Source organism: Engystomops pustulosus, chromosome 9 (genome assembly GCF_040894005.1).
Source record: "Engystomops pustulosus chromosome 9, aEngPut4.maternal, whole genome shotgun sequence".
In the NCBI taxonomy this organism is placed as follows: Eukaryota; Metazoa; Chordata; class Amphibia; order Anura; family Leptodactylidae; genus Engystomops; species Engystomops pustulosus.
Window position 1 is genome coordinate 100,187,233 of NC_092419.1, and position 128,626 is coordinate 100,315,858.

At 43.8% G+C, this 128,626-nt stretch overlaps 2 protein-coding genes across 2 annotated transcripts; one reads left to right on the forward strand and one right to left on the reverse strand.

The window, feature by feature from the left end:
- The first annotated feature begins 11,116 nt into the window (after positions 1-11,116).
- Positions 11,117-56,999, forward strand: ADAMTSL2 (ADAMTS like 2). The gene is made up of 21 exons (XM_072124683.1): positions 11,117-11,265; positions 16,743-16,861; positions 17,109-17,251; positions 17,787-17,862; positions 18,193-18,295; positions 19,185-19,330; positions 19,442-19,565; positions 19,872-19,952; positions 20,049-20,224; positions 20,789-21,107; positions 21,185-21,527; positions 31,426-31,529; positions 34,151-34,277; positions 34,835-35,048; positions 40,477-40,632; positions 42,266-42,436; positions 43,142-43,318; positions 43,880-44,024; positions 45,275-45,393; positions 47,556-47,654; positions 56,529-56,999. The coding sequence occupies exons 2-19, from the start codon at positions 16,745-16,747 to the stop codon at positions 45,391-45,393; spliced, it is 2,841 nt and encodes a 946-aa protein (XP_071980784.1). The 5' UTR covers positions 11,117-11,265; positions 16,743-16,744; the 3' UTR covers positions 47,556-47,654; positions 56,529-56,999.
- On the reverse strand, positions 56,494-112,660 carry FAM163B (family with sequence similarity 163 member B). The gene is made up of 3 exons (XM_072124686.1): positions 111,450-112,660; positions 70,598-70,713; positions 56,494-62,205 (listed from the first exon to the last, which is right to left on the reverse strand). The coding sequence occupies exons 2-3, from the start codon at positions 70,688-70,690 to the stop codon at positions 61,825-61,827; spliced, it is 474 nt and encodes a 157-aa protein (XP_071980787.1). The 5' UTR covers positions 70,691-70,713; positions 111,450-112,660; the 3' UTR covers positions 56,494-61,824.
- Between the last annotated feature and the right edge of the window lie 15,966 nt (positions 112,661-128,626).

Consider the following 128,626-nt stretch of genomic DNA (forward strand, 5'->3'; position numbering starts at 1 on the left):
ACTAGGAGTGTCATCATCCTTTGGGACACATTTGGGACATACAAGAAAACTACATGGCCTGTGCCCTCTCCATAATCCAACCTGGTACACTAACACACATGTTACTATAGACTTCATCTTGAAGACACTTTTGTGAAGTTCTACCCTTAGATCAGAACCATAATGAGACTTGACTAATTGCTTTCACGTGACTCCACCATTCAGATATCACGTCACAATGGATTTACAGGCTTTCCAGAGAATGAAGACATTGCATTTTTTGTCCTGCAGATGTGTTCGATCGTCCAGTTGCTGTAAGAAAGCTTTATTTTGTCTCAGAAGCTGCTCCTGAAAGAACATCTGGATAAAATATTCCCTATTTTACAATGTAAGACCTAGAAGCTTAAAGCTGGCATATTCCCGGAGGTGGAAGTAGCGCTGAATGAAGCAGCTCTGTTTTCATACAAGACTTCCGAAGCTTCACGTGTCACGCTTCAGACGTCATCCAGGTAGTAGACGTTAGATAATGAGGAGGTGTCCACTTCATCTGACGGGAGCGGAAATCTCCAGCCCAATTCCAGGAAATTCATGTTGGAACCATGCGTGGCATTAATGCGAAAAATATGCTTTATTCATTGACAATTCAGATTCCACTCATAATCGACCATTGAGGAGAATTAGCATGGACCTCCACTCTAATTATACCTTACCCGCGTGACATAAAACATGGGTTTCGGTCTACATGGAATAGGATAGAAGGAGTCTTTCTTCACCGCCATGACAGCAAGCGGAGGAAGGAAATGTGGTGGGCGTCAGAGAAGGAAGTCACAAGGAATAGAATCACTTACTGTAAAGAGGGAAGGCTATGGTTGGCCAGGTGTCGAAAACTAGACTGTCCTACATAGTGGCGTTGTCTTCAGAGTCCACTTCACCCTTTAAAAAGAACGCCATGTTCTAATCTTTGTTAGTATCTGATCCAAGAGGGGAAACCTAAAGGATCATACAGTGGTTCAGTGGTTAGCACTACAGCCTTGCAGCGCTCGGGTCCTGGGTTCAAGTCCCATCTAGGTCAACATCTGCAAAGAGCTTGTATGTTCTCTCCATGTTTTTGTGGGTTTCCTCCGGTTTCCTCCCACACTTCACAACCATACTGGTAGGTTGATTAGATTGTGAGCCCCATAGGGACAGGGACTGATTTGGCAAGCATAAGTGTGCGCTATATTTATAAAGGAATTTGTTATATTATTATTATTATATTATATTATTATTATTATTATATATTATTATTATTATTATTATTATTATTATTATTATAGTTGTCCAGCAGGTAGAGCCATACAGGAGTGGTAACTGTTGGCCAACAGCTCTCACACCAAGCTTCACTATACACATGCATGCTCAACTGGCATGATGAAAAGCTGCATGCCTCTTGGACCAGGAGATATGGTGAACAGTGTTATTGGAAAAAAGGGGTTGCTTAATAGTCCACTGCATGATTGTTTTTATACGAAGTATGTATTATACTCAGCAACTGCATTCACTGAAGTATGATTCACGATGTTACTCAGGATCAGTACAGGATAAGTCATACAGTGACTCCACCAGCAAAATAGTCAGTGCAGCTCTGGAATATAATAGAGAATGTAATTTAGGATCAGTACAGGAGAAGTAATGTTATGTATGTACACAGTGACTGCACCGGCAGCAGAATAGTGAGTGCAGCTCTGGGGTATGATACAGGATGTAACTTAGGATCAGTACAGGATAAGTAATGTCATGTATGTACACAGTGACTGCGCCAGCAGCAGCAGAATAGTGAGTGCAGCTCTGGAGTATATGTAGGATGTAACTCGGGATCAGTACAGGATAAGTAATGTCATGTATGTCATTGACTTCACCAGCAGCAGAATAGTGAGTGCAGCTCTGGAGTATAATACAGGATGTAACTCAGGATCAGTACAGGATAAGTAATGTCATGTATGTACACAGTGACTGCACCAGCAGCAGAATAGTGAGTGCAGTTCTGGAGTATAATACAGGATGTAACTCAGGATCAGTACAGGATTAGTAATGTCATGTATGTACACAGTGACTGCACCAGCAGCAGAATAGTGAGTGCAGCTCTGGGGTATAATACAGGATGTAACTCAGGATCAGTACAGGATAAGTAATGTCATGTATGTACACAGTGACTGCACCAGCAGCAGAATAGTGAGTGCAGCTCTGGGGTATAATACATGATGTAACTCAGGATCAGTACAGGATAAGTAATATCATGTATGTACACAGTGAGTGCATCAGCAGCAGAATAGGGAGTGCTGCTCTGGAGTATAATACAGGATGTAACTCAGGATCAGTACAGGATAAGTAATGTCATGTATATACACAGTGACTGCTCCAGCAGCAGAATAGTGAGTGCAGCTCTGGAGTATAATACAGGATGTAACTCAGGATCAGTACAGGATAAGTAGTGTCATGTATGTACACAGTGACTGCACCAGCAGCAGAATAGTTGATTACAGCTCTGGAGTATAATACAAGATGTAACTCAGGATCAGTACAGGATAAGTAATGTCATGTATATACACAGTGACTGCTCCAGCAGCAGAATAGTGAGTGCAGCTCTGGAGTATAATACAGGATGTAACTCAGGATCAGTACAGGATAAGTAGTGTCATGTATGTACACAGTGACTGCACCAGCAGCAGAATAGTGAGTGCAGCTCTGGAGTATAATACAAGATGTAACTCCGGATCAGTACAGGATAAGTAATGTCATGTATGTACACAGTGACTGCACCAGCAGCAGCAGAATAGTGAGTGCAGCTCTGGAGTATATGTAGGATTAACTCAGGATCAGTACAGGATAAGTAATGTCATGTATGTACAGTGACTCCACCAGCAGCAGAATAGTGAGTGCAGCTCTGGCGTATAATACAGGATGTAACTCAGGATCAGTACAGGATTAGTAATGTCATGTATGTACACAGTGACTGCACCAGCAGCAGAATAGTGAGTGCAGCTCTGGGGTATAATACAGGATGTAACTCAGGATCAGTACAGGATTAGTAATGTCATGTATGTACACAGTGACTGCACCAGCAGTAGAATAGTGAGTGCAGCTCTGGAGTATAATACAGGATGTAACTCAGGATCAGTACAGGATAAGTAATGTCATGTATGTACACAGTGACTGCACCGGCAGCAGAATAGTGAGGGCAGCTCTGGGGTATAATACAGGATGTAACTCAGGATCAGTACAGGATAAGTAATGTCATGTATGTACACAGTGACTGCACCAGCAGCAGAATAGTGAGTGCAGCTCTGGGGTATAATACAGGATGTAACTCAGGATCAGTACAGGATTAGTAATGTCATGTATGTACACAGTGACTGCACCAGCAGCAGAATAGTGAGTGCAGCTCTGGAGTATAATACAGGATGTAACTCAGGATCAGTATAGGATAAGTAATGTCATGTATGTACACAGTGACTGCACCAGCAGCAGAATAGTGAGTGCAGCTCTGGGGTATAATACAGGATGTAACTCAGGATCAGTACAGGATAAGTAATGTCATGTATGTACACAGTGACTGCACCAGCAGCAGAATAGTGAGTGCAGCTCTGGGGTATAATACAGGATGTAACTCAGGATCAGTATAGGATAAGTAATGTCATGTATGTACACAGTGACTGCACCAGCAGCAGAATAGTGAGTGCAGCTCTGGGGTATAATACAGGATGTAACTCAGGATCAGTACAGGATAAGTAATGTCATGTATGTACACAGTGACTGCACCAGCAGCAGAATAGTGAGTGCAGCTCTGGGGTATAATACAGGATGTAACTCAGGATCAGTACAGGATAAGTAATGTCATGTATGTACACAGTGACTGCACCAGCAGCAGAATAGTGAGTGCAGCTCTGGGGTATAATACAGGATGTAACTCAGGATCAGTATAGGATAAGTAATGTCATGTATGTACTAAATGGGGCATATTTATCAGTGACGCCAGTGGCCCTGAAATAATCGCAAATGCTAGCTTATTGCTAGCTTTTGGGATTATTTTCCCCGATCCGCAGGGGCGCCGCTATGTCAAAAGATCCGGGGCTCGTGCCCCGGATCTTTTGCCGGAGCCCCGGATCAGCAGGTCACTGGTCCCGCTGCCCGGGGAGTTTTTCTCACTCTCATCCCTATCTGTCTCGTCAGGACACAGATAGAGATGAGCAGTGTAGTGGAGCACTTAAGCTTGGAGCAGCTTAAGACAGCAGCCGGGAGCAGGAGACGCGATGTGATGACGTCACCGCCGATCGTCCTGCACAGAAGACTGAAAGGGTAAGGAGGGAAGACTGGTGAGTATTAGTGTATTTTTTTGGTTTATTATTAGACAGTGTGGGCATAATTATGGACTGGGGGCATTACTGTGCACTGGAACTATTACTTTATAAAGGGGGATCTACTATGGATGGAAGGCATTACTTTATAAAAGGGGTATTGCTTGGGGCATTACTTTATAAAGGGGGCATTACTATGGACCGGGGGCATTATTTAATAAAAGGGGCATTGCTGTGGGCTCAGGGCCTTACTCCATAAAGGGGGCATTACTGTGGGCTGGGGGCAGGTTTTATAAAGGGAGAATTTCTAGGGACTAGGGGCATTACTTTACAAAGGGGTCATTACTGTGCACTGGAACATTACTTTATAAAAGGGGCATTGCTGTGGGCTGGGGCATTACTTTATAAAGGGGGCATTGCTATGGACTGGAGACATTGCTTTATAAAGGGGACATTACTACAGACTGAGGGCATTATTTTATAAAGGGGGCATTATTATGCACTGGGGGCATTATTTTATAAAGGGGGCATTACTGTGGACTAGTAGCATTAATTTATAAATTGAGCATTCCTGTGGGCTGGGGGCATTACTCCATAAAGGGGGCATAATTGTGAACTGGGGACATTATTTTATAAAGGGGGCATTATTTTATAAAGGGGGCATTTCTATGGACTAGGGGCATTACTTTATAAAGGGGGAATTACTGTGGACTTGGAGCATTACTTTATAAAGGGGGAATTATTTTGGCCTGGAGGCATTACTATATAGAGGGGGCATTACTGTAGACTGTGGATAATAATGTGGGCTGCAGGTAATTACTGTGGGCATTTTTATGTGGATTGTGGGCATTAATCTGGGCTTTACTGTGGCGTGTGGACTTATTTGGTGTGAAGGCACTATTAGGCAGGGGGCTCCTTTCAGTGGACAATGTTAGGACGGGAGCCTCAATTGGGGAAGGGGAATTATTAGGAAGGGATTAAGTGTGGATGGCATTATAGCATGTCAGGACATATCAATGGAACATTTATTGGGTGGGTGGCACAATTAGGGGACATTATTAAATGCAAATAACACAAGAGAGAGGGGTAATATAATGTATGGGACTACTGTGGGGGGGGGGGGGGATTGGAAGGTTATTCATAAAATGTGAGGACCACAATAAGGGTGTATTATAAAGTGTAAGGATCAAAATGGGGACGATATACTGAGTTTAAACCACAATGTGGAGTTTAATGATTGTGGGTCATTACTAAGTGTGGGGGCCAAAATCGGGACAGCATACTGCCACAATATCAAGCTTTATAAAGAATGGGGCCCACACTTGAGGTAGTGGTGGTATTTTAGAGCGCAGGAATGAGGGCTTTTTACCTACAATAGGGAACATTTTACAGTGTTTTATTAGGAAGCATTATTACTGTGTACTGGTAGTATTTTCAGGGATACTTAAAAATACCATTAAGTACCCCTGTTGGGGGAGCAGCAGCATGACACTGTTAGGAGATCAACATGTAGGGACATAAGATGTGTTTGTGGTAAACCACAAGGGGGGGCGCGGCCGGCAGAGTGGAGGGCGCATCCGGACGGGAGTGGGCCGGCGCGGGGCGTTACTTGCTGCTGCCGGCGACTTTTCATACGTGAAAAGTTGCCGGCTGCATCTTTTTCTACGCCAGGCCTCTTGATGTATCGGGCTGCGAATTTGCAGCGGCAGGGCTATCATACGCTGGCGCACGAGCGCCAGCTTATGATAAATATCCCCCAATGACTCAGAATAATGGGGCACATTTACTAAGGGCTTTGTGCCTGTTTTCTTCTGGACTTTGCATGTTTTTTTTAGGTGAAAACTGCTTGCACAGGTATTTAAGAAGTGTCTACACCACAGCTGCAATAGGCATTATGCGGCACAGATGAGGGGGCGTTCCGGTGCTCAGACCTTGCGCCAGATTTATCATGCAAAGTCTGTTGCACGCCCTGTGTTAAAGGTGCAACAAAAAAAAACTTGGTAAACTCTGTCGTGGCAGTGCAGGGATCGCCAGATTCATGAAGAACAGGTGCCAGAAATCCTGAATCTGGCGCACCCTGCATTATACACAGACAAACTACATTTGGGGTTCCCCATTGAGCACAGTTCTGGAGTATAACACAAAGGGGCACATTTACTTACCCGTCCAGAGGAAGTCGCTGAAAGTGCATTGTCCGCCGATAATACACTGTGCCGCGATTCACTAAGATCGTGCGCCCGATATCCTGCATGTGTCGCTTCCCCGCTCAGGTCCGCCAGAGTTCACCTTCTTCTTCCTGGTGCATGTGAGTGCGTTATCTTGCGGCATAATTTGAATCTTAAATCCCGCGCTCAGTCCAAATCAGTGGGATCGTCTGACGGCACTCCAACCGAATTCTATTGCATGGAAGCCAGCGCAGCTGCGCCACAATCCGATGTGACACAATCCCAGCGCAAACCCCTGTTAAATACCTGTCAAAGCTGTGCAAATCCCGAAAACCGTGAACAGTCCGAGAAAAGTGCAATCCCCGACCCTTAGTAAAATAAGTAATAATTGAGCGCATCTCAGAAGAAATCGGAACTTCATGATGCAGATATTGATGGAAAGAAGGATCAGCGGTTGAGTATTAATTAACATGTCTATTCCTTTTGTTATCAGGGAAGATAAGTGGCACATTCTTACTACCTTTCAGGGGCGTAAATTAGGGAGTACATTGGTTGCGATCGCACCAAGGCCCGAGAGGTTTAGGGGGGCCTTATGGTGTCACTTTCCCATATGAGAAGACTATTACTATAAACCATACATTATAGTCGTGGGTCCGGCACAGACTTTGCAGTGGGGCCCATCAGCTTCTAGTTACACCATTGCTACCTTTCCTCAACCATAAAACATGCACACTTAGGCAAGTATATGGTGAAATGGTCCTAAGGTGTATGGATGTCTTAAGACAGCAAGTTATATCCTGTACACTCCCACTTTAAGATATTCCATACAATTTCCCTCACTACTAGATACGACTCCTATGAATTATTGCCGTTCCTGGATACAGAAGTCTGAGGTCTTGTGTAAATGGCTGAAATAAGTAATGGAAGGTTCTAGTTACCAGATAACAATGGACGAGTGTTGTTGATTACAGGCGGACGTCGGCTACTCTGGTTTTTTCCTTTAAGGCTGTGGCCGTTCTGGGACTTTGATAGCGGCGGGAGTCTGTGTTTTCAGTCTGAATCTTGGGACTTAATCATATGTTTATCGGTGTGATTTGCTGGTGATAATGGGAGTGAGGGATGTGGTGGATAATGGTGGAGACAAGGGGGATGGTAATATAAGGCGCACCGACCTGTCTCTTCACCCTCGCAGACAACAATTACATATTATTAAGTTTATTTATAAAGCTTTATGGCCATCCCTTCCCAAAACTACAATTTTGCCAGTTTATAGAAGTTACTGAGTATGTGAAATCTCGGCCTAGCGCAGATAAAAAGCCTAATGGTTACCCATAGCAACCAATTGAATTCTGGTCTCAGGAAATGGAAATTGAACGCTGTGGTAACTTTTGTCTCAGATATTTTTGTAAAAGATGGCCACTTTAGGCCTGAGATGGGAATTTTAGGGCTGCTCCAAGTCAATTGATAATTAATGAAGGATTCCTCATCTTCCTTACTAAGGTTGATAATGTTGGCACCTCAGCAACTCGTATATCTGTTGTAAGGGTCTATTAATCTAGTAGTTATGAACCCATAAAAATACAGGCCGCTAATTGAATGGGTCCACTTTTTAGGTACCGTATGGTGGGATTATTTACAAACTGAACGGCAATCATTGGAAGGTACGTAGGCAGCCTAGGGAAAGCAGTAAAGAAAACATTGGGGCTTATTTACTAAGATCCCGCGGCCGCATTTCCGTTGTTTTTTCGCTGCTTTCATCATCGTCGGACAGTATATATTTATACTATATAAATAAATATGTTAATGAGCCTGAGGCTCTCCGCCCTACGTCTCCAGAGTGCCTCATGGCTCAGAAGACTAATTATATATGCACTACCCCACTCTCTGAAGTTGAGCCTCTGTCACCAACAGGTCCGGAAGGGACGAGGCTCAACTTCAGAGAGTTGGGGCATGCATATTTTATTAGTCTTCCAAGCCAAGATGTGCTCCGGTGATATAGGCTGGAGAGCCTCAGGCTCATTGGCATATTTTTTATAAGTTCTGTTTTAGGTGCATCCTGAAGTTCCTGAAGTTACAAAAAACCTGTTCCTCATACTATAAAATGCATCAGCCAAGTAAGTTTGGGCAGTCTACCAGCAGAAATTCGGATGGTAGATGTCATTTAAGCAATTTATAACAGTCTTGTGTACCCCAATATATAGAATTGTTGCGTGGGAACTAAATGGCAGTATTAGTTGGAAACTAAATGAAGGTATTTTTTAGGCATTGTGTTGGGATTTTGTATAGGATGACTATAATAAAAGAAAAGAGAAACCAGGACTGTGGGGGAAGGAAGGCAAGGCGAGTAAAATATTTTTAAAATAATTACCACAATATTAGTGAGTATGGAGGACAGGGGTCACAATATTCAGAGGATCGAATAATAAGAGGGAGAGCACATACGGGGCATAATAAGAGGGGGAGCAGAGAAGGGGGCACAATAAGAAGGGGAGCAGAGAGGTGGGCCACAATAAGAAGGGGTGGCAGAGGGGGGCATAATAAAAAGGGGAGCTGAGAGGGGGGCATGATAAGAAGGTTGCAGAGAAGTGGGACAAAATAAGAAGGGGAGAAAAGGGTGCATAATAAGGAAGAGGAGCAGAGGGGGCATAATAAGGAAGATGAGCTGAGAGGGGGCACAATAAGGAAGAGGAGCAGAGAGGACGCACAATAAGAGGGGGAGAAGATAATGGGCATAATAAGGAAGAGGAGTAGAGAAATGAAGAATGAAAGGGGGGAGCAGAGAAAGGGTACAAAATAGGAGTAGAGTGGAATAGGGCATTGCACTGGGTGAGAATATACTGTGTAAGAGCCATTATTCCAGGTATTATACTGTGTGGGCATACTATGGGGTGGGATAAGGGGTGTGGGTTTTTTTAGGCAAAAAAAAATGATACTCTTTTTCTCCCTCTTTCTTAAACCCAGATGTCGGGAGGTATGTCTTATCTGTATTTTGAAGAGTAAGGCTATATTCACACTAACGTATGGGGGACGTATATACGGCCGATATACGTCCCCCATACACTTCTATGGGCGCACGGCACCCTACGGGAGCGGTACGGTGCAGCACACGTGCGGCACCGTACCGTTCCGTACCCGGGAAAAAGATAGGACCTGTCCTATCTTTTCCCGTAATACGGCGCCGTGCGCCATAGGTTGCTATGGAGAGGGGTGGGGGTGAGCTGCGCTCACCTCCTCCTCCTCTCCCCGTACACTGCCGTTGCCCGCTACGGTACGGTACGGGCGGGCAACAGCAGTGTGAATATAGCCTAAGTCTTTGCACGCTGCTTGCTGGCAGGAAATGTGTCTGTGTGTGGGCTCGTCCTGTAATGGAGTGGGGAGGTGCGAGGTGAGGGCATAGAGCAATGCAGTGTGCAGACAACAGAAGACATTCATGTGAATAATCTGCCCAGCCAGACTATAGTCAGAAGATTTACAGTTGGATCCTGGGGCAACCAAAATTGTATACACCAGGACTGATTGGAAGACATGTTGGAATTATATCTGTGAAATGCTGAATTTGAGGTGTCAAACTGCATTTTCTATGGTGATGGGTGGAAGTTGCAGATGGATTCATTTTAACTAACAGAGGATAATAAACATCATGGGGGTGAACAGTAAATCGGCTTTGCTAGAATGGAAGCCAGAGCGTGCCGCCCCTTTATCACAGTATTGGTGAATCCCACCCTAGCACTTCTTATGATTCCTCCTCTAACCTTTTTTTAAATAAAGCTGTGGCCTATTTGACACCATAAAATAAAATGTTTTGCGTTTATTTATGCAGACACAGTGGGGCTCATTTACTAAGGGTGCCCGGACCGCACAAACGTTGGATATTCCGATGATTACCATTTTGCGTTGCATTTAAAAGTTGATTGTGGCGCACGCAATTGGATTTTGGCGCATCGGCACCGGCTTGCACGAAGCACAAATCGGGGGGCGCGCCGACGGATAAGGACTACGTGCAGGATTTAACATATCAAATTGTGTCGCAAGACTTGCACTTACAAGCACCGGGAAGAAGAAGGTGAACTCCAGCGGACCTCTGCGGGGAAGAGAAGGATGCAGGAACTCTGGCGCATGAGCTACGTGAATCGCACCGCACCGTCTGAGAACGCACCTTGAGGATCGCGACAGGACCAGGTAAGTAAATCTGCCCCAGTGTTTCCTTTTGAGTTGTTATGTTGATGAAGTGATGGTCCAATTTCTACTAGGCTTGTTACCCTGGCCATATCTCGATGTAACGTGTCCATGTGGAGATCCTCCTTAAGTCAGGGGACTGGTTATTCTCGTGACTTTCTACAAGATTTGTCTATCATCACCCCAGCAAGGATTGTAATTGTAACGCAGCCTGGAAATGGGCCAGACTCCTGCGAGGCAGATCAGTGGTTAATGCTTTGTTTAGGAGTGATGTCAGGGCAGACAGTAAGACAGACTAAAACAAAATTATAAAGGCATCACTGCCATGAGAGGGATGCAGGGTGGTGGTGGGGGGGGGGGGAGAGATTGGGGATAGGGGCTGTGGGAGGAGAGTGCGGAGCAGAACAGGGAAGAAGGAGGGGGCTATTATAGAGAGTCAATGAATAAACTCTGAAGGAGGAGAGAAGACAGGAGAGACTGAGCTTGAACTCTGGGTCTAAGTGTGAATTCCTGACAGTCTGTCTGACAGCAGCTATAAAAGAGAGGAGCAGTGACTGGGGCGGCACAGACGACAGACAGACACACTGCCAGGGACAGACACACACTGCAAGGTACCACTATATGCCATTATATATACTATGAGAAGTATGAGTGTGCATGCTCAGGATTAAGATGTAGCAGGGCTGAGTATGTGATATCACTATGCACAGGTAAGGTATATATATATAGTATTGAGTGTGTATATAGCTGACGCCACCTGTCACTCACTCTTGGACACTCCACCCCTGAGCATCAGGATCAACTGCTCCAAACAGGTAAGAGGGTCCAAGTGGGAAAAAGTGGGGTGCAGCCAATTTTGGATATAATTGCAAGCTATTGCTCCTTGGTGTCAGCCAGATAGAGACTGTAGAGTTCTGCAATTGACTGGACATGCTATTTCTCATTATCTGACATAATACAAATATATATATATACCTGCATACGCATATGGAAGCTAATATATGTGGTGATATTTAGTAAGGAATTCCAGATTCTCTACATTCATTGGAAAGAATATATATATATATATATATATATATATATATATATATATATATTTATATTGGCTATCATATTGTAATTAAATAGAACACATGTAAATTTTGGATGCTCTTTTAGGGTGCTGCATATGGGGATACCCTTACAGGGGGTCCTTGAAATGTGGTGGGTTATTGGTAGAGCTCTTGGAAACCTCCCACAATCAGCTGATTTTGATGGGTCACTTCCTACAGTGGCCACTACAGGGCAAATTGAGTATTACAGGACACCCATTTCATTGATGGCTGATAGAGAGGGGTCCTAATGTTTGACGCCCATAAACCATGATAAGTTTTTAGGATTTGACCTATTTAATATTAATGTTTCAATAGTTTTGCTTTATGTTTCTAGCAACATAAATGTGATCACCCCCAGTTACTGTTAAGCACCCCTATGGCTAGATCAGTGGGGGTGGTTATAGTCACATTAATTAATTATGTTGAATATATCCCACTTAGTAAGCTGAGATACCAGGGGCTGTTTAGGGTAGTCTATACACTAGCTGCCTTAGCTGTACGCTTCTGTAACAAGTGGACACCACGGTAGCCCCAGGGATTTATCTTCCATAATAGTGGATTGGACAAATCAAGGGGATAGATCCAGTGTCTGCCAACAGTGACCCCCAACCTATATGCGGGTACCCCCCTCTTTAATAAACCAAAAGGAAGACTGTCTTTGGTAGACTGAATTAGCCTTCATATTACTTGGTTGTCTCTTGGGTGCAAGAAATGATAAATATCTCCAACAGAGGGCGCTGTAGGGAAATTGTGCAGCTGAATAGGTCTTCATCTGATCAGGTGGTCACCAGGGATTAGCAAACAAATGCTGGTATAATAATTATTAGGGATGTTGGGGTGTCTTTTCTTTAACCCCTTTTCTCATGCTGGCTTATTTTGCCCCAAAATGTCTGACCTCTCCTACATTTCCAGCAATGAATTGTAACACAGCTTTCATGTTGTATTCTGCTGTGGAAAAATAAAAGATGTGCTGTGATTGGTTACTCTTGTATTTAGGTACACCTAGCATGTTGCCAAAAAATCAGATTTTAGTTTCAAAATTAGCTTTATTTGCTTTTACATAATTAATATTTACAACATTTGTATTGCAGCGTGTACATATACACACATATATATAGAGGGTGTTATGAAAAATAAGCTGATTTAACATTGTCCTGCTATCAGGACCTTCAGCGATCAAACATTTATCTATAGAGAGCTGGGCAGTAGAGGTTTATTCTCCCTGCAGCACTCCCAGAGGTGAAGTGAAGTATTACATCACTCCCATTGGAATGAGTCTTCCACATAGACTTTTCTAACCCTATAATAATATTAAAAATTAAGTTTCAGATCTAAACAACCCCTGAAAGTGTTTTGGATGTTGCTTTCATGTATAAGATGACAGATCTATGAGAAAGTGCTGTCATTGTTCAGGATGTGACCCTTTAGGTTTTCTTTTTGACCCTTGTCCTTACAAGGGACCACCCTAGAAGTTCATTATATGACTTCAACATTTTAATAGGATCCAGCACGTTTTACTTCAAGCTGCACGCTCCAAAAGGAAGAAAATTGGACAGCGCTTCCCTAGAATAATATAGGACCGGAGTCCTGGGTCATTCCAAGATTTTTTTTACTTAACACTTAATAAATTGTCTGAAGGATCCCCACTTAATGGCCTTACAACAATATATTGTTCACAACATTGAACGGTTGTTCTTTTATAGGTTCCATCCCCGCTAGTTAATCCGTGTGTATACTGTTCCTTCAGTGGAAGTTGCAGCCAGCTCCTTAAACTGTGGCGGCTTCATCCTCGCTCTTTTCTCCTTGAAAGTTCATGTTAGACGTCGTACTAAGCAGTGTTTCTTGGCCCGCTCCCAGATATGTCTGGAAGACCTAATGAAAAGCAAGTGTGGGAAGACACTGAGACACCTGTCCGCCGAGGAACTGGCCAAAACCTTCTGGGCTCAAGTTCATCAATGAATTAGTGTACTTCTCAAACAATCACTTAGGGGAAAAAACGTAAGAAGGGGGTAAGGTGGTTTAATGGTGACTGGAGATGCAATGTTTGCAGGTTTTACGGAGTAGTGGAGCGAGGGGGGGGGTTGTTTTAGAGAGGTAGAATCAGGAATACTTTCTTCATAAAACAGCGCCACACCTGTTCACAGGTTGTGGATGATATTGCAGCTTAGCTATATTACTTCAATGGAGCTAGGCTGAAGTACCAGGCACAACCTCTGGACTGGAGTGGCGCTGTGTTTTTATAATAAAGCAGGTGTGTTTTCCTTATTTTGAACAAATAGGGACTAATTTTAGTGGATGTTACCATAAATATATTATATAGTGTTCAATTAATATACATTAATTTGATGCCAATATTCTTTATGGTGAACAATTACCAATTAGTTATAAGGTGTAGATCACCATAATAAAGAGGGATGGAAGTAATCACAATGGAGCACATTGGAGCCATCCTGTTGCGATCCCGCGGTGCGTTGTCCGACAAGGATTCGGAGCTTCCGCGATTCACTAAGATCGTGTGTCCAGTTTCCTGCATGTGTCGCTTCCCCGCTCAGGTCCGTTGGAGTTCACCATCTTCCTCGCGGTGCATGTAAGTGCTTGGCTTGCGACACAATTTTGAAGTTAAATTCTGTGGTTTGTCCAAATCCGTCGGATCGTCCAACGGCCAGCCCCCTGATTTCTGCTGCATGAAAGCCGTCGCGATTGTGCCAAAATCCGATCCCATGCTCCAAACACTCCTTTAAAATCCCTGTCCTAGCGGCGCAAAATCGAAATCATCGGGATGTCCGACGAAAGTGCGGTCCGCGGGGCCCTTAGTAAATGTGTAGGATCTCGATATATAACATGGGGGAAAAATTGTTTATCTCCCCTACTACGGTATTAGGTTCGCATGGAGAGCCAATAAGAAAGAGCATATTCTGTTCCGGAGCTCTTTCCGTAACCATGTATTTTTCAGTTGCCCATTAACTTGAATGGGTACCATGTTATACCATATTCCACCTGCAGAGGCCACTGCAGGGAATATGAGCAGCCACACTGATCTTTCTCAACTCGATCAGCTGGGATTAGAGAGGCCAGACCTGAAGCAATGTATAGCAGAGGCAGAAGCAGAGTATAGGGCTGAGATATAAGGAAACATGGCATATAAACTGTTCTCATATGAAGTTGATAAAGCCCTTTTCCATCAGAAATTAAATTTCCGGCTCCCTAAAAATTTTGACTCAATTCCTGAGAGGGATCTGGGAGTCTGGTTTATTTTTCCCCTAATAACATGAATGGTTTTTGTTTTAGGGACACAAAAAAAAATTAACATTTGTTCTGACGATCCAGGGTATTTTATGGGTGGAGGCAACTCTTCACGCCGCAAGATGATCCTAATGCGCACATGTTTGTTTGCTTGTTTTGAGAGCCGGTGTACGGAAGTGCCTGTCCCATGATACCACCTCCTGACTGAATGGAGTCTGTGTTAAGGCTGGCCTCAACTCCTCCATGTAATAGTAGGATTTGTTTCCTAGTCAAACATGCTGTGGCCGGAGATGAAAAAGTGACCCCAGGGCTTTCTACCTCAGCCATCTATGCCAAAGCAACAGATTGTTGCACATCTGGCCTAGATCTTTATTGAAATTTACTAGTAATTTTAGGTCAATGAGGATGGCCGCCTGGATACTCAATGTTATTTATGCTTTTCACTTTCAAACATTTTTCCATTTTATTTCGGAAAAGTAAAAAATTAAAAATTGTAATTCAGGAATTCCACCTGCTGACAACAGGTGCCATCGGAGATGATTGAAATAATTTGTCCTCTTCGAATACTGAGATTGTTACAGTAAGTCGTGTGCTGGGGTAATATCATAATTCCTCTCCTCTCCTACTCAAAAAACGTGAAGTCAAAATGTCTCTAATCACCTTAAAGGGAGCCTGTCACCAGGAGACCCATTTTTAGCACTCCCCCAGTCCCCACAGAGCATTGTACATACACTGCCAAAGTGTTTTTGTATAAAAAATAGGTTTTACAGAAAAAAAGATATGTTATATTGTACCTTTCATTAGCATCTGCTGTGTGACTAGGCAGTTGCCCACTGGGAGTGGCTGGAAAGGAGCAGTTTCCCCCCCCCCCTTGGAGGAACAGCTACTCCATGTGACCTTTTCAAATGAAAACACCGATCACTGGGCTTAGCGACGCCCCCTGCGCCTCTACAGCCAATCCCGAGTGAGGGGAGTTATTCATATATTTGAAAAGGTCACATGTTTCCCAAGGGTGGGGGGGAAACTGCTCCTTTCCAGCCCCTCCCAGGGGACGAGTGCCTAGTCACACAGCAGATGCTAATGAAAAGTACAATACTTCTTTTTTGTAAAACCTATTTTTTACACAAAAACACTTTGGCAGTGTATGTACTATGCTCTGTGGGGACTGGGGGAGTGCTAAAAATGGGTTTCCTGGTGACAGGTTCCCTTTAAATAGTTGACCTGTATTTAATGCTTTACCAGATTATTCTCATTTCTTGCCCTATGTTGGTCCTTCAAGTCTTGAAGATTGTAGAAGAGAAGATACCATCTCAGTCGTGAATTTAGATTCTACATTATGGTCTTGTGTAATGTTTCAAAGGGGGTTCTTATAGGTTCTTCAGAAGACACCAAGAGATATATACTTGGTTATAACATTGAGTAGACAAAACTATTTTGGCTTCCATAGGAAAAGTAAGTAATTACAGCCATAATTGTCCATATCTAAGTACAACTATGTTAGAAGTGGTTTGAAAAGGAGTACAAAGACTTATCTGTGACCTGAATATATAACATTGAAGGTAAGGTCTCGTGATGACCGGTGGATCTTCCACTGGTAGTAGAGTCTTACTCCAGGCTTTGCTCTGAGCGGAACCTTAGATTATTCTTAAATTAATTCATTAGAGACATTTGTATCCAGAGTATTTGGGAAGAATTACATTGATATAACTTGAAGGAAATGGGTCACTAATTCTAACCATTGTTTTTTCTAGAAATGAGTATTACGCATAGGATTCTGCACCCCGTCCTATTTATTACCACACAAAGTCTGAGCAAAGTATGGATCCTTCTTTTTATTCTACTAGGAAATGTCACATTTTCAATGACACAAGTGAGTATATCTTCTGGACTGGACCCCATGACAATCTTCATATGTGGGGCATATGGAAGGCAGAATAATGGGGTTGTGCTCATGTTAGGAAGCCACGATGAATAAGCAGAGATTGGGTGAGGGATGGGAGTATGGGGTAGCCACTATATGGTATTCAATGGAGAAGCAACCCAAGGTACTATATGGAGCACATCTAGACTTGCCGCCTGGAAAGTGCTTAAATATGGTGTTTTTGGACCCAAAACAGGACATCGCTCAGGCATCTAACAGTCTGGAAGATGGAACAGATGTGACAACGTTCTGGTGGGGAGAGTGGACCAAATGGACAGCTTGTACAAGAACCTGTGGAGGAGGTGTAAAGTCTCAAGAAAGACATTGCCTGAGACAAAGGTAAAGAAACTTAATATTAGTATATGCAGTATCATATCGTTTCAGGGGTTTTGAAGGCCCTAAAGCCTCCACGATAAATAAAAAGATACAATATCACGTATGTACTTGAGTATAAGCCGACCCAAGTATAAGCCGAGGCCCCTAATTTTACCACAAAAACCTGGGAAAACCTATTGACTCGAGGGTGGGAAATGCATTGGTCACAGTATATAGCCTGCCAGACCCTGCCCCATAGTATGTAGCCAGCACCTGCCCCCCAGTATATAGCCTGCCAGCCCATATCCCCAGTATATAGCCAGCCCCAGTATATAGCCAGCCCCCTGCCCCAGTATATAGCCAGCAGCAGGGGAAGCCAGAAAGGTGAGTTTTGATATATATTTTTTTACTCGAGCATAAGCCGAGTTTTGGTTTTCAGCACATTTTTTTGTGCTGAAAAACTAGGCTTATACTCTAGTATATATGGTACTTTGTGAAGGATTATTTCCTCGGAAACATCTCCCCTCTTCTCTATTAAGACATAACTTTATATTTCTAGGAGGAAATCTCTCAGTTCACTTGGGAATAAAAACTGCACTGGGACATCCAAAAGGTATCAGCTCTGTAAAGTCCAGGTAAGTAGATAATTTAGTTGGGGGGGGGATTTTTTTGTGATGTCATGTCCATTCTTATAGTAAATAAAGCGCAAGTTTCTGCCTAATGTTTGGTCTTTAGGACTTTGTCTGGTCCTAAATAGTTCAGTAGAACATGTTTATACTGGGCACCAGTATGGTGCATTCTGGGAGATAAATATGTAAATTAGATGTCTTCCAGAAGGAATGAAATAGCTCCAAAGAGAGCCATGGTCTTTGTCCCCTGTCTCAGGCCCCTCACAAGATCTTACATAGTGGTTATACCTCGAATGTTGCATTAAAAGTGTGATGAAACTTGGTGTCTCATTGCAGGAATGTCCGAGTAATAGCAGAAGTTTCCGAGAAGAGCAGTGCACATCTTTCAATTCTCACGTGTATAATGGAAAAACCTATCAATGGAAACCTCTCTACCCCGGTGAGTGAGGCAGCACCTGTGATTTACAAGAGGAAGGCCATGAAATTACCAGGTCCTCTGTACACACTGCATGGAGGCACTCCAAGTCTGAAGAAGCCATTTATAGTTAGGGTTACACATTTCAGCCCTGTTAAACCACTGTCTATGACCTCATTGTAACGCACATTTCCATATGGGGAAATCCTAGCGCCAGTCATATAATGACATTTTAATGCCTGCACACACTTCCTGCGGTTAGGACTTTACAAACACTTAATAAAGTGGTGCTGAAGGCAAGAGTTACTTGTTGACTTTGCAGCATCTCTCCAATGGGTTTTAAAGGAACAGGCAAAATATTCAATATGTTGTAGGGATGGAGCATGACACAATGGGGCAGATTTACTTACCCGGTCCCGTCGCAATCCCGTGGTGCGTTGTCCGACGGGGATTCAGGTCCAGCGCGATTCACTAACATCGTGCATCCGAGTTCCTGCATGTGTCGCTGCTGCGCCGAGGTCCGCCGGAGTTCACCTGCTTCTTCCTGGTACATGTAAGTGCTTGATCTTGCGACACATTTCCTTTTTCAAATTCCACCGTTTGTCCAAATCCGTCGGGTTGTCCGACGTCCACGCCCCCTTATTTCTGATGCGTGCAAGCCGGCGCCGATGTGCTAAAATCCAATCATGTGCGCAAAAATCCTGGGGCAATTCGGCACAAAACGAAAATATTCAGGAAACCCGATGAAAGTGCGTTCGGACCCTTCATAAATAAGCCCCAATGATTCTATCTCTTGGTTTGTATTGACTCTTGATGTCTAGCGGATGTCTGGCTCTACTGTAAAAACACCACCCCTTAAATCCACCATTGCTGGGATTGTTGTCTGGACTTATCTATGGATGTTTGGTTCTAGATGACTATGTGCACATCTCCAGCAAACCATGTGACCTGCAGTGTACAACAGTTGATGGTCAGAGACAACTCATGGTCCAGGCTCGGGATGGGACGTCCTGCAAATACAGTGACTACCGAGGGGTTTGCGTGTCTGGAAAATGTGAGGTTTGTTGAAACATTACCATAGAACATTAGCCAAAAAATTTTCTGAAACTTTCAACAGATGCACTTTGTGCTGCTCGGTCCATATTGTGTTTACCGTTGCTTTCTCCCCAGCCAATTGGATGTGATGGGGTTTTGTTCTCCACCCACACCCTTGATAAATGTGGTGTCTGCCAGGGAGACGGGAGCAGCTGTGTCCACGTCACTGGGAATTACAGGAAGGGAGCTTCCCATCTCGGTAAATGGTTGAAGGTTATCAATGTGCATGTTTTTGTCCCTACTTCTCAGACATTGGTGTGGGAACTTTTTAGAAAATAGTTTCTGAAGCCTTTACCTTTTAACGCATACAGTTATTAAGTCAGCCAATGTTGGGTCCATCATAGGTATGGCCAATATGGGCTAACGACTTTAGAGTCTCAGAAGGCTTCTTTTATCATTCTGGTTTCTTGATGGGACTTTACGAGACGCCCAGAGACAGAGAAATGGTCAACAATAGTTGTCCAATGCAAGTTATTTTCCAGAAATAACATATTGTTTCTTTTAGGTTATGCCCTAGTAACCTACATCCCTGTTGGCGCAAGAGATATCCAGATAGTTGAGCGCAAGAAATCTGCAGACGTCTTAGGTCAGTAATGTTCGTTGATATTGTACATATTGCGACCAATTGTGAAAATGCAGTATCAATGTATGTTTTTTATTTTCTGGGTCTTTCTGTTTCAAGCTGTTGCAGATGAATCTGGATATTACTACTTCAATGGGAACTTCAAGGTTGACACACCCAAAAATTTCAATATTGCTGGCACTGTTTTTAAATATCGAAGACCAATGGATGTATATGAGACTGGAATAGAATATATAGTAGCTCAAGGGCCAACCAACCAAGGCTTGAACATCATGGTAAGTCATCCATGTGGATTGTGTTGATGCCAGGATGATAGTCCAATTGTTGCTAGAACATGAGCGTTCCTTTGGTGAAAAAACATGTACAGAATGGTCTTCTCCTGGTGTTTTAAGTTTATATGGACAATTTTAAAACCCATAATGGTCATTTGGACATAAATGTGTACAGCTGCTACAGAGTTAGACTAAACTGTAGACATTTAGTTGTTCAAAAGATGTTCAACCATGAATCTATTTATGACTAATGTATGTTTGATTGCACATAGACAATCTGAGCCTAGATGGAGACTCTGAAATGTGGTAACACATCCTATTATAGACTACAATTAGAAGCCGGGTGATGAATGATGTGCATTGCCGATTTCACTTCCTATGGTTATAAGAAGCAGTGAGGTCACCAGGTTTTACCATGTTTTGCAAAAGCTTGATGTTAATGCCCCAAGGTCCCGAAATCCTGATATGCATACGAGAAGAGGCTATTTGAGGGGCACACAAAATGTTATTATCTTACTTTCAATTTAATGCAGTTTGGGACCACAATCAACCCTTATATCTCTACAGCTTTGGAACCAAAATGGCAAAAACCCATCGATCACATTCCAATACACCCTCCTCAGAAGACCATACTCTCAGGTCACTCAGCCGATCTTTTACACCTTCCCAGACTCTGAAAGTGAAGAAAGCAGAGAGTTTGAGGAGGATTTTACATCTCCAAACAGAAGCCTCAGTACTAATGTACAAAAGGGAAAAACAAGGGGGGATACTCGGGGAAATTCGGGGGAGAACGGGAGCCCCGTCAATGAGCAGCACACAAATGAAGTGTATGAAGGAGCAGAAGCTGTGGACTGTGAGAAGAGGGCAAAATGTAAAGCAACTAAAGGTAAGTAATTGTAATTCTTTTGTGGTTAGATACTATGAATTTTTCAAAAAGACTGATACCACTCATTCATTGTGTAGATTTGAGCACAAACAAGACTACTTATATCTCAGACACTGGAGAACAGGACTCACACAGATTTAACTCCAAGGAGCTGCTCCCTGGCAATGCCATTGCCAAAAAGTTTTCCAACAAAGCCTCAGGATCCAGGGAGACTTTACATCACCTCAACAAAAGCATTGGAGAACCTCTGAACTCTGTGGAGCCCAACCTGGATAATCTCTACGCTGATTATGAGGAAAATGAGGAAACGGCTATGTTTGACTTGAACATCACCTTCTTGGAGCTGAGCATCAATACTTCAGCTGAAACACAGTTGACCAATTCAACAGTCCCTTTTACAAATAGGACCCAGAAAGGGAGGTAGGTGCACTCCAGAATCTGCTCAGGTTCTTCTCATTTTCTTATTTTATGTCATAATTGTGTATATCTGGAAACGAACAACCCCAAAATTCAACTTACTGTACATGTGCAGTCAACATTGTCCTGCTTTACTGGGCCCACTTTACATGGAGGTGGTCACTTTTGTTTGAGTGATGAGGGATTGCCTCAAGAGATAAGACGACACCATGTTTATCTTGCAGAAGCCCCGAAAGTTGATATTGGTGATTTTTGTAGTAGGCACGTCTCTAGTATATATTGTATTACTGCAGTCCTACTATGCTAGGTGCTACTCCTAGTCTAGTTGGATTTTCTCCCAACTTTCCCGAGTAATCAGCACCAAATGGCATCCAATATGCAAATTAGGCTATCTACTGTCCCTGGTGTGTGATCCAGCTCCAGTCCATTTGATAGTAGAGAGACTAATTAGCATATTTGGTTCCAAAACGAATTGCTCGGGAATGAGAAAGAGAAAAAATTCCATTTACTCCGGAATCAGTGGAGCAGCACCTCTTAAAGAAGGCAAAGAGTTGACGTTGGTGATGGTTGGGTTGAGTCATTGTTCATTTTGATAATGAAAAAACTGCTATTAAAAATGGTTTCCTGTATACACAAAGAGGTTTCACTCTTTCAGGCAAATTCAGGAATGGAGTCAGGACAACAAGTTTGTGGCACAGAGTTAAGTAACGTCATTATAAAGTATTCTACAAAAATACAACGTTCTCACTAAGAGGGCGTAGAGACATCGCCCTAAAATGTACCACCGGCTGCTGACTAAACATGTGCGCGAAAAATGAATCTATTATCTTGGATAGACTGCTCTTCAGTATACCACCACTTAGTGTACCTCACATAATAGCTGGGCTAATTCTTTCCCCGAGTCACAAAGAGGCTTCTGTGCAGCAAGACAGTCTAGACAGGACATTATTAGGCAGAATTTTTTTTTAACATTTAAATAGCAAGTTACGTTCCTTGAGGAATGTGAGGCATAGGTGTCCCATTTAAGAGTCTGAGACTGTTTGTCATTTCTTAAATAAAACATGAGACTTACACAGGGAGAAGCCGAGGTGCCCAGTATTACCATGCCAAGCAGTCAGCGACAATAACCATGTGCTGCTGAAAAACCCCAGAAGACGCCATGTGAGGAGGGAAGATTTTTATCATAAACAGATATTTGTATGCATTAGGCCCCTATAGAAAAAATAATGACGAGACCCCTGGAGTGGAAGTGCCATGGCCTACACTATTTCACAGTGTTAAGTCAACCTGAGCTGGGACCACCTTCCTGGCCATCATGGTAGTAACAAGGACTATACATATAGCCTTCAAGACGAGATGAGAAGATGAGAGTATGAAGTCAACAAGGATTGTGGTCCTCATGGATCAGCCAATCCTAAGGATTATTTCAGATTGGTTTCTACTTCAGGGCTACTATTCATAGTCATCTGTTTTATTTTTACATTAACTTACAGGGTGGGAATCTATAGGTGCCTGTGTTCTTCCCACTTGAGGACATCTTATTTGCATATATATTCCCACAGAGTATTTCCTGTAACATTTCTGGATCTCTACAACGAGAACCAGAACCCCACAGAACTATATTGAATTCATTCATTCTGCCTTCAGGCCCCAGTGTTGGCCCACTTTTCAAAAGAGAGAAGGAAACCCTATTAAGAGTCCCAATCCAATGAACTTTGTTCTATATTTGATGATTCTTTGGGTGGATGAATTAATATTGAACATTTCTGAAAATATATATGAAGGGCCTTGTGCTTCTAATGTAAACCCACAAGGACACAAAATGTTGGCTCTATGTTTAGGTGAGTTGTAACTGTTTGATGTTATTTTGGACAGGGCATGTGGGGGTTGTGGAGTGCTGAACCATATAACAGTGAGAGCATTAGCAATGTCCAACGTAGGGTACTGGCAAATAGGGACAAGGGGTAAATGAGCAGAACCCAGGAACTTGTCTCTGACCTGAAGCCTTAAGCCACATAGTTGTCTTCTTCTGGGTTAATGATAGATTCAGTGGGAGAGAGCTTATTTTTGAGTCCATCAGAAGGAACTTCTGCATATGAAATCAGAAGGCTTCCAGGAATACCAAAATCAAATAGTCTAATAATATTATGACGCATGCAGGCCGAGCACAATTCATGAAAACCTGCCGAACACCCCGAATCAGGGATTACATGTTGCTCTCCATGTGTCATTTTTATTGGCCTAGGATTTCAACCACACTGCAAAAATAACCAGGGTGAATCTAGTCCAAAGCAGCAAATCCACTCAGGAATGGATATTACATGTGTGGGATAAAAGGTACATATGCTCCATGGATAAAGGAAAAGGATGGATTTAGGTGGTAGCATTTTGTTCAATTGCCAAGGGGCCCCAGTCTTCTGGTAGGGGGCATCAAGGAACAACCTGTCTGTTGGAAGTCAAAAATTTCTGCTCTACTATCAGTAGTCTGGGAAATGCTAACTAAGTATCATTCCCAAAAACCAGAGAGAACTGTACATCTAAGGGGTTTCTTCAGGACCTATTCATAGGCCAGGCCAGGCCATCATAATCTGTAGGAGTCCAGATCCCTACCAACGAGCACAAAGAAGGGGCTTTGGTACTTGTATTCAGTGGCGTAACTTGAAACTGATGGGCCCAAGTGCAAAGTCTGTTCCAGGCCCCTGACTACAACGTTTGGTTTATAGTACTAGTCTTCTCATATGGTAAAGTGACAAATGATGGGCCCCCTAAGCCTCTTGGGCCCAGGCGTGACTGCACCCTCTACACCCCCTCAAGTTACGCCCCTGCTTGTATTAACCTCCAGCGTTGGTACTAAAGCTTGACACGTCCACTTGATGGCACACAACTGGTCATACTGACAGGTTGGTATGCCTCGTTAGACAATGTGGAGGACACCATGGATCCTTCATTGTTCTGGCTCATAGTGGTCCTGCAGGTTGGATCCTCTTGGATCAAACACTGAGTATCTACCCAAATGAGGAATTAGCTTTTAACATTATAGCCCATAAATCACAGAACTCTCTTGCTGCTCTTTCTATATGGCAATGTTATGTGGCCACCATTTAGGAGTATTACAGTATATAGTATTTTATATAGTATATTGTATTATATATTATATAATATATAGAATTATAATAATGTAGAATTATGTGTGGTGGTCATGGTGAATACACTTGAAGCTGCCAATTGCTAGTCCTCCTGCCATGCACACTGGGATAGGCCAAGTATGCATGTGTAATGAAGAGGGAAAGGGGGAAAGCAGCTGTAAGGTACCACGGAAAACAAAAGATTGGGCATGCTGAAATCCAACAGCCTGATCCTTCTTTTCTTGACACCTTCTGTTGGGCACATCACCTTTGAGCGAGATGGCCAGCCAGTCCTGCCAAAATCTGCACATTCTGACAAAATGTTATATGTATTGCCAAATTATAAGAGTACTTTACAAACCCCAATTGAAAACTCTCAAAGTGACATGTTCCTTAAAGGGTTTTTTTTAAAATATTTTTTTTCTGAAGATCCCAGTTATTAGGAAAACTTCATGTTAAGTTTGATTTCCTTAGAAAATGTTGGTTAGATCTTATTTCTTAAGAAATCATTAATTAGGGGAAAAAAATCCTTTTAAATTGTATTTCACTATACTTGGGTGCACAGACTGTTAATACCTCTAGTCCTCAGCATTATACTTTGCTTCAAACACCCGTCTTAAAGTCAGACAGCCAAAACAACACTTGAATCCCGTCCCGCAACTTAGTGCCAAAATTTTATTTTTTTTTCGCTCTCTTCTCTTATTTTGGCACAGACTAGTCTTGTAAAACACTGCGGGATCAATCCAGAGGGAAAGAATAGGTTTTGTTTTATAAAGCTGGTAATTTTACTGAAACACAAGTGCACAACCACCTGAGGCTAGACCTAAAAATGCCTGAAAGGAGACAGAACAAGGGCAAAGATCCTGCTGCTGCGACTTAACAAGTGTCCACCCTTATGATTGGAGCAAGGATCTGGATTTTAAAGGGGTATTCTGGGCTTCATCTATTGATCATCCCATCTTATGACAGGTAATCAATACCAGATCAGATACTAGGGGTAGGTGATTATTAATAATTAATTCTGAAATATCCCTTTAAAGACACACTCCTGTCAAAAGTTATACAATGGGGAAGATTTCTAACAGGCTGTATTCATAGTTTATGGCAACCAATCACAGTGCAGCTTTCATGTTTCAAAAGCAGAATTCAAAATGAAAGCTCTGTTGTGCTTGGTTGCTATGGTAAACAAAGTTAGGCCTAGTGCGGGGTCTAAGCAACATATATAACACATCAAGGCCTTTACAAACACCAACGTAAAAATAATTCTGTCATGTTCCTTGCCGTGCACTAGTAATAATACAGATTTATTTCCATCTTCTCATTTGTAGACAACTTAAAGGTGTAATGAGCTATCCCTAGGGTAGTAACAGAATGGAGGGATTCTAAACAGCCATGGTTTACAGTGGTGGTGCATGGTATTGCAGCTTTGTCTCATTCACATCAAGCTAAATCAATCGCCACCATTATTAAGTAGACGGTGTTCAGGTAGATGGTCTGAGGTAAACTTAGAAGATGCTGCAGCACCTAAACAAGCACTACGACTTCTTCAATCTGGGACCAAAAATAAGACCCTTAATAATATGACATTCCTATCCCTTTAACAGTAGACAAGAAAGACAAATGTATCCGTGGGGTGGGCACTATGTGGCACATTTACTAAGAACAGTGCAGTCTGTACTATGTGCAGTGTCCTGTGTAGTGTGCAGGGGGCGCCATGTTCATGATTTCTGGCACCCGTTCTTCATGAATCTGGCACGCTCTGCACTGCCCCGACAAAGGGCAACATGGGGTGTGCGACACACTTCTGTCAGACTTTGCATGTTAAATATGGCGCGCAGTCCGTCTGAGCACCGGAACACCCATTTATTTGCAGAATTTTGTGTTGCGTCGGGTATAGTACAGCTGTGCCACAAAGGGGGACATGTATTATCGTATCTGCGCCCAAAAAATGCCGGGATTTTATGATTTTTTTGGGCGCAGAATTGTTGTGGATCATTCATAATGAGTTTGGGCCAGAAAGAACAGATGTTTCCGACTGTCCCGACACCTCCGTGGTTTTTTTTGGTGCAAGTGGGTGTGGCCTAACTTTTCCACATTATCCGTCACATTTATGTGTATTTTGTTGCCATTTTTAGGCGCAAATTTAGGCGCACAATAGACCAGGAAAAAAATTGGTCAGGGAGCAAAATTAAGGCGCAGTGCATGTAAGATTTGGGCGTACACTTCATTACTGTCTGCATTTTTCTGGCGCACGACTGATTAGTTCCGTCTACCCATTAATTACTAACAGCCGCGCACCACTTTAATACATCGGGCTGTGCTTTCCGGAGACTGATCTCCGATGCCGACAGTCGTCCTTGCGCAAGAATTAGTAAAAGAGTCTCGGACACTTCTTAGATATGCGTGCAAGTAGTTTGCACATAAAAGAACCTGCAAAGTCAGACTGAAAACTGGGTCTAAGTAACTTCAGCACTTCTTATCAGAGATGAGGCCCTTTTAATACCTCCTCCTGGTTGGCATACTTTACACTATTATTTTCTCTACCAAAATCTGGCCCATTTTACGATTCCTTTTCTAGACACCTAACAAAAATGTTTACTGAAGCACAAAAAGCATCTAAAACACATAATAAATCTGGCGTTTGGCTCATTCCGATTCAGAGCTCTGGCACATCTTGATTAGTAAATCTCCTTTAATAGGATGTCTGGCTTAAAAACCTTATTTGGACATTCTGAGTAAATAGAGGTTTAATTGGTTCCGTGTAATACTTAATTTTTACTGCGGTGGAGCTACAAGGTAGTTCAAGAGATTGTATGGAGCCCGCATCATAAGGATATCTATATTTTACCTCAGAATTGGTTTAGGCGGGAAAGCTGTGACCACCCTGGCTAGGATTCTGCCAGGTTGGTAACAGGTCTGATTGGTGGGGCCTTTTGGTCCAATTGATGCTTGTCACTGTCGTTTTTGAGTGACTCTTCTGAAAATTGGATTGTCAAAATTGGACAATCCCATTTGGTGACATCAGGGTTTCTTATCTACTAAAAAGCTCCAATACCATTGTTACATGACCACCCAATTTATTGGCTTAGTTTTGTTTTTGTTGTATTTGAGTGAGTTTATGTTAGTGCTCCAAGGTTTGGTCCTAGTTTTGACTAACTTGCTGGACCTACGTTTTTTTTTCCCCCACACTGGAAAAACAGGGAGCTGGTGACTTCTGACACAGCCTCTCATACGTTTCAAGATATTGGGGGTTATTTATCATTGGTTTTTCTGCGGCTTTTGGTGTTAAAAAGTCTAAAAAAAGTCTCACCGGACTACAGGCGGTCCCCTACTTAAGGACACCCGACTTACAGACAACCCATAGTTACAGACGGACCCCTCAACCCACTATGACCTCTGGTGAAGCTCTCTGGATGCTTTACTATAGTCCCAGACTGCAATAATCAACTGTAAAGTGTCTGTAATGAAGCTTTATTGATAATCCTTGGTCCAATTACAGCAAAAATTTTGAAACTCCAATTGTCACTAGGACAAAAGAAAAAAATTGTCTAGAACTTCAATTATAAAATATACAGTTTCAACTTACATACAAATTCAACTTAAGAACAAACCTCCGGACCCTATCTTGTACGTAACCCGGGGACTGCCTGTATTGCCACCTCTTCATTAATCTGGCATTAACAGATTCATCACTTTGAGTCTCATAGTTACTCCAGTCCCCTGCTGGTGTATGTGCTGGGACTTTTTACACATTTTTGCAATTTTGAGACTTAAAAAAAAAAATCTCAGATATAAAGTACACCATAAGAACATTTTTTAAAGGGCTAAGGGCACTTTAATGAATCTGATGGCCAGCGGAGCTTCACAAAATAGATATAGAACTGTCCGAAGGAGCCTGCATAATGATAAATAATCCCCATTGTCTTCATCTATATTAGTCCTTTGAATTGACCATTGAGGACGAAGTTTTAATCTTGTTGACTTGAGTTGCGTGATGAACACTCGAATTTCCGCATCCAACTTTAACTGTCCAACACTAAATGTGACCACCTCATATGTCTCATAATACAGCAAGAGCGGCTACCCCCAATGCTTAGTCCCATCATACTAGTAGAGTGACCACCTGCAATGTCTAGAGCCATCGTACTGGTAGAGTGACAACTTCCAATGCTTGGTCCCATCATACTGGTAGAGCTGCCACTTCCAATGTCTAGTCCCATAATACAGGTAGAGCTGCCACCTCCAATGTCTAGTCCCATAATACAGGTAGAGCGGCCACCCCAATGCTTGGTCCCATCATACTGGTAGAGCTGCCACTTCCAATGTCTAGTCCCATAATACAGGTAGAGCGGCCACCCCAATGCTTAGTCTCATCATACTAGTAGAGTGACCACCTGCAATGTCTAGAGCCATCGTACTGGTAGAGTGACAACTTCCAATGCTTGGTCCCATCATACTGGTAGAGCTGCCACTTCCAATGTCTAGTCCCATAATACAGGTAGAGCTGCCACCTCCAATGTCTAGTCCCATAATACAGGTAGAGCGGCCACCCCAATGCTTGGTCCCATCATACTGGTAGAGCTGCCACTTCCAATGTCTAGTCCCATAATACAGGTAGAGCGGCCACCCCAATGCTTAGTCTCATCATACTAGTAGAGTGACCACCTCCAATGTCTAGAGCCATCATACTGGCAGAGTGACAACTTCCAATGTCTAGAGCCATCATACTGGTAGAGCTGCCAACTCCAATGTCTAGTCCCATAATACAGGTAGAGCGGCCACCCCAATGCTTGGTCCCATCATGCTAGTAGTGTGACCACCTCCAATGTCTAGAGCCATCGTACTGGTAGAGTGACAACTTCCAATGCTTGGTCCCATCATACTGGTAGAGCTGCCACTTCCAATGTCTAGTCCCATAATACAGGTAGAGAAGCCACCCCAATGCTTAGTCCCATCATACTAGTAGAGTGACCACCTCCAATGTCTATAGCCATCATACTGGTAGAGTGACCACCTCCAATGTCTAGAGCCATCATACTGGTAGAGTGACCACCTCCAATGTCTAGAGCCATTGTACTGGTAGAGTGACAACTTCCAATGCTTGGTCCCATCATACTGGTAGAGCTGCCACTTCCAATGTCTAGTCCCATAATACAAGTAGAGCGGCCACCCCAATGCTTAGTCCCATCACACTAGTAGAGTGACCACCTCCAATGTCTAGAGCCTTCGTACTGGTAGAGTGACAACCTCCAATGTTTGGTCCCATCATACTGGTAGAGCTGCCACTTCCAATGTCTAGTCCCATGATAAAGGTAAAGTTAGGAGTTTGGAATTATCTCAATTATCTTGATTATTCAGCTTTAGGCAACTTTCCTGGTCAACAAATTTGCCTCCCCCATGACATTCATGAGCAACTTCTAGAATGTTGCTCATGTTGCTCAATTTTTATCTTTCGAAAATTATAAATTCCAAGTTTGTACATTTCTGTGACTTGTTTTCCTATGTTGTTTGCCTTTATATATTTACCCATTTCTCTAAAAAGCCTGCTTCTCCCCCTAGTCAGAATGTGGGGTTCTTGACTCAGAAGGCCCCCACAACCCTTGTAATTCTTGAGAAAGGCCTTAGTGCCTGATAGGGATTAAACTCTGTGAGTTTATTATGGACAAAGATCTGGAGACATTCTGTATAAATGGGGTACAACAAAGTCAAATATGAAATCTTTGTGATATGGAGGGTAAATGTTGGGCTATATTATATTACTTCTGCATATTGTGACTGCATTCATCTGGTCAAGGCTGAAAGAAACTGCATGAACGGCGCAAAAATACTGCACCTACTTTGTAACCTTAAAGGGTGCTTCCATTTTAGGAAACACCCTTTAGATAAAAATGCATCTCCCCTCCTTGTGCTTGTATAATAGGGTATTTTACCCCAATGTCCCTCAGGACTCCCCCCTGCTGCGCCGCAGGGGACCCTTGAAGGAATTGAGCCTCTACAAAGGAGACGCAATGTCATTTCAATGTCCCAGCGCCACTCGTCTCCGCGCTGGGATGATGAAATCCCGTTGCGTAGAAGAAATGAAGCAGTAGCCTAAAGGGGGAAATGGGCCCAGTCATATGGTCCACTGTGTGTAGCTCTGGACAACCTCTTCTCCTTTGTGGAGGCTCAATTTCTTCAGGGGTCTCCTGCGACACAGTGGGGAGGGATCCCTGTTATACAGGTACATGGAAGGGTGGTGCATTTTTTTTTAAAAGGACACATTTTTGAGAAAAATTGTCCGTTAAGACCCTCCAAATTTATTAATATGATGATGACCCCAGACACGGTCGGTCAGCGACACAAGCATACGTTCATACGGTTTCTGGTCATAGCTCCAAGTTTTTATGACCCTAGCATCACTTGTTAGAGCGAGACCTTGCTAAAGTGACAAAAAGAGGCATTTTTGTGATATTCTGATCTGTTTCTCTACTGGGTATTTTTATCCCATTCTCTCTTTTTAGACAGTGGAAGCTCTGCTTCTAACCAGGCTGGGGATTCTACTTGGGGAACAGGACAGGTATGTTTTTAAATACCCAAAAAACCAAACACCCAAGCACACCCCCTCCATAAGCTATATGTCTGTATCATGTATGTGTATATGTACACGAATAAACCAACACAACCAGTATCCAAATTATCATGAAGCTAAAACCGCGATGCTTTGTGTTTTTGAGAGTTGCCCCCATTAGTGTGGTAAGGGTAGCACACTCATAATTCTCTGTTTTGTCTGTCAATAGAAAAGGGCCAAAGTTACTGAGGAAGGTGCAGGGAATAAGCGCGGTGGACATGTATCGATGGAAGTTGTCTTCTCACGAGCCATGCAGTGCCACGTGTACCACAGGTTTGTGCCACGTCATTGTCTTGTATGACTTCTTTTCCAGGCTAGATGGAGGTACCCTCTCCTGGACCTTAATCCCATCTGATCCTTTAACGCAATCACAATCATACAGTAAGGCAAGTGATTCTTCATGACAAACTCCGCTTATCCAAACTGGTTAGTCACTGATGAGCCGTCAGCTCCTAACAGTGGTGGATACATACCTATATGTCCCTACTGGGGCACATCTGCTAAGGGTCCGCGGTCCGCGATTCTGTCAGGTTTCCCGAATATTTCCTTTTTGCGCCAAATTGCCCCGGGTTTTTGGCGCAAGCGATCGGATTGTGGCGCATCAGCGCAGTCTTACATGTGACAGAAATCGGGGATGGGCCGTCAGACAACCCGACTGATTCAGACAAACCGCGGGATTTAAAAACTAAATTGTGTCGCAAGATCAAGCACTCACATGCACCGGGAAGAAGAAGGTGAACTCCGGCAGACCTCAGCGGGGAAGCGACACATGAAGGAAATTGGACGCACGACCTTAGTGAATCGCGCCGGACCCGAATCCTTGTCGGACAACGCACAGCGGGGATCACGACAGGACCTGGTAAGTAAATCTGCCCCAATGTGTTGTATAACCTCAACCTGAATTTTACATATCAAGTGTAACAATCTGTTCTACACTTACTAGGGAGTTTTATCTTCAAGTCACAGTATAGACCATTACAAAGAGTGTACATAGATTTCACAGAAAAATGTGTAATACTTCATTTTACCTGTGGGGGCACTGCAGGGAAATTGAACAGCTGTACCCAGCTCATCTATTGATCAAAACTGATCACCATACACCCTAGAAGAACATCTTAACGCCAAGATTAACATCCTCAACACATCTCACAAAATTGTCCAAAGTCCTTAAATTCAACTAGAGTTTTGGGACAGAACTGACTAATAATTTCACAAAATATCATAACATAGCATAGGCAGAATAATCTATAACATAGGCACGACAATCATACATGATAATGGAGACACGGAACAGTAGAAATACTATAAAAATACAACTATACATACAAATACTATATTGGACATGCACATACCACCTAAATAATGTATCCCAGATATCTACATGTTCTTGGCACAGTGCCCCCTGGTGTCTGCAGGGTGAAATGCCTTACACTGATTTGGCTTAGGGCACATAATAACACACTACCTGTTCCAGCCACTTGGCTCCGGGTGCCCTGTGGTAAGATAGGCTCAGCTGTATTTCCACTGGCAGAGCGGTAGGAGGGCACAGCCTGTGACTTTAGACAAGGCTCTTTTGTGCATAGGAGACTAAAAGACACTGCATGTGACTCGGCGTCTGCAGGAAGGCTGCTCGCTCCGTGCCATGTCCCTTTCCTCCTGAATGCCGAATTATACGGTATAATAAAAGAAGCTGACTGTGAAGACATACACTTTCCATCAGGGTAATGTGTTATACGTCTACGTGCCCGTCATCTACAAAGTCCTCATTCTTAACCTACACAGTGATCGTTTCAGGAATTTTTCGGTAACATTTTTACTCTTCTGCATCTCTCTTCTAATCCTATAAAATAGTTCAGGTGGTCCCGAGCAAGTGTGACTGCTATCGTCAACTGTATGTAAGTGGTGAGCTCTTCCTTTCTTGTCCTCTACCTATCTGCAATGGTGCAAAGTGGCTACAAAAACATCTCCTTCTGGCTTATAGTCTCTAACCCTTGAGCCCAAACAAGAGCAGCATGCCTCACACATTGCTCTCTGTCAATGTGCCCACTCCTAAAGTAGATGCCCTCTCATCAGCCATCAATAATCCTTGGAGTCAGAAGACTCCACAACGTTCAGGGATCCGTAGCTTACACTCACCCAAGCCTGCTATGGTCCAAGTATTTACCTAGACTTCCACCATATTGAAGAACCTTCAATTTGATTCTCCCCTTCCCTCTGAAATGATGGGGGTTAAGGCTGCAGAAAGTCCAGGAAGATGTTGGTCACACGAGACAACTAAGGGGATCTACCCATTAGGCTGAGAATAAAGCAATTTCTTCTACCTGGAGGACCCAGCAATGTAATGCACCATTTCGCCAGTGGAGGCACTTCAGAAAAATGTAACACTTTTTGCCTAGTTCCCTAACATATGACATTTGAACGTTGGGGGTCATTGGAGGGCAATAGGGCAATAGACTTTCTCCACTTGTACTTGATTGATGGTTGATTGATGCCCACCTGTAAATCCCATCATGTATGATATGTTTGTAGATAAAAATGTGCTCAGAATAGTTGTCTCTTTGTACCTCTTTTAGTTATAAGGAGGTGAAACTAGATATATAGATATTGCAGTTGCTCTAAACAAGGTAAGTACATACTATATGGAGACTATGCAAGTGCTGTAGGGCTCTTGGAGAAAGGGGGTCTCATCCTTTGATGGTCACATCACCTTTTACCATGTTAAGGACCTCCAAACCACTTCAGGAAAACAAACTTCTGGACCCTTTGTCCTGGATGTCAAGACTGAGCCCCATAGCAGCCTTACATCTATGCCGCTTCTACCAATGAACAAACTATAAGTGATATAAAAGGGATTATAAATCAAACATATGATTTTGCATGGTTTCCCTTCACAGGAGTGATGTCCAATTACGCCATGTGCGTGCGCTACGACGGAGTGGAGGTGGACGAGTCACACTGTGACGCTCTGACCCGGCCTGAGCCCGTGCATGAGTTCTGTGCCGGGCGGGAATGTCAGCCAAGGTACACACTGTAGTAAACACTCGTTTGCAGATTACTCCGGCTGCCACGTTCCAGGACCAACCTTCTCAGAACTTCCAGATGGAGGCGGCCAAAAATATCATCACTGCATTTTCTGGTAGAAATGTACTGAATCATTTGGTGATGTGATGGATCTCGAGTCATGACCGCAGAACAGGAGCTGCTTTACCGAATACTCAAATTTTCCAAAGTGACGTAATTAAAAATAAGGATTTTTTTATTTCTTCCCTGAAGTAAAAAAACAAAAATATTCCATGTTGCACAAACGTTTCTCCACCCAAATTACATCATTTTTATCTTATTTTTGTCACTATTCTATGTTTTTTATGGTTGACAGACAATCTCATGAGAACAAAGTGTCACAACTCCACCCATGTTTGTATTATTTGCATATATATAAGAATATTTGAGACCATATTTGTTTTATGTTTCATTTTATGTTTAAGTTCATCTTCCTGTGTACTTCAAGTTGACCAGAGATCCCAACGTGTCCCATATTCCAGATGACCATGCAGTAACACGCCTCTCCATCATTGTAGGTGGGAGACGAGTAGCTGGAGCGAGTGTTCGCGGACTTGTGGTGAGGGCTACCAGTTCCGTATTGTTAGATGCTGGAAGATGATCTCTCCAGGGTTTGACAGCTCCGTGTACAGCGACCTATGTGACTCTGCTGACATCACCAAACCAGATGAGAAGAAGGTGTGCCGAAACCCAACATGTGGACCCCAGTGGGAAATGTCGGAATGGTCTGAGGTAAACACTAATCATCGCATATGTACAATGTCTGCTGTTAGATGGAAAACTACCTTCAAGTGGACGTTCCCTTTACACTAATTACCAAGATTTGCCATAAAATTAAAGGTCCATTAACTGTCAGGGACTATTGGGACTATGCTGTAGATCCCAACACTATTCTGGTTCTGTGGGTTCTTCATTCATAATGATCATGGGGGTCCAAGCAGGAAGACCCCCACTGAACAATAAGTGATTGACTTACATAGTGGACATATTCAATAGACTCACCACTCATGGTTATTTATTAGCAATACAGCAAGTAGGAGGGGTATTCCTAAAGTTACAGGAGTACACTAAGCCAGAGGAGACCATGAGGTTACAGGAGTCCTTATGGTGACAGGGGTCCGTGGAGTTACAGGAGTCCAGGCAGGTTACTGGGATTTTGGGGGTTACAATCCTTGAGGTATCAGAAGTCCAGGAGGTTATACCAGTCTTTGGAAGGAGGACTTACAGAGGTCAGGGGTATGGAATTAGAATAGTCTGGTGGAAGGGTTTTATCCAAGGCATTATGGGAGGCCAGGAGGTTATAGCAGTCTGGGAGGGTGTTACAGAAATTGGGAGGAGACTGTAGAGGAGTCTACATGAGTCTTGGCGGTCCCAGGTGTCCTACAAGTTATAGGTTTCCGGGGTTTGTAGGTGTCCACTGGGTTACTGGAGCACAATGGGGCACATTTACTAAGGTTCTGAACGCCGCATTTTCGTCGGGTTTCGCAATTTTTTCCGTTTTGCCCTGAATTTTTGCCCCGGGTTTTTGGCACACGCGATCGGATTGTGTCGCATCGGCGCCGGCTTGCATGTGACACAAATCGGGGGGCGTGGACATCGGACAACCCGACTGATTCGGACAAACCGCGGAATTTAAAAAGCAAATTGTGTCGCAAGATTAGCACTCACATGCACCGGGAAGAAGAAGGTGAACTCTGGCGGACCTCAGCAAGGGAAGCGACACATGCAGGAAATTGGACGCACGATCTTAGTGAATCGCGGCAGCTCCGAATCCTCGTCAGACAATGCAAGTCGGGGATCGCGATGGGACGGGTAAGTAAATGTGCCCCAATGAGTTAAAGGAGTTTAGGAGGGACACACATGAACAGATTTCTACCTACCTAGTTGGTACTTTCTGTATTACACGCTCTCTACTCCATAACGCCACAAGTCGAACCCATTACAAGGAGCGGTTTCCACTTCTGCATTCTGCATAGTCAGCATTTTCTGCTCGCCTGCTAGCGGCTGAAGAGATGGGAGCAGTCGTGCCCTCCTATAATTGCCGGCTAGCCTGTCTAATAATATTGGGATCAGGGTGCCGCCTTGTACAGGTGACCACGGTGTTTGATCTTTATAAGTTACAGCTGTGCGCCCCTGCTGCGGGTAAGACACCACTGGGCACCATTACCAGCTAAACTAATCTCATTTTTGATCAGTCTGAAGCTCAGTGCCAGCTGGCAGAGCATAAAACAGGCTATTATAGATTGATCTGAGCAGCAGCGAAGTCCCTGGGAAGTGTTTTTTAGAAACGCGACGGTCACACGCTGCCCTGTCATGTAGCCTTGCAGCAAGGGATGCTGGGTTATATAACCGCAGGCTATTCCCTTGTTCCTGTCACTTCGTACTGAGAGTGGAGCTGGGCTATATGTTTCTGAACTACAAGAAGACATCCCATAGTAGATCTTTCTAACCATAGCATAGCTAACGGGAGGTAGCAGATGCATGCAGGCCCCGGAGCCTTAGAATATCATTCTAGAATGCAGACACTGAGCAAATGCCATGACTAGAAGGGCTACATATGTTCTTACTCTAAGAATAATATCCCAGCAGTATGGCTTTCTATTACAGAATAAACCCTCTAAAACTGTTTGCCCCTTTAAAACTCCCATTCCAATTATGGCATCTACTTATAAAGCAGAAGAGACACCTATAAAAGTTAGTATAAACTACTTAAAGTTGATCATTTTAGTTAGAAGGTTCTCCACACAGCAAGTTAGTGAGCAAGAACTTCCTAGTGGTCTTTTTTGTTATGTATAAGAGTTTACCTACAGTGCCTCTGCAGGGGAAACAAAGTATTACACTCTTCCTACTGAAATCAATGGGGCACATTTACTAAGGGTCTGTGGACCACATTTCCGTCGGGTTTCCCGACTATTTCCGATTTGCACCGCATTTGACATGGTTTTTTGGCGCACCTGATCGGATTTTTAAGCGCAGGATTTAAAATTCAAATTGTGTTGCAAGACATGCACTTACATGCACCAGGAAGAAGAAGGTGAACTCCGGGGATCGCGACAGGACCGGGTAAGTAAATGTGCCCCAATATGCTTTCCAAGCTGGTTGGAGAGGTACCTATTACAGGTGGCAAAGAGTTGGTAGAGGTGGTGATATGTCAACTTTAAGTTATATTTCTCAAATCCAGTCCTATATATTCCATGCGGGTCATTTATTTTCTTTTTTCTCTCTTATTTTTGCAACTTTTTTTTGGTAAATTTGTTATATTTCTGCTTAAATTTGCGACGTCTCCACTCGCCCAGCAAAGTTAGCCACGCAAGAAGAATTGCGCCTGATATATCTTTAAAGGAAACCTGTCACCAGGAGACCCATTTTTAGCGCTCCCCCAGTCCCCACAGAGCATAGTACATACACTGCCAAAGTGTTTTTGTATTAAAAATAGGTTTTACAGAAAAAAAGATATGTTATATTGTACGTTTCATTAGCATGTGCTGTGTGACTAGGCACTCATCCACTGGGAGTGGCTGGAAAGGAGCAGTTCCCCCCACCCTTGGGAAACAGCTCCTCTATGTGACCTTTTCAAATATATGAAAACACCCATCACTTGGCTTAGTGACGCCCCCTGTTCCTCTACAGCCAATCCCGAGTGTGGGGAGTTACTCATATATTTGAAAAGGTCACATGTTTCCCAAGGGTGGGGGGGGGGGGGACTGCTCCTTTCCAGACCCTCCCAATTGGCAACTGCCTAGTCACACAGCAGATGCTAATGAAAGGTACAATATAACATATCTTTTTTTTTTGTAAACCTATTTTTTATACAAAAACACTTTGGCAGTGTATGTACTATGCTCTGTGGGGACTGGGGGAGTGCTAAAAATGGGTCTCCTGGTGACAGGTTCCCTTTAAAGTCCAGATGTGAACTTTATAATTTTGACGCAAATAGTGGTTAAAAAGTCGCAAATAAACTGCAGTCCTGACCAGACGTTGGAAAACTTCAGGAAAAGTTGCAGAAGAGTTTGAAACTTTTGAGTTTTGGCTGTTCAACCTCTAAGATAAATCAAACAAGTCCAAAAGTTGGGGAAACTAAGAAAAGACATGCACAAATGTCTTAGCTAAAAATAAATGACCCCCCATAACATACTTGGATTTCTAGGGTTATCAAGTTGTAACACCGTATTAGGCTGCATTTAGACGAAAGTATGCCTGCACGGTCATGGTCGCGATGGAGAGGAGGAGGGGTGACACCTCCCCTCTCCATAGAAACGCAAGACATATGGGCCGGGCACACGGGGAAAGATTGGACGTTGCCTTCCATTGCAGTCAATGGGGGACGTTTGTACGTATGTGGCTGGTATATCATGGAATAATACCATATTATTCTCTTTGTAGAAGAGTTCCAAAATGCATCGGGTCCAAACCCGATTTTGGAATCTTTCTCCTCATTGGCGGAGCTTATCGGGAGCTGCTTCCTGTTTGGGAGGGGCCAGGACACCGTTGCTATTCCTACCACTCCTTGCCTTTATGAGGACGAACATGAAATAATGGATAGTTTAGCAAGTGATCTCACACCTTAAACCAGATGTCTTGGCAGAGGATGCATGTGTGCTTCTCCGCAGCTGTCTTCTTGTCTGGAGAATTATTGTGCTTGTAGGTAAAATTAGTAAGGAATGTTGTCTGGAGGTACAAGGCATCCCGCAGGCAGGACGCCATGTTTTCAGGTAATGGGTATCTCACCCGCTAAGCCGTGCCTTCTCATCTTTCCAGTGAATCCTTCCATCCTTCTTCACGTACGGCAGTAATCTGCCAGACGCTCCGCTCACTTCTAGAACTGATTGTTCTGCTCCAAAACTGCAAGGAAAGTGTAAATATCTCATAAATCCATAGAAGGAACTAAAGGCTGCAAATATAATTGCTGTGACTGCCTCTGTTTTTTTCCGTATGGAGATCCACCTGAAGTAGAGAGAGGTACAAATGCCTAAAATTAGCTCTCCTCCTGAAGAAAGACAATAATATACTGCCGCCTATAGGTAGCTACCTCCTGATTTTCCATTAGAGGGTACTGGATTGGATTATGAAGGTCCAACTTCCTGGCTATGCAAATGAACTCTCCTCCAAAAGGCAGACAACTGTACAAAGTCACCTATGGGTAGCAACCCTCTTATTATGCCACTGGTTCCCTTTATGTACTTACTGATGGTGTAATGTAGGCAATGCTTCCTTGGTACCCCCTTATTTTACCTTGGGGACAGGTACTCCTTATACAGAATCAGCTTTAGTATGGAAAAGTATGACAATAAGCTTTTCTTCAGAAGGATAAAATATTATAGTGCAACCTATAGGTAGCTACCCACTGGCTTCCCACAGAAGGGCTACTGGTTCTCCTTCTGAGGTCTAATTAATACCTTAGTACCTTAAAGGTAATATATCCTGTGAAAAAAACAAAGCAAATTAACTCTAAATCTATGGTGCCTATAGGCATCTATACTGTAAGTCAGCATCTGTAATATAAAGTCCGGTCTAGTAGATCATGGTTTGGTCCAGAACCACCATCTGGATTGTCCAGCACCGGTTTCTGTTTTCCCTTGCAGTGAGGCTGCTGAATGCATTACTTTCATCTAATTTTGGATATCAGAAGAGAGGGCCCTGATGATTCGCTCCATCCTGAATTAATATATATTTACCATATACAAAAACAACCTGCTCTTCAGAAGATACCGAGCCTGAAGAGCGCACCAATTACTTCCAATAACATCTGATTTTGTAGGTGGCAAAGTTTATAGGCTGCAAAACCTTTCATGGTGTCTGTCACTTTGATATTCAGTCAATTATTTCTAATGTTGGAGACTACAGTGTTCCTCAGCCGCTCTCAAAGGGCAATTATATATATATATATATATATATATATATATATATATATATATATACCGTATATGTTCCTATAAATAAAAATAACTGCGTTATTAGCCTCCATAAAAATTTCTGTCTTGTCCATATCCAATAAATCAGATCTTTGCTAAAGATCTATACAACATAGAGCCGGATATTTGTGGTTTCCAACATTGACGTAGAGTGGGTTGTGTTCTCGAGGACGTTCTCGAAGTAAACTTTGGGTCACGTGTGGAAAAATCTAAAAAAAAATTAGATTATATTTCATCATATTTTTCAGTGTACAGCAAAATGCGGAGAGCGTAGTACCGTCACACGGGACGTGCGCTGTTCAGAAGATGAGAAACTCTGTGACCCGAGTACAAAGCCACCTGCAGAGAAGAACTGCACTGGACCTCCTTGTGACCGCCAATGGACGGTATCAGACTGGGGACCGGTGAGTATCGTCAAGTTTACCAGTTACTTATCTAAATGACAACCTGTTACCCCATTACTAAGGTTGGTGAATGTATCAAATCCAGAAAGTTCAAGAGGACACTGAGAATTAATCCTGAAGAAGGGCATTTCATGTACAGTATGTTGCCTTGGGCACAACTTTAGAACTCAAGTTGGTTGGAACTTTTTGTTATCAATACTTGTCGTAAGGATATGAATCTTTTCTTGGATGGTGATGGTAACTACCTTTATCCATTGTATGCCACTGGCTATATCCTTATTTGTCTGGCCTGTCCATTTTAGATTTTTCTGATGGATCTCATGGACTACATATGATTTTACTCCTGATATCACTTTACAATCTCCTCGTCCCTCAGTGGGTCAGTACATTGCTGGTTGTTTGATGGTCAACAATTGTGAAAAGAGCCTTTAAGGTGTATTTTAGACATTGATTGCAGACTTGGGTCAGCATTGGATTAAGGTCTGTAGTCTCCCCAGTCCTTTTCTGGCCAGTGTTGGTTGTCTATGAGTGGCTCTGTGTTCATGGTGGTTGTGTCAGCTGCGAGGACTGGTGGTTGAAGGACTCCTGCATAGCAGATAGCTCTTGGTGCAATGTTAATTCAATACTCAAAGCTCATCTGCCAATAGTAATCTAAACCAACACTACCACAATAACAAAGGGTCGGAATGATGAAATCAAAGAGGTAGTTGGCAAATTGGTGGTTGATTACTCAACGAAAACGAATGATTTGTCAGACTTTGGTCTAATAGGTATGGGCTGGATGTAGGACATGACCCCCAACGTGAGATACATTCTAGTAAATGGTTGAGATGTTATACATGGTTGGGTATATTCGAAAAAAAAACATGTATAATCTCTTGATCCCATGAATTATCAGGCGTTTTGCACCATTCCTGGAGATGTGAGCAGCTCGATGTGTTATGCTCGTACGATCTACATAATTTACATCTAGTAGAAAGAAAGCCGCGATCAAACAGAAAGCATATCGCCTTCTCCAGGAGTGTTTTCCCTCCGTTTAGCTGTTGAGAACTAGCAGAAGCCTCAGACGGCACATGTTCTCTTTAGAAATTGCATCCCTTCTGGTGAAATGATGTCGGTCCATTAAAAGATTTCACAATCTACAAATAATCCAATTATCTTCAAGCGAAATGCAACTTCTAAATCTCTTCTGAGGGCATTTAACTCCTATTGCTAGGCAACCGTTTCCAAGGAGGCTGCCTATTTTTAGTGGTAATTGATGAGTTCCAGAGAAGGTAGAAAATAGGTTTGGAAGAGGCAAAAGTCCACAAGATTCGGGTGGTTAGATTCATAGACCGCATCGCACCAGAGCACTTTCTGTTACCTGATTTATTGCAGAGTCTTCTCGTGGACGATGTTGTCCAACACAAGTCTGTGAGAGACCGTCTACGACTAGGAAAGGTGGCTACATGCACCTAAAAAGTGGCCAGCTAAAAGAAAAACATGAGGTTGATACACCTTGGTCAGAAGAAGTTGTTAGTCAAACCACTCGTTAAGATGTGTGACCAACTTTAGAGAAGACCCAGTTTAACACAAAGTCTAAAAAAATCATATTTAAACTTATTGTTCCATTTGGTCCCTCTTCTTCCCACAGTGCAGTGGATCCTGTGGTTCAGGGAAGATGATAAGACACGTATATTGCAAGACCGGTGATGGCAGAGTGGTCCCAGAGTCACAATGCAACTTAGAGACAAAACCATTAGCCATCCATCCATGTGGGGACAAGAACTGTCCGGCACAATGGGTGAGCCAGGACTGGGAAAGGGTAAGTTGGTTGACTTTGCATTATTTTTGCACCGGGTACAAGGAGATCTAATATTTCGAGCCTTTGGAATCGTTGGGCATGTCTTACTAATTTGACAACTGGACCAAAGATTGCACATCCTATGGCAGTGATGGCAAACCTTTTAGCGGCCGAGTGCCCAAACTGAACCCAAAACCCCCTTTATTTATTGCGAAGTGCCAACCAAAAATTAAAGCTGTAACTTATCGTTCAACAACTTCATATTTACCTCCTGAGGACAGCAACACATTTGAAAGATGGAAATTTTTTTATCATTTTAGTTTATTTGCAGTGTCCCTCTGTACACAGAGAATTGTGGGGCCTGCAGGAGGTCCTCCAGAGATAATTCGGCCCTGTCTACTCATTCTCCCTCTTCCTACAGTTCCAAGTAGCGAAGTAAGTATCAAAATATTACTGAAAGCAGCATCTTTTAAGTTGCTTGGAACTGGAGGAAAATTCTTTGAGTCCTGCCTGGTGTGCTGTGGTGATAGCCCGGGTGCCCACAGAAAGGCCTCTGGGTGCCGCCTCTGGCACCAGTGCCATAGGTTCGCCACCACTGTCCTATGGTACTATGCTCCACCTATTCTATGCAACATTTTGTAGAGTACTTGGTTGCGTAGAGGTTAGGTGGTGGCATGGTCCCCCCATCTTCTATTACCCCTCGCAGATTTGCTTCCTTTCCTCCAGTGTAACACAACCTGTGGTAGAGGAGCAAAGCAACGAGTGATCAATTGCCTAGAAGTTACCAATGGTAAAGTCAAGACCCGCAACCCATCTGACTGTGACATTGCTAAGAAACCTTCAGAGGAGAGCACCTGTTTTGAACGACCATGCTTCAAGTGGTATACTACCCCTTGGTCTGAGGTAAGAGACACTATAGTCTAAACCTACGTAAGAGATTTTCTGGCCTCTGTAGACATCACAGGGTATCATGCAGACAGACTGTTCCTTGGCTGCCAAGAGATGATTAGATTTGGGGTATCGGTGCCAGACACAGCTTTGCAGCAAAGCCCGGGCAAGCTTCACTCTAGTCTCCAGCTGCCAACATCTAAACAGTTTACTGCTTGTTTTGGGATCAGTCTAATTAACCCCTTGTTATTACTTGTTTTGGATCCAACAATTGAGTACAAATGATAAATCTGAAGACCCCATATTTTATAGGGATTGTCGGTTAGATAAAGCTATAGAGTGCCGACAGTAGGTGCATCCTGAAGATGGACCTCAGGATCTTCTAGATGGCTACCTGTCATAGTTTTGAAGACCACAGCTGTATATGTACTGACTATTAAAAGCAAGACGTTCCCAGCTATCATAATTTTTGGAATTTTGGGGAAAAAAAATCTAGAATTATATGGATGTCATAAAAAATGCCACGTAAATCAGATTACTGTTTCATAACCGGTCCACGTTCTTATGACCTTGCAGTGCAGTAAAACCTGTGGAGTTGGAGTCAGGATGAGGGATGTCAAGTGCTTCCAGGGAAGAGACATTGTTCGAGGATGTGACCTCTTGGTGAAACCTATCGGGAAACAGACTTGCGACTTGCAGCCTTGCCCCACTGATCCTCCAGGTGAGTCTAGGGACATAGTTTCAAGAGTAAAATTGGTAGAAATTGTAATGTTGCTTGGATACTTCATTGGTCCACCTCCACGTTCACAAGAAAGACTTACTGGATTATCTTAGATACAAGTGCGTCAAGGGCATAGCCACCAGTAGTTGTGGGTTTATCTATGGTTATTAGATATATCCTAACCGCTATATACATGCCTGTTTAGCATGGTGGAACATGGATGGGTATCAATATGGAGAGGGGTTTCTGTCATCAAGGATGAGTCAGGAGGCTCCATAGCATATTAGATAGTTGTCCAGTTGGGTTGGCCCAAAATTGGTGGGTTGACCCAACATTAATCATATGTTCAAACTATAATCTCTATGGGGTCTTCTCAGTCTGTCCTCATGGCTTATGTCGAGGAATATATGAAGAAACGTGTTAGATTTCAGACCCATAGACGGGATGGAAGAGAAGAGGTAGAATAAAGTGGGGGGACAGGGTTAAAAAAATGAAAACGCCCAAGAGTTATTTTAGGCTTAGGTTTTTTTGAGCAAAGAACTTTGTTGTTGAGGACAACATAATAGTTGGGAATGGGACAATGGGGGTCATTTACTAAGGGCCCGAATTGCGTTTTCCCGACGGGTGATCCGAAAATTTCCGATTTGCGCCGATTTTCCCTGAATTGCCCCGGGATTTTGGCGCACGCGATCGGATTGTGGCGCATCGGCACTAGCATGCACGCGACGGAAATGGGGGGGGGGGGGCGCGGCCGAACGAAAACCCGACGGATTCGGAAAAACTACCGCATTTTAAAAAAAAAAAAGTGTTGTGGGACTCGCACCTACCTTCACCAGGAATAGGCCGGTGAACTTCAGTGCATTCCAGCGGGCCTCGGCGGACTTCACCGCAGCAGCAACACCTGGAGGACGTCGGAGGTATTACCTTAGTGAATCCCGGCCGGACCCGAATCCACCGCAGAGAACACGCCGCTGGATCGCGAATGGACCGGGTAAGTAAATCTGCCCCAATATGTCTGAAGGGAACACCCATGCACCCTTCATATTGGAAGATAAAACCATTGAAGGAACCTTCCATCCGACAGAGACACCTGGAGTATGTCAGGACCTCTGATTTGTACAGTTATTGCTGATTACATGAAGGGGCTCTCCGCCTGAAGCTGTTTATACCATGTATTCCAGTAATTTTGTGACTAATAGGCTCATGTCCATTATCTCCCAGTACAACAAGCTCTACCTCTCTTCCTCTAGATGACAGCTGTCAAGACCAGACTGGAACAAATTGCTCGCTGGCTATTAAAGTGAATCTCTGCAGTCATTGGTACTATAGCAAGGCCTGCTGCCGCTCCTGCCGCTCTGCCCACTCCTAGGTATTTGCCTCTGTGGAGAAGGAGACTCTACAGGCCAAAAGGACACGTGTCGCCCTGTAGGCACCATGATACTGGAGGGGGAGCACCAACATAAACCCCTAATAATATAAATGCTATATCCCACAGGCACAAAGGACCACCAATTATACCCACATAAGCCTACAGTTGTTGGCTTTGAGACCAACTGTGCAAGTTTTCGGCTTTAATAAAAAGATCTGTCCAAGACAAAAGCTTTCTTCCACACACAGCGCCACCTCTGGCCATACAGTGTCTGGTAATCCTTATTCAAATGTATAAGGCTGAACTGCAATACCAAACTCTGCCTATTGTCAGAGGTGGCGCTCATTTTGAAAAAAAAAAAGTAGATACTATATTTTAACTTGACATTGTTTTTAGGAAAAATTAGCCTATAAACCCTTTAACTGTTGATACATTGGCCTTTTACTTACAGGCCTATCTCATGACCCTGGGGCTTGCATCTTGTGGTTCAGCTACAAAAATTGTAATTGCAATTTAGATTCCATAAGATTTTTTATACCTCCTTAGGTTCCTAGGCACCACCATGCCCAAATCACCCATATGGCAAAGTTTGGATTTACATTGGACCTGGTGCCCTCTTGTTCCCCTGTTATTTTATATGGCCTCATTGGGTTATGTTTCAAAAATGACTAAGAATGGCTAAAAATGTCCTCAGCCAAATGAGGACAGACCTAACAGGAGACCTAAATGGAGCAAAAGAGGGGATCAGGAGTAAAAGAAATTAAAACATTGTGAATTAAGCCACCACTAGAGGGAGCTAGTCACAACATGGAGCTCTAACACATGACTTCACCTCAAAGCACCCACCTAAGTCCTCTATAGGTGTCAACTCTGGACTCTTTTCTCCATGGACCCTTCTTTTCTCTTCAGGAACATGGATAAGTTGTCAGACCCTAAACCTCTACCCCTTTCGAAAAACTTTTCATAGGGTTCAAGAAAGTATTTCATCCCTTCTTAGCCTGTATCACTCTTAGTATAGTATTTGTACAGTGTCTGACCACTATGTTCCGGCTCAGCTGGGGCCCCCTTTCTAGGTGGTGCCATAGGTGACCTGTTAACTTTTTAAGGGTCTAAATTTTGTAAAAAAGTTTTGGCAAATTTTTTTGGTAGTGCAGAATTGGCTTCATATATCGTACTGTGATTTATCTGTATAACACCGGGGGGAGGGGGGGTCTAAAATATTGTGTATTTAATGTCTCTTACACTGCACTTTATTACGTCCAGCCCCCCCCCCCCCTCCCTAACATCTCCCAATCTTGATGGAGTCCTCCAGAGTCCAGAGGGTTCTGATGGAGTCCTCCACAGTCCAGAGGCTTCTGATGGAGTCCTCCACAGTCCAGAGGCTTCTGATGGAGTCCTCCACAGTCCAGAGGCTTCTGATGGAGTCCTCCAGAGCCCAGAGGGTTCTGATGGAGTCCTCCAGAGCCCAGAGGGTTCTGATGGAGTCCTCCAGAGCCCAGAGGGTTCTGATGGAGTCCTCCATAGCCCAGAGGGTTCTGATGGAGTCCTCCAGAGCCCAGAGGGTTCTGATGGAGTCATCCAGAGCCCAGAGGGTTCTGATGGAGTCCTCCAGAGCCCAGAGTGTTCTGTTGGAGTCCTCCAGAGCCCAGAGGGTTCTGATGGAGTCCTCCAGAGCCCAGAGGGTTCTGATGGAGTCCTCCAGAGCCCAGAGGGTTCTGATGGATCTGTATCCCGGGAGAGTTTTATTTGCTTTCAGGCTGCAGATCTCCCGCCATGCTGCTTTGTCACATTATGTCCTTTCTAATTTAAGATATCCTGTGTAATTTTGTCAGAGACTTTCACCACGGATGGTTCTCCTCCCGGCCCGGCCGCTATTGCTGAACCTCATGGCAGGTGCTGTTTACATGCGATGACGTCTGGCGATGGTCTGGGGGCCTAGGGGGTCATCCAGTTTGACCTCTAACGCATTCCTCATATGGAAAGAAGTCTTGTAATATGAAGGTGTATACTTTTAGGATGATGTATCCATACATATAACACTTATTATTAGGAGCTGTACAGAATTATAACCTAATAACGGACTGAATAATCTAAGGGTTGTGCCCAGGACGGGCATCTTAAAGGCAATGTCTTCAAGTCCCTCTTATATTTCATTTCCACAGCGTAATTAGAAGCACTACCACAAACGATCTGCAGACAGGAGTGGCGCTCTATCTGGAAGCAAATAGAAATCCATGGATTTATGAGCCATTCACTATCAGGTGATTGCCATTAATCCGTAGGAAAGTTTCTGATTTCTCTACAGCGCCACCAAAGGGGAAATGAAGCATTACACCTGCACTCATATCATAAATATTATCATCTAGCATCAATGGTGTAGAAGTGTTGTCATGGGGACAATGTAAAGGATAATAAATCATACAAAGTTATAATGGAAATGGGTCGTAAACATATTTTATTGCCTTTAAGGTGCAGTCTGCCGGGTGATATAAGACAACCGGATATATGTAAACTTTTTCATCTACGCTTTTATTCCTGGACTTTGTATCATTGCAGAATATTTGTCTATAAATAATTCACTTTACTCACATATAATGGTTCTTTATTGTATCATCTGTGTACATTGTAATAAACCTTGGTATTTATAATATTTAGCATTTCTTCCTCATCACTATTACTCGGCTACTACAAAAAGGACCCTAACACTGCTGTGCTCTGAGCTCTCTGCAGTGACTGCTGTAGTGTTAAACCAGAAGCCTGCATCAGCTTTTACTCTCCGTAATGCTACAAAAAGGCTACAGAGATACTGTAAATGGTGATGCGGAAGGGCAAGAGTTTGACAGAAAGCAACTGCTGGATACCATAATAGTACGGCACCTATGTCACGGATCGGGAGGTATTAACTCCATGTCCCCGCAGAGGATTTGGTAAAACTAAGTTCTTGTCAGGCACCAGGGATAGTGGACCCACTGGACCAATGCGGATGATGACGTAAGCCGACACCTGGAACTGGGGTCTAATTGGTACACTGTTCTCACCAGAGTCTGCTGCAAAGCAGGTTGGACTTGTTGGGACGTGGTACCACCAGGTCGTTCCACAGGCGCAACTTTGTCTGCGGTGGTGGCCAAGGCGAAGTACAGAATCATAAGGCAGACTCGTGGTTGGGGACAGGCAGGAGATCGAGACAGGCAGCACAGGATCAGAGTTGGGGATGTAGCGGTAGGTTAGGACAGGCAGCACAGGATCAGAGTTGGGGATGTAGCGGTAGGTTAGGACAGGCAGCACAGGATCAGAGTTGGGGATGTAGCGGTAGGCAGAGCCGGATCATCATTGGCGCTATTGGAGCGCTAGCGCCGGGCCCCCGGATCCGGATTTGTTGTTTGGGGGCCCCCGGCCTGGCGCTCCAATAGCGCCAATGTTCAGTCTCCTGCTGGGCCCCGACCCTGTATTCGGCAGTCGGGCAGGGGCCTCCGTCCGTCCGGACAGGAAGCTCCTGCCCGTCCCTGTATAGTGCTCGATGCGGCCGTTTCCGGCCGCTCGAGCACTATTACTGGAGCGATGTGGCCGGAATACAACCCCGGCGCACATCGCTCCAGGAACTAGGCTGCGCGGCCGCGTGATGACGTCATCACGCGGCCGCGCACCCCTTCCTGCCCGGACGCGGCAAGAAGATAGAAGCTGCGGAGCCAGAGGTGAGCAGAAGTTTTTTTTTTTTTTTTTTAAATCAAACAGCAGTAAAAACATGGTGGGGGCTTGTATAAAAGCATTCATTTGGGATTTGGTGGTCGGAGGGAAGAACATGAAATAATTTATTGTGGTGGGCAGCATATCATATAATATATAATTCATTGTGTGTGGGGGGCAGCATATCATATAATATATAATTCATTGTGTGGGGAGGCAGCATATCATATAATATATAATTCATTGTGTGGGGGGCAGCGTATCATATAATTCATTGTGTGGGGGGCAGCATATCATATAATATATAATTCATTGTGTGGGGGGCAGCGTATCATATAATTCATTGTGTGGGGGGCAGCATATCATATAATTCATTGTGTGTGGGGGCAGCATATCATATAATTCATTGTGTGGGGGCAGCATATCATATAATATATAATTCATTGTGTGGGGGGGCAGCATATCATATAATTCATTGTGTGGGGGCAGCATATCATATAATTCATTGTGTGTGGGGGCAGCATATCATATAATTCATTGTGTGGGGGGGCAGCATATCATATAATTCATTGTGTGGGGGGGCAGCATATCATATAATTCATTGTGTGGGGGGGCAGCATATCATATAATTCATTGTGTGGGGGGGCAGCATATCATATAATTCATTGTGTGGGGGCAGCATATCATATAATATATAATTCATTGTGTGGGGAGGCAGCATATCATATAATATATAATTCATTGTGTGGGGGGCAGCGTATCATATAATTCATTGTGTGGGGGGCAGCATATCATATAATTCATTGTGTGTGGGGGCAGCATATCATATAATTCATTGTGTGGGGGGGCAGCATATCATATAATTCATTGTGTGGGGGGCAGCATATCATATAATTCATTGTGTGGGGGGCAGCGTATCATATAATTCATTGTGTGGGGGGCAGCATATCATATAATTCATTGTGTGTGGGGGCAGCATATCATATAATTCATTGTGTGGGGGCAGCATATCATATAATTCATTGTGTGTGGGGGCAGCATATCATATAATTCATTGTGTGGGGGGGCAGCATATCATATAATTCATTGTGTGGGGGGGCAGCATATCATATAATTCATTGTGTGGGGGGGCAGCATATCATATAATTCATTGTGTGGGGGCAGCATATCATATAATATATAATTCATTGTGTGTGGGGGCAGCATATCATATAATTCATTGTGTGGGGGGCAGCGTATCATATAATTCATTGTGTGGGGGGGCAGCATATCATATAATTCATTGTGGGGGGCAGCATATCATATAATTCATTGTGTGGGGGGGCAGCATATCATATAATTCATTGTGGGGGGCAGCATATCATATAATTCATTGTGTGGGGGGCAGCATATCATATAATTCATTGTGTGTGGGGGCAGCATATCATATAATTCATCGTGGGGGGGCAGCATATCATATAATTCATTGTGTGTGGGGGCAGCATATCATATAATTCATTGTGGGGGGGCAGCATATCATATAATTCATTGTGGGGGGCAGCATATCATATAATTCATTGTGGGGGGGCAGCATATCATATAATTCATTGTGTGGGGGGCAGCATATCATATAATTCATTGTGTGGGGGGGCAGCATATCATATAATTTATTGTGTGGGGGGGGGCAGCATATCATATAATTCATTGTGTGTGGGGGCAGCATATCATATAATTCATTGTGTGTGGGGGCAGCATATCATATAATTTATTGTGTGGGGGGGGGCAGCATATCATATAATTCATTGTGTGGGGGGCAGCATATCATATAATTCATTGTGTGGGGGGCAGCATATCATATAATTCATTGTGTGGGGGGCAGCATATCATATAATTCATTGTGTGGGGGGGCAGTATATCATATAATTCATTGTGTGGGGGGGCAGCATATCATATAATTCATTGTGTGGGGGGGCAGCATATCATATAATTCATCATGGGGGGCAGCATATCATATAATTCATTGTGTGGGGGGGGGCAGCGTATCATATAATTCATTGTGTGTGGGGGCAGCATATCATATAATTCATTGTTGGGGGGCAGCATATCATATAATTCATTGTGGGGGGCAGCATATCATATAATTCATTGTGTGTGGGGGCAGCATATCATATAATTCATTGTGTGTGGGGGCAGCATATCATATAATTCATTGTGGGGGGGCAGCATATCATATAATTCATTGTGGGGGGCAGCATATCATATAATTCATTGTGGGGGGGCAGCATATCATATAATTCATTGTGTGGGGGGCAGCATATCATATAATTCATTGTGTGGGGGGGCAGCATATCAAATAATTCATTGTGTGGGGGGCAGCATATCATATAATTCATTGTGTGTGGGGGCAGCATATCATATAATTTATTGTGTGGGGGGGGGCAGCATATCATATAATTCATTGTGTGTGGGGGCAGCATATCATATAATTTATTGTGTGGGGGGGGCAGCATATCATATAATTCATTGTGTGGGGGGCAGCATATCATATAATTCATTGTGTGGGGGGCAGCATATCATATAATTCATTGTGTGGGGGCAGCATATCATATAATTCATTGCGTGGGGGGGCAGCATATCATATAATTCATTGTGTGTGGGGGCAGCATATCATATAATATATAATTCATTGTGTGGGGGGGCAGCATATCATATAATTCATCGTGGGGGGGCAGCATATCATATAATTCATTGTGTGTGGGGGCAGCATATCATATAATATATAATTCATTGTGTGGGGGGGCAGCATATCATATAATTCATCGTGGGGGGGCAGCATATCATATAATTCATTGTGTGTGGGGGCAGCATATCATATAATTCATTGTGTGGGGGGCAGCATATCATATAATTCATTGTGTGGGGGGGCAGCATATCATATAATTCATTGTGTGGGGGGGCAGCATATCATATAATTCATTGTGTGTGGGGGCAGCATATCATATAATATATAATTCATTGTGTGGGGGGGCAGCATATCATATAATTCATCGTGGGGGGGCAGCATATCATATAATTCATTGTGTGTGGGGGCAGCATATCATATAATTCATTGTGTGGGGGGCAGCATATCATATAATTCATTGTGTGGGGGGGCAGCATATCATATAATTCATTGTGTGGGGGGGCAGCATATCATATAATTCATCGTGGGGGGGCAGCATATCATATAATTCATTGTGGGGGGGGGCAGCATATCATATAATTTATTGTGTGGGGGGGGGCAGCATATCATATAATTCATTGTGGGGGGGCAGCATATCAAATATTCATTGTGGGGGGACATATCAAATAATTTTGTATTAGTATTCCAGTATTCATTCTAGTATATTAGATTCTTAGTGGAGTGGTTAAGCATTTATCAAGAGGGATCACAAATAGTTCACAAGGCGAGGGGGGGGGGGCAGTATATTAGATAATTCATTGATGGGGGCAGTACATTAAAGGAAACCTACCACTTGTAGTGGCAGGTTTCCGATGGCAATACCGAGCACCAGCTCAGGGTGAGCTGGTGCCGGAGCTTATTTTAGTTAGTGTTTTAAACCGCGGTTTCGCGGTTTAAAACACTTTTTAAACTTTATAGCCGGCGCAGGCAGGTACGCGCTCGGCGCTTACCGTGCGCGCGGCTACATAGGAAGTGAAGGGGAGCCGCGCGCATAGTAAGCGCCGAGCGCGTACCTCCCTGCGCCGGCTATAACATTTAAAAAGTGTTTTAAACCGCGATACCGCGGTTTAAAACACTAACTAAAATAAGCTCCGGCACCAGCTCACCCTGAGCTGGTGCCCGGTATTTCCATCGGAAACCTGCCACTACAAGTGGTAGGTTTCCTTTAAGTAAATGTATTTTAAATAATTACTTGAGGTGAGCAGCATCTAAAATTCATGGGGCACCACCGTATAATAGAGAGGGCTATAAATAGGTAAATTAATTAATTAAAGGGGGCAATAAAAATTAAGTCATTAATTGGGGGGGCAACATATATACCGCATATACCCGTGTATAAGCCGAGTTTTTCCAGCACAAAAAAATGTGCTGAAAAACCTCACCTCGGCTTATACACAAGTCAATTCAAAGAAATAACCGTAATACTCACCTTCCAGCGCCCAGATCCTTGGCGCAGCTCCTGATCCTCAGCGCGGCTTCTCTTCTTTCTTCTCTATCTCTTCTCTATCCATCAGAGTCGTGTCCATGCGACCTGCCGGCTGGCGCAAACTATGATGCGGCAGTGTCATCGCATCATAGTGTGCACCGGCCAGCAGATCGCATGGACACGACTCTGACGGCTGTTACAGCAAATAGAAGAAAAAAGAGGAGCCGCGCCAAGGATTGGGAGTGAGTAAGTATCGCCGGACGGTGAGAATTAAGTTTTTTTTTAAATGTACTTGGCATACAGGGGGCTGGCTATATACTATATGGGGCTTGCTGGCTGTATACTACATGGGGCTGGCTGTATACTACATGGCGCAGGCTGTATACTACATGGGGACTGGCTGCGATACTACATGGGCCTGGCTGTATACTACAGGGGGCTGGCTGTATACTACATGGGCCTGGCTGTATACTACAGGGGGCTGGCTGTATACTACATGGGCCTGGCTGTATACTACAGGGGGCTGGCTGTATACTACAGGGGGCTGGCTGTATACTACATGGCGCAGGCTGTATACTACATGGGGACTGGCTGCGATACTACATGGGCCTGGCTGTATACTACAGGGGGCTGGCTGTATACTACATGGGCCTGGCTGTATACTACAGGGGGCTGGCTGTATACTACAGGGGGCTGGCTGTATACTACAGGGGGCTGGCTGGATGTATACTACATGGGGACTGGCTGTATACTACTGGGGGCTGGCTGGCTGTATAATACAGGTAGTTGGCTGGATGTATACTACATGGGGGCTGGCTGTATACTATATACTGTATATATGATATATGTGGGGGCACAGTGTGGTCAGTTGTGATGTGAGGGGTATATATGATATATGTGGGGGCACAGTGAGGTCAGTTGTGGTGTGAGGGGTATATATGATATATGTGGGGGCACAGTGTGGTCAGTTGTGGTGTGAGGGGTATATTTGATATATGTGGAGGCACAGTGTGGTCAGTAGTGTGAGGAGTATATATGATATATGTGGGGGCACAGTGTGGTCAGCTGTGGTGTGAGGGGTATATATGATATATGTGGGGGCACAGTGTGGTCAGTAGTGTGAGGAGTATATATGATATATGTGGGGGCACAGTGAGGTCAGTTGTGGTGTGAGGGGTATATATGATATATGTGGGGGCACAGTGTGGTCAGTTGTGGTGTGAGGGGTATATTTGATATATGTGGAGGCACAGTGTGGTCAGTAGTGTGAGGAGTATATATGATATATGTGGGGGCACAGTGTGGTCAGCTGTGGTGTGAGGGGTATATATGATATATGTGGGGGCACAGTGTGGTCAGTAGTGTGAGGAGTATATATGATATATGTGGGGGTACAGTGTGGTCAGTTGTGGTGTGAGGGGTATATATGATATATGTGGGGGCACAGTGTGGTCAGTAGTGCGAGGGGTATATATGATATATGTGGAGGCACAGTGTGGTCAGTAGTGTGAGGAGTATATATGATATATGTGGGGGCGCAGTGTGGCCAGTTGTGGTGTGAGGGGTATATATGATATATGTGGAGGCACAGTGTGGTCAGTTGTGGTGTGAGGGGTATATATGATATATGTGGGGCACAGTGTGGTCAGTTGTGGTGTGAGGGGTATATATGATATATGTGGGGGCACAGTGTGGTCAGTTGTGGTGTGAGGGGTATATATGATATATGTGGGGCACAGTGTGGTCAGTTGTGGTGTGAGGGGTATATATGATATATGTGGGGGCACAGTGTGGTCAGTTGTGGTGTGAGGGGTATATATGATATATGTGGGGGGCACAGTGTGGCCAGTTGTGGTGTGAGGGGTATATATGATATATGTGGGGGGCACAGTGTGGCCAGTTGTGGTGTGAGGGGTATATATGATATATGTGGGGGCACAGTGTGGTCAGTTGTGGTATGAGGGGTATATATGATAAATGTGGGGGTACAGTGTGGTCATTTTTGTATTTGAGGGTCAGGTGTAAGGAGTATATAGGATGATGCCAACCATGTCTGTTGTATAAACCTGCAGAGATGAGTCACGGCTGGAAGAAGCCTCATGGAAGATCAGAAAGAAGGGAAGAGACAACATGAGGGACGTCACCTGTAAGTGATTGGATGACACTGCGGCCTCTGTGCAGGACTGGTATATACTACTATATGGTCACTATATGGTGGTATATACTGGTCTGTGTGTGTAGGTTATTACATAGTATTGCAGTATTATCCAGTTATTATGTAGTGGTAATAATCATGATGTAATGTTATTATCTGGGCTTGTACAGAGGTGCTATTAGTGATATTGTCCTGTGCTCGGTGGTGTGTGTATAATAACAATATGGCGGTAAAGATCATCAATAAATGGAGTTTATATGTGGTAAATTATTGGTAATACCGGTCTGTGTATAGAGTCTTGTACTCATTATCAGGATGTTGGTATTCTCTTTGTGTGGTGATGCTGTGTGCTGCATTTTGGAGGGATCATTTATAAATAGATGCGCTATTGTTTGGAATACTGGTCTTATGGTACTTTTAATTGGTAACAGTATTGTGGTATCATTATTTTATAATAGTATTTTTTGGTTTCTAATATCTCTAGAGCTTTGAAACAGTATAACTATGTGATATCTTTTTACTTATATTGTTGTGGTAGGGGGCCCCACGTCGGCTGCATAGCTGGGGGGCCCCATCCTAAATGAGGTGCTCCATACCACTGAGACCCTTAATCTGGCCCTGGCGGTAGGTTAGGACAGGCAGCACAGGATCAGAGTTGGGGATGTAGCGGTAGGTTAGGACGGGCAGCACAGGATCAGAGTCACTAACGGAACCGGGGTCACAATGGAAATTCGGAATACAAGCAAAGGGCATCAGACAAGCTTTCTCTAGGGCAGTGAGGCACAAAGATCTGGCAGGGGACACAGGAAGGGGCTGGAATTTAAATGGAGCGCTGGCAAGTTGGCCCTTTAAATCTTCAGAAGCCGGAGAAGTCTACGCCTCCTAGGGCAAGCACCGGTCGGAGCCAGCTCTGGATCGAGGCAATTTTAGTGAACCAGGGGAGCTCCAGGGCAGTGGAGAGGGGCACAGGTGCGCCTGTGACCAGGGATGTGGGTCGCAGGTGCACCCGTGACTGCTCTGACTATAACGATATAATAAATTAATCCTTACGAAACGTTAGATCTTGTGCTAAGGTGTGAACATTCATATAAAATTAGACAAGAAATGCAGAGATAAAACACCACACAAAATCAGTCTTTACAAAATCTCCAAATATTCATTTATTTCAGTTCGCTTCATTGTCTCAGTGAGTCCTGAAATATCCTACAACAAATGAAGAAAAGTGCATTCTGTATCGTTGTGAAAGGAAGGAGTCAAAATGCCTTGGTTGCCTACACACCATGGAAGAGGACATTTGGTGGGGTTGGGATCTCCAGGAATCTAGTATCACATACATCAGCAGTGATGGAGCCCGTCTGCCAGAGGGATCATAAAATAAAGGGCATTGATGGTCACTGATCATACTGCCTATCTAGGCTCCAGCTCTCCAGGGAATCAGTTACTGTACTGCCTAACTAGCCTCCAGCTTTCTAAGGGATCATTGAGAGTGCTGCCTATCTGTTCTCCAGTAATCTAGGGGAGCATTGGGACTACTGCCTGTCTAGATTTCAGCAGTCCAAGTAATTATTGAGAGTACTGCCTGTCCTACAGTCTACTGGAGGTTTTCACTTCACTAGGAACCAGGAGCATTACTGAGTATAGGCTTTCACTCCACACGTAACCAGGACCATCACTGAGTGTAAGCTTTCACTCCACTAGGAACCAGGACCATTACTGAGTATAGGCTTTCACTCCACTTGTAACCAGGACCATCACTGAGTATAGTCCTCCACTGCACTAGGAACCAGGACCATTACTGAGTGTAGGCTTTCACTCTATTAGAAACCAGGACCATTACTGAGTGTAGGCTTTCACTCTATTAGAAACCAGGACCATTACTGAGTGTAGGCTTTTACTCCACTAGGAACCAGGACCATCACTGAGTATAGTCCTCCCCTGCACTAGGAACCAGGACCATCACTGAGTGTAGGCTTTCACTCTATTAGAAACCAGGACCATTACTGAGTGTAGGCTTTCACTCTATTAGAAACCAGGACCATTACTGAGTATAGGCTTTCACTCTATTAGAAACCAGGACCATTACTGAGTATAGGCTTTCACTCCACTAGGAATCAGGACCATCACTGAGTATAGTCCTCCCCTGCACTAGGAACCAGGACCATCACTGAGTATAGTCCTCCCCTGCACTAGGAACCAGGACCATCACTGAGTGTAGGCTTTCACTCTATTAGAAACCAGGACCATTACTGAGTATAGGCTTTCACTCTATTAGAAACCAGGACCATTACTGAGTATAGGCTTTTACTCCAGTCGTAACCAGGACCATCACTGAGTATAGTCCTCCCCTGCACTAGGAACCAGGACCATTACTGAGTATAGGCTTTCACTCTATTAGAAACCAGGACCATCACTGAGTGTAGGCTTTCACTCTATTAGGAACCAGGACCATTACTGAGTGTAGGCTTTCACTCTATTAGAAACCAGGACCATTACTGAGTGTAGGCTTTCACTCCACTAGGAACCAGGACCATCACTGAGTATAGTCCTCCCCTGCACTAGGAACCAGGACCATCACTGAGTGTAGGCTTTCACTCTATTAGAAACCAGGACCATTACTGAGTATAGGCTTTCGCTCTATTAGAAACCAGGACCATTACTGAGTATAGGCTTTCACTCCACTAGGAATCAGGACCATCACTGAGTATAGTCCTCCCCTGCACTAGGAACCAGGACCATCACTGAGTATAGTCCTCCCCTGCACTAGGAACCAGGACCATCACTGAGTGTAGGCTTTCACTCTATTAGAAACCAGGACCATTACTGAGTATAGGCTTTCACTCTATTAGAAACCAGGACCATTACTGAGTGTAGGCTTTCACTCTATTAGAAACCAGGACAATTACTGAGTATAGGCTTTTACTCCAGTCGTAACCAGGACCATCACTGAGTATAGTCCTCCCCTGCACTAGGAACCAGGACCATTACTGAGTATAGGCTTTCACTCTATTAGAAACCAGGACCATCACTGAGTGTAGGCTTTCACTCTATTAGGAACCAGGACCATCACTGAGTGTAAGCTTTCACTCTATTAGGAACCAGGACCATCACTGAGTGTAAGCTTTCACTCTATTAGGAACCAGGACCATTACTGAGTGTAGGCTTTTACTCTATTAGGAACCAGGACCATTACTGAGTGTAGGCTTTCGCCCCATTAGGAACCAAGACCATCACTGAGTGTGAGCTTTCACTCCACTAGGAACCAGGACCATCACTGAGGATAGTCCTCCACTGCACTAGGAACCAGGACCATCACTGAGTATAGGTTTTCACTCCATTTTTGATCATTAAGGCAAGTCTTCCTATACATGAACACTGGAGGGGACATCACTGTCGCACACTGGGCCTCCTTGTTGTCCCTTATGTATGGGTAGGAAGCCTTCCTAATACAGCCCCAATAATAGCCACTTCCATCGTGTGGAGGCAACAGATACACCATAAAAGCCACAGAGCTGTGTATATAGCTTGCACAAATGAATAGTCTGCCAAAGTAAAAAATGCACAATTTACAATCCTGAGCGAACAGTGAGACTGCGAACAAGTCACACACCCTGAACACGACCTCCACGGACAGGAATGAAAGATGCATGATAGACCATATCAGTTCCATCGTCACCCGAGACGGTGACTGGAGCAGGACACCACCCACTGCAAGGTGTTGACCATGATACTGTGAAGTTATTCGTCAGTCCGGTGAATTATACATGGGCTTGTCAGATCATTTGCCGACAGATTCAATGTTTCTGGTTCATGGAGGACTGGTAATTGTGAGGAACTGAAGGGTCAACGTCCTGCTCCCGGCAATGTAGTCACTGTGGAAATGGGATCCATATCTTTGCTCCTGCGCCAGATCATAAACGATATTGCAAAACATTTCATGAAACATTCAACCCCACTGGTATCTTTCAAGGACTGTCTACTGAATATGTATTATTTATCATGAGTTTCCCCCAAAAATTCCATATTATTGCTAAGTTTGTCACTTGTGTGACCTTGAAATGGAAGAGCCAATACAAAGATGCTCTTGGCTCTTGGGTAATGGAGTGTCGAAATGAAATGTCAATGAGTGAAATGGGGTCAACTGCAACCCGTTTGAGCTTGGTGGACCATTGTCGTCTTGGGTCATCATCCATTAGCTAGAACCCACAGTGACAGATGACGGCATCTCAGGACCATTAAGGTTCCTTCAGAAAATAAAAAGTTGCCCTTCCAATGATTAACAGCCTCTTCCTAGACGGTGATTGACCTTCTCAATAGATGATCACACATGGATTGATCCAAAAATCACCAGATTTTGGAATACAATGGATCTTTCTACCATCCACCGCATACAGTGGGTGACCGTATAATATTCCAGTGCCAAGAATGGGCACTAGGTTTTCAGAATCATTGGCCACTATGGTTCTACAGAAACACTGTCTGTCTGTTTTCATGTTTCGGTTTATATTCCCGGTTCATGATACTTCCAAATATCTTGAAGAAATCTGGAGAAGTTCCAGCCATTTCTGGATCTAACATTATTCTGAGAGCATCTGTTTGGGCTTTCAAGCCTAATATCACAAGACGTTAATGAGACCACCAAGCTGATGATATTCTGGGAAGATGTAGAAAGTTGACTAACCAATGTTTAACCTAATGTGAGAACTTGGCACACCAGGGAAGACATATTTCAGGTTTGGATTGCCTCCTCCCCTTACTATGGTCTATATGACTCTTAAGTAATGGGTGAGAACAGTTTGGGTAAGCCCACAGGGCTCATTGGAAGACCTATTCAGGTGGGTCAAACCAAAGAGGTCAACGCAAGGGGCTTTCAACTATCTATGAGCTCTGCCCCGGTGAGTTAATGGAAAGTTCCATATACATTTTCTGCCTGCATCACCTTTCACCTGATATAGGACATCATGGTCTGGACCTCGTGTACTTGGGAAGTCTTGTATTATGGATGAGGCTGGTAATTCTGCTCCACAACGTTGTACTGAAGTGTAACTAGAGATTAACGTGCAGTCAACGATGACTGACCTACAGTGACAGGGATTCAGGATAGGAGGGGGGATTTATCAAAACTACCATAGGGATCAACATCCCTATATTTAAAGGGATCCTGCTGGGTTGTATTTACAATCCTCTCTCCAGGCTCATTTTGGGCTTAGCAGTTTAGTGGACGGTCCTACTCTAGGAATGACAGCCTTCCCTGTATGACTGTACGTTGTGAGATAGCTGTCAATCACTGAGTAGGACCTCCCACTGGACTCCTAAGTGTAGAAGTGCCATTTTTATACTTGTGAGAGCCGCAGTTTTGTAGTTGAAACAGGATTTATGGTGATTTATAGATTCAAAGTGACCCTTTGATAAATGGTTATAAGGCATAGACGCCATCTTGGTGACAGATTAGCAGACAGTATTGCATCTCGGTCTTGCACAAGCTGTTCTTCAGCAGCTGAGGCTTCTTTTTTTTTTGACATGGGCTTGAAAAGTTTCATGAATGCTATGTACCACATACTCACAAGCACAGACTCACACCATACAATGGTTCATAAAAAAATATCTCCACCATCCCCTCCTAGGTTTTTCGACTACCTCAATACCCTAATACGATATTTACAGGGAATTCCTTTAATCTGACATTCGATAATCCAGAATCTGACAAATCCAGGAGGAGCACAGTTTCATATTTTAGTTTGCGCTGCTATTTTTTTTAAATATTATTTTTGAGTGTCTGATAATCCAGTACATTTAATAATCCCGGGTCAAAGGAATTTCACGGAATACAGATTCCGCCCGATACGTAGATTATAAAAACATCCTGATATATAAATATACGTTGACTTGAATGTAATGGCTGGGAGGAGCCTCACGAAAATTTCTTCACCCCTCTCCTTTGCGGAACAAAATTCCTAAAAATTTAATCACTGTTCTCGTCCTGGTGACCACAACTCAGCGGTGAAAAAATGTCATTTAATACCAAGTGCCATATTCACAAGTAAAAAGTACAAGACACAGCATGTCAACGATTATAGGGTACAAATAAAGTTTCACTGGAAAAAAAAAAAAAAAAAATCAACCATCATTTGTGCCGCCATATTCTTTAGTTTTTTTTTGCTTGCCGTGACGTATTCTATATTAATATCTGGTCTATCGTATATATATATATAAATACATTCATGGTTAAAAAGGACGAGCTGGAGAGAAGTTGTACTGTGCGCTTTATGTTTTTGGGGTATTTTTTTTGGACAATATCAACCACAAGAGGGCGACAGTGTTTTCAAAAAAATTTGAAGGTGTCCCAGTTTGGGAAAAAATAGCAAAAAACTGAGTAAACAGATGGCGGTGATGAAGACATAAGGTGATACTGAGCACATGCCGAGGGTTGGAGAGGTGGTGTGGTCACATCGGGTCGGAGGGCCGTCCTCACACATCTGTGCTGATACTGCGGCTCCGGGAAAAAGCTTCCCTCATGGCGGACAGGCGGTTAGGATTGAGTACCTGCAAATTGCTCAGGTTAACCGGGAGTTCGATCTCTTCCTGGCTGATGGTCTTGTAGGTGATGCGTTCACCGCCGTTTCGGATCTCTTCCGGTGGGTGCAGGAGGAAAGCCGGAGGTTCATTGTGCGAGCAGCCCTGGCACACGCTCCGGCAGTGCTGATGCTTCTTGTAGGGGGAAGCATAGATGGACGGACCATTGGCTAATACCACATTCCGGTTAGAGTGTACCGGTGGGAAACGGGAATGGACGGCAAAATCTGGCTCTTCTTCATCCTCTTCCGAGTCCTCCTTTTTGCAGCAGTAATACTGAGAGGATAACAAAATAACATAATGAATAATTCTGCTAAAAAGGTGACCAATATGTGTAATATTATACACATGTTTAACCTCCAGAGCTGCATTCACATTTCAGATCAGTACAGCAGACTCCAACAGCAGAAAAGCCAGTGCAGCTCCGGTTGTAACTCAGGATCAGTACAGGATAAGTAATGTCATGTATGTACACAGTGACTGCACCAGCAGAATAGTGAGTGCAGATCTGGGGTATAATACAGGATGTAACTCAGGGTCAGTACAGGATAAGTAATGTCATGTATGTACACAGTGACTGCACCAGCAGCAGAATAGTGAGTGCAGCTCTGGGGTATAATACAGGATGTAACTCAGGATGAGTACAGGATAAGTAATGTCAAGTATGTACACAGTGACTGCACCAGCAGCAGAATAGTGAGTGCAGCTCTGGAGTATAATACAGGATGTAACTCAGGATCAGTACAGGATAAGTAATGTCATGTGTGTACACAGTGACTGCACCAGCAGCAGAATAGTGAGTGCAGCTCTGGAGTATAATACAAGATGTAACTCAGGATCAGTACAGGATAAGTAATGCCATGTATGTACACAGTGACTGCACCAGCAGCAGAATAGTGAGTGCAGCTCTGGAGTATAATACAGTATGTAACTCAGGATCAGTACAGGATAAGTAATGTCATGTATGTACACAGTGACTGCACCAGCAGCAGAATAGTGAGTGCAGCTCTGGAGTATAATACATGATGTAACTCAGGATCAGTACAGGATAAGTAATGTCATGTATGTACCCAGTGACTGCACCAGCAGCAGAATAGTGAGTGCAGCTCTGGGGTATAATACAGGATGCAACTCAGGATCAGTACAGGATAAGTAATGCCATGTATGTACACAGTGACTGCACCAGCAGCAGAATAGTGAGTGCAGCTCTGGTGTATAATACAGGATGTAACTCAGGATCAGTACAGGATAAGTAATGTCATGTATGTACACAGTGACTGCACCAGCAGCAGAATAGTGAGTGCAGCTCTGGAGTATAATACAGGATGTAACTCAGGATCAGTACAGGATAAGTAATGTCATGTATGTACACAGTGACTGCACCAGCAGAATAGTGAGTGCAGATCTGGGGTATAATACAGGATGTAACTCAGGGTCAGTACAGGATAAGTAATGTCATGTATGTACACAGTGACTGCACCAGCAGCAGAATAGTGAGTGCAGCTCTGGGGTATAATACAGGATGTAACTCAGGATCAGTGCAGGATAAGTAATGTCATGTATGTACACAGTGACTGCACCAGCAGAATAGTGAGTGCAGCTCTGGAGTATAATACAGGATGTAACTCAGGATCAGTACAGGATAAGTAATGTCATGTATGCACACAGTGACTGCAGCAGCAGCAGAATAGTGAGTGCAGCTCTGGAGTATAATACAGGATGTAACTCAGGATCAGTACAGGATAAGTAATGTCATGTATGTACACAGTGACTGCACCAGCAGCAGAATAGTGAGTGCAGCTCTGGGGTATAATACAGGATGTAACTCAGGATCAGTACAGGATAAGTAATGTCATGTATGTACACAGTGACTGCACCAGCAGCAGAATAGTGAGTGCAGCTCTGGGGTATAATACAGGATGTAACTCAGGATCAGTACAGGATAAGTAATGTCATGTATGTACACAGTGACTGCACCAGCAGCAGAATAGTGAGTGCAGCTCTGGGGTATAATACAGGATGTAACTCAGGATCAGTACAGGATAAGTAATGTCATGTATGTACACAGTGACTGCACCAGCAGCAGAATAGTGAGTGCAGCTCTGGGGTATAATACAGGATGTAACTCAGGATCAGTACAGGATAAGTAATGTCATGTATGTACACAGTGACTGCACCAGCAGAATAGTGAGTGCAGATCTGGGGTATAATACAGGATGTAACTCAGGGTCAGTACAGGATAAGTAATGTCATGTATGTACACAGTGACTGCACCAGCAGCAGAATAGTGAGTGCAGCTCTGGGGTATAATACAGGATGTAACTCAGGATGAGTACAGGATAAGTAATGTCAAGTATGTACACAGTGACTGCACCAGCAGCAGAATAGTGAGTGCAGCTCTGGAGTATAATACAGGATGTAACTCAGGATCAGTACAGGATAAGTAATGTCATGTGTGTACACAGTGACTGCACCAGCAGCAGAATAGTGAGTGCAGCTCTGGAGTATAATACAAGATGTAACTCAGGATCAGTACAGGATAAGTAATGCCATGTATGTACACAGTGACTGCACCAGCAGCAGAATAGTGAGTGCAGCTCTGGAGTATAATACAGTATGTAACTCAGGATCAGTACAGGATAAGTAATGTCATGTATGTACACAGTGACTGCACCAGCAGCAGAATAGTGAGTGCAGCTCTGGAGTATAATACATGATGTAACTCAGGATCAGTACAGGATAAGTAATGTCATGTATGTACCCAGTGACTGCACCAGCAGCAGAATAGTGAGTGCAGCTCTGGGGTATAATACAGGATGCAACTCAGGATCAGTACAGGATAAGTAATGCCATGTATGTACACAGTGACTGCACCAGCAGCAGAATAGTGAGTGCAGCTCTGGTGTATAATACAGGATGTAACTCAGGATCAGTACAGGATAAGTAATGTCATGTATGTACACAGTAACTGCACCAGCAGCAGAATAGTGAGTGCAGCTCTGGAGTATAATACAGGATGTAACTCAGGATCAGTACAGGATAAGTAATGTCATGTATGTACACAGTGACTGCACCAGCAGAATAGTGAGTGCAGATCTGGGGTTTAATACAGGATGTAACTCAGGGTCAGTACAGGATAAGTAATGTCATGTATGTACACAGTGACTGCACCAGCAGCAGAATAGTGAGTGCAGCTCTGGGGTATAATACAGGATGTAACTCAGGATCAGTACAGGATAAGTAATGTCATGTATGTACACAGTGACTGCACCAGCAGAATAGTGAGTGCAGATCTGGGGTATAATACAGGATGTAACTCAGGGTCAGTACAGGATAAGTAATGTCATGTATGTACACAGTGACTGCACCAGCAGCAGAATAGTGAGTGCAGCTCTGGGGTATAATACAGGATGTAACTCAGGATGAGTACAGGATAAGTAATGTCAAGTATGTACACAGTGACTGCACCAGCAGCAGAATAGTGAGTGCAGCTCTGGAGTATAATACAGGATGTAACTCAGGATCAGTACAGGATAAGTAATGTCATGTGTGTACACAGTGACTGCACCAGCAGCAGAATAGTGAGTGCAGCTCTGGAGTATAATACAAGATGTAACTCAGGATCAGTACAGGATAAGTAATGCCATGTATGTACACAGTGACTGCACCAGCAGCAGAATAGTGAGTGCAGCTCTGGAGTATAATACAGTATGTAACTCAGGATCAGTACAGGATAAGTAATGTCATGTATGTACACAGTGACTGCACCAGCAGCAGAATAGTGAGTGCAGCTCTGGAGTATAATACATGATGTAACTCAGGATCAGTACAGGATAAGTAATGTCATGTATGTACACAGTGACTGCACCAGCAGAATAGTGAGTGCAGATCTGGGGTATAATACAGGATGTAACTCAGGGTCAGTACAGGATAAGTAATGTCATGTATGTACACAGTGACTGCACCAGCAGCAGAATAGTGAGTGCAGCTCTGGGGTATAATACAGGATGTAACTCAGGATGAGTACAGGATAAGTAATGTCAAGTATGTACACAGTGACTGCACCAGCAGCAGAATAGTGAGTGCAGCTCTGGAGTATAATACAGGATGTAACTCAGGATCAGTACAGGATAAGTAATGTCATGTGTGTACACAGTGACTGCACCAGCAGCAGAATAGTGAGTGCAGCTCTGGAGTATAATACAAGATGTAACTCAGGATCAGTACAGGATAAGTAATGCCATGTATGTACACAGTGACTGCACCAGCAGCAGAATAGTGAGTGCAGCTCTGGAGTATAATACAGTATGTAACTCAGGATCAGTACAGGATAAGTAATGTCATGTATGTACACAGTGACTGCACCAGCAGCAGAATAGTGAGTGCAGCTCTGGAGTATAATACATGATGTAACTCAGGATCAGTACAGGATAAGTAATGTCATGTATGTACCCAGTGACTGCACCAGCAGCAGAATAGTGAGTGCAGCTCTGGAGTATAATACAGGATGTAACTCAGGATCAGTACAGGATAAGTAATGTCATGTATGTACACAGTGACTGCCCCAGCAGCAGAATAGTGAGTGCAGCTCTGGAGTATAATACAGGATGTAACTCAGGATCAGTACAGGATAAGTAATGCCATGTATGTACACAGTGACTGCACCAGCAGCAGAATAGTGAGTGCAGCTCTGGTGTATAATACAGGATGTAACTCAGGATCAGTACAGGATAAGTAATGTCATGTATGTACACAGTGACTGCACCAGCAGCAGAATAGTGAGTGCAGCTCTGGGGTATAATACAGGATGTAACTCAGGATCAGTACAGGATAAGTAATGTCATGTATGTACACAGTGACTGCACCAGCAGTGTGTTGAGTGTGTCTTGGAGGTGGGTAATGTCAATGTGGTAGGGGTTAGTCTGGTTGCTCACCCAGTGGGGTACCATCATCCTTGTCTGGGGATGACTTTTTTCAATAGAGCCTCCTGAAGACCTTGAAGAAGGGTGAAATAGCGATCAAAGTAAAGGAGCAGATAGAGAGGCATTGTTTGTCTGTCTTCCATGAGCAAAGACTTTATAGTTGCTCCTGACAACCAGGCTGGGTACTACCCGTAGGAGGTTGATCTGCCACTGAAGATGGATTTCAAGGCAGCTTGCCTTGATATATCCCTATGGTCAATCTGAGTTTGATGTCAGCTTTGTTCAGCTGGGGGGCTTGAGCTCTTCTCGTCCAACTATGAGATGCAACGAGCCCGAGTGGAGCCAAGAAAGTGACAGTTCTTACCCATAACAAATTCCTTTGCTATGACATCATGACCTAGATTAATGGTTATGGCAAAGTTCTGAGAGTGCCCCCAAAAAATTGGGCCTAGTATGGTATTTGGTCAGGGGGGCTGGACCTTCATGGTAAAATTGAGGCATTCAGGTAACTCAGAAGCCTACATGCCTTCATCAGCCTTCCTGGGAAGGGATCATATCCTGATCTTCTACCGGGGGCAGCCTAAGATGTTGCACAGGTGCAGTGTGGTGATCTAGGTTATTCACATAGTCTTTGTCCTCGCTTATGTGGGCCAGCGGATGAGTGCTGAGGCTTGAGTAACTGAAGCCAAAAAGACAGGAAAAAGACACTTGCCCAGCTGAGGTGTCTAGAGAAACGTCAACAAGAAAGAGGGCTGAGGGAGTATTGGGCTTCTGGCCCTTTCCTGAAGACCAAACCTGTTGCTGAGGCCTCAGCAGCTCGAGAAAAAGGAAAGTGTCATGTCCTCAGAGTCCTCCCATTATGAGAGTATGGATGAGGATACTAGGGCATGGCTAAAGGAAAAGTTTAAGTGTGGTCCCAAAAGAAGAAAAAGAAGGCCCAGAGTACCTAAGGAGGCTGTAACCTACCTTCCTCTGTTTGATTTTTCAATCAATTCCCGGAGTCTCTTCTATTGCTGGAGGAGCTGAGGTGTCCCCCTGAGGCGGCCCATGATTTTCTAAGCCGTGCTAAAGCCTGCATTTTATGTTTGCAGGAAACCAGTCTGCTGTATTTAGAGGTCTTGTGTAAAGCTGAGAGGTAACGGAGACAAGAGCCTTCCTATTGGTCTCCTGTGACCGAGCCGTATAGTGGAGTGGGGGTCCTTTTTACTGCACCCGTAGAATGCTGACAACTCATTGAGTTAGGAATGGGGAGTTGCCTGGTCCATGGATGACCTCAAGAGCTCGGCCTCCTTAACATTTTGGGCCAACGACCAAGCGGGAAAGGAAGTGTCTCTTTATGAGAATCAAACCCTGCCTTTTTACAAGTCGACAGGTGGTCTTTGGAGGGGACTTCACTGCTGTCACAAGATGGTTCAAGTGGTGGTTCCAGAGACAAAAATGACTTTTGATAGCGTTGCATTTACTATTATAGGTATTGACACTTGCCTGGTGGATGTCCACATCCAGCACACCCCTGGCCCATGGGATCTCTTAATGTTACAGAGACCCCGCAGTTCAATTTGTCTCTGCTAGAAGAAGCAGAGGTAAGAAAATCCTTTGAGGACTTTCTTCAGAGCCAGGTACCATTGCTGGGCCTTTGTAGCAGTAAGTCAGAGTGGTGGGAGATGTTCAAGAAAAGGGTGGCGAGATTCTACCGCCAGCTCTCGAGCCTCAGGAGCCTGGACAGGTACCGCCTGTATCAGGGCCTGAGGAGGAAACTCGAGCACCTCGTCTCTCTACTAAAAAAGTAGTTGCAAGAACATTTTCAGAGTGAAATCCTTGCTTAAGAGGTGTCAGTACGATCAACGGATTAAGAGGAATACTGTTCACCAGACACTTATAGAAACTGCAAGATGTCAGTGAGTAGTAAAGTTGTCACAGGACTGGCTGATACTACAGGATCCCTGAAAAGATTCTGGAGGTTGTCAGGTCCTTTACTCACACCTCTTGGGCAGGAAGGATGTAGACCAGGATGTGATGTCCTGGCTGAAATTGTCCCTGAATCAGGAGTAGACCCCTCTCTTGATGTTGACAAAGATAATCAGGAAAGAGGATGTCAATCTGGCGATTGAAGGGCTCGCCCTCAAGAAATCCCCAGGACCGGGTGGCTTAACATCTGAGTTTTATAAGACCTTCAAGGACACCTTGGTTCCCTTCTTGACTAAGGTATTCAAATACTGTCTTTGGCTACTCTTTTGAGGTAGGGTCTGGTATTTACCAGGGTTGTCCTCTGAGCCCACTGCTATACGTGTTCTTCATCGATCCACTCCTTAGGAGGGTTGATAGTGGGGTCGACCAAGTGCCACCAGAAGCCACTCTTAGGGTGGAAACGTATGCTGAGGATGTCACCGTTTTCATGTCCTTGAGAGGAGAGGTACAGTGGGTGATGTCAGGGGTTGACTGCTACTTAGAGTCTTCTGGGTCCAAAATCAATTGTAATAAGTGTAAGATTCTCGGCCTGGGAGAGGGAGGTTCCAGGCTTTCTTCTCCCAGACATTCTTCCAGGGCCCCAAGACTCCAGCGGCATTAACTCATGCAAAACTGGGACTGTAGGCTTAAGATTTCTGCTCAGTAGGTGGACCAGTGGAAGAACTGGTCTTTGATCTTCCAGGAATGGATGCACCTGCTCAAGTTTTACCTGCTCCTATTGCAAATATATTTCAGCAGTGTGTGCATCTTGCCAGAGCCTCTCTGGTCTATAGTCTGCTCCACCAGCTGTTATGGAGGAATAGGCTGAAACTAATCTAGAGGGATTGTGTATGGTCAACCCTGTGGTATTCTTTGTGAAATGCCTTTCTTAAGACTAATATCGAAAACCTCTGGAAAGAGAGGGCTCCTCTGTGGGTATACTCCTGTAGGGGATGATTTCAACCTTTCTTCTAGGTATGGGAGACAGGAGGACAAGTGAAGGATCTCCGCACACCGCATGGGCATCTTCCGGTTGGGTCTGGGAATGTAGAAGATCTGGGTTATGTTGAGGAAACTCCTTGACAAGAGGGTTTTGTTTGTCTGTTTTTGGAAGCCTTTCGTCCTCAGGGATTGCCCAAGTTGGTATCTGAGGATGGGTTTAAGTCTTTTTAATTCCTTCAGTATCCCTCAGAAATTTTGGTACTTGTACAGGTACAGTACGGGTTGTACGGTACGGTATTAGTATTAGTATAGTAGCGGCCTTTGTCTGTCATCTTCTCTCCAGGTGATGGGTCGATTGTACACTCTTCATTTTTGTTTTGTTTTATGAGTGACATAGGGATTGCAGGTGCCGAACCAGGGCTCCATAATTCTGATTCTGTATTGTTATTTGAATTTCTAGTATTTTGCATTCTTAATTGTTATAATTTTTATTTTCCTATAAGGATAAAGGGATATATTGGGAAAAGTATAGGTGGGAAAAAATTTTTATGTTTTCGACGTTTGGACTTTATGTTTTTGGGAGAAGTATTTGCTTTAGGATGTAGTGATTTTGTTTGTAGTGGTATGATATGTAAAATTTTAGTTTGTTTTAATACAGAGTGTTTTTATGTTGAGTGCATGGTGTGTGTGGCTGTTGCTCTAATGCCGGGAATTATGTCTTGTTTCATGTTTGTATATTGTTGTTATGTTTGGCTTGTCACTTTTACATAAAATAATCGGCATCAGTACAGGATAATAATGTATTACATAGGTAATCAACCAGGAAAGACCAATGTTGGTTTAAAGTCTCATCTTACCTGTAGCCGGCAATAGCAGAGAACAGCAATAATACATAGGAGGATAACAGTCGCTAATATTCCACCGGTGATGACCACAGTCCCGGCTGTCATTCGACCGTCTCTCCATTAACCACCTAAAAGATAGAGAGACATTGTAAATAGTGAGCGTATTATAAGACATACCATTATAGGGTGTCCTGACATCATAAGACATCCCAACTCCTAAATGACTAAATTTTCTTCATAACTTTTGTTATCTATTATAACACAATTTTAGACGAGCAAGGAGCCGTCCTCTATCATAGACTGAACAGACAGCCCTGAAATAAATGACTTCTCTCGGCAGTATTACAGGCTGGGATTGGATTTGCAGATTATGGAGATTAATATCCAGTCTTCTATCAATCTCAATGCAAATGTGAGAATCAAAGATCAATCAAGAACATGATCCCATTGGTTAATGGTGCTGGGATCTCTGTACAATGTCTAATCCAGCCAGGTAGGACTCGCGGGCCAAACATGATTGCTCCACAAGGGAGTAGGAAGAAGACAGCAGTCTCCATAGATATCTGTCAATGATAATTCCAGAAACCTACCATAACTACCTACCATCACTCCCAGTTTGCTTCACCATAACAGCACACATACAGTAACTTTTGAGTAACACTTTAGCTTTAAGAACGAAACCCGGACATAACAATTTATCTATGAAAAAATGAGGCATCACATCTCCTTCACCCCTTCAATGAGAAATGTGACCTTGTAAAAAGAAAGGGAAATCTCTATACAAATTGTCAGGCCTGGGTGACATGACAACCCTTGACCTTCTCGACTGGAGGGTCAGAGGTTAAAGACTCCATTTCATCAAGATGACACCTAGTAAAAACGTTATATATGGGCACAATGAAAAGCTTTAATTTCATTAGTCCTGATGGCAACCAATGAGAGGCTGAAAGAGACCCAAGGTCACACTGACCCAACACACTAGTAGAGCATCTCCGGTAGGGTTCAAATCTGATACAAAAATAGGCTCCAAAGGGTCAGCAACATGGAGGTGAACCTGAGCTGAAGTTAAGGGGACCCCTAACCTATCATCTATTCAAAAATTACAGACTTATCACAATTCCAACTGCTTCCCTTGTCACTAATGTCCACTTCCTGCTGTCTCTGACCACACAGGAAGTAGTTGGAGATGCCTGTGTGGACAGGCTATGGCACAGTTCCCAGTGATTGGCTGAGAAGGCACAATAAAAAATGTTAACAAATATTTCCATAACAACTTTGAAGTAAAACCACAGCACATCGTAGTACATGTTCTCAGGCAGATATCTTCTATAAAATACCTCATCGTGATGTCTAAAGCTTAAAACAAGACGTCAACTCATCTGCCAGAAGAACGTGTCCTCGGGGGAAGAAACTGGATAATTCTCCTCATGATGAATGTTTTCTTGAACGTCCCCTGGCTTCATCCACGCGTGATATATAGAACCTCCTGCGTCATGGTGGTCCAAACCTGTTTACTTGTCTCCTCAACTCACAGCTACTACTTGCCAGGGCCGCGCTCAGCTTGTAATATTGGCAAAGTGCACGGAGGGAAGGACAAGATTAACCAAGCCGTCCTTGGCAACTGTAAGGGAAGGTCCACATCTGCTATTATGGGGGCAGACAATGGTCCCTGTGTGCAGCCTGACGTCCGCACACCGACTATAATTTCTCCATGCTATTTTTAATATTAGGTTTCTGTATCTAACCTAAAAATGGATGAAAGTCTCCTGTTTGCAGCTCAAGAAGCTGGACTCTGTTAAACAGTCTACTTTATGTGAGGCTAAATTATTTCCAGATTGCAGGTAACTAAAGAAAACCTATCTACAAGAGGTCTATATGGTCTTCTATATCATGTGCTAACTTCATGGGTCTCCACAAGAACATGGGGGACCAGGGTAGCCACCTGTGGTTGCAGGTGGTTGGTAGGCACTAGTAGGGGCACATTTACTAAGGGTCCTGTGGCCGCATTTCTGTCAGGTTGCGGGAATTTTTCCGTTTTGCACTGAATTGCCCCGTTTTTTTGGCGCACGGGATCGGATTGTGGCACATCGGTGCCGGCTTGCATGGGACACAAATCAGGCGGCATGGACGTCTGAACAACCCGACTGATTCAGACAAACCGCGGAATTTAACTTTCAAATTTGTGTCGCAAGACATGCACTTACATGCACCGGGAAGAAGAAGGTGAACTCCGGTGGACCTGAGCGGGGAAGCGACACATGCAGGAAATTGGACGGACGATCTTAGTGAATCGCGGTAGCTCCGAATCCTCGTCGGACATTCCGGATCGGCGGCCTCAACGTGACGGGTAAGTAAATGTGCCCCATAGTTTCACTTGATTTACTATATCCAATATGAGAGTCTACTCCCAACAGTCTAGTCACAGAAAAGACGGAGGGAAATAATGGGATTATAAGTCATACAATGCAACCTAGTAATAAACATTAACTAATAAATACCCACAAACACCAAGAATTTGTCGAGGTCCATTATTTATTACCTTACAAAAATAGAACTTTGGAAAAACCAAGGCTAAGAGTCACTATAATTCAAGTTTAATAAAATAATGCTCAAGTGAATTAAAAGCAATAAAAGACCATCACAAATATGAGTATTAAAAAGCATAAATATGGTGAGGAAAGAAGGGCAACGCGGGTCCAGATGATCAGGAGTTCTTGAGGAAAAACGGTCAGAGACCCTTGGAAATACAGCATATTTATCTCACATTAGTGACCATGTGACCACAAATGCTGGCCAATGGCCACCTAGGGGCTACAGCCGATCTTCCCCTAGTGACAGCTGACCACTGGCTAATGGCTGTACCCAATCAAAACCCGTTGCCACCCTGGCAGTACTATTCCAAGGTGGCAACAAGTTTATCTAGTTGTATCAGTGTTTCATTGTGTTCACCCCCCATGGGGAAAAAATGCTATTATATAAGGCAAATGTGTGTATGAATCAGTGTATAGATGTGTATGTAGATGTGTATAGTGAGTGTGTATATGTGCATGCTTAAGTTTCACAGATGTGTATCTGTGTTGATGGCCATGAACCCCCCGCTTCATAATACGATGTACACACCATGGCGTGAAGTTTACTATTCGGCGGCGTTCGTGCGGTGGCATATGATAAAGACCCCTGTATGTGTGTGTAATAGTGTATATATATATATATGCATGTACCTATATGATATAGGGGGCACAGTGAACGGGATACATTGGGGCACATTTACTAAGGGAACGCATTTTCGACGGGTTTCCCCACTTTTTCCGTTTTGCGCCGCATTTAACTGGGGTTTTGAACGGAATTTGGCACTGACTTTCATGCGACACAAATCGTGGGCGTGGCCGTCGGACAACCCGACTGATTTGGACTAAGCACGGGATTTAACATTCAAAATTGTGTCACAGTCACATGCACCGGGAAGAAGAAGGTGAACTCCGGTGGACCTGAGCGGGGAGTGACACACGTCGGACAACGCACCTCGGGGATCATGACGGGACGGGTAAATAAATGTGCCCCATTGTAGCAGTCACATCCCGGACTTGGTATTATAACTGGCAGATGCCAGGGGCCCATCTACAGATTGTACAATAGGAGCTCTCTGCTCCGAGCTTCATCTGTAATTCAGGATCATCACTTGTATTTTTATGTGACTTCCTAGGGGCATGAAGTATTTCGGAGTCTGGAGATGACCTCGAGAAGTAATCGGAGCATGTTATGCGTCCGGCGAGAGAAGATATTGTCATGTAGCTACAACCAAGCAGTCGATTACGCAACGGCTCCGAACATCTCATCCTTCCCCGGAGCCCTGGCTTCTTATATGGCTGATAAACTGGTTTTGTCAGATGCAGCAATGAGAGGGTGACATATCCACCTGCCAGGACCAGCCGGAGCAACCGAATATTGATACTACCCATCAAACTAATGTAAAGTGACATCGCTGCTGCGGGGACGCCGGGCCCCACCATCTGAAAGCTGTTATAGGTCTCCCTGGCCCCTGCTGACATCAGATCCCTGATCTTACCAATGATTATACGGGTATAAAGAGACTATAGTACTGGGAATTAACCTCGGCTTGTCACAGCTGGAGCCTATTGGTGGAGCATGGCACTAAATATTAAAGGGATAGTGTAAATGGCAACTTATTTTTCTGGAAACAGCGCCCCTCCTGCTTACAGGCTGTGTCTGGTATTAAATCTCAGCCCCATTTAAATGAATTAGACTGAGCTGTAATACCCGACGCCGTTAATGGACAAAAGTGGTGCTATTTGTTCACTGTAGTGTGATGGTGCGAAATGTTGAGGTAGTGTCCCTTTAAATCTGCACTGCACATAACACACAATGGAAATGAGAGCAGAATTACACAAAATAAGTGAATGATCTCATTTCATTTGTATTATGTCTTTCTAGTAAAATCTGTCTCCAGCTGCAATATAAGTCGGCACTCCGGATCCAGATTTAATTTAGTAATTGTTTTTTTTGTAGAAAACAAAACAGAGCGCTGCTTCCCCCTAGTGTTCAACAGGGAGAATGCTGTGTATATATCTGTGTATATGTGGTATACACGTAAACTGCATCTCGGGGTCCTCTGTGTCCCCATTAAATGTATGACCACCACAGTGCCTAATAATGATAAGAGTAGTGACACAACTACATAATTTTAATAGCTGTTGCAATGCCCCTAAAATAATACCAACATCAGTCCCCCCCCCCACACACTAAATTGATACCAACTATGATGCCCCTAATATAATATCATAGTTTCCCCATTAGATAGATAAAAGCCACCGTGCCCCCATAACAACAACCATAGTATCCATCCATAATAATAGTAAAACTGAACCCTGTTTACATAAAAACAGCCACAGTAACCCTCTAACCTGAAAGATCAGCCACATTGCCCCCATACATAACATAACACCCACAGTACCCCCAAACCTGTAATATTAGCCACTGTGTCCCACCCAAAGGAAAATATCAGCCATAGTGCCACCAACCCTATAAGATTATCCCCATTGCCCTCATACCTGTGATATCAGCCATAGTGCCCCCATACCTGTGATATCAGCCATAGTGCCCCCATACCTATGAGATCAGCCCCAGTGCCCCATACCTGTGAGATCAGCCCCAGTGCCCCCATACCTGTGAGATCAGCCCCAGTGCCCCCATACCTGTGAGATCAGCCCCAGTGCCCCCAAACCTGTGAGATCAGCCCCAGTAGCCCCCATACCTGTGAGATCAGCCCCAGTGCCCCAAACCTGTGAGATCAGCCCCAGTGCCCCCATACCTGTGAGAAGAGCCCCAGTGCCCCAAACCTGTGAGATCAGCCCCAGTGCCCCCATACCTGTGAGATCAGCCATAGTGCCCCCATACCTGTGAGATCAGCCCCAGTGCCCCCATACCTGTGAGATCAGCCCCAGTGCCCCAAACCTGTGAGATCAGCCCCAGTACCCCCATACATGTGAGATCATCCCCATTGCCCCCATACCTGTGAGATCAGCCCAAGTGCCCCCCATAACTGTGATATCAGCCCCAGTGCCCCCATACCTGTGAGATCAGCCCCAGTGCCACCATACCTGTGAGATCAACCCCAGTGCCCCCATACCTGTGAGAAGAGCCCCAGTGCCGCCATACCTATAATATCAGCCCCCATACTAGTACTAGCAGCACTAGCTCAGTACCTTCTCTCATATACTAGAGCTTCATTTCCATATACAAGACATTGGTCAGGACCCTCCCTCACCCCCTCCTGATCTGCCAGCACCCCTATATCCGGCCCCTGCACATAACTGCGGGTAACCCTGCAGAACACAGGACTGTGCGGTGTATGGCAGAACATTTGGAGGAAATGCAGCTGAATTCTTAATTTCTCCCCCCGGACCCTGAACAATTTAAAAGCTTTATTACAAGCGGAGAGGCTCCTGAGAGAGAACTTCACACCCTCCTCCCTGCGCCATCCTGCAACCTGAGCGCATCCTGACTCCCTATCACCATAATTCACCATGCATCAGCGCGCAGCTTCCTCCATTCCCCGCACTGTAATTCCCCTCTAAGAGCCCATATATCAGCTCCCCAAGGCTACCTGCTGCGCTAATGCTGTGCTGACCCCAAACACAGGCATATACATCATCACTAGCGCCCCCTCCAGCACTGCCTCATCCTTACACCTGTAGGTGCAAGCAAATTACCTGTCTGTGCTCTCCAAAAGACCCCTTAACCCCCACGTATCAAACATCCCAGCTTATCCGGATGACACCAAATAGTTCTCAGATCCTGGGTGTTGCAATACCTGGCACAGCCTATAAACAAGCGGGCGCTGTTTTTGGAAAAATATCATCTCCCAAATCAGTATCGTTTAATAAACTTTCCATATAAACCTTTTTCCTGAATAATCTGTCATTTTCTACAAATTAGGTTTTTCATATTCCAGCATTAGGGGCAGAGTCATACCTGCTGGGGCACCAATTTCCTTATTTTTTCCCTAATCATACAATGATTGAATTCTCCCATATAAAGTTGGGGCTGAACACTAGCACCACCCTGGTGCATGGACAAATGTGGTATTGCAGCTCAGCTAAATTTACTTCCCATGCTCAAGAATGGAGCTGTTTAAAAAAAGAAAAGCAGATCCTTTACGTAGTTTTCATTTCTGGGTGTTGTAGTCCGCTGGGGGATATATAGAGCACAGATATCTACAGATAACGCCCTCTCCTTGTGATCGTAGGGCTGAGGGTGCGTCTCCATCCTGACCCAGATTCTGCGCGCTTCCATATGGTCTGCTCTTTACATATTATGTAACACTGCGGCCCCCCAGGCCACTCCGCTTTATGCACTTTCTCTGCGACTTCTATAAATGTAGCCCACAATTACATAATAAACTCAGGAAAAGCAACGCAACCTCCGATCCAATCCGTTTAGGTCTGTATTTAGGGCTCTGGGGTCAATATTATATCAGGGGGTTTGGTTTTGGGTTTCTATCTCTTTCAAGGGTCTGGGATAAAGCTGGGGTTGGTATAGGATCAGTTTAGAGGACTGGTATGGGGTCATCGTTGGTTTAGGGAAGCTACTCTGGGGTCTGTTTTTTGGGGAGGTTTGGTCTTGGGTCTACACTGATTTTAAAGTTTGGAATAATTTGGGTGTCTGGTTTGGGTTTGTATTTAGAGGTTCTGCCTTGGGTTTAGCAGGGGGGAGTTCCTGTGGAATTAGGAATAGATTTTAGGCCAAAATGTGCAACTTTTCCACTAAAAAAGGTTCATTACGCAAACAATTTTTCAGTGTTGCGTCTGATATATCCTTAAAATCCAGATGCGGACCTATGAAAGAGTGGCAATTTTGGTGCAAAACAGATCCAGCTCCAAACAGACGTAAGAAAAATTTAGAAGGGGTCGCAACACAATTTAAGATTTTTGTGCGACTTTAAAAAAAAAATTGACTGAAAAGCCCAAAGGCCCACATTTATTAAAGCCCCTGCGCCAGTTTTTTGTCTGACTTTGCATGTTATTTTTAGTGCCAACTGCTTGCACATGTATTTATAAAGTGTCGTGGCTGCTTTATGGCTGACGCTACACAAAATTCTGTGTCTAAAAGGGGCGTTCTGGTGCACAGATGGACTCTGCGGCACATTTATCAAGCAGTGTCTGACAGAATTGTGTCGCATGCTCTGGCCCACATTTACTAAGAACAGTGCAGTGTGTACTATGTGCCGTTGCCTGTGTAGTGTGCAGGGGGCACCAGATTCATGATTTGTGGCGCACTGTCTACATGAATCTGGTGCCCCTTGCAATGCCCCGACAGAGTGCACCACTATTTTTTTCGGCGCCTCTTTAACATGGGTTGTGCGACAAACTTCTGTCAGACTTTGCAGCAACAAAGTGTTGTGTGCGCCATAAATGTGTCTCGGACACTTCTTAAAGGGCACCTACCACCCCGATTCTACCTATAAAGGTAGAAGGGGTGGTAGGTGGATGAATGGGACGTGAGGATAGCCCTTTTTTGGGCTAATCCTCACGTCCCGGTGTCTTTTAGAAAACTTTATTGCATGTATATGCAAATTTTTTTATGCAGCTACTGGGGCGTGGAGTAGCCGGACATGAAGCTACACAGAGGGCACTAGTTTGGATAAATGTGGACAATAGTGTCAGCTGCCTGATATATCACCCTCCAAGTCCAAAACGCGGGACAAAACAACAAAAAAAAAGACTAAAGATAAATGACCCAGTGCATTTGTTTAGGGTCCTTATCCATTTTAGAAGTCTGGTCAGTTCTGGAGTTCATATACATATTATAGGGTGGGGTCTTAAGTCTTGTTACGGAGTGTGATCTAAATAAAGGGACTTGGTATGGGGGCCTGTATTTAGGATGACTACTCTGTGGTACTCTTGGGTCTGCATTTATTCTAAAGTTTGTATCAATCTAAGGGATCTGGTCAGGATCTGTGTTTGTTTCGGAGTGTGATGAAGGGGGTAATTTCTTATTCATGATGACAAGTGTCTATTTTCTTAGCGCCTCTTCTGAAAAAGCTGTGGCTGATAACAACAAACAATAACCGGCACTGTCCTATTCTCTTCTCCTGAGGTCGGTGGTCACAGCTCTCAGTGTCGGAGCAGGTGTCAGGCGGCAGATGTTCTCCATCCAGGCCGGCCAGATATAAAGAGATTATGAGCGGTATCTAGACACTGGAGTCAGGGCTCAGATTAGATTCTCCACTGACACGGGGCAGCTGCTCTGTGAAGTCCAGGCCACGGACCAACGTCAACATCTTAATCTGATCAGATGACAAGGAGCGGTGTCTGGGAGGAGATCATCATATACTGCCCTGATACAGCGCGCAGGAAACAACGAAGGAGAGGCGCTAAACATCGCCATCTCACCGCCACTTGATGCCCGCAATCCTATGTCCCCAAAATTTACCTCATTGAATCAGGTTTTGTCCCACATGTGTTTTCTTATCTGTGGAACCGAGTTAAAAGGGTATGACCATGTAGACTGCAGCCAGGGGCAGATGTTGTCTCTGGAGATCTGTGTAATCATACCCGTGTGTATGTTGTTAGTAACAGCAGGGCTGTGAAATATGGATTTATATTCCAATATTAGAGCCAAGTGTCCTTTCACTGGAGACTAAGGATCAGCTTTCAGAGTGCTAAGAGCACAGCAGTGTGTGGATACATGCTCAGTGAAGCTATATCATAAGAATATACATCTAATTATGGGCCTACATGTGACCACCTAGATCTTGGGTGCACCAAGGAGAAGACACCTGACAACCAATTGATGACTCGTCACTTCAGTAGATGATAGACAGTTCTTATCTAGGGGTTGGGTTCTCCATCTTTTCAGCAGATTTCTCCACTTGTGCCTCGTTAGGGAATGTATGATCTCCACATTGGCATCGCTTGCGGCACAATGCCTATGAATGAGTGCCAGCCGATACCAGTGGACACATTCTGACTTTTCACTCCAGTCACTGTGTAGTTGACGCCAGTTTTGGCTTTGAAACGTGTTGTCCTATTGTTCATATAACATTTACCAATCTAATACCGTCTCCAGTGTGGATGTAGAGCGTCTACACAGTTCCACCTTTTTTTTTGCACATCTTGACATTCAAATCACGGAGGACGGGAAAGTAATATTTCAGGACCTTCACGGGACGTCTCATTCCATCTATTAGCGACACGACTTCCATTTCTAAGGCGGCAAGACTCGGCTTCTTCCATTTAACTTAATCAATGAGACACCACTTACAAGACGGAGAGGTGGCGGCACGGAGCGGGCTCCCTGCCGGGCTACTTTATCATAACATCATTCTGAAGACGGGTGATGAATACAATCCAGGAGAACGACGGATGCGGAAGCTGAGTCCGGCGGAGTACACAAGTCTTAGCAGTCACATGAGACTCACCTCCTACCGGGTGTCATGTGAGGTCAAGGCCAGGGACCCACCATCTCCCAGTATGCAGGTATTGGGTGTAAGTAGTGGTGTAATCCTGGAAATCACACAATGACGGATCGAGGCCGCTCTCTGTGACCTATGAAAAGTGATCCAGTTTAGGAACAGTCACTAGAAAGAACAGGGCAGAGCGCCAGGGAGCGAGCTTATTATAACCAGAGGACAAAAAAAAGCAAAAGGGTATCTGAGAATCCCCAGCGGAGACAAGGTGGGAGGTGTCATGGCAGAACGATGGATTTCCGTGCACTCAGTCACAGGAAACACAGGGAGATGGGAAAACCCGGCACTCAAATAGGACTCACATCAACCATAGTAATTAAAATTAAAAAATCCAAATACGCTCTAACATAGACCATCAAGAACATTGTCCATAACCTTCACTGCCCTACTGTACCGTACTGTCCTAGACCACAAAGTCTAGTCACCCCCTTCACTGCTATAGACCACCAAATATACAGTCATTAACCCCTTTCATTACTATAGACCACCAAATATACAGTCATTAACCCCCTTCATTGCTATAGACCACTAAATATACAGTCATTAACCCCCTTCACTGTTATAGACCACCAAATATACAGACATTAACCCCCTTCATTACTATAGACCACCAAATATACAGTCATTAACCCCCTTCATTGCTATAGACCACCAAATATACAGCCATTAACCCCCTTCACTGCTATAGACCACCAAATATACAGTCATTAACCCCCTTCACTGCTATAGACCACCAAATATACAGTCATTAACCCCCTTCACTGCTATAGACCACCAAATATACAGTCATTAACCTCCTACACTGCTATAGACCACCAAATATACAGTCATTAACCCCCTTCACTGCTATAGACCACCAAATATACAGGCATTAACCCCCTTCACTGCTATAGACCACCAAATATACAGCCATTAACCCCCTTCATTGCTATAGACCACCAAATATACAGACATTAACCCCCTTCACTGCTATAGACCCCCAAATATACAGACATTAACCTCCTATACTGCTATAGACCACCAAATATACAGACATTAACCCCCTTCACTGCTATAGACCACCAAATATACAGACATTAACCCCCTTCACTGCTATAGACCACCAAATATACAGTCATTAACCCCCTTCATTGCTATAGACCACCAAATATACAGTCATTAACCCCCTTCACTGCTATAGACCACCAAATATACAGACATTAACCCCCTTCACTGCTATAGACCACCAAATATACAGCCATTAACCCCCTTCACTGCTATAGACCACCAAATATACAGCCATTAACCCCCTTCATTGCTATAGACCACCAAATATACAGGCATGAACCCCCTTCACTGCTATAGACCACCAAATATACAGCCATTAACCCCCTTCACTGCTATAGACCACCAAATATACAGTCATTAACCCCCTTCATTGCTATAAACCACCAAATATACAGACATTAACCCCCTTCACTGCTATAGACCCCCAAATATACAGACATTAACCTCCTACACTGCTATAGACCACCAAATATACAGGCATTAACCCCCTTCACTGCTATAGACCCCCAAATATACAGACATTAACCCCCTTCACTGCTATAGACCACCAAATATACAGGCATTAACCCCCTTCACTGCTATAGACCCCAAATATACAGCCATTAACCCCCTTCATTGCTATAGACCACCAAATATACAGTCATTAACCCCCTTCACTGCTATAGACCACCAAATATACAGCCATTAACCTCCTACACTGCTATAGACCCCCAAATAAACAGACATTAACCCCCTTCACTGCTATAGACCACCAAATATACAGCCATTAACCTCCTACACTGCTATAGACCACCAAATATACAGCCATTAACCCCCTTCATTGCTATAGACCACCAAATATACAGTCATTAACCCCCTTCACTGCTATAGACCACCAAATATACAGTCATTAACCCCCTTCACTGCTATAGACCCCAAATATACAGACATTAACCTCCTACACTGCTATAGACCACCAAATATACAGCCATTAACCCCCTTCACTGCTATAGACCACCAAATATACAGCCATTAACCCCCTTCATTGCTATAGACCACCAAATATACAGTCATTAACCCCCTTCACTGCTATAGACCACCAAATATACAGTCATTAACCCCCTTCACTGCTATAGACCCCAAATATACAGACATTAACCTCCTACACTGCTATAGACCACCAAATATACAGCCATTAACCCCCTTCACTGCTATAGACCCCCAAATATACAGTCATTAACCCCCTACACTGCTATAGACCACCAAATATACAGCCATTAACCCCCTTCATTGCTATAGACCACCAAATATACAGTCATTAACCCCCTTCACTGCTATAGACCACCAAATATACAGACATTAACCTCCTACACTGCTATAGACCACCAAATATACAGCCATTAACCTCCTACACTGCTATAGACCACCAAATATACAGTCATTAACCCCCTTCACTGCTATAGACCACCAAATATACAGACATTAACCCCCTTCATTGCTATAAACCACCAAATATACAGACATTAACCCCCTTCACTGCTATAGACCACCAAATATACAATCATTAACCCCCTTCACTGCTATAGACCACCAAATATACAGACATTAACCCCCTTCACTGCTATAGACCACCAAATATACAGCCATTAACCCCCTTCACTGCTATAGACCACCAAATATACAGGCATTAACCCCCTTCACTGCTATAGACCACCAAATATACAGTCATTAACCACCTTCACTGCTATAGACCACCAAATATACAGGCATTAACCCCCTTCACTGCTATAGACCACCAAATATACAGCCATTAACCCCCTTCACTGCTATAGACCCCCAAATATAGACATTAACCTCCTACACTGCTATAGACCACCAAATATACAGCCATTAACCCCCTTCACTGCTATAGACCACCAAATATACAGCCATTAACCCCCTTCATTGCTATAGACCACCAAATATACAGGCATGAACCCCCTTCACTGCTATAGACCACCAAATATACAGTCATTAACCCCCTTCACTGCTATAGACCACCAAATATACAGTCATTAACCCCCTTCACTGCTATAGACCACCAAATATACAGTCATTAACCCCCTTCACTGCTATAGACCCCCAAATATACAGGCATTAACCCCCTTCACTGCTATAGACCACCAAATATACAGACATTAACCCCCTTCACTGCTATAGACCACCAAATATACAGTCATTAACCTCCTACACTGCTATAGACCCCCAAATATACAGACATTAACCTCCTACATTGCTATAGACCCCCAAATATACAGACATTAACCTCCTACACTGCTATAGACCACCAAATATACAGCCATTAACCTCCTACACTGCTATAGACCACCAAATATACAGTCATTAACCCCCTTTATTGCTATAGACCACCAAATATACAGTCATTAACCCCCTTCACTGCTATAGACCACCAAATATACAGGCATTAACCCCCTTCACTGCTATAGACCCCCAAATATACAGACATTAACCCCCTTCACTGCTATAGACCACCAAATATACAGTCATTAACCCCCTTCACTGCTATAGACCCCAAATATACAGACATTAACCCCCTTCACTGCTATAGACCACCAAATATACAGTCATTAACCTCCTACACTGCTATAGACCACCAAATATACAGCCATTAACCTCCTACACTGCTATAGACCCCCAAATATACAGCCATTAACCTCCTACACTGCTATAGACCCCCAAATATACAGACATTAACCTCCTACACTGCTATAGACCACCAAATATACAGACATTAACCCCCTTCACTGCTATAGACCCCAAATATACAGACATTAACCTCCTACACTGCTATAGACCACCAAATATACAGCCATTAACCTCCTACACTGCTATAGACCCCCAAATATACAGACATTAACCCCCTTCACTGCTATAGACCACCAAATATACCGCCATTAACCTCCTACACTGCTATAGACCACCAAATATACAGCCATTAACCCCCTTCACTGCTATAGACCCCAAATATACAGACATTAACCTCCTACACTGCTATAGACCACCAAATATACAGCCATTAACCCCCTTCACTGCTATAGACCCCCAAATATACATACATTAACCTCCTACACTGCTATAGACCACCAAATATACAGACATTAACCCCCTTCACTGCTGTAGACCACCAAATATACAGACATTAACCCCCTTCACTGCTATAGACCACCAAATATACAGACATTAACCCCCTTCACTGCTATAGACCCCCAAATATACAGACATTAACCTCCTACACTGCTATAGACCACCAAATATACAGACATTAACCCCCTTCACTGCTGTAGACCACCAAATATACAGACATTAACCCCCTTCACTGCTATAGACCACCAAATATACAGACATTAACCCCCTTCACTGCTGTAGACCACCAAATATACAGACATTAACCCCCTTCACTGCTATAGACCACCAAATATACAGACATTAACCCCCTTCACTGCTATAGACCCCCAAATATACAGACATTAACCTCCTACACTGCTATAGACCACCAAATATACAGCCATTAACCCCCTTCATTGCTATAGACCACCAAATATACAGGCATGAACCCCCTTCACTGCTATAGACCACCAAATATACAGTCATTAACCCCCTTCACTGCTATAGACCACCAAATATACAATCATTAACCCCCTTCACTGCTATAGACCCCCAAATATACAGTCATTAACCCCCTTCACTGCTATAGACCCCCAAATATACAGGCATTAACCCCCTTCACTGCTATAGACCACCAAATATACAGACATTAACCCCCTTCACTGCTATAGACCACCAAATATACAGCCATTAACCCCCTTCATTGCTATAGACCACCAAATATACAGTCATTAACCTCCTACACTGCTATAGACCCCCAAATATACAGACATTAACCTCCTACACTGCTATAGACCACCAAATATACAGACATTAACCTCCTACACTGCTATAGACCACCAAATATACAGTCATTAACCCCCTTCATTGCTATAGACCACCAAATATACAGTCATTAACCCCCTTCACTGCTATAGACCACCAAATATACAGTCATTAACCCCCTTCACTGCTATAGACCACCAAATATACAGTCATTAACCCCCTTCACTGCTATAGACCCCCAAATATACAGTCATTAACCCCCTTCACTGCTATAGACCCCCAAATATACAGGCATTAACCCCCTTCACTGCTATAGACCACCAAATATACAGCCATTAACCCCCTTCACTGTTATAGACCACCAAATATACAGTCATTAACCCCCTTCACTGCTATAGACCACCAAATATACAGACATTAACCCCCTTCACTGCTATAGACCACCAAATATACAGCCATTAACCCCCTTCATTGCTATAGACCACCAAATATACAGGCATGAACCCCCTTCACTGCTATAGACCACCAAATATACAGCCATTAACCCCCTTCATTGCTATAGACCACCAAATATACAGCCATTAACCCCCTTCACTGCTATAGACCCCAAATATACAGACATTAACCTCCTACACTGCTATAGACCACCAAATATACAGCCATTAACCTCCTACACTGCTATAGACCACCAAATATACAGCCATTAACCCCCTTCACTGCTATAGACCACCAAATATACAGACATTAACCTCCTACACTGCTATAGACCACCAAATATACAGTCATTAACCCCCTTCACTGCTATAGACCACCAAATATACAGCCATTAACCTCCTACACTGCTATAGACCACCAAATATACAGACATTAACCCCCTTCACTGCTATAGACCACCAAATATACAGTCATTAACCCCCTTCATTGCTATAGACCACCAAATATACAGCCATTAACCTCCTACACTGCTATAGACCACCAAATATACAGACATTAACCCCCTTCACTGCTATAGACCACCAAATATACAGTCATTAACCCCCTTCATTGCTATATACCACCAAATATACAGACATTAACCCCCTTCATTGCTATAGACCACCAAATATACAGTCATTAACCCCCTTCACTGCTATAGACCACCAAATATACAGCCATTAACCCCCTTCATTGCTATAGACCACCAAATATACAGACATTAACCTCCTTCACTGCTATGGACCCCCAAATATACAGACATTAACCCTCTACACTACCCTAGACTGCCAAATATACAGTTATTAACCCCCTTCACTATAACAAACCACCATGTACAAGGCCACTAACCCCTTCAATGCCATTCAATTACCAAGTAAATTTGAGTACCCTCTGCCCTGTCCGGGACCGCCAAGTTTACTGCACTAAAGCAGCCGCTATTCTGGTTTTAACCCTAGAAAGACAGTCTGGACGTATAACATGGGATCTTGCTGTCATCTTTCTATGTGTGATCCTCTCCCTTTGTTTTGGGCTGTGCCGTGTGGGGGGCTCAGGCCTGGGATGAGTTGACAATCTCTGGTGTGTACAGAACGCCCATCCTGGCAGGGCCCTGCGCCCTCATAACACTAGACCCCCACATTACCATGGTCCTGCCAGGCTCTCAGATCAACTTAGTCATGCTTCTAGCTGCGGGAAGGGTCGGCCCCTCATGCACAATGACATGCGAGCTACGAATTATCTTTAAAGGAGAGGCGACTGCTCCAGCAAGGCTGACTGACTCGATATTTTATGGCTTCATTAACTCTCCTGCTGTGTTATCATTCCCATCCTCCAGACCTTTCCCCGGCAGTAAATATATCCTTCTGAAACCTCTGCTTACTAATCATCCTCCAGACAGAGGTCACAGGAGGTGGGACCATCCCTTTAATATTAACCAACTATAAGGCACTTACCCATACCACAGAGGGCAGTAGGTGACCTACAGGCCATGTCCTACAGCAGTGATGTCAAACCTTTTAGATGCCGAAACCCACATATTTTTCGCAAAGTGCCAATTCGACAATTTAAGCAGTAACTTATGACTCCCTGCTCTGTCACAGGTTAAAATTGTATAGGCACCTGAGGACAACAATACGGTAGAATGAAGGAGAAGAAGTTTGGATTATCATTGTAGCTTCCTTCTAGGGTCCTGGGCTGCCTGGGACTGCAGGAGGCCTTGAGTCCTGTCTGGGGAACTCTGCGTTGGGGTGATAGCACAGGTGCCCATAGAGAGGGCTCTGTGTGCCACCTCCGGCACCTGTGTCATAGGTTCGCCAGCACAGTCCTACGGCAAGGGGCATCCTAACACTTCAAATGTCCATAGATAGGCTATTTCTCATGGTAGGTTGTCACAACTCAACCCTAATTCACGCACCTTGGAATCAGATCCATGCAGGGTCATAACTCCATGAAACCTGGACTTGCATGGAGTTATGACCCAATTAATGTAAACCCATTAACGGCCCGTTTAATTGTAACTCATTTCATTTAAAAGATTCCCCGAAAATGTGCCACTAGTGAAGGGCAGTGAAAACTAAATTCATATTCCAGCACCGCAGCTTCTACAAGTGTACTTGGGGACGTTGTCCTCACACTGCTGGGCTCTTAGCTCTCTGTATTCATCGGCTTCAAAGCCCCCCGCCACTCTGCTCTGTGTGATTCTCTGCCTCCATTTGGAAAATGTAAAGCTAAATTAGGTTCAACCCTTCCAAAGCCATTGCATACTTGCCCATGGGTCAAGACCCTATGTCCTTCAAGGGGTTGAGATAGGGAGAAACGTTGTCCTAATGGGTTAATGGGATAGAAGGGCAGGGTTACAAAAACCAGTTCCATCTATGTGGGGTGATGGGGTTATCACCAGTATATATGCATTATGTTTATCCAAAACTGGTAGAAGAGAATACAATCAATGTGGTTACATTGACATTGGAATCCTTTCATTTAGTAGGCATCCAACCTCGGTGATGGGACCCATTCCTTAGAATTTTAGGTATCCCCTGGGCCTGTGAACCAAGATACAAAATATGACTATAAAAAAAAATAATTAGAGCAAGGAAATGTAATTACGTGGGAGAGTAATATTTTCTCTTGCAGCTGTTATCAGACATCTGAGCTCCTGATTATGTCTAATTCCTCCCCAATGGTCTGGATTCAAAGCACAAAGCGCTCGCCTGTGAAGAGAGAGCAGACAAAAAGCAGATCCGAGGGAGAAGAGAAGGTGCTCATCCTCATGCCGCTCAGAATTAAAAACTTATGAGGATTTGAGAAGATCAGTTCTCAACATCTTCCAGTGATTTATCAAAGTCTTGACAAATCCAAGATCCACCATCGAGCAGGACTAGCCGGTTGCGAGATAAAGTTTTATGCAAAGTGTTGTAAAATTCTATTCAAAAGGATTGAGAAGATCAGTAGACAAGGTTCTCATTGACCATCACATGACTGATCCAAAGTTGAAAACTTTGATCCAAGTTTCTCAAGATTTCGAGGTCTGGGTTACAGCCTACTACTGGGTAGACAAATGGGGATAAACAGCAAGTAGTTGTAGGCAAAGAACAGATGGACTGAAGAAGAGAAATATAATTGTGTCCATGGACCTTGATGTCGTGACTTATGTTCCTATTAAAACAGGTGCAAATTTGAAACCTTGGAACAGCTTTTTTCAGGACCTCCTTTTTAGATTCTATATCAACACAAGTATGATCTGATCGCTGGACAAGGGCCCAAGTCATCAGACTCTCTTTGAAGGTTGCAAACATTGACTTGAAGTAGCAGGAACATCATTGAATGCATCATTGTTGTGCCCCAATGTACCACGGTGAACTCAATAACAATTGGGTTAAAGAGTTGACTAACAGGACAACCAATAAATTCTGTCCCGGAACTTGATGTTAAAGTCAGGTCCCTGGAACAGTCGATCGAGACCTTTCTTATAAATCTCCTAACTTTTCTTTACTGGAAAATGTTTAGTTATCGAAACATGAGTTAAGAAAAGGGAGGAGATCCATATTCAAGGTTCCCATCATGACAATGCTCCATAGTAGCCCATTTTTGAAGAAACATAATTCAAGACTTTGAGGTTCAGCAAATCAACCACTAACAATCTAGCACTAAATGGACAACAGTAGACATAAGAACTAAGAAGAATGATAGGATGGCTAGTGTTTCTTTATTAGCTCAATAATTTCAGGGGCCATCCTCTGTGGCCCCCATTTCTAACAGTTCCTAGCCCCAGTACAAAATTTGTACCAAGACCCACCTGCTACTTAGCTTCCAATGATGTCCTTCAAAGCCTCTGAAGATGGCACAATCCAGCTATATACTATACCCCAGTTATAAGACAATCTGAAGATCCTATGTGATGATGGGTCCTGTGGGTCCTGTGGGCATCTCATGTGGAGGGACAAGGTTCAACTCCATCTTCCGCTACACCTCCAAACAAAGTAGACTCAAGTTGGATGTAAATGTGCTATAATATCAATCTTACAGACAATGTCCTAGTGCTGATCACACTCCACCATTATATCTTAATTTACACTAAGATGTATTACAAAGCTACAGGATTTTTGAATCCAGGAAGATGATCTTTTTAAGTACGTTCCCTGGAGGTCACTTTACACCTCGCCTGCCACTAGTGTCACTTTTCCATTAAACTATATTATTATGTATGTTTGCGTTCCTCTGGGGATACAATAACCAGCCGGCTATTTTCCGGATCAATTTAACAAGTCCCTTCAGTAGAGCGGGGGGATGGGAGATGTTCAGAGCTGCAGAATGCACTTTATTGATGTCCCCTGAAGACATCCAGCTTCTGAATTGAATTGCAGTATATCAAGATGTAGAGTTTGATGGTAAATATTTGACCTCTTCCTAAATACCCCCCTAGTATTAATAGTGACACCATCATAACCACACTACACAGGACACCGTTCATTTATTTATAAGAAGCCAATGATATCACTACAATAGTTCCTATTGATGTGGGCACAACCAATCAATTTACAAAGAACCAGAGACATCTCTAAAACCCTACATGTCCAGGAGAAGACAGCCTATCAATTTAGTAGGAAACAATGACACTGCTACAATACAAAATATTGATGAGGACACAAACTTTGTCTATCAACTAACAAGGAAGAATTCACATTACTAAGACCCTTCATATTTAGTGGGAAGAAGCCTACCCATTGGATCCAGAGATATCACGAAGACCATTCATATTCATGAGGAAGAAGCCAACCCAATGGATGATGTGAAATCACTAAGACCCTTCATATTTATGAGGAAGAAGCCTACTCAATGGATCCACTGATATCACTAAGACCTTCATATTCATGAGGAAGAAGCCTACTCATTGGATCGAGTGATATCACTAAGACCCTTGATATTCGTGAGGACGAAGCCTTATAGATAGATCCAGAGATGTCACTATGATCATTCATATTCATAAGGAAGAAGCCAACCCAATGAATCCTTTGACCACATTAAGACCCTTCATATTCGTGAGGAAGAACCCTACCCAATGGATCTAGTGATATCACAAAGACCCTTCATATGCATAAGGACGAAGCCTACTAGATAGATCCAGAGACTTCACTATGACCCTTCATACTCATAAGGAAGAAGTCAACCCAGTGAATACTGCGACCTCATTAAGACCATTCATATTCATAAGGACGAAGCCTACCCAATGGATCCTGTGATGTCACTAACACCTTTCAAATTCATAAGGAAGAAGCCTACCTAATGGATCCAAAGGTATCACTAAGACCCTTCATCTTCATGAGGAATAAGTCTACCCAGTGGATCCAGTGATATCACCAATCCACTTATTTGTGATGATAAAACCAGCTAGATCAACAGATATTAATAAGATCCTTCATAATCACGTGGAAGAAGTCTACCACCCAGATCCAGTGACAACTCATATTCCTGAAGTTAAATCCTCCTCTATTGCTCCACAGACATGCCTCATTAATATAAATAGGTGGAAATATGATGATCTAATTTCTTTTTGGATACGTACCAAAGAAAATGGTGTTTAAAAAGGTTCAGTGCATGGTGGAGTAAGAGCAATGTTTACGTCAACAGCAACATATGACTCCACGTCCCCATTCTCAGGGATGAATAGATGTATAATCCACAGATGAATCCCATCCCCTCCATATATCTCTGAACTAATCAGCTAACACTGTCCCACACGTAATCTCCGTTCCTCACAGGACCTTCATCTCCACTCTATTACCATCCGCTCTACACACAACCATATCCAGGACTTCTCCCGCGCATCCCCAGTACTCTGGAACGCTCTACCAAAATATGTCAGACTGTCCGCCCCTTTCAAATTGTCAGGCACCAGGAGTGGTGGAACCACTGTACCACCGGGGACGATGACGTAAGCTGACACCTGGGAGCGAATTATAAGTGGCACACGGTTTTCACCAGAGCCCGCACGCAAAGTGGGATGGACTTGCTGCGGCGTGGTACCACCTGGTCGCCAAAGCGAGGTGCAGAGTCGTGAGGCGGAGATGGAGTCGGGGACGTAGTGGAAGATCAGGACAGGCAGCACAGGATCAGAGTCGGGGACGTAGCGGAAGGTCAGGACAGGCAGCACAGGAGCAAAGTCAGGAACGGAATCGAGGTCACAATGGGAAATCACTATAAACGCAGAGGACATAGGGAACAAGCTTTCTCTAAGGCACAAGGCGCAATGATCTGGCAGGGGACACAGGAAGGGGCTGGTAATTTAACTGGGAAGGCGGTCAGCCAGCACCAATCATTGGAGGAGACCGTCGCTGGAGCGTGGTGAGGTAAGTGAAGCTGCCTAGCTACGGGGGCACAGGGAGGCACATGGGTCGCAGGGGCACCCATGACACAAACTTTCACAAATAACCTAATAACCCACCAATTCAGCATCGCCTACGATACACAATAACTGCTCTGCTCCCTCACCTCATGTCTCCATCTACTCTCCCATCTAGATTGTGCGCCCTCATGCCCAGGGTCCTCCTTCCACTTCTTTCAGATTTCTGTAGTTTTTGTATTTGCATTAGTTCTTGTCTTAGTGTAATGTAAGTGAACCCCTTATTGATATACTGGAATTATTGGTGTTTTATAGATAATAATAATGATGTAACATGCAGACGTGTTTTCAGATTATTTTTATAAATTTGTAAGAAAAGTATAAAATGGAATTAAAAAAAGACTACAAGAACTTGGTTTGTAAAGCAAAAAGTAAAGACAATAATTTGTATTTGTCTCCACAATATAAAGAAAAACCTGTCAGCTTTCACTAAAGCACTGGGAATACAAGGATTTATTTTAGTCTGGGTCATGGCGGTGCTGGCGGTGATGTACCCTGAGGTGATACAATGTAACATACAGAACAAACCAAATACTGATACTAAACAAACTTAAAATTTAAAGGTGTAGTTTTACAATGGATTTTTTTTTGCTTTTCCATAGGGTAGAAGATGTCTGATTGAGAGAGAACCTACTACTGAGACCCCCACAATTGGGAAACCCAATGATACCAGATTCCTTCTTAGTGAATTGAGGCTGTAGACATCTGCCCAGTTGGCCAGCTTATAAAGCCAGCCCCAAATATGGCAACAAATGTCAAGATTTTGCTACTCCTTTAACGTTTCATAGGGTTATATATCTTTTTGCTTCACTGTCGACCCCAATGTCCCAAAATATCTCCGTAGGGACCTACCTGGAGTCATCACCTGAAACAAGGAAGTAATGTCTGAGTATGGGTCCAAGCCAAAGATAGAGGCAACATCATCTACTGTGCTTGGGATCATGTGGGCATGAGATCGTTCGCTTTAGAATAATCTGGTCCTATTGGTATTGGGATCCTTCCATGGTGATAGAGCCAGATGCCAAGACCAATCCTATTCTGTGACCACAGTAGAAGAAAGATCCTAACTATCTACTTCACTACCATGCTAGGAGTTCTGGCAGGTTTGCTCCATACGTTTCTTCCCAAGGCTATTACCCTCATGACCATGTTTTTGTAGTCAGAGATGCTGGAGATGGACCCAATAAGCAGATCACTGGAGGTCTGGAGATAAAGACAATTGGCTGATGGACAATTGTTGGCCAGGAGTTATGGCTTCACCCATCTCCGTAACCAAAAACCGAGTGTTAGGGGAAGGGGGAGTAATTGAGACGAGATGCCTCTTAAGGTATTGGAGAAGAAGTAAAGAGCGTACGAGAAGATGGATGAGGTAGACAGCACATTAACTTGGGTAGCCTCAGGATGGATGTCTCATCCAAAATCTCTTTTAAGATCTATGGGATTTAGTGCTGATTGCAGAAAGCTGAAGGGTTTGTTGTGAGTCACTGCCAGGAAGAACTCAGCACCACTGCTCATCCAGCCAGGGCTACTTACTGGCGCCATGTAATATTGCTATAGAAAGGGTCAGCAAGCATCTCAACACACTTCAGCAATTACTTTATAACTAGGGTTCTTCAGTAACACCAGTCCTAATGCTACTACTCTGCCATCACTACTTCTGTTCAGCTACGTCAGCACTGCTGCATCAGCTTTAACGACCTTGCCAGGATTAACAAAAAAAGTGACTACTTTTTTCCAAAAGCAGCTCCACTTCTGCCTATCTCAGCTCCACTTAAGTTCATAGAACAAAGCTGCAATACTACTTACAGCCTAAACGCAGGTGTGGCGCTATTCCCGAGAGTAGCCATTTTTTTCCAGTCTTGATTCAGAAATACTGGAGGACCAGTGTGAAGCTGATAAGGCAGACACTACAAGGAGTTGCTTGGTTTCCACAGACATCTGCCAGCTCCCATCTCGCTGCCATACGTCCTAGATGCAGAAATCCTGCACATCCAATACTTCTTTGTAAGAGATTTATCTCTTTCCGTCAGCGGATCAGCTGTAAATTTCCCTCGCTGGGAGAATAAGCCGGGGTTATGTTGTGTATTTTGCCTACTCGGCACAGAGGTTTTATCTCTACAGAGCACGGGAATCAATAGTGAGAGACAAATCTCAAGCAAACCTCTTCTGATACACTGTGCAGGAAGATCAGCTCTGCAGCAGACGACAGAGGAGCTGGGGATATATATGACTATATGGGCATCTACGTAAATATCCTGGCCAGGGCAGAGAGGGTCATTAGCGCCCCCTACCCTGGCATTCAACATACTGGGTATATGCAAGTCCTTCCGATAAGGAAACACAACACATGGGAAACAATGTTGCATACCGAAATAAATTACATAGTAATATTAGATGCTGCATATAGAGCTCCCCTTTAACCTGTTATATAGTTGTACATAGTAATATTAAAGGGAACCAGTCAGCAGCTGTGATTATGTAGACTGAAGCCAGTATTGGAGAGATGTTTAATCATACCTTTGTGAATATTGTTAGTAGCAGCAGGTCTGTGAAAATGTATATATTATATACAATGATTGTAGTAGATTTTCCAAGTGCAGTGGGGGTTTGACCTCACACTGCTGTGCTCTGTACTCTCATCAGCCAGTGTTTGGGATTTTCCCCGAAGAGATGTGTAATCATACCCATTTGTGAATGTTGTTAATAGCAGCAGGTCTGTGAAAAGGGATTTATATACAATGATTGTAGTAGATTCTCCAAGTGCAGTGGGGGTTTGACCGCACACTGCTGTGCTCTGTACTCTCTGCAGCCAGTGTTTGGGATTTTCCCTCAAGAGATGTGTAATCATACCTTTGTGAATGTTGTTAGTAGCAGCAGAACTGTGAAATATGGATTTATATTCAAGGATTGTAGATTCCCCAAATGCACTAGGGGATAATCCTCACTCTGCTGTGCTCTGTACCCTCTGCAGACAGTGTAAGGCATTGTCCCTGGAGAGATGTGTAACCATACCTTTGTGAATGTTGTTAGTAACAGCAGAACTGTGAAATATGGATTTATATTCCAGGATTGTAGCCTGTCCTAACACTGTCGTGCTCTTAGCGCTCTGCATCGAATTGATCCACAGCTATGGAGCTGAGCAAAACAAAGACCTAAGAGCACAGCAGTGTGAGGACCCAATGCACCTGCAAAAGCTGCAATACTGGAATATAAAACCATATTTCACAGGCAACTGATCCAAATATGTGCTGTTGTATTTCCCTACAGTCCTACCCCGTCTGTATACAGCCAGGTCTCATCCTCCCATATTAGATAAAAGTGGAGAATTCCTTTAACTATACAAAATAATTGGAGAATAGATTCATTCCCCCTGTGGTATATATTGTAATATTTCCCTAGTCAGACAGACAGCACGGTATTAATTTCCCTTGTATCCCCGGAACTTCTCCTGTGAGATGAAACGACTCCCGCAGCTCCGCTTAGCATCATGCAGATCCTATAATTCCTCCGTACAGTGACATGCCATAACTCACATGACAGAAGCCTATGCAAAACAATATGGACAATCCACAGAGCGCTGCCCGCCATCTCTTACCCTGACTATGACATACGCATCTGCTTTTCCAAATGCAATTAGCCAGGACCTTGGCCTTTGCAATAAAACGCATGGCCACCCCGCATCCATGCCGCAGTGACAGGACGTGAGGAATCGCACCGATGTATGTGCAATTGTAGAGCCGCCATATAACTAACACCTATACATCCTCTTCCCATCACATGGATAGCCCAATAATTCATTATCATAACATGAGGTACAGTAATGCGCACAGATGTGGCACAAAATAGAACTATGATGGTCCTTATGAAGGGCAACCCCTCCCCCCCCCCCCGACATCCCTGCCTGCCCCCTTGCTAAGAAAGGAATCAGGTATGGGTGGACTTAATGCCTATATGGAAACCTATAGTCATATAAAGAGTGATCACCTTTGAAAAACTTCATTGATTCCTATAGGTGCCTTGGACTAGAGGGCACCGTCATGGGCACCAACACAACCCCAAAAATGTCTTATTAAATCACCTTGATATAAAACAATGTGGTGAAGATTCCACATAGGCTCAAAAGATGCTGAAAAACAATAAGAACTAAAAAAATATCTATGGTCTATGGTCACTATTCCATAACAATTTATGTAATTAAGATCCCAAGTAACCTACTTATTTCAGATGTAAGAGGTTTGTGTGGTAGACCATCTCCACCTCTTTTATGGGCAGTGTGGTGGCACTTCTGCCTTGCAGAGCTGGGGTCCTGGGTTTAAGTCCCACCCAGGTTAACATCTGCAAAGAGTTTGTATGTTCTCTCTGTGTTTAAGTGGGTTTCCTCCGGGTCCTCTGGTTTCCTCCCACACTCCAAAATATACTGGTAGGTTGTTTAGATTGTGAGCCCCATGGGAACAGGGACCGATTTGTGCAGCGCTGCGTAATCTGTGTGCGCTATATAAATAAAGATTTTTTATTATTATTATTAGTGCCGCTCCAATGATTCTGGCACCTGCAGTTCCATGTAATCAATGTTGTAGATTAGGTTATCTACTGTCAGGTGGGTGGGGCCTGTCAAATATTAATAGTAATAATAACTCCTTTATTTACTGGCTGTCAAATGTAAAGGACACTACTCTGAGTAAAAGGTGTAGCATTTAAAACAAATGTGTAAAGTTGTTTTACTCAGTGTAGATTGTGGAGAAGAATTCCAGGATTGAAGTACGGGGGACTGTGTCCTCACACTGCTGTGCTCTTACCTTTCTGCATTAAGCAGCTCCATAGCTCCTCCTCCTTTTGTATTTAAAATGGTTGTCTAGGAATACAATTTTCTTTATTCATGACTTCTGTTAAAATAATAAACTACAGGCAGTCCCCGGGTTACATACAAGATAGGGTCTGGAGGTTTGTTCTTAAGTTGAATTTGTATGCAAGTCGAAACTGTATATTTTATAATTGTAGATCCAGAAAAAAAATTTTTTGCCCCAGTGACAATTGGAGATTAAACATTTTTTGCTGTAATGGGACCAAGGATTATCAATGAAGCTTCATTACAGACACCTTACATCTGATCATTGCAGTATGGAACTATAGTAAAGCATCCAGGGAGCCTCACCAGAGGTCAGAGGGGTCTGTCTGTAACTATGGGTTGTCTGTAAGTCGGGTGTCCTTAAGTAGGGGACCGCCTGTACTTATAATTACCTTTCTCCACATTCTGTTCAACTACGGCACCACCCGCATTGGTGACCAAAGCCGCACGAATGCTACAGTGGGATCTTCAGGCTGTAGCAGACGCGTGACTGTGGGGATGTTATAAGCGTGGAGATAGGTGAGTATAAGAGGTTTATTATTTTTACAGAAATATGTATAAAGTTTTTTTTTTATTCTCACACAACCCTTTTAATTAGAAGCCAGGTTTTACTAAGAGAGGAGGGGTTGTGGATCGGTTCAATGCAGTGAACTTTGAGCACAACAGTGTGAGGACACACCTAAGAATATAAATCCATCATTCACAGCCCTGCTGCTCCTAACCAATGATAACACACACAATGGGGCACACTTACTTACCTGGTCTCTGCATGATCCCCGATCCGGAATGTCCGAAGAGGATGAAGTCTGCCGGGATTCACTACGAGTGTGCGCCCGATATCCTGCATGTGTCGCTTCCCCAATCAGGTTCACCATCTTATTCCCAGTGTATGTAAGTGCTTGGCTTGCGACACAATTTTAAATGTTAAATCATGCGTGTTGTCCGAATCCATCGGCCCGCCCCACCGATTTGTGTCACGTGAAAGCCACCGCGATTGCAATCCCAGACGTGATCCCCGAAAAGGCAGAGAAACCCGACGGAAATGCGGATGCGGCACCTTAGTAAATAAGCCCCAATGATAACACATCTCTCCGAGGACAATACCTAACGCTCTCTGCAAGGTCAACACTTCTTATTGATCCCCTTTAAGTCAGACGACCGAAGCTTCTTACTTTGGGGAGTGAACGGCTGAGGTGCACAGACAGCAGTTTTACAGTATCCGCATCTCTCTGGGGTGAGAGTTATATAACCATCGTAAATATTGCGCAGTCAATGCTCGGCCCTTTAAATGTCCGGCCCTTTAAATTAAAACTGTGACAAGACTCCGAGAAATTCGTCTGATCATCAAATAAACAATCTCTGCTCTCATTTTAATCTGGCTAAGTGGAGCGTCCAGGATGGCCCCCACGCTCTAGGCCCCAGGCCGCCCCGATGGCTATCAGGCTCGCCCCTCTTAAACGCTCCTAATGAAATAATGAATGTTTTGCCTCTGATAACGCAATCCTTCCGCCGCTCCGGCTTCCTTCAGGAGTTTTTTTTTCCCATGCTGGGCAAAGCAGAAAGAAAAAAATTCAAAGCCATCCGTGGCCTAGGAGACTGGACGCTGCAGCGCCTGTCTGATCAATTATGCTGACCGTAATTTAACATACGCAACGCCTGGACCATAGGGAGAACGCAACATCCACAGAATATATTACTGCCAGGAGGAAGTACAGACGTGAGACGCTTCTTATAACATGCCGGCAGGTAGTTATCCTCGCTAAAGGGATCATCACAGGAGATAAGCGGATGGCAAGGACACCCAGCGCCGCTTATCTCCATAAGTAGGGGATCTTAGAGGAGAACTTATATACCTTTGCCACCACAAACAGATAAAGCAATACAGAAATAATCTTCATTATATAGATATGCAAATTAAGAGTGTATTGGAGGCGGGGGCCTGATTTACATTATCTGCTAACAGACAGTTTTAATTATTCTTTATTTATATAGTGCACACAGATTACTCAGCGCTACACAGAGCTTGCCAAATCAGTCCCTGTCCCCAATGGGGCTCACAATCTAATCAACCTACCAGTATGTTTTGGAGTGTGGGAAGAAACCGGAGGACCCGGAAGGAAACCCACGCAAACACAGAGAGAACATACAGTTGTAAGTGCTCCAAGTCCCCTCTGGAATTGTTGCCCAATATCCCCTCCTTAGTGGTGACATGTTCAGCATCTGTCTATTTTTAGGCAAAGCAGGCCCCGCCTCCAGTGCACTTGAAGGATGATTTTCATATGCAGAAAAAGGGGGATTATCTCTGGATTACTTCATCGTTTTGTGGATACAAAGGTCGTTTCCTATTTACGACCCCTATCCAGCCATACCTTTCCTGTTTATGAATGAGAAAATTTCACTTTCATCTTTATGCAAATGAGCTTCTTGGTGCAAGGCGGGCGGAGCCTTGCCATGTGAAGCACCTATTTTGTCTGGGAGTTGTTAATCAATGCATAAAGGATCGGAGTAATGATGATAAGCTTATAAAGATGAAATCAGGTGCACCAGAAGACCTGGCCTCGCCCCCTGTGCACCAAGTAGCTTATTTGCATAAAAAAAGACATTTTCTTTGAAACTTCGCATCACTGCAATTCAGTAAAGTTATATCTGGAAAGCTTATACTGCAATCTGTACAAGACTAGTGTAAGTTGGTAGACCCCCTTTAGATCTTGCTTTGTCCTCTTCACAGCCGAGTGGTCACCACAGCTGGACGCAGATGACAGCAGCGGTTTTCCAGAAGCAGATTGCCGGTTGGCCACCCCTGGGTGCCGGCACCTCCGCCTGGCTGCAGGATGAATCACGGCTCTCCTAGCATCTGTAGACATGTGCCACTGAATATGGATTACACTCCATTGTTTACATTGTGTGAGCTAAAACTCTCATGCCAGCGCGCCGACTGTCAGGGACCTGCAAAATTGTCTCCAAAACGAAAAATCCTGCACAATCGGATGATGATAACTCTGTGTCCTTGAGTAAAGGCCAGCATCGGGTTCACATATACATAATACTACTTAAAGGGATATCCTGAGCATAGCCGATTAATAGCGTTCCGAAGTCAGACCCAGTCATTGTCTATAAACAGCGCCTCTCTCGTTTGGGAGTAGTATTGCGGCTCGATATCTGAATGGAATGCTAGAGATACAGTTAGGACTGACACACTATAGCAGGGGTCAGGAACCTTTTTGGCTGAGAGAGCCATGAACGCCACATATTTTAAAATGTTATTCCGTAAGAGCCGTACTATATGCATATGCCCCTCAGAAGACAGGTAGTCTCAGTGTCACCGGTGACCCCTGCGATCTAGGTCTCGGATCGCAGTCACACGCGTGCCCCTCTACGTGGCGGCGTCCCTTTCCAAGCTCACTCACCTCTCCACGTTCCTGCTCCCATCCCGGCTGGCCAGCGAGCGCGCCGACACTCGCAGATTTAAAGGGCCAGCGCGCCATTGATTGCCGCTACCCACTTCCCAGGTTCCTATAAAGACGGCGGCTCCCAGCATTCCCTGCTGGATCTTAGTGTTTCCTGCCTATAAGGAAGCTTTACACAGTGTTTCCTTCCCAAGTGTTGACCACCCATTGTAACCCTGGACCTGTTCCTGATTCTGCTCCTTTACTGCCAGCCCTGACCTCTTGCTCCGTCCCCGACCACGCATCATTGCCGCCTGCCTGTTCCTGACCACGAAACTGCCTGGTGATCCTGTACCTCGACCTTGGCTGCCACTGTGGACAAGTCGCACCTGTGGAACGACCTGGTGGTACTACGCTGCAGCAATACCATCCTGCTTTGCGGCGGGCTCTGGTGAAGACCGGGTGCCACTTAGATTCCGGTCCCAGGTGTTTGCTTACATCATCGTCCGCGGTGGTCCAGGGGGTTCACTACTCCAAATCCTGACACCCACCACATGCCTCCAGTAGATAGGTAGCCCCAGCACATGCCTCCCAGTAGATAGGTAGCCCCAGCACATACCCCCAGTAGATAGGTAGCCCCAGCACATACCTCCAGTAGATAGGTAGCCCCAGCACATACTCCCAGTAGATAGGTAGCTACAGCACATACCTCCAGTAGATTTATTCACTATTTATTCACTATTTATTACAGATCTGTCTAAGAGCCAGATGCAGCCAACAAAAGAGCCACATCTGGCTCCCGAGCCATAGGTTCCCTAGCCCTGCACTATGGTGTATTACGAGTGCAGTAGCCTTATTTTTAGCCAATTCCACATGATCCCTTTAAGGGATTATTTCTTTTTTAGCGTGATATGCACATCTGGTGGTTAATAGAAGTGCATTTAGCATTTTTCGTGTGTGCAGCGTAAATGCTGTGTCATGTGAGATTAAGGAGCTTTGGCTAGCACCCGGGGGAGCAGGTGCCCGGCTTAAAGAGCGAACAGTCTAACAGAGTAGATACACACAGACACAGATCAACAGCGACAGAGGAGTCATTTACCCATCGTATGTCCCACTCATCAGTAAAGAGGAGATTAATATTTAGGGCATTGCGACGCCCGGCTCCGAGTACTAATTTCATCTGATCCCGGAATTTCTCTCTTTTAGATCCAACCTTAATTTAAGTGGGAAAAAGATGGGAATCAGCACAATCTCCACCATGGCTTGAGGATGATAACACGGTATAAGTAGCATCAGAAGATCCCATGGTGTGCAAATAACAATGACAGCCACAGCCATGTGCCCCCGATAAGGTGTCAGCCTTTACAGTACAAGACACAGGACCCACACAGTGCCATCTCCAAGGGTCCTTTACTATAACAGCCACAGGACCTCAGATATTTGTAACCAAGAGACCCACATAAAGTGACAGCTATAGGATCCCTATAATGTAACAGCCACAAGATGCCCTTAGAGTGCCAGGCACAGGCCCCCCCATTAAGTAACATCCATGGGACCTCCATAGCGTGCAGGCTACAGGACCCCTATAATGTAACAGCCAAAAGACCCGCATAGAGTGCCAGCTTCCTGACCCTATGGCAGGCAAAGGTCACATGAACCCTACAAAGTAACATCCATAGGACCCTCATAGAGGGACAGCTACAGGACCCATTCACAGTAACAGCCACACGACTCCCATAGAGGGACAGCTACAGGACCCATATAAAGTAACATCCACAGGACAGCCATGGGATCTCCAAGCAGCAGCATCCACAAGTTCCTCATATATTGTTACTATAGGAAACCCTACACGTCAGAGGTCATACTCCGCACAAAGCCCCAGGCTTTTTATTGCCCCCCGATATTAATCCTGAGTTGGTGCAAATAAGGAATTCAGTCTTCAGTCTATTCGTATATATTTGCAATCCCATACAGCAGGTATTTGCTGCAGTACACAGGATTTCAAAGACTCCCTATAAAATCATAATGGGGAAATATAATGTGTGCTGCGTAAGCACTAAAGAAATGCCCGATCCGAGGCTGCGGTCTATGGGGCCATTACTAGGGATTATGAGGCTGCAGTCTATAGGGCCATTACTAGGGATTATGAGGCTGCAGTCTATAGGGCCATTACTAGGGATTATGAGGCTGCAGTCTATAGGGCCATTACTAGGGAATATGAGGCTACCGTCTATAGGGCCATTACTAAGGATTATGAGTCTGCGGTCTATAGGGCCGTCACTAAGGATTATTAGGCTGCGGTCCATATATCCATCACTAGGGATTATGAGGCTGTGGGCTATAGGGCCGTCACTAAGGATTATGAGGCTGCGGTCTATAGGACCATTACTAAGGATTATGAGGCTGCGGTCTGTAGGGCCTTCAATAAGGATTATGAGGCTGCGGTCTATAGGGCCATTACTAGGGATTATGAGGCTGCGGTCTATAGGGCCGTCACTAAGGATTATGAGGCTACGGTCTATAGGGCCGTCACTAAGGATTATGAGGCTACGGTCTATAGGGCCATTACTAAGGATTATGAGGCTGCGGTCTGTAGGGCCTTCAATAAGGATTATTAGGCTGCGTTCTATAGGGCCACTACTAGGGATTATGAGGCTACGGTCTATAGGGCCGTCACTAAGGATTATGAGGCTACGGTCTATAGGGCCGTCACTAAGGATTATGAGGCTGCGGTCTAAGGATTATGAGGCTACGGTCTATAGGGCCATCAATAAGGATTATGAGGCTACGGTCTATAGGGCCATTACAAGGGATTATGAGGCTGTGGTCTATAGGGCCGTCACTAAGGATTATGAGGCTACGGTCTATAGGGCCATTACTAGGGATTATGAGGCTGTGGTCTATAGGGCCATTACTAAGGATTATGAGGCTACGGTCTATAGGGCCATTACTAAGGATTATGAGGCTGCGGTCTATAGGGCAGTTACTAAGGATTATTAGGCTGCGGTCTATAGGGCCATTACTAGGGATTATGAGGCTGTGGTCTATAGGGCAGTTACTAAGAATTATGAGGCTGCGGTCTATAGGGCCGTGACTAAGGATTATGAGGCTGCAGTCTATAGGGCAATTACTAGGGATTATGAGGCTGTGGTCTATAGGACGATTATTAACAGTCTCCAACCTATAGGGCCATTATTAAGGATTATAAGGCTTCAGTCCATGGGGTCATCGCTAACAGTCTACAGGCTATAGGGCCATTACTAAGCACAGTCTGCAGCATATAGGGTCATTACTATGTGCAGAGTCAGCTATCTGTAGGGGCATTTCAAGCACAGTCTGTAGTCTATAGGGATATTAGTTTACACAGTCTGTAGTGGCATTACTTTGCACAGCCTGCAGTCTATGGGGCTATTACTAAGCACAATCTGTAGTCTATACAGACATTATTAGGCACAGTCTGCAGTCTATAGGACCATTAGTTTACAATCTGCAGTCTATAGGACCATTAGTTTACAGTCTGCAGTCTATAGGGTCATCACTCACCCTTAAAACCCTTTTTTTTTAACGGATAACGCTGTTGTCAGCTCTGTGTTAAAAGACGGCGGCTTATACACCAGTAACAATGGAGCAGCGGAGCTGTGATGGATTACGCCAATCTTTCACTCTGACTTCCATCGCTGCGCCATCCGTCCACCCAGACCCCAATCATTCTCCTTCTCATTTCCAGAAATCCTTCTAACGTCAGATTAGTCTTATTATTATTCTTATTTTTCTCCTTATATCAAGTCTGGGCCTTTGATGGCGGCTTAAATCATAATGTGACTGTGATCCACACTCAGATGGTGAAGGACGCCAGCACTCATGTTGATGTATACGGAATATGTGCCAAGCAACGCCCACGAATAGCGCTAAATCCTAAGAGGAAAGCAGAAACTAACAAAGAAAAAACTCAAGAACCAAGATCCATTCATCTCCACAGCCAAAGCTGCAAGTTTTATACAAGTCTTTCATCTAAACCTTCACAATATCAGAGAAGTCATTGGCAGAGCTGGAAAAATATATCTAATATAGGGTACAGATTGTTAGATTTAAAGGGATAGCAAAACCCTGTTATTAAAGGGATGCTCTAGACAGAAAGGATTCGGGCCTAACTTTTCAGCTGTGTTTCCCACGGCAACCAATAACAGTCTAGCTTTCATATTGTCACAGCAGTTTTAGAAATGAGAGCTGGAAAGGGATTGGTTGATTTGGACAACATAACTATTACATAGTGTTGACAAATTGGCCCTAAATTATATTATGTCATTGCGGAGTAGACCTTTGTAGGAGGACATTTTTCACCCCGTAATGTATGGGAGTCACCTGGCAGACACTATAATTGAGATCTTTGGCACACAAGATCGTGGGTCCTTCGGCTGTGAATGTCTGAGTTTCTTCGGAAAACCTTTTTTTTGTTGCATATACTGATCCCCTTTCCGAGCAATATAACACTCGACTTATAAGTATATAAACAGAAATTTCTTGTGCCCGATCCGTCACAATAACATACTCCTTGTGGTGCCCAAATACATCCATACGGTGCCCAAACACTGTGCCCAACACTATCAAATATTAAAGTTAGGGAATGAATAGGTATCTGTGCAGATCTGAACGACAAGTGTGAAATCGTAGTATACAGGCCATCCATGCAAATAGCGCCCCCATTAGGTGATTTGACCAAAACGAAATATTTCAATGGTCCAATAACATTGCACATGATAGCAATATAATTTCTCCTGAAGAGTCACCTTTATATCACATCTTCCACATCCATTGATGAAGCCGCGTTGTGGTTTGTGTCCATGGCTGGCAGAATTGATGTAAATCGGTGGACACTTGTTATTTTCCCAAGACATTTAACAAACAAAGCAGGAGTGAGCATCTGTCATGTCGCTGCTGGTGACCAGGGGCACAGCGGGCCACCGGATGAGAACGGCGGCGAACGTGGAGGCTTAGCATCTCCTCTACTAGGGGAGCACAATGCTGATCCACACAGTTCCTATAGTAAATGCATTTACATAACTCTGACTAAAGCAGATTTTATGATACTGAAAACAAGCTGGATATTAGACAAGAACATCGCCACTCTTGTCTATGGGACATTTCTGATATAACACTTATTAACTGAAAGACGCCTCAGCTGCAATACCGAACACAAACTTAGGATAAGAGTGGCACTATTTAGTTAAAAAAAGCCGACTTTGGGCAGCCACCACACCCTCACACCTGAAGAAGTCTTTGACTCTTTGTCCTTTCTACAAATTTTCTTGCCTCTTGACCCCATTGCAGATTTCTTCATGCGTCACCATTGACTCCCACTCACACAAAAAGGGGCAGATTTACTTACCCGGTCCTGTCGCGATCCCGCGACACGTTGTCCGATGAGGATTCGGGTCTGCCGCGAATCCTTCGCTTCTGCGCCGAGGTCCGCCGGAGTTCACCTATTTCTTCCCGATGAATGTGAGTGCTTGATCTTGCAACACAATCACGTTTTTAAAATCTGCAGTTTTTCCGAATCCGTCGGGTTTTCGTTCGGCCACACCCCCCGATTTCCGTCACGTGCATGCCGGTGCTGATGCGTCAAAATCCGATCGCGTGCACCAAAATCCCGGGGCAATTCAGGGAAAATCGGCGCAAATCGGAAATATTCGGGTAACACGTCGGGAAAACGTGAATCGGGCCCTTAGTAAATGACCCCCTATGAGTCTATATAAATGCATGTCCTCATATCCTCTAAACTTCCAGCCCACCTGCAACGTCTCAAACTGGTAAATCCACCTCTAGCCTCTTTTCCCCTACTCATCTTCCAACATCTACACTGCTTTCCCAATGCCCAAAGAGGTTAAATGTATCCCTGACATTCAAAGATATCCACAACCTTCTCCACCATACAACTAAGTATCTAGATACCTCCTCAGATGGAATCCCCTCCTATCTGGACCTTAAACAGCCTTTAAAGGCAACCAGAAAACCCACTATTTGGAAAAGGTCTACAACCTGCAGATACTCTGTTCCCCCATCGATAACACCTCAGCAGCTTCTAAGATTGCGTGGGTGGTCTCTTGGTCAAGGTCCTCTCCTCTCCTAGTCTATTAGTTCTTGTTGCTGATACTTGTTCCAACATTTACAAATTGTGCTTCCTCTGAATGGCCCACCATATGTTCTCTCAGCATATTTTACAGATCCGCCATGATTTATGATGACATCCAGCTTCCATCTCCTTTACATCACTCTACACTGGAGCCTGAATGTCAGGAATCATTAACCGGGCAGCCATATATCACTGTCACTAATTTTCCCTTTTTTATGACCGAATGTAATTATTTTCTGTCGGTCTCCGGCTTCGCTCGCTCTGCATAAGCAAAGGGGACGCAAGATTTAAGGCTAATTACTTACATCCAGAGACCTGCTTCTTTTCACTTATAAGACTCTTCCTTCTTCTGATCCTCTGCCTGGGTCCTAATGAGTTCCTATACACGAAGCATGGACATATGTCATGGAGCAACCAGCTGGCTGCTTATTTTACGGAACATTATATATAATTTTTTTTGCTATTTTTGACCGTGACCTCAGCAAGGGGCAGAGATGTACAAAGACTCATCAATGAAAGCCTGTCGTGATACACCAAGATGATACACGTCACTTTCCTCCTTCTGATGTTTCGAGGGGACAAAAACGATAAGAAATTCTTCAACTCAATGGCAAAAAAATTACTTTACTGTCTGTTTTAAAGGGATTATTGCCCCCAAGCACAACGTATCAGCTTTTATGAGCTTTATAAGCTTCTTGAGAACGCGAGTGTCTTACATGGTCATCCATACGCTAATTGCCGTCTCTCCGACTTCAGAAACCACCAAGTATCATCTGTTATCGCCAGTGGAGGCTTCTACTAGCGATACATATTCCCTGCAGTGACCACTAGAGGAAATATGTAGTATTACATGACAACAGATGAATAGCTGACCATGTACTGAAGATCGGACTGGATCCAACAGTATTATAGAAAATGTTTGTTTTACTGCGTAGTCATGTTGTATTCTAGTTATGTATCCTACTGATGCCTTTTGATTATTGTCTATCCAATATACAAAGAGCCCCTTGAGAAATGTGCAATACTTCATTTCACCTTTGGTGGCGCTGCAGGGAAATTAGGCAACTGTTTTCTGGTTCCACCAAAGATTACAGAAATCTATAATGTGGATAACTTCCTATAATGTAGGATAGCTGTTCAAAATGGCCACCATGACCTTCCTGCCAGCACCTGATAAGTTTTGACCTGAATATATATGAAGTCAGATGCAGGTAGGACACAGATATTGTCTTTCTTGCATGGCTGAGTTAGGTAAAATTTCTGTAATTACGTAAATAAATCAGTAGACCTGGGAGTAAGAGCAGGTCTCAACACCATCTAGACCGTGCCATCGTGCTGCAATACGGGTATTTTAAGTGTGTCATGAGTAAGCTGTCCTTAAAAGTCCTCCTGAGAGTTGTAAGAGGCCATCAGTCAGGTTACTATAAGTCTATAGTTCTGTTCAGCCTTACTGCACATCTGTGTAATGTCCTCGGCACTCCGGTGGCTCTTCTGCTCCGCTGCTGAGTTTTCGTGGGCCAGCTCATGGCATTACAAGCCATCCCCAGCTAATCAGGTACTTCCTCTAGCTAAGCAGAGTAGCGTACCTACCTCCAAAGAAAATCGCATAAACAAAGCTTCCGTCAAAAGTTCCTGTCTTTGTAACTTGCCTCTTGTTGCCCGTCCTTGTCCTGTTCATCTCCTACGTTGACCTTGACTTGCCTTTGATTTAACATCTCAGCTGCCTGCCCTAAATTATGGAGTCATTACAAACTCTGACCTCAGCTTGTTCCTGACTACTCTTCTGCCTCATTCCCTTCGCAGCAATGTCATAGGCAGGGCCGCCACTTGGAAGTTTGGGTTCCCTTACTGGCAAATTTTGGAGGCCCCCCCACAGAATGATAATCCGACCCTGTGCTAGGCTTTACAATCACCTTCAGCAGGAACACTTCAAGAGGTAGCGACAGGGTGATTTCCCAAAAGCAAAATCCACATCCTTGTGTAGGTGTTAAAGGTTGGAAACCAGGGAGATCTCTTAACGGACATCTACCACCAGGATGAAGGATTGTAAACCAAGCACACTGACATACTGGTGTGTGCCCCCTCTGACAGGAGCTGCTTTTCTTTTAGCTTCTTATGCCCTTCAGGCTCTTTTGCATAATTTTTTTTTTTATAAACCAAAGCATAAGGAGCTAAAAGAAGGGCAGATCCTGTCAAAGGGGGCACACACCAGTATGTCAGTGTGCTTGGTTTACAACCCTTCATCCTGGTGGTAGATATCCGTTAAGAGATCTCCCTGGTTTCCAACCTTTAACACCTACACAAGGATATGGACTTTGCTTTTGGGATATCACCCGGTTACTACCTCTTGAAGTGTTTCTGCTGAAGGTGATTGTAAAGCCTAGCACAGAGCCAGATTATCATTCTGTGGGAGGGGGTACAAAATTTGCCAATCAGGGAACCCATACTTCCAAGTGGCGGCCCTGCCTAGGCTTCTTGGGCCCACTACCCACACTATGGTCCATGCTCAGTCACCTACCTCCGGGACCTCTGCCTGTAAAATTTAACTCAATGCAGTGCCTGATCCAAAGCCGTCTGGGGGAGAGAACGGCGTATTCTATGCGTATAGCGTACAACATATACCTGAGGGTCATCTCTGCTGAATGTCCAAATCCCAGACCTATGACTATAATATTCCAAATAACCAAATTATACCTAATGGTATTAACTAAAATCTAAAATGTCACAATAATGCTATATATATAATATTCATCATTTTGGTGTTACATATTATATAACTACATTATGTGCTGTCATATGTCACAAACTAAAAAAATCGAGCTAAATGCCGACCAATACTTGTCAGGTCACAAAGTAAGAGGTAACCTCAACCCTTACATCCGGCCTGATTCCTTCTGGAGAATCATTCATAGGAGGGGGTGTAAATAATCTGAAGCCATGCATCTTATTGTGCTGACCTGTGCAGATATACATAACACCGCTGCACTGCTACTAGGGGAGATTTCATGGATTTGCATCCAAATATGGAGAAGGAGGAAACACTGAAGCTTCTAACAATCGAAAATCCACGTCCCGTAATAACAACAATAGGAAATGTGAATCCAATTCAAATGAAAAAAGTATAATAATTAATAATAAATAAATAATGTAATCTAAATAATACGTATATATGCAAAAAATAGAAAAAAATGAGATTAAATAAAAATGAATAGTTACAATAATTCGGTAACTCCGCAGGCTGCTTAGTGTAAATGTGCTGCCCGAATACTTGACTTACTAGAGGAGACGCCACAAACACTAATCAGACAATGTATTGTGATGCTTGACACGGACCCTTCATCCGCTACAAAGTAGCAGGACCATCTGTAGAAGCTCATGACAAGAGGTTTGAAGGGCACTTCACCGCAATCCTAGCAGATCCACACAATACAGACACCACGTATCCACGTCTAGTCACAATACACCTTATAACTGGTTACACGTGGCCTCACAATATAGGACACTAAATAGTAGTAGTGCTGCTAATTGATCAACTCAGTTGTAATGTTCAAGATATATGACGTCCTTTGATCATTATGCAACCAAGTATGTTAGGCTGCAACACAAATTACTGTATGTAACTTTATTGTTTTGTTAAAAATAAATTAAAAAAAGACTTAAAAAAAATAATAAGCAACAATGTTTCTATTTTACTTATTCTACTTAAATACATTTTTTATTATTATTATTTGCGATTATTTTTTTTAAATTCATTCTGGTATTGTTATTCTTTATAATTATTAATAATATTTTATTATTATTATTATTATTATTTTTATTATTGCCATATTAATAAGTGACATTTTTCATTTCTTTTTTTTTTTTTATGTTGAGCTGTTTTTCTATTATTATTTTTAATTACTAGCTATTATTTACCATATTTTTCTTACCAGTGGTGATAGTCCATTATTATTATTAGTATAATGTATTACTTTTATTATTAATGATATTGTTTATTAGCAATTGGGGGGGGGGGGGGGGGTCATCATTTGTATTATTATTTTTGTAGTATCTCATTATTCTCATTAAAAATAATAGTTTTATTATTAGTGGTTATACTTTTATTTTTGACTATTTTTATTAATATTTATCTTTATTAGGGGTGGTAGTATTTTTTATTATTTAATATATATATAATTTTAATTATTTTATTGTTATATTTATTAGTATATTTTTTCAGATTTTTTTTTAACACTACTGGGAACATCATAATTGTCCATAATATAATTCTCTGAATTAAATATGTTATTCTAAAATGATGACAATGTAAATTTTATGAGAAAAGCACAACTGACACTGGGCTATGTCGGAATATCAAGGGGAACGTACTGGGAAGCTATCATGAAAAAGTTAATCTAGTCCTGCATTTATATAAAAGAGCAACACGACTGACCTATAACCCCCCGATGACAGTGAAGTTTTATTTTCACCCCAGTGGGAATTTAACCAAGACGAGGTCATTGAGGTGAAATTGTATTAAAGACGCTCAGTGGTAGGAATTTCATCCCTAGAAGGAATATACACGTATCTTGATAATATATTATAGTCCTTAGGGCCTGCAACCCTACATTATGAGGTTACTTTTTAGGAAGAATATCCCAAATTCCAGGTAACCCCCCCCCCCCCCCCCCCGCCGTTCCTCGCTCACCTTTAAACAGTGGAATACCCTTGGCTGTTATGTGAGGTCCAGCATCCAGACCATGAGGCTGAAGCTTGCTGTCCTCGGTCGCTTAGTCCGTAGACCCCAACACTGGAAGAACGTCTTGAAGATGCTGAGAGTTTGGGCTAGGGTCTAGGTAGAGGAGTTCAGATTTGAGGACCAGGGTCCATCCTGGCGCTGGGCACATGGAAGGAAGTTGTGTCCAGATCTTATCAGATTGTTGGGTTGAGTGAAGGTGTCCTCATGAGTCCTGGAGTGATTGGGTCATGTCTTGTTGACAGTTTTTTTTGGGGGGTGACATGCGTTCAGTGACCTATATCCAAATTAATGTACTAGTTATAAGTACTACGACAGACAAGGGTTTGATCTTGTCCTGGACTAGTGGACTGTTGGGTTTTGTACTTTAGGAGTTCCTTAAGATAATGTTGTAACCCCCAGAAAGTTGAAGGACCTGAGTCTACCAACACTTGTAAGTATGAAAGAGAGGAACTTGTAGGAAGTCCTGTCCTTGCAATAGTTGGTAGGTGAGGTCTTCACTGAACTCTGGCAGGTCCCAAGCTACCTGCCATGATGCTCTGGAGGTCTGGCCCTGCTTGCACTTGACGGACCACTTTGTAAGAATGATATCCTCTGGTCAGCTTGTCTTCACCAGTATTTTGGGGTTATGTCTTCAGGTCTTCTGCTAGGTCTGAGGTCTTCTACTGCCTTCAGAAGGAGTATAGGGGTGACCCCTAGATTTCAGGAGAAGGATGTGGACTGTTGCAAAGGGCAAGGCTCCTGACCTGCAAGCATTGGTGTTCTGGAGTGATGTCCTGTCCTCACAAGTGAAGTCTTGAGAAGGTCTGATGCCTTCAGGAAAGTCTTAAGAAGGTCTGATGCCTTCAGGAAAGTCTTGAGAAGGTCTGATGCCTTCAGGAAAGTCTTGGGAAGGTCTGATGCCTTCAGGAAAGTCTTGAGAAGGTCTGATGCCTTCAGGAAAGTCTTGAGAAGGTCTGATGCCTTCAGGAAAGTCTTGAGAAGGTCCGATGCCTTCAGGAAAGTCTTGAGAAGGTGTACAGCCTTCAGTGAAGTCTTGGGGGCTCCTCAGTGAGCCATGTGGGGTCTTCCTGCAGCCCCTGCTTGTACTGATGACTACTCCGGGATGCTGCTGCTCAGTGACTGCTGCTCCTCTCGCTGCCGCGGCTGATGTTATGGTCGGTGTGCGCGCTCCCGCTCGTGCCGGGGAGTGGGGGAGCGCGCGCCGACGACAACGCGCGCCCGCGTCGGAGCGGAAAAAATAATAATAATTGAGAGGAGAGCGGTGACGTGATAATTACTGGTGATTACTGCTCGCTGACGTCATAGGGTTTTGCTCAGGGTGAGGAGAGGACGCTCGAGGCAAAGTCACCCCTGAGCATCCGCATTAGCATCAGCACGTACATGCAGATAGGAATGGCGACCTTCACACAACCCTATGGCTACAGGTGCACACACAGCAGGACAGCGGGCACCGACCATAACAAGGACCAACAGCATTGTGCCGTGCAGTTAAAGGGGACATGACACATCCCTTTAATTAGTTGTATGTGTGTCAGAGAATGGCGTGTGTGTATGACCCGGACTGTACAAGACTGGTGACATCCAGGGATGAGGGGGATTTCCATCTGCAGCATAAATAGTACAAGTAGTTGTATAGCACCTCATCCAGGGGGGATCAGTGTGTATTATCCCTGTACTGTGACATCACTGTGTGTATTATCCCTGTACTGTGACATCACTGTGTATATTATCCCTGTACTGTGACATCACTGTGTGTATTATCTCTGGACTGTGACATCACTGTGTGTATTATCCCCTGTACTGTGACATCACTGTGTGTATTATCTCTGTACTGTGACATTACTGTGTGTATTATCTCTGTACTGTGACATCACTGTGTGTTTTATCCCTGTACTGTGACATCACTGTGTATTATCCCTGTACTGTGACATCACTGTGTGTATTATCCCTGTACTGTGACATCACTATGTGTATTATCCCTGTACTGTGACATCACTGTGTGTTATCCCTGTACTGTGACATCACTATGTGTATTATCCCTGTACTGTGACATCACTGTGTGTAGTATCTCTGTACTTTGACATCACTGTGTGTATTATCCCTGTACAGTGACATCACTGTGTGTATTATCCCTGTACTGTGACATCACTGTGTGTTATCCCTGTACTGTGACATCACTATGTGTATTATCCCTGTACTGTGACATCACTGTGTGTAGTATCCCTGTACTGTGACATCACTGTGTGTATTATCTCTGTACTGTGACATCACTGTGTGTATTATCCCTGTACTGTGACATCACTGTGAATATTATCTCTGTACTGTGACATCACTGTGTGTATTATCCTTGTACTGTGACATCACTGTGTGTATTATCTCTGTACCGTGACATCACTGTGTGTATTATCCCTGTACTGTGACATCATTGTGTGTATTATCTCTGTACCGTGACATCACTGTGTGTATTATCCCTGTACTGTGACATCACTGTGTGTATTATCCCTGCACTGTGACATCACTGTGTGTATTATCTCTGTACTGTGACATCACTGTGTGTATTATCTCTGTACCGTGACATCACTGTGTGTATTATCCCTGTACTGTGACATCACTGTGTGTATTATCCCTGCACTGTGACATCACTGTGTGTATTATCCCTGTACTGTGACATCACTGTGTGTATTATCCCTGCACTGTGACATCACTGTGTGTATTATCTCTGTACTGTGACATCACTGTGTGTATTATCCCTGTACTGTGACATCACTGTGTGTACTCTCGCTGTACTGTGACATCACTGTGTGTATTATCCCTGTTCTGTGACATTACTGTGTGTATTATCCCTGTACTGTGACATCACTGTGTGTATTATCCTGTACTGTGACATCACTGTGTGTATTATTCCTGTACTGTGACATCACTGTGTATATTATCCCTGTACTGTGACATCACTGTGTGTATTATACCCGTCCTGTGACATCACTGTGTGTACTCTCCCTGTACTGTGACATCACTGTGTGTATTATCCCTGTACTGTGACATCACTGTGTGTATTATACCCGTCCTGTGACATCACTGTGTGTACTCTCCCTGTACTGTGACATCATTGTGTGTATTATTCCTGTACTGTGACATCACTGTGTGTATTATCCTGTACTGTGACATCACTGTGTGTATTATCCCTGTACTGTGACATCACTGTGTGTATTATCTCTGTACTGTGACATCACTGTGTGTATTATCCCTATACTGTGACATCACTGTGTGTATTATCCCTGTACTGTGACATCATTGTGTGTATTATTCCTGTACTGTGACATCACTGTGTGTATTATTCCTGTACTGTGACATCACTGTGTGTATTATCCCCGTCCTGTGACATCACTGTGTGTATTATCTCTGTACTGTGACATCACTGTGTGTATTATCCCTGTACTGTGACATCACTGTGTGTATTATCCCTGTACTGTGACATCACTGTGTGTATTATTCCTGTACTGTGACATCATTGTGTATATTATCCCTGTACTGTGACATCACTGTGTGTATTATCCCCTGTACTGTGACATCACTGTGTGGATTATCCATGTACTGTGACATCACTGTGTGTATTATACCTGTACTGTGACATCACTGTGTGTATTATCCCTGTACTGTGACATCACTGTGTGTATTATCTCTGTACTGTGACATCACTGTGTGTATTATTCATGTACTGTGACATCACTGTGTATATTATCTCTGTACTGTGACATCACTGTGTGTATTATCCCTGTACTGTGACATCACTGTGTATATTATCCCTGTACTGTGACATCACTGTGTGTAGTATCCCTGTACTGTGACATCACTGTGTGTATTATCTCTGTACTGTGACATCACTGTGTGTATTATCTCTGTACTGTGACATCACTGTGTATATTATCCCTGTACTGTGACATCACTGTGTGTATTATCTCTGCACTGTGACATCACTGTGTGTATTATCTCTGTACTGTGACATCACTGTGTGTATTATCCCCTGTACTCTGACATCACTGTGTGTTTTATCTCTGTACTGTGACATCACTGTGTGTATTATCTCTGTACTGTGACATCACTGTGTGTATTATCTCTGTACAGTGACATCACTGTGTGTATTATCCCTGTACTGTGACATCACTGTGTGTATTATCCCTGTACTGTGACATCACTGTGTGTACTCTCCCTGTACTGTGACATCACTGTGTGTATTATCCCTGTTCTGTGACATTACTGTGTGTATTATCCCTGTACTGTGACATCACTGTGTGTATTATCTCTGTACTGTGACATCACTGTGTGTATTATCCCTATACTGTGACATCACTGTGTGTATTATCCCTGTACTGTGACATCATTGTGTGTATTATTCCTGTACTGTGACATCACTGTGTGTATTATCCCCTGTACTGTGACATCACTGTGTGGATTATCCATGTACTGTGACATCACTGTGTGTATTATACCTGTACTGTGACATCACTGTGTGTATTATCCCTGTACTGTGACATCACTGTGTGTATTATCTCTGTACTGTGACATCACTGTGTGTATTATTCATGTACTGTGACATCACTGTGTATATTATCTCTGTACTGTGACATCACTGTGTGTATTATCCCTGTACTGTGACATCACTGTGTATATTATCCCTGTACTGTGACATCACTGTGTGTAGTATCCCTGTACTGTGACATCACTGTGTGTATTATCTCTGTACTGTGACATCACTGTGTGTATTATCTCTGTACTGTGACATCACTGTGTATATTATCCCTGTACTGTGACATCACTGTGTGTATTATCTCTGCACTGTGACATCACTGTGTGTATTATCTCTGTACTGTGACATCACTGTGTGTATTATCCCCTGTACTCTGACATCACTGTGTGTTTTATCTCTGTACTGTGACATCACTGTGTGTATTATCTCTGTACTGTGACATCACTGTGTGTATTATCTCTGTACAGTGACATCACTGTGTGTATTATCCCTGTACTGTGACATCACTGTGTGTATTATCCCTGTACTGTGACATCACTGTGTGTACTCTCCCTGTACTGTGACATCACTGTGTGTATTATCCCTGTTCTGTGACATTACTGTGTGTATTATCCCTGTACTGTGACATCACTGTGTGTATTATCTCTGTACTGTGACATCACTGTGTGTATTATCCCTATACTGTGACATCACTGTGTGTATTATCCCTGTACTGTGACATCATTGTGTGTATTATTCCTGTACTGTGACATCACTGTGTGTATTATCCTGTACTGTGACATCACTGTGTGTATTATCCCTGTACTGTGACATCACTCTGTGTATTATCTCTATACTGTGACATCACTCTGTGTATTATCCCTATACTGTGACATCACTGTGTGTATTATCCCTGTACTGTGACATCATTGTGTGTATTATTCCTGTACTGTGACATCACTGTGTGTATTATCCCTGTACTGTGACATCACTGTGTGTATTATCCCCGTCCTGTGACATCACTGTGTGTATTATCTCTGTACTGTGACATCACTGTGTGTATAATCCCTGTACTGTGACATCACTGTGTGTATTATCCCTGTACTGTGACATCACTGTGTGTATTATTCCTGTACTGTGACATCACTGTGTGTATTATCTCTGTACTGTGACATCACTGTGTGTATAATCCCTGTACTGTGACATCACTGTGTGTATTATCCCTGTACTGTGACATCACTGTGTGTATTATCCCTGTACTGTGACATCACTGTGTGTATTATCCCCGTCCTGTGACATCACTGTGTGTATTATCCCCTGTACTCTGACATCACTGTGTGTACTCTCCCTGTACTGTGACACCACTGTGTGTATTATCCCCTGTACTGTGACATCACTGTGTGGATTATCCATGTACTGTGACATCACTGTGTGTATTATACCTGTACTGTGACATCACTGTGTGTATTATACCTGTACTGTGACATAACTGTGTGTATTATCTCTGCACTGTGACATCACTGTGTGTTTTATCTCTGTACTGTGACATCACTGTGTGTATTATCTCTGTACTGTGACATCACTGTGTGTATTATACCTGTACTGTGACATAACTGTGTGTATTATCTCTGCACTGTGACATCACTGTGTGTTTTATCTCTGTACTGTGACATCACTGTGTGTATTATCTCTGTACTGTGACATCACTGTGTATATTATCCCTGTACTGTGACATCACTGTGTATATTATCCCTGTACTGTGACATCACTGTGTGTATTATCTCTGTACAGTGACATCACTGTGTGTATTATACCTGTACTGTGACATAACTGTGTGTATTATCTCTGCACTGTGACATCACTGTGTGTTTTATCTCTGTACTGTGACATCACTGTGTGTATTATCTCTGTACTGTGACATCACTGTGTATATTATCCCTGTACTGTGACATCACTGTGTATATTATCCCTGTACTGTGACATCACTGTGTGTATTATCTCTGTACAGTGACATCACTGTGTGTATTATCCCTGTACTGTGACATCACCGTGTGTATTATCCCTGTACTGTGACATCACTGTGTGTACTCTCCCTGTACTGTGACATCACCGTGTGTATTATCCCTGTACTGTGACATCACTGTGTGTACTCTCCCTGTACTGTGACATCACTGTGTTTATTATCCCTGTACTGTGACATCATTGTGTGTATTATCCCTGTACTGTGACATCACTGTGTGTATTATTCCTGTACTGTGACATCACTGTGTATATTATACCCGTCCTGTGACATCACTGTGTGTATTATACCCGTCCTGTGACATCACTGTGTGTACTCTCCCTGTACTGTGACATCACTGTGTGTATTATTCCTGTACTGTGACATCACTGTGTGTACTCTCCCTGTACTGTGACATCACTGTGTGTATTATCCCCGTCCTGTGACATCACTGTGTGTATTATCTCTGTACTGTGACATCACTGTGTGTATTATCCCTGTACTGTGACATCACTGTGTGTATTATCCCTATACTGTGACATCACTGTGTGTATTATCCCTGTACTGTGACATCATTGTGTGTATTATTCCTGTACTGTGACATCACTGTGTGTATTATTCCTGTACTGTGACATCACTGTGTGTATTATCCCCGTCCTGTGACATCACTGTGTGTATTATCTCTGTACTGTGACATCACTGTGTGTATTATCCCTGTACTGTGACATCACTGTGTGTGTTATCCCTGTACTGTGACATCACTGTGTGTGTTATCCCTGTACTGTGACATCACTGTGTGTATTATCCCTGTACTGTGACATCACTGTGTGTATTATTCCTGTACTCTGACATCATTGTGTATATTATCCCTGTACTGTGACATCACTGTGTGTATTATCCCCTGTACTGTGACATCACTGTGTGTATTATCTCTGTACTGTGACATTACTGTGTGTATTATCTCTGTACTGTGACATCACTGTGTGTTTTATCCCTGTACTGTGACATCACTGTGTGTATTATCCCTGTACTGTGACATCACTGTGTGTATTATCTCTGTACTGTGACATCACTGTGTGTATTATCCCCTGTACTCTGACATCACTGTGTGTTTTATCTCTGTACTGTGACATCACTGCGTGTATTATCTCTGTACTGTGACATCACTGTGTATATTATCCCTGTACTGTGACATCACTGTGTGTATTATCTCTGTACTGTGACATCACTGTGTGTATTATCTCTGTACTGTGACATCACTGTGTGTATTATCCCTGTACTGTGACATCACTGTGTGTACTCTCCCTGTACTGTGACATCACTGTGTGTATTATCCCTGTTCTGTGACATTACTGTGTGTATTATCCCTGTACTGTGACATCACTGTGTGTATTATCCTGTACTGTGACATCACTGTGTGTATTATCCCTGTACTGTGACATCACTGTGTGTATTATCTCTGTACTGTGACATCACTGTGTGTATTATCCTTGTACTGTGACATCACTGTGTGTATTATCTCTGTACTGTGACATCACTGTGTGTATTATTCCTATACTGTGACATCACCGTGTGTATTATCCCTGTACTGTGACATCACTGTGTGTATTATCTCTGTACTGTGACATCACTGTGTGTATTATCCTTGTACTGTGACATCACTGTGTGTATTATCTCTGTACTGTGACATCACTGTGTGTATTATTCCTATACTGTGACATCACCGTGTGTATTATCCCTGTACTGTGACATCACTGTGTGTACTCTCCCTGTACTGTGACATCACTGTGTGTATTATCCCTGTACTGTGACATCACTGTGTGTACTCTCCCTGTACTGTGACATCACTGTGTGTATTATCCCTGTACTGTGACATCATTGTGTGTATTATCCCTGTACTGTGACATCACTGTGTGTATTATTCCTGTACTGTGACATCACTGTGTATATTATCCCTGTACTGTGACATCACTGTGTGTATTATACCCGTCCTGTGACATCACTGTGTGTACTCTCCCTGTACTGTGACATCACTGTGTGTATTATTCCTGTACTGTGACATCACTGTGTGTACTCTCCCTGTACTGTGACATCACTGTGTGTATTATCCCCGTCCTGTGACATCACTGTGTGTATTATCCTGTACTGTGACATCACTGTGTGTATTATCCCTGTACTGTGACATCACTGTGTGTATTATCCCTATACTGTGACATCACTGTGTTTATTATCCCTGTACTGTGACATCATTGTGTGTATTATTCCTGTACTGTGACATCACTGTGTGTATTATTCCTGTACTGTGACATCACTGTGTTTATTATCCCTGTACTGTGACATCATTGTGTGTATTATTCCTGTACTGTGACATCACTGTGTGTATTATCCCTGTACTGTGACATCACTGTGTGTGTTATCCCTGTACTGTGACATCACTGTGTGTGTTATCCCTGTACTGTGACATCACTGTGTGTATTATCCCTCTACTGTGACATCACTGTGTGTATTATTCCTGTACTCTGACATCATTGTGTATATTATCCCTGTACTGTGACATCACTGTGTGTATTATCTCTGTGCTGTGACATCACTGTGTGTATTATCCCCTGTACTCTGACATCACTGTGTGTACTCTCCCTGTACTGTGACACCACTGTGTGTATTATCCCCTGTACTTTGACATTACTGTGTGGATTATCCCTGTACTGTGACATCACTGTGTGTACTCTCCCTGTACTGTGACACCACTGTGTGTATTATCCCCTGTACTGTGACATCACTGTGTGGATTATCCCTGTACTGTGACATCACTGTGTGTATTATACCTGTACTGTGACATCACTGTGTGTATTATCCCTGTACTGTGACATCACTGTGTGTATTATCTCTGTACTGTGACATCACTGTGTGTATTATTCCTGTACTGTGACATCACTGTGTATATTATCTCTGTACTGTGACATCACTGTGTGTATTATCCCTGTACTGTGACATCCCTGTGTGTATTATCCCTGTACTGTGACATCACTGTGTGTATTATCCCTGTACTGTGACATCACTGTGTGTATTATCTCTGTACTGTGACATCACTGTGTGTATTATCTCTGTACTGTGACATCACTGTGTATATTATCCCTGTACTGTGACATCACTGTGTGTATTATCTCTGTACTGTGATATCACTGTGTGTATTATCCCCTGTACTGTGACATCACTGTGTGTATTATCTCTGTACTGTGACATCACTGTGTGTATTATCTCTGTACTGTGACATCACTGTGTATATTATCCCTGTACTGTGACATGACTGTGTGTATTATCCCTGTACTGTGACATCACTGTGTGTATTATCCCTGTACTGTGACATCACTTTGTGTATTATCTCTGTACTCTGACATCACTGTGTGTTTTATCTCTGTACTGTGACATCACTGTGTGTATTATCTCTGTACTGTGACATCACTGTGTATATTATCCCTATACTGTGACATCACTGTGTGTATTATCTCTGTACTGTGACATCACTGTGTGTATTATCCCCTGTACGCTGACATCACTGTGTGTTTTATCTCTGTACTGTGACATCACTGTGTGTATTATCCCTGTACTGTGACATCACTGTGTGTATTATCCCTGGACTGTGACATCACTGTGTGTATTATCCCTGTACTCTGACATCACTGTGTGTATTATCCCTGTACTCTGACATCACTGTGTGTATTATCTCTGTACTGTGACATCACTGTGTGTATTATCCCCTGTACTGTGACATCACTGTGTGTATTATCCCTGTACTGTGACATCACTGTGTGTATTATCCCTGTACTCTGACATCACTGTGTGTATTATCCCTGTACTGTGACATCACTGTGTGTATTATCCCTGTACTCTGACATCACTGTGTGTATTATCCCCTGTACTGTGACATCACTGTGTGTATTATCCCTGTACTCTGACATCACTGTGTGTATTATCTCTGTACTGTGACATCACTGTGTGTATTATCCCTGTACTCTGACATCACTGTGTGTATTATCCCTGTACTGTGATATCACTGTGTGTATTATCCCTGTACTGTGACATCACTGTGTGTATTATCCCTGTACTGTGACATCACTGTGTGTATTATCCCTGTACTCTGACATCACTGTGTGTATTATCCCTGTACTGTGACATCACTGTGTGTATTATCCCTGTACTCTGACATCACTGTGTGTATTATCCCCTGTACTGTGACATCACTGTGTGTATTATCCCTGTACTCTGACATCACTGTGTGTATTATCTCTGTACTGTGACATCACTGTGTGTATTATCCCTGTACTCTGACATCACTGTGTGTATTATCCCTGTACTGTGATATCACTGTGTGTATTATCCCTGTACTGTGACATCACTGTGTGTATTATCCCTGTACTGTGACATCACTGTGTGTATTATCCCTGTACTCTGACATCACTGTGTGTATTATCCCTGTACTGTGACATCACTGTGTGTATTATCCCTGTACTCTGACATCACTGTGTGTATTATCCCCTGTACTGTGACATCACTGTGTGTATTATCCCTGTACTCTGACATCACTGTGTGTATTATCTCTGTACTGTGACATCACTGTGTGTATTATCCCTGTACTCTGACATCACTGTGTGTACTATCCCTGATTTGCTGTTACATTTCTCACCTCGGCTGGTAATGAGCTTTAGTTTATATATATGGAGGAAACATATGAAATCAATTATATAACTTTAATAATTAAATCCGTCCAATCACATATCCAGCGCTACACACACGCATCAGAAGGTTATGTATCAATAATTCAGCCACAATGTACAACACGACTTTTATTGAATTCCTGTGATTAATAGTTTGTGATTTTTATCATTTAGGCTCAGTTCACATTTGCGTTCAGCAGGTTCTGTTCCCCCTTCTGTTAGGAAATAACAGAAATTATAGCTCAGCAGTCTTATTATAATGGAAGGCAGCCATCCGTACTCTGAGGCAATGGGGAACAGAAGGTGAATGGAGACCTTCTATATGAGATGGTTATGGAAAACTTTAATAACAAGAAGGCAACAATCTTTGCGGTTGCAATATTCTCACTTGAGGCAATGAACTTGAGGCATGCGCAGTAGCCGGGGGACTCGGATGAGGGCGCGCAGCTACCAGGAGCTGCGCGCCGAAGAGTATCTGGTAGGCGGAGTAACGTGGCTACTGGGGACATTAGGCTACTAGTCGCGGCTACTCCACGCCCCAGTAGCCGCATAAAAAAATTTGCATATAGATGTAATAAAGTTTTGTAAAAGACGCCCGGGACGTGAGGATTAGCCCAAAAAAGGGCTATCCTCACGTCCCATCCATCCACCTACCACCCCTTCTACCTTTATAGGTAGAATCGGGGTGGTAGGTTCCCTTTAAACAAGATATGTTTCTTCATCAGTGCAGCTACAGCATTCTCAAGGTATGTTTGCTTCATAATGCATCAAATCAGATGGTAGGTTTCCTTTACACCTGTCCTACGAGAGACAGCTGTTGCTTTCAACTTGCAGAACAGTTCTGAGAGACACGAGAATCGTTACTTGAGAACATTATTGTGAGAGAGGCAACTAGCATGTTGGTTACAAACATTTCCGACAAGCGGCAACTTGTATGGTGGTTTCAGAACTGTGCTACAAGAGGCATCTAGCTTGGTGGTTTCAGAACTGTGCTACAAGAGGCATCTAGCTTAGTGGTTTCAGAACTGTGCTACAAGAGGCATCTTGCTTGGTGGTTTCAGAACTGTGCTACAAGAGGCATCTAGCTTGGTGGTTTCAGAACTGTGCTACAAGAGGCATCTAGCTTGGTGGTTTCAGAACTGTGCTACAAGAGGCATCTAGCTTAGTGGTTTCAGAACTGTGCTACAAGAGGCACCTAGCTTGGTGGTTTCAGAACTGTGCTACAAGAGGCATCTAGCTTGGTGGTTTCAGAACTGTGCTACAAGAGGCATCTAGCTTAGTGGTTTCAGAACTGTGCTACAAGAGGCATCTAGCTTGGTGGTTTCAGAACTGTGCTACAAGAGGCATCTTGCTTGGTGGTTTCAGAACTGTGCTACAAGAGGCATCTAGCTTGGTGGTTTCAGAACTGTGCTACAAGAGGCATCTAGCTTGGTGGTTTCAGAACTGTGCTACAAGAGGCATCTAGCTTGGTGGTTTCAGAACTGTGCTACAAGAGGCATCTAGCTTGGTGGTTTCAGAAGAATCCTATGAGAGGCAACTAGCATGATTGTTTCAGTATTGTCCTGCAACAATTTTCTGAATGGTTTTTAACAATTTGTTGTCTCTTGTTTCCCATCGCTACCTCCTCACTCTGCTACAATCTTCACCACAGTATTCTCTGTATATACCAGATTTTCAGATCCTCAATGAATCCGCAGCAGAATCCACATGAAACTCTACAGATCGGGGGAAGAGACGTCCACACCTGCGCGGGAGACCTTACTCCGCTTATTCCCATCCGGAACAAGTCTTGCAGGTGAGCCGGATGCTACGTATGATGCTATGTATGATCCTCCTTACTGTCCAGTGACAGGATGTAGCAGAGCTGAGTTTGTTGGGCATACGGCTATCCTAGGCTAGCTGTACAATCTTTGTCGAACTACAGTGGGATGCTGGGAGTTCTAGTTTTGCCACAGGGGCTGGGCTGGTTCTCTAAGTAACCATTACAGCTCTGCTACATCTGTGTATATAAGTCACATAAACACTTGATCTCCCGGCTGGCTGTGTGATGGTGACGCATACAGCACAGTAATAATATTGTACATGGTACAGCAGCATAGTAATGACTCTCCTCCGGAGAGCGCAGGACAGGTGTGTGCGCAGGAGAGGACGCTACAATGGCTCAATACCCATCTCCTGCCTGCCGCTAGATTCCCCCAGGGACCCGAATCTGCTAGTATCAATCTGCACCAAGCGCTGCTCTATATCCGCCTGTGTTTCCAACAATCTTCTCGGCTGAATTACAGGTTACTGACCTTATTTTGTTCCGTGACAATGTATCAGGACTTTTCATGCCTTGAGTGGTAGGGGGGGAGGGTAAAACTGAATATAGCGCGAGAAGTTCTCTTAAAGGGGTTGTCTGTTTCCAATATGTGCAAGATTTCCAGCACCATTCTGTCTCGATTAGGTAGGCTGCAGGACCCTATAGAGGCTGCCAATACAACTTCTATAGAACCATATAGAGGCTGCCCATACCACTGCTATATGACCCTAAAGAAGCTGCCCAGATAACTGCTATAGGACCCTACAGAGGCTGCCCAGATAACTGCTATAGGACCCTACAGAGGCTGCCCAGATAACTGCTATTGAACCCTACAGAGTATGTCTATTGATCTTCTATAAAACCCTTAAGAGGTTGCACATACAACTCCTATAGAGGCTGCCCATACAAATGTTATATGACCCTATAGAGGCTGCCCATACAACTGCTATAGAGCCCTATAGGTGGTGCCCATACATCTGCTATGGAATTTTATAGAGGAGTGATGGAAAACCTTTTAGAGACTGAGTGCCCCATCACAGGTTTCAATCGTATTGATGTCCTGAGAGCCACCTCTGGCACCTGTGCCATAGGTGTGCCGCCTTCTATGGAGTCTGCCCATACAACTGCCATTGGACCCTACAGAGGTTGCCCATACAACTTCTATACAACCATATGGAGGCTCCCCATACACCTGATCTAGAATCCTATAGAAGCTGTCCATACAAATGTTAATGGGCTGTACAGAAGCTGCCCATATAGATGCTATAGGACGGTAAAGAGGCTGCTCATAAAGCGGTTATATGACCCCTACAGAGGCTATCAATACACCTGCTATATGACCCTTATAGAAGCTGCTCATATGTCTGCTACAGGACACCTGTTTTCCTAATCCTGGTTTGAGTCATCACTTACTGACGCAGATATTGATCTCTTTGCTATTTTATTATTATATTTATTGTTATATATATTTATAGTTATATCATATTTTGACCCTCCTGAGTAACAATGCCTGGTGATAAAGGGTTACAAGTCCTCCCCATATCACCTACAATTAGCTGCCAGTGGGGACCTGTACCTTAATTACAGATGTTTTTCTGATATGCAAATTAGCTTTTGTGACTCATGTCTGGTTTCTGTGACTCTTCTCTCTCTCAGGCTGCCAGTGAGCCACGCCCCATTATTGTGACTGACAGCTCTGTGTCTCCTCAAATCACTGATCTGCCTCCTTGTACTTAGGGACATATAAATCTCTATGTACAGGAAATATTGGGGCAAATTTACTTACCCGGCCCATTCGCGATCCAGCGGCGCGTTCTCTGCTCTGGATTCGGGTCCGGCCGGGATTCATGAAGGCAGTTCTTCCGCCGTCCACCAGGTGGCGCTGCTGCGCTGAAAATCATCTCCACGCGCCGGAATGCACCACCTCGGACCAGGTGAAGGTAAGCGGTCCCCAAGCGACACTTTTTCGGTTTTTAAATGCGGCGTTTTTTCCGAATACGTCGGGTTTTCGTTCGGCCAAGCCCCCCGATTTCCGTCGCGCGCATGCCGGCGCCGATGCGCCACAATCCAATCCCGGGGCAATTCAGGTACAATCGGCGCAAATCGGAAATATTCGGGTAACACGTCGGGAAAACGCGATTCGGGCCCTTAGTAAATGACCCCCATTGTGTCAATTGTTTTACACGGAACCTTGTGTTACATTCATGACATGTGATCAGTGACATCATCACAGGTCCTTTAGCCTTCTAAGAAATCACAGCAGCCTCCATGGAGGAGGGAGAGGAGTAGAAGTCCATGGAGGCTGCTGTGACTTCATGTGGTCAGATACATGCATGGGGTACAGTTTGCTATTATTAAGAGTCTAAAGGACCTGAGATGATGTCACTCTGGTCACATGACATGAATTGTGACCAGTAAGGAAGCATAAGGCATGGGGAGGAGTAGATGGACAGCCGAGCAGGACACGCCCCCTCTGATACCAGGTAATATAAGATAAAAGGTGATTTTTGGGGATGTAAACGAAACACATGTATATATGCAAATGTGGTGACAGGTTCCCTTTAATTTTATTTGTCTACAAAGGGCAGTAACCATCATTACATAATACATCAAGATAAATCTCCTCATACTTTCTTCTGGCAGCAGAGGGCAGCATTGAGCACAGGAGGAAACTCCGCCCCTTTGTAGTCAGAATATCTCTGCTTCCCATTGAACCACAGAGAGAGTGAATTTAAGGGTTAAAAACACAATAATTTGCTAATTCTATTTTCTTTACAGACTGAGGGGGGCCTATTACGTGTTTCGTGTTGATTTCAGTGGTGACTGGAGTTGCCCTTTAAATCCCGAGTTCTCCAGTTTGTCATTAGTCGGAGCAGTGGCCATCATTAATGGTGGAGATGTCATTGTGTATCAGTATGAAGGAGAAAGACTTGTTTCCAGTTCGCCATTATTAAATCATAAGATGTAATTCGGGCTCTGTGCACCCACCGTCCAGGCACAGGCCGAGCTGCCAAACATCGAGAGCATTGCTTTGCGTGGGGCCTGTGTACACTAACCAACAGGACCAATACCTTATGTATCGTGTCCAGGAAGAGGAGTGGGACCTGGATTTGGTTCTGGGGACAGGCTCCTATTCTCATCTAGAGTCTTCCGGGCGATTATCTGGGAGGCTGCGACTATCCGAATTAATAAGGCAAGACAACACACACCATTATCTGTCTCCGCGGGACTGGATGGATCATTTTATTTTGCATGACTTGCAAATGTCCTCAGTTTTAACTCCGTTGTGGCCATAACAAACTTAAGAAAAAATCTGCTGCAATAGTGAAAGAGAAGAAGAAGATCCACTGTCGTAGGCTCTACAGCTGCTGAGGAACTACTACTACCAGCATAACCTGACACCCTGAGACTGTTGGGAGTTGTAGTTTCTCATCAGCTTGAGAGCTTCACATTGCATAATACCAATATTGAGTTTGTCATATAAGTTTCACAGTAGAAAACAGTTTACTCCATTATTTTACATGAAATGTTATAGAGCAGTAGGGGCTGAGCAGATTGCAGATAGGACATTATATACAGGTCATATTTTATAGATCAAAGAGGCTGAATATATTGTAGATTGTGTCCTATCTGCAGGCAGCATGTTATAGAGCAGAGGGGCTGTATATATTGTACATAGTGTCCTATCTGCAGGCAGAATGTTATAGAGCAGAGGGGCTGTATATATTGTACATAGTGTCCTATCTGCAGGCAGAATGTTATAGAGCAAAGCTGGTGTATATATTGCACATAATGGGGCTCATTTACTAAGGGTCCGCGGAGTGCATTTTCGTTGGGTTTCCCAATGATTTCCGTTTGGCGACACATTTAACAGGGGATTTTGCCGCATCGGCGCCAGCTTGCACGTGACACAAATCGGGGGGCGTGTCCGTCAGACAACCCGACGGATTCGGACTACGCGCGGGATTTAATATTTCGAATTGTAATTGCAAGACACGCATTTACAAACACCGGGAAGAAGATGGTGAACTCCGGCGGACCTCGGCGAGGAAGCGACGGATGCAAGAACTCGCGCGCACAAACTTCGTGAATCGCACCGGACTTCAT

What these genes read in the sequence shown, in the direction of transcription:
- ADAMTSL2 (XM_072124683.1), top strand. Translation starts at nt 16,745, where the DNA reads ATGAGTATTACGCATAGGATTCTGCACCCCGTCCTATTTATTACCACA. An exon ending in ATCAGCTCTGTAAAGTCCAG is followed by an intron (nt 17,863 to 18,192) that starts GTAAGTAGATAA and finishes GTCTCATTGCAG; the next exon opens with GAATGTCCGAGTAATAGCAG. An exon ending in CGGTATCAGACTGGGGACCG is followed by an intron (nt 40,633 to 42,265) that starts GTGAGTATCGTC and finishes TTCTTCCCACAG; the next exon opens with TGCAGTGGATCCTGTGGTTC.
- FAM163B (XM_072124686.1), bottom strand. Translation starts at nt 70,690, where the DNA reads ATGACAGCCGGGACTGTGGTCATCACCGGTGGAATATTAGCGACTGTT. An exon ending in TCTGCTATTGCCGGCTACAG is followed by an intron (nt 62,206 to 70,597) that starts GTAAGATGAGAC and finishes TTATCCTCTCAG; the next exon opens with TATTACTGCTGCAAAAAGGA.